General features: G+C 39.3%; 6 protein-coding genes across 17 annotated transcripts in view; 3 read left to right on the plus strand and 3 right to left on the minus strand.

Annotated features, from left to right (window-relative positions):
- The window catches only part of LOC146444502 (interleukin-5 receptor subunit alpha-like), a 17,854-nt gene extending 5,534 nt beyond the window's left edge, over positions 1 to 12,320 (minus strand). Inside the window, exons 1-9 of the mRNA XM_085056136.1 lie at positions 12,235 to 12,320; positions 10,449 to 10,615; positions 8,579 to 8,777; positions 8,098 to 8,252; positions 7,816 to 7,963; positions 7,156 to 7,264; positions 6,882 to 7,069; positions 4,888 to 5,024; positions 3,241 to 3,385 (exon numbers count right to left, since the gene is read on the minus strand). Coding sequence (XP_084912262.1) covers positions 3,241 to 3,385; positions 4,888 to 5,024; positions 6,882 to 7,069; positions 7,156 to 7,264; positions 7,816 to 7,963; positions 8,098 to 8,252; positions 8,579 to 8,681 — 985 coding nt within the window. The 5' untranslated portion in view covers positions 8,682 to 8,777; positions 10,449 to 10,615; positions 12,235 to 12,320. The remainder of the gene's footprint in view (positions 1 to 3,240; positions 3,386 to 4,887; positions 5,025 to 6,881; positions 7,070 to 7,155; positions 7,265 to 7,815; positions 7,964 to 8,097; positions 8,253 to 8,578; positions 8,778 to 10,448; positions 10,616 to 12,234) is intronic.
- A 13,748-nt stretch (positions 12,321 to 26,068) lies between these two features.
- LOC146444503 (granulocyte-macrophage colony-stimulating factor receptor subunit alpha-like) lies at positions 26,069 to 36,518 on the plus strand. Its single transcript, XM_085056144.1, has 9 exons — positions 26,069 to 26,142; positions 30,987 to 31,116; positions 31,209 to 31,384; positions 32,147 to 32,286; positions 32,799 to 32,837; positions 33,612 to 33,753; positions 34,537 to 34,627; positions 35,195 to 35,276; positions 36,191 to 36,518. The coding sequence occupies exons 2-9, from the start codon at positions 30,989 to 30,991 to the stop codon at positions 36,263 to 36,265; spliced, it is 873 nt and encodes a 290-aa protein (XP_084912270.1). The 5' UTR covers positions 26,069 to 26,142; positions 30,987 to 30,988; the 3' UTR covers positions 36,266 to 36,518.
- A 2,786-nt stretch (positions 36,519 to 39,304) lies between these two features.
- Positions 39,305 to 50,263, plus strand: LOC146444504 (granulocyte-macrophage colony-stimulating factor receptor subunit alpha-like). Of its 3 annotated transcripts, none has more exons than XM_085056207.1 (9): positions 39,305 to 39,430; positions 40,397 to 40,526; positions 40,618 to 40,793; positions 42,173 to 42,312; positions 46,019 to 46,057; positions 47,019 to 47,148; positions 48,321 to 48,417; positions 48,927 to 49,008; positions 49,815 to 50,263. In XM_085056207.1, exons 2-9 carry the CDS (start codon positions 40,399 to 40,401, stop codon positions 49,887 to 49,889), a joined length of 867 nt encoding a protein of 288 aa, XP_084912333.1. In that variant the 5' UTR covers positions 39,305 to 39,430; positions 40,397 to 40,398; the 3' UTR covers positions 49,890 to 50,263. The 3 variants fall into 3 exon arrangements, with proteins under 3 accessions (XP_084912333.1, XP_084912336.1, XP_084912344.1); XM_085056210.1 differs by having other exon boundaries at positions 39,305 to 39,407; XM_085056218.1 differs by lacking the exon at positions 46,019 to 46,057.
- Positions 50,264 to 50,668: 405 nt separating this feature from the next.
- LOC146444505 (granulocyte-macrophage colony-stimulating factor receptor subunit alpha-like) lies at positions 50,669 to 71,422 on the plus strand. 8 transcript variants are annotated; one of them, XR_014850966.1, is made up of 11 exons: positions 50,753 to 50,861; positions 53,144 to 53,324; positions 57,746 to 57,863; positions 58,034 to 58,170; positions 59,136 to 59,256; positions 60,559 to 60,688; positions 60,780 to 60,955; positions 61,917 to 62,056; positions 63,735 to 64,726; positions 66,120 to 66,201; positions 68,900 to 68,957. XR_014850966.1 is itself a non-coding variant. In XM_085056182.1 (10 exons), the coding sequence occupies exons 1-10, from the start codon at positions 50,751 to 50,753 to the stop codon at positions 65,432 to 65,434; spliced, it is 1,200 nt and encodes a 399-aa protein (XP_084912308.1). In that variant the 5' UTR covers positions 50,669 to 50,750. The 8 variants fall into 8 exon arrangements, 1 of the variants encoding a protein (XP_084912308.1); XR_014850970.1 differs by having other exon boundaries at positions 50,764 to 50,861; positions 53,215 to 53,324; XM_085056182.1 differs by lacking the exons at positions 53,144 to 53,324; positions 66,120 to 66,201; positions 68,900 to 68,957 and adding an exon at positions 65,337 to 65,434 and having other exon boundaries at positions 50,669 to 50,861; positions 63,735 to 63,773; positions 64,597 to 64,726.
- Positions 71,423 to 71,570: 148 nt separating this feature from the next.
- On the minus strand, positions 71,571 to 75,336 carry SLC25A6 (solute carrier family 25 member 6). Its single transcript, XM_085056193.1, has 4 exons — positions 75,161 to 75,336; positions 73,491 to 73,977; positions 72,642 to 72,782; positions 71,571 to 72,215 (listed from the first exon to the last, which is right to left on the minus strand). The coding sequence occupies exons 1-4, from the start codon at positions 75,269 to 75,271 to the stop codon at positions 72,058 to 72,060; spliced, it is 897 nt and encodes a 298-aa protein (XP_084912319.1). The 5' UTR covers positions 75,272 to 75,336; the 3' UTR covers positions 71,571 to 72,057.
- A 3,284-nt stretch (positions 75,337 to 78,620) lies between these two features.
- On the minus strand, positions 78,621 to 103,414 carry ASMTL (acetylserotonin O-methyltransferase like). 3 transcript variants are annotated; one of them, XM_085056231.1, is made up of 13 exons: positions 103,256 to 103,414; positions 102,149 to 102,280; positions 100,354 to 100,401; positions 99,661 to 99,725; positions 98,601 to 98,662; positions 96,512 to 96,620; positions 92,439 to 92,865; positions 89,496 to 89,658; positions 87,582 to 87,766; positions 85,519 to 85,648; positions 84,274 to 84,417; positions 83,632 to 83,754; positions 78,621 to 78,867 (listed from the first exon to the last, which is right to left on the minus strand). In XM_085056231.1, exons 1-13 carry the CDS (start codon positions 103,346 to 103,348, stop codon positions 78,638 to 78,640), a joined length of 1,911 nt encoding a protein of 636 aa, XP_084912357.1. In that variant the 5' UTR covers positions 103,349 to 103,414; the 3' UTR covers positions 78,621 to 78,637. The 3 variants fall into 3 exon arrangements, with proteins under 3 accessions (XP_084912357.1, XP_084912374.1, XP_084912365.1); XM_085056248.1 differs by lacking the exon at positions 103,256 to 103,414 and adding an exon at positions 103,027 to 103,160; XM_085056239.1 differs by lacking the exon at positions 78,621 to 78,867 and adding an exon at positions 80,797 to 82,003 and having other exon boundaries at positions 103,256 to 103,413.
- Between the last annotated feature and the right edge of the window lie 9,206 nt (positions 103,415 to 112,620).

Genomic DNA, 112,620 nt, shown 5'->3' on the forward strand with positions numbered 1-112,620 from the left:
CTGCTTGGCACAGGCCTAAAGAGATGGCATCAGTACATATTTATACTGTTCAATAAATAATTCCTCTTTGTACATTGCATTTCTTCCTCCAAAATACCTGAAACACCAAAATACCAATGTATTTCATTGACTCAGAAATGTTTTTCTGGCAAATTTTATTTTTTGTTTAATATCTAATTTTAGAACCACAACTAGTTTGGATTGGTTTTAACTAAGTACTTTGAAGAGAAACAGCCAGGAACAGCTCTTAAAATGTTAATAGTCTGAGGCCAGTTAAACAGTAGTTTTAGGATCAATCTAGATCAAAATCAAAGAAAAAAAGAATGGAACAAAAGTTCTGAGTTTGAACTCATCTATTTCCACAAATTTGATGTGAAACCAAGAAAAAACTCAAAAACTTTTGGGCAGAACTTATAAGAATATGCTTTATCTTCTGTAAAGTATAAAACTACTTTATTCACTCTAAGATAACAAGGAAGTTATTTTCTTCTTGCTTTCTGAGATGATGGCTCAGAAAACTTATTCTGAACAAGCTCTGGGCTGCGTAGTACATTTTTTTTTTTGTTTGTGGTAATTGTTCTGCATCATTCTGCTCCCCCTTTATCATGCACACACCCAGGAGAAGAGGAAGCTCTGGTCTTATCATCAGCTGAACCACAAAGACGTTTGCTTCTCCTGCTTTCTTACTTCTTGCATTTTGGAAAGCAGCAAGAAAAAGAAGCACATTTATTCTTTTGGGTACACCATTTCATGGTGGTGTTTTTTTTCAGATGCAAATGCTCCAAGTTTGACAGAAATAACAGAACTTCGAAACCAAAGCAAGTGGCTTTGTTTGCAAAAATGCAGAACACATCTGAATTACTATTAACTTCAAAGCAGTCTATGAATGCTCATCAGCTCTAAAAATTATACCAATTATTTCAAGTTTCTACATATGAATAAAGCTGATTAAACACTTCTTTTTTTAGCAGAAAGTTTCTATAGTAAACAGCTCAGTTCAGGTTAAATTGGGAGATTTTTTCAAGGGCATGTGCTAATACTAATGGAGAATGTTTTCCCCATGAGAAAATTAGCAAATTCTTTTCATGTCAAAGGAACATTTCAGAACAAATATTTTAGTTATGTTTTGAATTATGTTATTTCATTTTGATGTTTCAGCTTTATTTTAAATGGAAGCTGATATGCCTTTTTAAAATGTATTCTTAAAGAAATGTTGCACATTTCTTAGATGAAACAGTGGAATGTCATGGAGAAACAAACTAAAAGCAGGTCATGCCATGCTTCTTCAAGGCTTTCAGTAGAACGAGATTCTGCAACACCAGAAAAACACACAAATTTCAAAATAAAATATTGAATGGATGTTCCTCCTTTCAGGCTACTTGCATAAAGTCCATGTATAAATGTCCCCAGTTAGAAGCAGATAGAAGAATTTCCACAGAACACAGAGTAAAATGAACAGAAAAATTTGTCTGGGCTCAGAGGAGATATTTAAAGAAATTTGGCTGAGTACATGACTTTCCAATGGAATATGTCCACAGATCCATTTATAAGAGCCACTGATTGTTCCCATGGAGCAGGGAGGGAAATTGCTGCATCGCAGGAAATGTGCACATGTGCAGTACACTCCAGGGTAAATCAGCATGCTGCACTGAACACATACAGATATTACAGCTTATATGCCATGGTGGTCTTGTCCATCATAAACTTTCCAGCAGTGGAGGAAACATGCTGTGATTATTGAACCTCAACAACAGCTGTAGAGGAAGCTGGGAAAGCAGCACTGTTGAAAACAGCTAAAGGAGACTAGCAGATGCTGAGAGCAAAGTTTGGTAGGCTGGAACCAGAATGGGTGACTTCTCAGCTCCATTTCCTTCTTCTGGAAAAAGACTGCCAGGGAGCAAGTAAATCTACATTCCTTCACCCAGAAAAACTCTTCTGATTTCCCCTGTCTACACCTCAGATGTGTCCTGCCTGATGCCAGGCAGACAGACCAGGCAGACCCCTCCTAGGCCAATGCTGTGGTCCTAGACTCACTTTGTCTTCAGTGAGAAGAAAGGAGAATCTCTAAAGAGCGTTTCAAGACTTTCATGGCCAGAAATGTTGTCTCCTTCACCACAGTGAGCATGAAGGGCAATTAGGTTTCTCTCTCCAGCTACTTCAAGTGGAATGCTTTTGAAATTGAATTAATTAATTTTGGCCAAAAAAGGTTTCAGCAGACCAGTAGGATATAGTGAGGCATCTGATAGAGTAGGCAGCCAACATCCAGTAAACCCTATTACTGGATTTACATTCAATCCATTTCAAAAATAATAGTGTCTAGCCTGGCATTTCCCGTCCTCAGATAAATATGTATTTGAAGCTCGATAGATCAAAAAGCCATATTCCAAAATACAAAGTCTGTTGCATTAAATAATGATACTTGCTTTGTTTTGCTACCAAGAAATAGTACTGTACTTTCTTTTGCATGCCAACACAGAGACACAAGTTTCTATCTAAAAATACAGCATCACACCATTGTACTACTTCCCCTCTGCCTAACCTGATGTCAGGAAGTTTCGGCACGTAGTCCACTATTTTTGTGACTTTCCATTTTTCTCATTTTCTCAGAAAGCACAAGTTTCCCTTGTAAGCACACCAACATTAAATTGTCTTCAGAGGGGATGAAGGAGAAGTATTGCAAGGCTCTTGTTTACTTAGTGCTCAAGTGAGCTGTAAGGGTCAGAGCATATATATTTAAATGAGAGCCAAACTATTCCCTACCTCTGTCAGATAAGAAATTATTCCACCAATGTAATAAAAGAAATCTTAGACTTAGTCCTTAATGACTATGTGGTTTGATGAATGTTATGACTTTTCTGGATTTCTTGGCTTACTAACTCCAGTTGGAAGCAATTTTAGAGATACTTGGGCTGTTGTTTACAGGGCTATCAGGCAGGGCATGAGGGGATGGTGGTGTTGGGACCTTGTCAGCTGCTGACCATTATTGTTTCCTAAAGGCTGTCAAGGGTCAGGTGTAATTTAACTCAAGAGAATAGCCCTGTAAAGGCCAGGGAAGTAGAATTCAGACTAAGGACTCCACTACAGCAGAGCTGTGTGAGCCTGGTGTCTGCCATGGACCCCTAGGCACTGCGTGACTCAATAAAACCACCTGGAGAAGAACAGAGGCAATAATGACGTAAATGTATTGAATGGTAATAACTGATAGTAACAGTTATGAATAGCAAGTACATGATTACTTACCATCGTGAATAAATACTGGTTCACTCCATTCACTCCAGACCTTGTTTGCTATGCAAATCTCTTTCTTTACTCTCACTTGTGCTGCACATTTTTTTGCTGGCTTATGAAATGGATAGTTATAGTTCTCTGCAGTGACATTTACAATCTATCAAGAGAGGTTTGGGGGGTTATTTTGAATGATTTTGCGTTGCACTGCAAACAGATATAAACTAGGTATGTCAAATACTATTATTTACATCTCCAACTAGTAGGGAGAGATTTTCAGAACAAGTTCTTATGCCCAGACACAATTTGACTCTTATCTGATGAGTTTTAAAACTCAGAACTGAACACAAAGAGAGACTTGAACTGATAAGATGGAAGGAGGTATCATTTATGGCAGGACATTAAGATATTTGAAAACACCAATTCCCCTTCCATTTTTTATCACACCTTGTACAGGAAGAACACAGTAACTATGGAACTGCAAGTTTCAATATTTTGGTGTGAGTAGTGTGCTAAACTTGCATCTCTGGTAAAATAAAATATTGCATTTTTCATCTGAAGTATGTCCACTATTTTTGTGACTACCTTGAAAGATCTTTACTTGTGCCTATGAAAGAAAGCATTTCAAAATCACTTCAAAAGATCAAGCCCAAACATGGAGTTTAAAGCAGAGGGATCTCTAAATCATCCACCACTTTCGAAAACTGAAGCAAACTTCTGTAAATAAAAAATGTTAAGAATTTAAGATGGAATAAAAAATAGAAAGCAGGAGAGAAAAATCTTGCTTGTGAAAGTTAAAAATGATGTTAGGAGGTTACAAAGTAGAATGTATGAATCTCATACACAGGCATGGAATCTTTGCTTCTTTGCCGTTAGGAAAGCATGATCTGTTCTCCTCATGCTGACTGGTGTGGTGTAGATTGTGGATTTGACCCCGTGTACATTACTTCTTTCTCTTCCTTTTAGGACTCTTCTAGTTCTGGTGTCTATTAATATTTTGTGCTGCCCAAATCCCAATATTAAACTTCAGGTGAAACTCAGCAGCTAGACTGGCAAATTAGTCACAGCCTACATCACACATGTGACATGCTGGTCATATACACTTGAAAAACATTTGACCTTTGCCTAAGAGTACAGAACGATTGACTCAGTTTGTGGTTCAGTGTAATCCACAGACCTTCTTTCTTCTGTGTTGCCGCCTATATTTTAATTCCTTATTTTGTGTTGACACATTTGAACTGTATTTCCTAATAATAGGATTTTCCTTATTACTGAATTTTGCCTTGATTTCAGACTTAGCCTACATTTCAGATTCTAATCTTGTTTCCCATGGTTCTTGTCAACCCTTCCTGTCCTTCAGACAATACTTCTTTTTCTATAACAAAAAAAGCCAGTACAGTGCATGTGATACTAATGCACAACTCAAATTTAATATAGAAGAAAAAAACATCCAATTCACTTCAATGCAAGCCTGCCTCTGAAAGATTTCATAAAATTCATTGATTTTTCACTTTTTACCAGAAAGAAAAATTGGACTATTCATTAAAGACAATGAGATTTCTTTAAAGTTTGTTTGAGATTAAATTCTCTTAAATATGAGGGATGCCTTGTTTTTATGGAAGTTGTTATACAGACTGTGTGCATTACCAAAAAACTGATTACCTTATGATCTGTTATTTTCACTTGATACAAAAAACACTTCTTTCTTGCTGAACCAATAGTAGGTGGAGGTTTCCAGTGAATTTTAATACTTCTGTTTTCAAGGGAAACTGAGATGTTGATTGGTGGATTCAGCTTCTCTGAAAAATAAAAAGCACAGAGACCTTCTGTACTTCATGCTCTTTCTCACATTTATGCTGATGTGAAACAAATGAAAGTTGATTAGTCCTTAAAATTCACAGCTGAGTATTTTGGAGTTTGCCACACCCAAAGGAGACATTCAGTGAGTGACACATTTTCTTTAAAGTTGCTGCTCACTGAGTGTCTCAAAATAGACAGAGTTGGGTTTTTTCACATATCTTTCTAGGAAAGGCAGCAAGAGTGGGCAGGAGGAGCAGGTCCTCGCTAGAGTCGGTATTGGTGTTGAGGAGACCTCGATTTTCTGAAAATCATGGGTTAATGTAGGCTGGAAGGGACCTTGAACATCATCTAGTTCCCCCTCTCCTGCCATGGGCAGGGCCATCTCCCACTCGACCAGGTTGATTAAAGTCCCATCCATCCTGTCCTTGAACATTTCCAGTGATGAGGTGTCCACAACTTCTCTGAACAACCTGTTTTCCAGAGAACCTGTCTGATTCAATACATGAAGATTTCTGCAGATGCTTAAGAAATATCTCTCTTTCTAAATGAGCAGGCAAGGACTTGCTACAGAGGAAGTACAGGATCGGAAGCAAGGGATATTTGAGTCCCCAGGATTTTAGCCCAGGATTTATATAAGCAAGTCTACAGTTGTTTTTAGCACGTTAGGGCACTGATCCTCAGTGTGTGCTGCAGTACCCAAACATCCCCAACCCTTCCCAGCTGCTGCTGCGCTGCTGTGAAAGGAAGAACCGCAGCTGGAGTTTTCTGAAAAAGCCCTCCCAGCAGAGGCATAAGTAACCGGCAAATTTCTGTAGCCAGGGTCAGCAAGGTCTGGGGATGACACAGCTGCACTGTGGTGCCAGTGAGAAAAACCAGAGAGAGGCAGAGACGGTGAGTGGCAGCACGACTGGTCCATGCTGTGCTTGCTGTAGCAGCCTTTGAGGGTGGGGGCACGTCATGAGCCATGAGAAGAGTAAGCAGCAGCTTTTTTTTGTTTGGTCTCTGAAATGCTGCTCCCAGACCATGCCTCCCTTCTGCAAGGATATCAGTAATAGGCAACATTTCCCTTTCAGCCTTTTGTTAGATGTCAGATTATAGCTGGCTCTGATTGCAGTGTAAAGCTTTAGGTAAAGCAAACAATTCTAATGTCTTAGGAAAGACTAAATGAGCTCTAACTCAGAATAAATTCTTATCATTTTGAATTATATTTTTGCTATCCCTTGAGCTATGACTGATTCCCAGGTTACAAGTCTGGAATATGATCAACATCTTAATGATTTAAAAGGCATTTGAATCTGCAATCTGTGCTAAAATTCAGGTGAATTTCTTACCCATGAGATTAATTCAAACTTCCCAGAGAAGTTAGGAAAAGTAATTTTATATGATCATTCAAAACTGTTGATAATTAAAAATAACTTCCAAGATATTTTTAACTTAAAAAATAAATAAAAATGCTACTAATGTTTGAGAACATTCGTATTCTTAAATTCAGGTTATAAATGAGATGTGACTATTTATGCTCTTTTTCTCAATCACACTTGCTCAGCACTATTAAAAAAGAGAAAGAAATGGATAAAAGAAGGGTGTAATGCTTTTAAGTTTCATTTTCTCACAGTCTTACCTATTTTTAAATCAAAATTATAGATAAACAATGTTATTAAACCGGAGACAAAAAATTAAAGACTTTGAGCCATAATCAGTTTTGTTTAATCTTCGTGTAACATTCCCACAGAGATGAATGCCTAAATAGTTAGAATTAATATTATGACCTTGTCACACCTATTTCCTTTTTTTGTTTTCCATGAAATAATTAATAAATGAACTTTTCCTAATAAACAATAATAGGCAATTCTTACCTATTGCCTGAGGTGTGAAAGCTTTGTAATAAGACAGTCCTCTTGAACTGTTTCTCAGATCTCTCACAGTTATATTTAAATTGATTTTCCTTGATGGTTGGAAATATATTTCTTTCATATGGCATCCAATATTTTTCTTCCTTGCATTTTTTATATATTGCTGGCATGCAAAAACTTTTCCTGCATGTCTGTGAGAAGGAAATATAAGTTTTTTTAAATCAAAGACTTAGTTCCAAAATAATGGTTTCATGATTATTCTGCTAAATATCCTTACCTGTATGAGGTAAAGAGCTGTATATCTTCAGGAGCTTCTGCTTTGATATGCCAGGTGCAATTGAATAAAGAAATGTTATATATGATGCATGAAAGATTCTGAATGTAGACTGCAACAAAGAAATGGTAAAAAGAGTCATGTTTATTTTACATTGATTTCCTAAAACAGCATGATGATCGCCTTTACAAACCCACTATTGAGCCTTATTTCTAGAAGCATGAAAAAGTGCTACGTGATAAAAAATAATCTTTTTCTTTTTAGACACTGAAAACTGGGAAGCATGTCTTCTATTTACCACAGTCCTACCAAACCAATTAAAACTAAATTAAAAGCTCTGCTCTTTTAAGATTTGCTGAAATCATGTGATACAGAAGGCAACCTTCATGAGACATAAGTTGCTAGGGAAAATGGAAAGAGTGGCTGGGTCATAATGACGTCTTGCTCAACAGAGCTGGAGTTTTCTGAATCTGAACATGTCTAATAAAGGAAAAAAATCTGCAATATCTCAAGGTATTATGAACCATATTCTAAACATATCTGTAAAAAAAAAAAAAAAAAGAGTAGCAGAAGATAATTATGAGCTTTCATAAATTCCCCATGAAAGACAGGACATTATCATAAATGCTTGTATGACTTAACAAGAAGTAGGAAATAGCTGACCTGGAGGTGCCTTGTAAGTAAATTCTGTCCAGTCACTCTCCTTAATTATCTCTTCTGTTTCTTTTGCAAAAAGCTGTGTCTTAACTTTAGCATTAAAACCAGAGTGTAAGTTAAGATGTATTATCTTTTCCTTCTCCTGCAGTCTTTCCTAAGAAAAACATGAAGAAATTCCATGAATGTAGACAGTTATAAGTATTGAAAGGGAAATAATGCAAATTCATCTACTGAATGATGAAATATATTATTTTACTTAAAACTATGTGTAACCTCTGAAGAACTTACTTTTCTTTCCTTGGTGGTATTGAAGAACTTATAAATCAAAAGATAGTTCACAGTGTATTTCTTGGTTTCTTCTTTTGTCAGGTTATTTTTCCAGGACAAAATGACTCTTGCATCATTCTTGGTGATCCACAGGACATTACGTAGCCTAAGTGCATCTGCAATTACAATGATATTACACAGAGAAAGAGAGGATCCTCCACTGTGTACAGAAAGGATTTTTCCTTCAGCAAGGCTTGCATGCCCAGTAGCTCTACCAGGACCTCTGTTCTAATATGGAGCAGGAATTTCTGAGCTTTGTTGAATATGACTTTCAGCAGTGAGAATCACTGCTCTCTGCAGCTCTCAAAGTTAGTTGATTCACTTTTGCCTGTCTTGGACACCTCTCCTAGCGCAGGTCTCTGTGGGCTGTAGAAAATGGCTTGGCAAGTTCACATAAGATATCTGGTATGGTTAGCATAGGATGAACTGTTACTCTACTTACCCTTTAGATCTTGTTGTCCACTTGCCAGGATTGTGGCAAACAGTGTCTTATGCTGGAAAAAGCTTAATATCAGCAGGACAGGAATGACAGTGACACGTGCCATAGCAAATGCTTTGGGCCACAGTCTGAAGAAACTGAGACTCTTTAGTTCCAAGTTTGGTTGAAAAAGCAGTTAGAACATGATGTTTTCATTTTGCATCTGTGAAATATTAGGAAAAAGTCACCTAGATGCTTAGAAGGTACAAAATATAGATATCAAATGACATATGCTTGCAAGTCTGGTTGATTGGTGCCTGCTGTTCCCAGGATGTTTGTGTCCAAGGCCACTCTTTAACTGGGTGCCAGGGCCAGAGAGGACATGAGCCATAGTGCACTGGTTTTCAGTGAGAGCACAGCTTGGATTTCAAGCCAAGACCTCAGATACGACAATTCTGTCACTGCAAGCAGTTTAGGTAGGGCCCACCTGACATAATTATGACTAGACACAAGCCCAGTGGCTCTATTTGTACATGTTATCTAGCCTCTTGTGACTGTGGAGAACTTTCATTTCTAGACTGTGATTTGTGTTACCTGGTTTAGGAGAATATGAACTGTAAGAAGGGGTCAATCCTGCCATTTGAAAAAGTATCAGTAAGAGTATTTCAGGTGTTTGCTAAATTTGGAATACAGTGAGTAAACAGATTCAGACTGATCAAAGTTTAGTAAGAGAGCGTTGCTATTTCTCTGAAGGGTGAATATTCATTCAAAAGTTGCTTTAATGGAAAACAATGTCTGAGACCTTCTTCTTCGTGTTCAGAGACTTTCACTCACTAACTGGTTTATCTTGGCTCTGATTGTTTTCCGTTTTAAATTCTCAAGACATATTGTATCCAGGGATCAGCACTTGGAGCCATATCAAAATGTTCACAATACATTGGCTGACAAGTGGCACTGGCCATGTAGAGGAAAATGTGTGAATGCTCAGCACATAAAAAAAATCTGCAATGAAATTTCATGGGAAAAAAAATACATATACACTTAAAAATACGTGCATACACAGATTAATTTATAATGTTATTTTGCCAAAATTCAGTGAAAAAGAGATCACTTAATGAATGCTGTCATTGTTTTTCAAGTGCTGTGAAAAAATCATAATAAAAAGCTCTTAAGGCAGAGGTTTCCCCATCTGGTTCATTCTGGACTGATCTCAGCTGTAGCACCATCAGCAGCTACAATATGCATGCACATGACCAGCAAAAAGAGTAAATTCTCCTGCTTGATGTGCCCAGGTAAGAAGCCAGTTCTAATTGTCTGGAGAGGGAAGGGGTGAGCTTTGCCATTAGTGGTGCTTCTGGAACAGTATGGTGTGTGGCAAGAGAAAAGGTCAGGGAAAACATAAAATAAATATAAAATATAAAATATAAAATATAAAATATAAAATATAAAATATAAAATATAAAATATATAAAATATAAAATAAATCTAGAATAAAAATTAAAAATATAAAACATAACATATAAAATATAAAATATATACAATTTACTATTTGACATACTCATCCCTCTCCAGGGAATGGAGCAATTAAAAACAGTTCTTGGAATATATAAGTACTTTATTTAAATTAGGAGAAAGGGAAAAATGAGGATGGAAAACACCAAACCAGTTGAAATATTTGTGGCTAATATTGACGACTATTTTTGAAGACACAAGTCAAAAGGGGATGTGGAACAGGAAAAGGAACAAAATAAATCTTACAGCAGCAACAACGTTTGGTGTTAGAAACAAAAATGGACATAATCTGTGAGGCAGTATAAATGCAATTAACTGTAGAGAGGACACAGAGGGCCTGACAAGGAAGATTTTTAAAGTCTGAGTAAAAAAGTCATCTAACCTGAGTCAGAGAAAGACATTTCAGGTGAGCCCAGTGCTGTTTCCCCAAGATGAGCTGTTCCTATGAGTACCTTTTGTACAGGACTGAGAGGCTCTTCTCCACTCAGTGTGCAATGAGCTCTTGCACCTTCTCCCAGGGGTGCTGTGATGCTGGACAGTGTGTGCAGGCTGCAAAGAGAACAAATATATGGAAATCAGGTGCCTGGAGAGCTACTAAAAGTATTAGAGATGTATGCGCAAGCTCACATCCCTAGTTCAGTAGCTGCAGGTGCTGGGGGGTTATTTAGAGAATGGGCTGCAGGAGGTGGCCAGACTTGTGGATTATTTCTGAGTAACATCTCCTGCTACTGCTGCAGGCAGAACAGCAGAAGGACAGCTGGGCTGACCCCAAAGGGTATTTCTTATGTTTATATACAATTAATTAGTCCACAGAAAACAGTAAAGTGAAAGCACTGCAGCATAATTACACCCAAAGTGACCAGGAGGGAACAAAAAGCTGTCCATACATAAAAAGATTTTGATTCACAACTTGTCAAAGAATATGTATTTTCATTTATGCCAGCATAGAAGAGCTGGAAGACAGATCATCACAGATTTCTTTTCAGACATATGTAGACAGGACTTTGGGGTCCTCACTCTGTGCTACAGAGAGCTTTGAGTTAGCATATGGTGCTGAAATTCAGTCATTGTTGTGCAAAATGAAATTCATTGCCGGAAAATTTTTTCCAATAAGACTCTCTGGTTCTTTTGTCTCTGGAAAAATGCACACTGGTCAAATACACTTGCAGACAGTCCAGTTAATCTAGTGGGATAGAAATTATCTCAACAATCTAAATCATCTAAAAAATAACCATAAAGAAAACAAACAAACAAACAAAAAAAACCCAACCAACCAAAAAAAAACCCAAATAACCCCCCCCAAACAAACAGACAAACAAACAAACAAAAAAAAAAAAAAACCACAAAAAACCACACAAAAACCCCCCAAAAAACCCCAAACCAAAATACTTTCCAAGCACTGTCCTGTCAAAAATGTTGCTGCCCAGCAATGTCTGATTTACAGCAATGGGTTGTTGGAGTAAAAGAAACGGAAGAAAAGTAAGGGGAGCAGCCAGCCCATCCACCTCTGCAGCTGCAGACATTGTAACTGTTTGTGCAAAGCCCACCTGGTGAATTTGGGAAGTAGACAGTCAGGGCAAGAAAAATGAAAATAGCTAAAACAAGCTTCACAAAATTTAAGAGCTGTTACTTTAAGTGGCTGAAAAATAAACTCCTTAAATTTAAATCTACACTGTCATTGTGTTAGAATAAAGTTATTTTTGAGAAGTTTCTGGGGCTGATTATTATATCCTCCTCAATGCAAAATTTAATTTTTTAATAAATAGTTTTTATATACATATCTTTTCTTCGAGGAAAAAAAAAGTAAAATTGTCAAAAAAAGACAACTTCAAGTGGTCTTGAAAATTTTGTTGTATCTAATTTGGAAAGGAAATTCAACCATTAAACAATGAAATCATTATTCATTGTTCTAATGTACAATCTTAAATAAAGGAAATCACAGGGACTGTTTGTCTGATTAAGAGTACCTAAAACTTACACTTCATTTAAGGATGTCAAGTCATATTTTTCAACACTCCCCACCCCCCATCACATATTTGATAGTAAACAATGTAGAAATTGATCAATGAATGATGAAATAACAATATAGGGCAAATAAATTTTAAATCTCTTGGTAACTGAGAAGTCAAAAGAGGAATACCATTTATATTCTTTTTTCCAAAACTTACCTTAATTTTAATGCTTGTTAAACCCTGGGTACCTAAGCATCATTTGGGCTAAGAAGCAGGACAGACCAGCACTGGAGGATGTCTTGATTTAGGACTACAATGAGAAATTGATTCAAGAGACTTCCCTTTTCACAAGGCACTCCCTCAGAAAAGACCATTGTCAGGGCCACTTCCCACTGAGGGGCTGAAGCACACCTCTGAATAAGCAAACACCAACTGGAACCTTACCCAAGTTCTTTGAAGTACCTCTAAGGAGACACATCTCTGCATGACTAACTCTGAAGTCAGAGCTGTTACTATTTTTTCATTTTTGTATATGGAAAAAAAACATTTCAAAACTGTTTACATATTGTAATAAGTTTTTATCTTTTAAGAAGAAGTCAAATTAAAGAAGAAATTAAATCACACAGTTCAAGTGTGACTATGAAATTAGGATCCCAGAAAGATCCTATCCTACTTGCCATTGTTCTCCTGGTTTTTAGTGGCTAATATGCATGTTCCAATGTGCACCAAATTAAATAAAAAAGAAAAGTCACAGAACAAATGAGGAAAAAGAACAAATAAATCTTTCATTTTGAACAGGTAGGACTGTCTGTTTAACTCTTCATATCTGATGCTTTGCCCAGCCTAGTCTCTGAAATTGTCCTTTTAACTGTGGTACTTTGTAAATTAAGGTAATTTGCAGTTATCATATATGCAATTGCAAGCCATACTGAAAACTACTGAATGTCATTCTGGGAGAAATAGGTTGACCTGATAATAAGTGAGTTTGAAATCAACCACTTTATTCATACACACTGATATTCTGCATTCCTGCTTTACACCAAAAGTTGGATTTGGAGGGGTAATAATGGATTTTTTTTTTTCTGGTAATGGGGTTTGGAACAGATAAGCCTCTTTGTTCACATTAAAAAGTTTATTCACTAAAGATCTGACCCCAGGTCTTGGTTCAAAAATGAATCTAAGGTGTCAAAAATGAATTATTTATATGTCTTTTCAAAAGTTGCCAAATATGGACAAAATATTTCACAAGCTCTGCTACAAAGGGCTGAAGAGATCAAAGAATATAATTTTTATCATTTGCTAGCTGGTATGATCCTTTCCAGAGCATAGAAACTGTTTCTTCTTTGCTTTTCCCTATCTTTACATACTGGACACACAGCAGAGCAATGCTGGAAAAGGAAGGATCCCATAAATCCCCCTTGCTTTGATGGCTTATTCAGTGAAGACGTAGAGACCTAAAGATCTTCTCTCTCATCCCAGACAGAGACTGTTACAATTATGTATGGAAATAGTTTCATCATTTCAGTATGTATGTTAAATACTCATGTTTTTAAAAAAATCATAAATTAACAAACAAAAAAATCCAACTATAGAAACATCATAGCGAAGATCAATGAAATGTTTCAGCTTATTAACAGTAAAGCCTTAAAAACTGCTGTTTTGTCTTTTGGGTGCTTCTTTCTTTCAGTAAAATATTTTTGGCAGTGATTACTGTGACTGATTTATATCTAGATTTCCCTGATAAATAGATTCAATAAGCTAATCTTTACCTTAGATTAGAAAATATTTAAGTCCATGTGTTTGCTGAAGTTTAATTATCAAAGGTAAGGCTAAACAAACAGCCTTTATCTCAAACGTTTGAATCCAACTGCTTCCTTGTTCTGATGTTAATCAGACATGATCTTATGGTGGGGATGTACAAAACCCACAGTTTTCTAATAATGAACTAAGATAAAGGAAGGTAAATGTTTCTGGAGAGATTGGACTATATTTAGAATATGTTGTATTTAAGTGAGAAGATGTGACTTAGCATCTCAAATCCAGTGGTGGTAGTGGCAAATCTGACCACAACCCCAGTACTTAATTTTTAAAATGTAGAAAACTTATTTTTCCATTGTGTCTTCTGTTTGTTAGAAAAACACGTAAATCTTGTCTGGTTAAGATGTGGTTTGTACATTGAATTGATGGCAGCATGTTTCTTCCTCTTTTCTTACACCGTAACTCACTGCCATTTCTGACTTCAGAGGAAAGAAACTCATTACCTGACATATATTTTCTGAAGTTTTCTTAATATTCAAAACAATTAAATATTTTTATTTTATTTTTTCTTTATTTTCATATGTTGTTAATTTATTCAGAAAAGCAAGAATGGTAGGAATTCAAAACTTTTCTCCATCCTTAATAGATTCTCACACTGAATTGAATAATAGTTTCAGCCCATCAAAGTAATGCATCCAAACCACGTGTGGATTTGGGCTGATCAAAACAGCAAGTCATATAATTAAAATACCCATAAAGCCAATGCACTCTGCAGTTACTTCACGCAGGGTTTAGGTGCCTGTGAAAAGGAATGACTGCTAACATTCCAGAAAGCCCATGCTCTAAGCAATGCTTAGTGCTTGACAGCCATTTCTTTCGCAGGCATCTGAGCCCTGCATGGAGCCAATTCCAACGAAGTCCCATGCGTATGACAAAAGGACATGGTCTTTCCCTTCTCACAGTCCCTGCAGTCCAGTTTGTTGTGGCAACACAGCTAGTGCTTGCAATCATGTGCTGGGGGTATTTGGGGTGCTCTTTAGTTCCAACTCTGTTTACATGAAGAGAGGAAGAGGGGAAAATCTCATCTTTTGCTTTGTGCTGAAGTGAAAATGAAGTTTCAGAAATTGGGGCTGTTAACGAAATGTTTCACTGCAAAGGAGTAATGAGGCAGGCTTGAAGGACAGCAGCAGATAGAGGGAGTGATCCAGAAAGTGATACGTGTTTGTTGGCAGAAGGGAATTTTGAAATCAGTTTTCTACTGCAGTGACTCAATTGTCACCATCTGGTTCTCTTAATTCTGTTTTAAAGCTGATTTCATGTTTCTGTTTCATATAATAGAGTTGGCAGTTGTCCATGCAGCCTTCTACTCTGCATCTGCAGTCTCAAAATGTAACATCTCTTTTGTCATGGATTACTTTTGTCACACTTTTCAAACTATGTTTATGTACATGCACCAATTCAAGGTTTGTGAGAGAAAGTAATTTCCTGGAGGAGATGTCTCTTTGCTCTCTAAAAATTATCTGCTACAATGAATAGCCAGCTGTTGACAGTGAAAGTCAACTTTAGATACAATGCTTCTGTTCCAGTTTCTCTCAAATCCTATAGGCAGAGATTTATGAGATAGCAATGTGCAGATTTGAGGTACACTGTAGGGTAGGCTGACTTAGCTTCAGGGGTGGGAATGAGTCCTATAAAGGAGTGCAATACTACATAAGCATGCTTGGCCTCAGCTAATCAAGAGGAATAAGTGAAAGATTTCAATTATAAACACAGTGCTGTTAGTGTTGTGATTACAATACCATTAGACTGAATCAGACCCCTTTAACACCTGCCTGAGGAAATGCACCTTATTTAATGGGAGAGATGGGGAAGGGCATGAATACATAAAAACAGGTCCCTGATCTTTCCTCAGTGAGGAACTGAGGCACCGAGAGATTATACAAGTTTTCCAAATCACATCAGATATATCTGAAATAGCTAATTGCTGCTATTCTGTCATTTCTATTTTAAATTTAATGAACTACATAAAAAACCTCCCAAGACTGGTCAGAAGCTGATGTCTCATTATGCACACAAATTCTCTCTGGGTTGATGGTCAGACTACTGATGCATCACAATAGTTGTGACTACAAGCAGCCTAAGAGACTAAGGCTTGAAAGAATGATTTATCTTTTATCATTAAAACAATAGCTATGCATCCTATATATTTCTAGGAAGAGTTCCTTCTGTATTGTTTCAGGGGAACTGGTGAAACATAGCCTGATACAGAGAAAATTCCTAGGCACTTCAGACCATATATATTGTCACCTGATTATTAATTTATGCAACTATTCCTGATCAGATATTCAAATTCTGACAGCAAAATAGTTAATGTATATACTTTATCAGCTACAAGCTTGTGGAATCAAATAGGAGACTAGCAAAGCATGTTCTGCCCACCTTTATTTATGGTTAGCTCTTGGAGTCAGTTTGAATCATCTGATGGCTGCTGTGCTGCAAACAGTAGCTCTGCATAGTCAGATGTGGGTGATGTGCTTGTTTCTGTGCGAATACTACAAAAAGCTGTACATATATCATTGCATAGCTCAATTTCCTTTTTGCATAGCTCCTCTTTAATTCTGTTTATAACTCAGCTTTCCAAGTTAGCAGAGTTAAACTGAGTCACTAAGCCACCATATGGGTCTTTAGAGCATCTTCCCACTCGAGCTGCACTCCCAGGGCTTTTGCTACCTGGAGTGCAGACCACATGGTCAGAGAATTAACAAGAAACAGATCCTGCTGGGAGGACTGGGCAGCTGGGAAAGACTTGAGACACATGGCTGAGGTTTTTTCTCAGTCACAAGTCTGGGAATGGGATTAATCCTCTCTTTGGGTTTCTGCAATCTAGGACTGGTATTCCATCTGAAAACTGACATCTACTAGGAGCTAGATGTCCATGTTACAGCTAATGAAGATCCAGCTAACACGATGAGTCAACCAAAAAGGGAGAGAAGGCAGAAGGGGAGAAAAGAAGACTCACCCCACCTTCCGGTAGACCCACAAAATCAATCTGATAAATCACACTGTAAACTGCTTTGATTAAATCTCTGCTCACAAAAATGAATTTCAGAAGCCTAAAATTGTTAGAAATGCAATGTCCACTCCTGCTGTTAGGATAAAACCTTTAAAAGCAAGCAGATTAAAAAAACCGATAGACTCTAAATAAGGAAGATTTTCTCCACTGTGCTCCTTTCATGGAGCATTGTTAAATTACCTCTGTGCTGCTTCTATACAATTCATATAAGAATGTCCTTCAGAATGGTTTATTCTATTTTTCTTCCCTGTTGGTATGCAGAAAACATTTCAGGTGCTCAAAAACAATCCTCACAACATTTTTAAACTTTAGGTCCTAATTTTCATAATGCCATCATCAAGAGCTAGGACTGACACTGGCAAAACTTCTATTGATTTACAAATATTTATAAAAAGTCTGCTTCTTATCTAGATTTCTGATATTAGATAAGGAGTCTTCCAGTGCTACTATGGGGTGCTCATGGCCTAACCAAGTATGACAATGTATATGTGCAGATGACATTCTCAGTGAGGACAAGTATGTCAGTGTTCATTTTGGAACCAAATATGGAGAGGACAAAAGTCTATCCACCTGCTATGGCCATCAATTTAGGAAATTTTTTCTTACCCTTGTAACCCTCCTCCCCACCAAACTCTTATCTGCCCAAGAGCACAATAGTGAAAAGCAGCACTTAACACTCAGTTGAAAGAAAACTGACTCTCAGCCAAACAGTCTGGTGAAATAAAATTCATCAGAGACAGGCAGAGGGAAAATGTCCATCCATCTGCCAAGTGAAAGCAAATAAACTACTAGTTGATGGAACAGCTTTTGCCCACAGTTACAACACATCAGCTTCTTTATAACTAAATCATCTAAGAAAATAACTGCTGTTGGTCACTTCACCCAGAGAGAATTTTAAAAATTCATTCTGTATTAGAGAAAGATACATTTCTAGGCACTCTGCTCATCAGTCTTAGCTGTTGGTCAGCATTGATAATTGTGCTTGTTCATAATTATATCTCCTTATTACTCACCTGCAGCTCATTAATACAAATTGTTCCACTGAGGCCTTGCGGTCTCTCAGTCTCTGCTCAGGGTCAACACACTGAGAAAGAAACCCACTGAAAGGCAGTTGAGAGAGACTGGAATGTTAAAATGTTTTTTGTCTCAAAACAATTGGCTATTTACAAAAGCAGTAGGTTTACTGACAATGCTAAAAAGGCCCATGTGCAGAGGGGGTGCACAGCCACCACTGGAGGCTACAAACTGGGGTTTGAGCCAGGTAAGGGAAGAGGCCTATTAGAAGCAGATCGTGTGAGGCGGGATAGAGCTTTTTATCATGTCATGTGTCGTCCCTTACACAAATGACTCAGGAGAGAAAACTCCCCTACAGGGAAGTACCGGGACATTCACATGTAAGCCTGTAGGTATTCACCCCTTCTGATGGTTCATAATTGGCTCAGCTAAGCTGAAGTGAGAAGCAGCTGCAATATCTTTGAAGATGTCATAAACCATCAAAGACCCTCGACGTGCTCCATGAGCCACAGTCTTGCATCAGACAGTGTGAAACTCCACACCCCATGGGAGGTACCTTGGCATTCCCACCAAACATGAATGTTTATTAACCCACTGATCTTTGTGTTTCATGGTCTTTCCCCACCTCCAATGGATCAAGACCGTGACCATCACTTTGACCAACAGACATTGAGGACATCAAAATTGCAACAATCAAGTCTTGTTTCAGGATCCATGGGTGGTGATACCTTTACTTTCTTCCCTTCCCTTCCCTTCCCTTCCCTTCCCTTCCCTTCCCTTCCCTTCCCTTCCCTTCCCTTCCCTTCCCTTCCCTTCCCTTCCCTTCCCTTCCCTTCCCTTTCCCCTCTCTCTTCCTTCTCTTTTCTTTCTCTTCTCTCTTTTCTTTTTTTTTTCTCCCTTATATATTTTCTTAAGTGTCATTTTCATGCTTTTATATTACTGTGGTTAATAACCAAAACAGCTACATACCTGCTTTCCATTGCAACCAAATTGCTCTAAAATAAGCTCTATATATATATATATATATATATATATATGTATATAAACACTTATCATTCAGTGTCATTTCACTGTAATCTGCCCCAAGAGATCTATTAACAAGAACCTGGGTTATCCTCACTTTCTGGGGTGGGTCATAACAGCAATGGGCTTTGAAACAACTATATTCTCATCATGAAAGTCCAAAAGACCGATCTATCTACAGGCACTGTTGTTTGTCATCAGTAAGAAAAAAAATCTAAATACTAAAATATTAGATATTTAACAAATCTGTTTTATTCTAAATTTTAGAAAGATTTGTAATAAGAGCCATCTGAAATCTACACCTTTGCTTGAAAATAATTTGAGAGTGCAGGGTGGGGGTTATTTTTCCGTATCCTTGTGGAGGGTACTTGATTTTTCTGACTAAAATATAATTTTTTGCTTGAGGATTGATAGAAAACAATAAAGGTGGAGGAGAAGTTGGGTTTAAATCTGTCAGACAGAGGAGGACTGGTCCAGCACAACCCCTGACCTCCTTGACAGAGGAGGGAGGGAGCGTTCCTGCCTCTGCAAACTTGGGAGAAGGGAGTGAATTTTCCTGTCATTTTAAAAAGAAGTGTTGTTAGGACTTACCTTTGGCAGAGGTTCACAGCCGTTGCAGACCATCCATGATTCACTCCTTGAGTCCCACAAGAAGAACACATGCTTTTCTGGTGGAGAAGATGAGAGGATGCAGCCCTCTATGATGTTATTTCAACTGTGAAGCTTATATAACTCCCCATTTAGTTTTCTGGGGAGTCCCAATGAGACATACTCCTCATTCTGAGGTGATTTCTCAAAACTCTAATTTCCACTGTGGATCAAGCTTGCCTTAACATTTTCAAATCCTTTCCCGCACCCTGTCCGAGGTTACTTCCCTTTTCCCACAGATCATCTTACTCACCTCCCTGTGTGCAATCAGATCAGCTAACTAGTAAAGCAGTCAGATCTCTGCCCTTTCGGTTGCAGACATTACATTTTTTCCCCAGCCCTTGATCACAAATGCTGTGTCACCAGATGTATTAACACACGAGTACACAAGTTTGTGCAGCTGATTCAGGGTTGTCATCACTCTCTTAAACTGTTCCCTACATTAGACTGAATCACACCAATTGAGCCACTTCCACTTCATTTCTATCTGACAAGTGTATGTGGCTAAATGTTTTTCTTCCTTTTAAGCCATTGTTCCTTAGTTTAACAAGGTTTTGTTTCTGAAGAACCAAAGAACCACAGGATGGTTTGGGTTGGAAGAGACCTCAAAGATCAGCTCATTTCAGCCCCCCTGCCATGGGCAGGAACGCCTTCCCCTAGAACAGGTTGTTCCAAGCTCCATCCAAGCTGGCCTTGAACACTTCCAGGAGTGGTGAGTCCATAACCTCTATGGGCAACCTGTCCCAGTGCTTCACCACCCTCACAGGAAAGAATTTCTTCAAATATATCCAGTCTAAATCTACCATCTTTCAATACAAAGCCATTGCCTCATCTCATGTACAGTTACCAATACCTGCAGGAGAACTTGCTAAAAAAGTGTTTTTCTTTCAAACTCAGCCATTCTGCTGGGTGAAATACTAGCATTGATCATCTCCTATTAGATCAGACTATGATAACAAGGCTGAGTTCTGGACACATCCTTTGAACAAAAAGATTAGCCAAATCAGGAAAATTTGTGATCAACAGGTCAGTAGAGAAGGCTGCTAAACCTAAAAAGGACATGTCAATGTGGCAAAGATGGACTGCAGTGAGACTTGGGATCTTTTCAGCTTCCTTTACAGCTAAAACCAGAGGTGCTTTAATAGTGATTGCCCTCAATATGAGTGGAAAGCATAATAAGAACTATTCAGTATTTAGGGCTTTAAAAGAGGTGTATCTTTTCTAAACTTAGCACAGGAAAAGCTACACCAACTTGAAAAATACAGGGCAAATAGTTTCTAAAAAACTTGAAAGAAAAACCAAAAAAAAGCAGAATTTGCTTGGTTGGTATCTCTCAAACTGGAACAACAGATCAATGAACGAGGAATGAGGAATGAATGAGGAACATCTAAGAATAAAATAGCTTGAATGCAAAACCTCACTTTAGGAACATGATAAGCCCAAGTTTTCTAAGAAATACAGAAAGGTAGAGGAAGAACGTAATTAATTTACTTCCTTAATATTTTCTCACACAAAACTCAGAGCAGCCTAGACTGGAAGCAACTTTAGCAAAATTCTCTATGAGTGAAGGTAAAATACTGAGTGCTTGGGAAAACAAGTGCTTATGTTACTTTTCTAGAACCACTATTTCAGACTGATGCATATCACCTCTCTAGGAATAATCAAGTAAATGTCCCTGCAACTTAAAAGGTAAAGGAATTCTGTAATAAAGAATTTTCAGTCTTTTCTATTGAGATATTTTTATCTACACAAATCAAGTTCAGCTATCTTTATTTCCAGTGAAAATAAATACACACTGGCAAAACAACATCCCCTTCACCCTGTTCATTTTCACCCAGAAGGAATCCATTTCTGTTCACAGGGTCTGAAATTAGCACAGAGTCATGTAACTAAATTATAGGTGAGTACAATACAATATGCAGTTTTAGTCTACACTTTAGAAATTAATCCCATCTTTGAAGTCTTGTTTAACATCCACTGTATGGAGCTTTAATTCTGGGGAAAAAATAATAAATATTAAAATAAAATAAAGTAATAAAATTTTAAAAATAATAAAAAGTTAAACTATACTAAAATAAAAACTAGGACTAGAAGCTAACAATGTAGCTAAAAGACTTCATCTTAACTGATACTGAAATCAGCTGGATAGAAACCTTCTAACACAGTTTAGAGTATTAAAAAGCAGGCATTCTTTATTGCAGCATGCTGATTACTCTGAGGATATTTCCTCTAATCAAGTGTGCTGAGTGTCAGATGAACTGCGTTTTTATCATACATACACTGATTACATATTAATTAGATATCCCCGCTTCCTTGGCTTTACTTTGCATAGTCACAACCCTCATTGGAAGTCCTTATGTGGTTCTTTGGGGTCTGTCTTCAGTGTCCAGTGTCATTTTTAGGTGGCTGTTCCTCAATTCTTGCATTTGAGTAAGCAAAATATCATTGTTCTGCATAACTTCTGCTTTGCCAGCCTTGCAGAGCTGAGCTGGCACCCTGCTTGCACTTTGCATGACTTCTGTTTGCCTAATTTTGATCCTTTATCTATATCTTCAAGGCTGTGTTATTCTGTTTTACTGTCCTTGATAAGAGTAAGTTGTTGTTCTGTTCTACTATCCTTATCAAGTGAGTAAAATGCTGTTCTGCTCTACTGTTCTTATCAAAACTATTTCAATTTTCCACTTCTTAAAGTGGGATGTACAATTCGTTGTACATGGAGAAAAAGGCTAAGGTAAAATATTAACATCACAATAAATATCCATGTTGGTTGGAGACTGGATTTAGGTTTCAAATTGTGGTAGACTCCAACTCCATTGTGGATTATTTCCTGATAAAGTGCTCCAACAAATAATCCAAGTTGGTTCTGCAGTGAATATATTAACCATGTAGTTTCTTTTAAATTACTATTTGTATCATTGAATGAATAAAAATTAGTCCAGTACAAGCACCTTTACCTGGTGCAAATTTCTCCTTCACAGTTTAGCCTTCTGTGACCTGGAGATCTCTGCTCATACCCTGGCATCTGCAAATATATAGAGACAGAAGTTTCCATATTTGAGCCACAGTACGAAATAGTAGCTCAGAAGCATGAGCTTTGGAGAGTGTTTACTGCAACCATATTTTACAGAGTCACAAAATCACAGGATGGTTTAGGTTGGAAGGGACATTTAAACATCCCTGCCACCAGTTTACTCAGAATCCCATCCAACCTGGCCTTGAACACTTCCAACGAAGGAGCATCCACAACTTCTCTGAGCAAGCTGTTCACAGAGAGTGAGGATTTCCCCAACCCAGGTGCAGGACCTTGTTGACTCCATGAAGTCTACATGAGCCCAGTCCTCAAGCCTGTCAAGCTCCGTCTGGATGATATCCCCTCCCTCTAATGCATCAACTGCACCACTCAGCCTGGTTTCATCCACAAACTCACTGAAGGGTGCACTTAATCCTCCTGGCCATGGCATTGATGAAGAGGTAAAATGGTGCTCAACCAAGCATGGACCTTTGTGGGACACCACTGGTTGCTGATTTCCACTTTGGCATTGAGGTACTGACTGTAAGTCTTTGGATGAGCCTATCCAGCCAGTTCCATAGCCATCAAACTGTCAATCTGTCAAACTGATGTCTCTCCAAACTAGAGGCAAGACTGTTGTGGGGAACTGCATCAAAGGACTTACAGAAGGGATTTACATAGGGGTGATTTAAAATGGAGTTTGAAATGTGTAGGCAGAAATGTATTTTAGAGTTTAATGCATAGAGTGACCCAATGCTTCTACTTACAGAAAATTTTTTCTTCTGAAATTAGGGTGTGTTTTTCAGTAATTGCAAGGGGGAAGAATTAAAGCACAGTAAATCAGACCCAAACCAAAGAAAAGAGTGTCTAAATAAGAGATGACTGAAAAGCAAAGCATCAAGATGCAAAGCATCAAGAAAAAAAATTAAACTATCAAAAGATACACATGGCCTTCCTCTTATATGCAGGCAGTACCTGACTGCTTTCCAGGCTCAGCAATCAGCCTTTTTTTCTGTTACTTGGGAAGATTCTCAAAGTGGCCACAGGATGGTAGCCTAGGATCAGAAACAAGCAAGTGAAGTCATAAAAGTAAAGGAAATAAGGAGGAAAATTAATTCTTGTAAACTGAAATAAATACCTGGATGGGTCACTGCCACACAGTGAGGACCTGAGCTACAATTCAGCTTCCAGCTGCAATAATATCCAGAGCAGAACTGCCAAGCATACCTACTGGAGAGCCCTATACTGAGATATGCTATATGTTTGGAGCTCTACACTCTTACAGACAAATTCATATCTAGCGAACTTCTGCTTACATTTTGTTTACCATGTAAGGTCAGCATATCATCAGCTGCAGTGTCCTACAATTTTCCCTTTTCTTCTAAAGTGCAATACAGAAGTTTTAAACAAAACTCCTTGCTACAGTCTCAGAATATCTTATTTATAAGAAAAAACAAATAGCTTTTACCATATGGCAAAAATACATGAAAAGGAGGATTTGGGAAAAATCAGCTGATTCTGTAATTTGAGACGGTATTTCCAGAATTGACCAACATATTCAGCCAATATATTCTTAGCCTTGTTTGTTATAAGGGTATAAACTCTGCTTGTAAGATTTGAAGTATAGTGTGGCTGTGTGAAAAGGTGTCTGGTTTAAAATAAATTAAACCAAAGAAACAAAACAAAAAATGAATGAAAGATTCTCTTCTGATTATTAACCTCTTCATTACTATACCTGCAATGTTGACTCTTAACATTAGCTATGAAGAAGACTAAATGCAAGTTGTGGAATTGTTATGCTTTAAATTAAAGCCTACAAAGTTAGTAATATAAAAGTTGTACAATTATTCTGGTTTTAAGAATATTACAGATTGACCCAAACAGTGTCTGGCAAAATGTGCTGGTCTTGTAAAGGATGCCTTTAGATTGCTGTGGCATGCAATTCCCCTCCCTTTCATTAAACAGATGAAATCTTCCTTCAGACTGCACAGCAGCTAAGGAGAACCTCATCATCAGGTTGACTGGTCAAACACTCTGAGACTCAGACATTATGAGACTCTAACTGACAAGATTGGAATGGCTATGTAGTACCCCAAATTCTCTACAGAGGTGATCTTGGGCATAATCATGAAGTCTTGCATTCCATAGAATTAGTTAAATTGCTTATACTGAAACTGATAGGATATTGTTTACTCTGTATAAATATTGAAGGTTCCAGCTTTTCCAATCTATATGAAAAATTTTATTATTAAGAAAAATGACTTGAAAATACATTAAGCTTTTATTCCAGCTCAGTTTCCGGTAACCAAATTCACTGTAACAGTTACACCATCACCCAGCTTCTCTAGTGCTGGGACTCAGAGTTCCAAGAATAATTCTATTCTGAGAACAGAAGAAGGCTCAGTTACAAGAATTACAGAAACTGAATAGTTACAAAAGTCTCGGCATTATCGCAGTCCTCATGCAGACCTCTTTCAATTTCTCTACACAGCAGCAATCAGAAGTCCTTATTTCTGCAGGTCCTGAAATTAAATGTCTTAGCAGGGAACATAGTAGTGTCCTGCTGTTTACTCTATGAATAAATTGAGGAATTGAGACCTGAAGAAGAGGAAACATCTCAAGAGCCATCCCCTACCTATTCTTCCTCTGCCCAGAAGAGCAACAAGACCAAAGGCTGATGGGAATGAAGACGTGCAAGATACAGACAGACAGAAGGAGGACAGATTTGATATGATTTACCACTCCTCCAGTGAGATAAAACACTAAAGAGTACTACATTCAGTGAACATTATAAATAATCAGATTTAAATGCTGTTGTCTACTTTATTAACTTCATTTTCCCTTCAAAAATATTTGAAGATGAGGAACACAGAAGCTCTGTACTCAGACTGCTCTATGGGGTACATGAAAAAGCAGATTCTATACTTCTCAGTTCCAGGACACCAGCACAGACAAGTGACATACTGTTGATTTGGTACACTCAGGACATTTGCACACATAAAGAAACTTTTCCTGATCTGAGCGTTGGATTCAGATTGCACTGATTAAAGCCAGCCCAGAAAAATGTGTACACATGTCAAGCAGGAAAGGTGTCGAGACATGACATGGTTTGTTACCCATCTATATGAAATGAGGCTGGCTACAACACAGCTGGGATCAGCTCTTTTGAAGGCCAGAGCACTGGGCTGATACCCCTGTACGGGGCAGAGTCTCTAAGCAATAAGCAGAAAACTGTGGTGTGGCTCAGAGCAATGGTACCTGACCTATAACCAAGCCAGAAGGAAGACCCATGTTCATCTGCCTTTCAGGTGGTGCCCTGTACAAACATCTATATGAAAAATGGGTGACATAAAAGAGTGAAAATTATGTGAATGAAGTAATGAAGACGACATCCCTCTATTCTGACCTATTTGTCTCCCAAGGCAGGGAGTGACCCTGATTCTCCCCATGGTTTAACGGAAGTAAGGATAAGGGAAATGAGGCAATGAGATGACATTGTCACAGCATGCAAAAATATACCAAGGCAGATTCATAGTTTCTATCCTTTTTGTTCTCCATTCCAGTAAGCACCACAGGGAAACAGGCTTTCAAGGAGGAGGTAGGTTTACTTTTGTTTTTCTTTTCTATTTTTTCTGGTTTTATTTTGTTTTACTCCAAAGAAGCAGGCAAAGAAATACTGAGTTTTGTTATTTCTGGTAGCTTTAATGTCAAAATAACTGTGAGGGGTCGACAGACACTACCTGCAAATGCCTGCTTTCTTCTGATGAATGTCTTAATGAATATTTTGATGGCATATTTTTTCTACAGTCTGAAAATAATTGTATAGATATATCTCAAAATTTGCAGAGTTTCCAATGTTACTGGCCTCATTCACATAGCAGTATTTTGTTTGTAAAATTAAACCTGCATTACAATATTGGAGAGTGCCTGTGTCACTTTCTCTTGAAAACACAAAATTGGAAATGTTTGGATTTTAGGTTTTTACATCCATAGAGTAAAATCACTATACAGAGTGAATCTCTTTTAGGAGTGCCTCATTTAGGCACTAGTAGAATGGAAGTATGTCAATGTCTTTTCTCTTCTATGATTTTAATACTTAGGTAGAAGATTTCATATACACAATTCCATGAAAATGTTGTAGGAATGCAGGCATAATTTTATCCTCATAGCACATCCAACATGTAAGCAGGAATTCCATTTCATATTTTCCAACTGAATAAAATGGCTTTCAAAATCTTTCAGAGGCAAAGCTGGAAAACAAATCTCAGAGGTCTAGTCTTATGTACTATACTCAACACAGATTGTCCCTTAACAAAATAATAATATATAAACAAAGTATATGTCTTGGGGTTTTTGTTCAGTTACAAACCTTTCTCTTCATTGGCTATAAAAATCATAGCAGGGTCAAAATATGGTAAAATATATGGTTATGTGTTATTCACAATCAGCAGGTTATTGGACATTTTTTATTCTCATCAAATCACCTCTCTAATTGACCTGGATGAGATTAGACCCTGCAGTAGAATTTCAACTTCTGAATTCCTAACATGGCTATCTCCTGTGGAAGGGTGTTTGGATTCAGGTTTCTCTGAGAAGTAGATGAGAGTGGCTTGTGCTGTAGCACAGAGTCTAGCAGTAGCCAATTTTCATGGAAACTTTATAAACTGCACTCCAGGAAGGAAATAACTTCACACAAATATTCTAATTTTCCTTAAAATTTTGATCAATAATCTGCAGAGGGGTTGTTTGAGATGTGGAAGGAAGTTTGAAACATCTCTGTGGAAAATTGTACTGCTTTTCTACTGCAACTGTTTTTCTAAAGAGAAGCAGCATATGATACTAGCACAGGTATAAGAAAGAGGAGGAAAAGGCATTTTCAGTAATAAATTTTCAGTTTTCAGGTGAGAAAATAATAGCGGCAGTCTTTCTGTTTAGTAATTACAAGGAACAAATCCTCTTGGATTGACCTGACCAAAGTGGATAGCCCAGAGTTAGATTCCTCTGGATAGGTCTACCTGGACTATATTTTCAGTGAATGACAGAAAATAATTATAATGAAGCCTTTATTCATCTTGTCCTAGACTAAATTGAATAAACTGTGACTTAAGTAGCTGGCTTTTTTTCCAGAGAGTGTTAAGGCAGTATAAAATTTCTAGTTCCCCTATGAGCATCTATACAGCTTTTCTGTACATGCAGGTGAGACAAACTCCACCTCACACCTAACAGAATCTTTAGAGTTAAGTTAAAAGGTTAAAATAATTTAAATTGCCTCTTTTTTTTTTTTAATTTTTATTTCCAATATCGAGCATGTTATTTAACATCCTTTAGAAAGTATCTGGTCAATTATGTCTCAGAGTCAGGAACAGTTTATGCTTTTTTGTTTTTTTAATTTAAGAATCACTAAATAAAAGTAAAAATTTTCTTGGGCTCAAGACCCAAAAGTGAGATCCTGTCCTTCCTTGCTGGTAATGTTGCTTGCCACAAATGATTGTAGAGTCAAATTTTCTCTGATATTTTTCTGAAGCTAAAGCACCTACATTGTTTTCAATGTCTGCCCAAGGGATGGAGATAACCTGAGGTGGCATATATAAAAAATAAATAAATTAATTAAAGCAGTGTGTGTACATGAAACAGGAAGTTGTTTGCAGCTGGGTGCAATCATAATTGTCACATCTCTGTTAAGTAGCTTACCTCTTTTGTGTAAATAATGTGAAACAACATTCCAAATAGATCTAAAGAGAGTAAAATATGTGAAAATAAGTTATTTTTGTCTGAAACAAATGATGCTTCAGAGGATATTAACATACTTACACAAGTATTTCATTACCATAATCAAATAATACAGGAAACCGTTCAGGAGGAGTACAATACAGAGAAGTGAAACTTGTTTTTACATCACAGCTCACAGAAAAGAGTAATGAGAACATGGTACTACAATTTTTTAAGGAAATAAAGATAAACAAGTGACAAATATGGGGGTTTCCAAATACGAGGGGTTAAGCAAAGACACTAGAACATTTTAGCTAGTCCTCAATATAAACTGGAGACAGAAACACATCAGTGTCTCTTTGAAACAATGCAAGAAAAAAGTCTCATGAAGACTTAGTTCTATTTCAGGTGTTGCTAAAGATAAAAATGCAACATTGAGAGTGTTGGGGGAATAGAGTAGGCTCAAAAATAAACCTTACAGGAGGGGTAGCCGTATTTATCTACTCTGCTAGATTTTCTTTGGCATAACCACAGAAACATGAAAAAATAAAAAAAGAAAAATGAATGCCCTCAAAACCTGGGAAAAAAAGTCCAATCAGCAATGGGTATAGAGAGACTTGTACATATTCACAACATGTGCCTGATGTTAGTATGAACTTGACACTGTAGCTGATCGTGGCTGTTTTGTTGGCAGAGTAATGTTCTGGCTGTAGAACTCGCTCTAACTAAAAACTTCTGACAATATCTCTATGTGCTTTTCTTGGACATAAAAAACTGAGATTGTTAATGAAGAGTCCCAGGATGTGGTTTTATTTTCTTTTTCCTTGACTACAATACCATTTTATGAGTTCCTTTCACCCTATTTCTTTTGTTGTTGACCAGTTCAAATGCTTGTTGGACCACACGTGAACCAGGTTGTGAACTGATTTAAATCAGAATAAGCCAGGTTTTCTTTAGATTTACAGCACTGATAAAGGTTTGAGGAAGCCCATCTCTCTAAGGTTCTTGCACAGCACCTGTGATCTTACTTCAGACTGCTGCATTTACCTAGCAATTCTTCATGGGAAGAAAATTTCTCTATTTTTTTTGTAAATGAGGATGTGAAGTGCACAGACTTGGTTGGCCCTGAGTCATAAAGGGAATCTGTGACAGACCAGAGAGCTGATCCAAGCTCATCACAGTACTGTAATCACTGAACTCTCAAAAGTAGTTTGTTATTTATATATATATAAACTTACACATAAATTGGATATAAACAACAATATGCTGAGATCTTTGATACCTCTAGTGACTAGATAAGGGTCAATATTTATTGCAGCAGCAGAAATTGTTTAGACAGCTGTTTTCTGAGTCTATTGCTAACCCACACTGTCATCTGAGTGATCTGTTCCACTTGTTCCACTGCTTCTGATAAAGGATGCCAAATGTAAAAAAAATGAAAAAACTGCTGAGAGGAGCATTACTTGTAACGATGAGCACTTGTTCAAAACTACTCACTACAAGGCCCCACAAGGAGTGGCACTAGCACAGCCAGGGAGGCAGGATGGAATCAGGAAGGAGCCCTGAAGGATGGGGAAGGATAGAGGATGCTTAGGCCAACACTGCCATTGAAAGAAATGCTGCTGAACCAAGCCCTTGAAAAAAGTTTCAACCTTCCTCTCAGAAGAGAGAAAGTTTTCCAGATATCCAGGAGTACTTTGACAACTTTCTCATCTCTTGAAAAATTCCCCTTTATTTCCAAAGATGTAAGAATCAGCGTGGAGTTTTACGGCTAGCTAGAGAGGTACATGCAAAGGTGGTAGATGTAGTGCTTAAACTCAATGAATAGTGATAGGATTAGTCTTGGAAAGCTGTGGCCCAGTCCTTCAATTCACAATGAGAGCTGTTAAGAAGAGGTACTGAATGTTCATCACTTCCTGTTGGAGATCTCACCTTTTGGTAGGAGAGAAACACACAAGGAATTATTTGTGTTGTGAATACAAATTGTGAGTTAATTTAAGCAAGCTATAAACTTCTGCTTCAATTTTGTCTTGATTTCACACTAATTATGTGGCTATTCAGGCCTGTTTCTATCAAGTTCAGTGCTAGTAAGATTCCGCCTATCCTTGAATCCAAAGTACTGGAAGAGATTAACAGCCATTTTCAATTCCTAATTGAAAAATATGTTATTCTCCCTTTGAAATTGCAACCCTTCTGCAGGGCCTAGCTTCAGGAAGCAGTCTGAGGGTTAGATTGTGACCAACCAGCTGCAAACAGAAGGAAGTGGTGGACTTCTTAGTTTGAATTATTAGTGCTTTATAACCAAGGGTCAGAGCACTTAAGACAAGCACAGCAGAGAGAACTTTGCAACCTTGCTCATGGCTGTAGAATTTATATTCCATTGTAGGCTGAGCCTCAGCTAAACAGGGGATCTAAACAAAGGACAGCATGGTGAGTGTCTCTGTTATTAACTTCCTCTAAATCACTGTGCTTGGGTTGGTTAAAGACTCAGTTAAATCCCAGTCATATCTATGGCTTCTGGAACAACAGTAGATAATCCTCACAGCTCAACACAAATCAAATCATTGCCAGCTGCAATTAAGGACAAAACTACAAGACCCAAACAACATACAATTGGATTTGCTAAGCAGGTAGCTAAAAATTGCTAAATGATCTTGAAAAGAACTGTGTTATTTGAGCAGTTATTCAGTCTTTCTGCAGAGCGGACATGGGCTATTCTTTCTGTGTTTGCAGGCATGAATGGGACAGCCATTGAAAATTTTGTCTGTGTAATTTTTAATGTTTCCTTCATGAACTGCACCTGGCATGTGGGCAGGACTGCTGCAGAAGACACCCAGTATTTCCTGTACTGGAGGCACTCAAAGTAAGTAGGTCTGCCTGAATCTCAGGAATTTTGATTTGTGGTTGGATATGTGATATTGTCAATTTTTAACTGACACAAAGTTTCATGTAAAGGAAAGAAGATTTCATACAATGCCAAAATTACATCAATGATAACCATGGAAGGCACACAGGATGTCAATTCCAAAATGTGACAATAGAAAATAAGGTGGCTTATTTCCTGGTAAATGGATCCAGAAGTGGACAAAATATTCAGTCCTATGAGGAGAGGATAGCACTATACAAAATTGGTAAGGATTTTTTATTGATTTAATTTCCTGTTATATGTTAAAGGACTGAAGAATTCATCCATGGGAAAAAACCACACATTTTAAAAATATTGTTCCTCATAATAATTTTGTTTTTTTCCTTTTTCTCAGCCCTGATGTCTGAAAAGTCTAAAGTATAAGAATAAACAAAAACTAAAGAATGCAGAAAAAAATCTGGAATCATAGGTCAGAGAATTGTGAATATTTCAGTCAAATATTTATTCTCTTAAAGAAAGGTGTCATCTTTTGGGATTAACTAGGTATGGATTCCTGAGTAGGTCTATCTAGATGTTGGTCTTATATCAATATCTCATAATGCTATTCATTCACATAATGATAAATATGGGTAACCTTAACACTGTGAGCAAAAACTTCCATTTTTTTGAATGGAAGAATATTTTCAATTCTAAAAAATCTGTTTAATTTGAATGCAGTATTAAAAACACGCCTAAACCCAAGAAATAAAACCAAACCCGCATAAATTATGTGCTGAATTAAGCAAAATCTAATAAATAGCTAGTGTTGTTTAATTTTACTTACTGTTGCACCTGATGCTCCAGGCTTCTCAACTGAAATGTTAAATCAGGGAGTCCTGCTTCAGAATGTGGGGAGAATATAGTAATTCTGCTAAAGCTGCATTACACCTTTTTAGACCAGTTTCTTGAACATTTACCTATATTTTCAAAAAGGCAGAGTGAAGAGAGCTATCACTAATCAATAGTATTTCTGATTATTTTATTGTAGAAAAACTCACCCCTCCATTAAATGTCACCGTGAACTGTACAGAAGTTTCTCATACATGCAGGATTTCATGGCAACGACCTCACACAAGTCACGTGAAACTAGATAGTTGTTTCAAATATGAAATTTTCATAGAAAACAAGGTAAGAATAATTATGACTTTTAATAGCATTTTGTATGTCTATTTCCACGCCTACAACCATACAACCTGTACCCTGTTCTCATCCCCTTCTTTTGAAGGCTTGGATGAACATGGAAAATAACATTAGATCCTTCAAAAATAAAGTTCAATATATTTGTGGGAATATGTGCGAGCTTGTTGTTCCAACAGTAAAATATAAAAAATAAAAATTAAAAAGAAAAGAAACATAACATAGCAAAATGTAAACATTTTGTCAACCTGATCTTTTTTTTGTTTAGTGCTTTGATACTCAATTCTGCAATCAAATTTAAATGGTACAATATTTCAGAGTATCAGTGGGAAGGAAAACCACTTAGTGGAAAAACAGATTAATTTCACAGTCTTCGAAAGAAGACATTTAAAATATTGCATACACATTTTTTTCTGGAAATCAAACATTCATGAGACAAGACTCTTTATTATCTAGTAAAAAAAAGAATAATCCTAAACATTAAGCTTTTCTCTTGTTTCCAGGCTGATGTTGCAAAAAACATGAAAAATACATCTGTAACAGTAAGTCTGTATTAATCTAATATTTATGCTATATTGAAATTTCTTCTGTATCAGAGCATCCTCCAACCAAATTGGTTTGGTTTCACACTACTTGTTTCAATGTGCTACACATGCTCTTTATTAATAAATTTTCTAAATCTGAAGTTTTAAGCTGTTGTTTATAAAACGTGGTACTAAAACACCTGGACATGTGGAGCTTGATATTACTTCCCAAAATCTTTCATTTTACATTCGTTTATACTTTCTAGCAAATTCATATGTATGTATAAATATGAATCATGATTTTGTGTAACACTTAGTCACAAAAAATGTGGAGAATTTTTTCTTTGGTGATGTTCTCTGGAAAGGGTTGAGGTGTAAGAGGCAAGAAAATATTACCTGAAAGATTTAGCCAATATAAAGATGGCAGACAAAAAAAATCAACTTTTGGCTTCTGTATAATCTGGCTATCGAACTCTACTTCAGTTTTGAAAATATAAAATGTAACAGAGTGCCAGATCTTTAAAGAGTTTTTCCCTAAAATCCCATTGCTTAGTAGATTCTAAGGAGCCAGGGAAGCATACAGCAAATTTCATCTTCATATTACCCAGTAAAAAAATGTTCAAACAAGAGGAATTAGGATGGAAAAAATCTAATGCATTAAGGAATATTTTTCTATTTGTTATTTCACTCTAGTCTGTCCACAGAAAGACTATATAAATGTAAAATGCAAAATTTTATCATAATAAGATAGAAATAATTTAAAAATTCTCACTCTATTTGTTTTGCATTTAGAAAAAAATTGTTGAACGAAACTCCTACCTATATGAAAGCTTCAGCTCAGAGAAAAGATACAGCGTCAAAATCAGAGCAACTGATGCAGGCTTTTGTTTAGTGAGCCCAAGCTGGGGAGAGTGGAGTACACCTGTGGAGTTTGGTAAGAATGGAAATCCCTTCCTTGACCTAATTCAGTTATTACTTGTCTGCCTTGTTTATCACTTCATACTTACAGGTGGAAACACATTGATAAGTGTATATTAATTTGTTAGGACAAAAAGAGCTGGAGAATTCGCATGTCTCTTAGTATTAGGGAGTTCTCCAAGCATTCTTGGGGACAGTGCTTCTTGCATGGGGATAGAAAATAAAGAAGACCTTTTTGAGGTCTGTTACCAGCTCTTTTACTTCTTCCATCTTTACTCCTAACTTTATAAACTCCTTTTCCCTGCTGTTTCTCTCTGCCACCTTGGATATTTAAATACTCTGTAGGACTCAGTTCCTCAGGTCTCAAGTTTAGACAGTCCATTACTGTTGGCCATCCTATTCCTTCACAAGGGATGCATGAAGTTATCCCTTCATGCAGTGTTTGACACTCTGATGCAAAGCAGATTGCAAATAGATGGGTGATTGTGGCTAGCACAGGTCTTTCCCATGAGAATTCCTTTTGTGTTTTATAAATAAAGATAAAGTTTGGATGTTATTAAAAACAGTGTCCCAAGATCTGGACAGTGCAGGCCTGGCCAATCTGGCCTAGGGGGAGGTTTCTGACTGACCAATCTGGGTGACCTTTGAAAACTCTATATATGATGAAATCAAAACAATAAAGGTCTTTCCTTCTTGCCACTGAGAACTGGGTTCTTTTCTCTGCTAGCGGCTCAACAGTGACAGGTGATCATTCACGTCCTGTGATCCTAACCAACTTTGATGATTGCTTGACTTTCAGGAACTCAACAACCTACATCTATTTCATCATATATGCTATTTCTGATACCAGGGCTGGCAGCAGGTCTCACTTTTTTTCTCTGCATGACAATGTAAGCCGTATTTCTTGTGCAAAATGTTTATTCTATAGTTGAAATAACATGCCTTCCCCCAGCAAAATTTCTGGATTCTTTTTAAAAGAGACAAGGGAGGGAGAAAATCCAAACTAGGAATCATACGCTGGATGTTCCTCAAGTGTACTCTATACTTCTGATTCCCAACTTTTTTATCCATCTGATTAATATAACACATTGTTTTCCAGTACTGGAACAAGGCCTTATATCAGTATCACTTTCCTAGCATCAGATCCTGCAATGTAGATGGGTGGTACATGAAATTTTTTCCATGTTTTGATGTTATTTCCCTTTAATATACTTTAAAAAACCAGCTTCTTACCAGGCTTTAGTAAGTCATAAAATAAATTGTTGTCATCCAAATTCTGAGCAACAGAATTATAGCATTGTATTCAGCCTATGCAGTTTTTAGCTACTTTTGACTTAGAAGAATACTACTCACATCTCAGAGAAATAAAATAATACCTCAGGAACATTAATATATAGTATGTGTTCGTATGTTTGCATGCTAAGCCTTTTCTTCACCAAACCTTTTCTTCACTATAGAAGGGCTTATTTGAAAAAAACATCTGCTACAGTACCACAGCCAAGAGACCCATTCCGTGAGCCCTCTCCAATGGACTTTGAGGTATGTTTTCTTTCCAGTTGCCTAAAATTTAAAATTTAGTCTCCAAAGTATGATCTAAGTGTCAGAAAGATGCAAACAAGCAAGAATCAATTTTCTTTCTTTTTCTTGTTCTTGGGGTATGGATATATGCAAATAACTTGTTTGTTTTACCTTTTCCATTGTGAAATAATTGTCATTCATCTACCTGCAGCATTGGAGAAAATGCGCAGTTTCACTCTGCTCTCCCTATAAACCATATGTTATCACTAGAATAATGCTGTACATAAGTTTCTCAATACAATAATAATGCAGAATCAGGCAGGGAGAGAAGGGACAAAAAATCAACAGTAGCTTTGCCATATCGGCTATTGAGACCCATGCTAGTATTTGGCAATGATGTTAAAGGAAGAAAAGTTTCTTGGGTATGGTAAGCAAGAAAGTAGAGCAGAATGTTGAGAGGTGCTAATTTATGTGGAATACTGGAATGACTCATGAGAAGGAACAAACAGACAGACAGACAGGAACAAACAGTGCAGGAGCTGCCCTTCTAAAGAACATGTTGCAGTTTGCTGCAATTGCAAAGCCTTTAGGTTAGCTGCAGGCAGGTCTGGAAGCCATAATTTGTCTGTAGGGACACACTGAATTACTGGCAAGCCTTTATAAATCCTTTTACTTTCTCTTCTTCATAACATTAACTTTTCTGTGTTTTAATAGATGAGTTTTCCATCTTTTTAGTTGAAAAGTCTTTTGTTCCTCTGGGAGCTACATGGAAGGAAGATCTAGATGTGTCTGCTTAGGTGTTCTAATTGATAGAGTCTTGCTACAGCTTCTGTACAATAAATAACAACTCTGAATGACAGCAGATTCATAAGTCATGACCTTGACTAATCTCAAGCATGAAACACTAACAAAATGTTTTATTCTTCCTTTAATAGACAGAATATGTGAATCTATTAAAACAACAAGGAACTGAAGAAATAATAAATATTGAAGTGATGGAATGCAAGTGAAATGGCTTGGATGCTCACACAGGAAAAGTCCTTTATTCCGGTCTCCTATGGCTGTTCTGCTGTTCTGTGCTAAAAACTATGAAGTTCTTGCTGCAAGGAAAAAATTAAGGGTCTTGTCTACTATTTGTATTTTTGTGAAATACTCAAAAGCTGTAACACACCAGTACAGCAAACACCCAGACAGTTCTTGTGAACACTCCTGGTTTTGTCACAGCAATAAATTATTCTTCAAGCTTTTGTGATTTTTGAGAAAGGTTGGGTTTCATCCTTTTTCTGCAATGACTTTACTCCCAGTAGAGCCCAAAGTCTGCAAACAGCTTTAGTGTCTCTGCCCATGTTTCTCTTCTCTCCTTTATTCTTCTTTCTCTTTCTCTTTCTCTTTCTTTTTCTCTTCTCATTTTGCATCCAACTCCTAGGTCATAGCAAGGCCACTCAACACTAGTTTTCTGGCCCCTAAAAGATGGCAGACTTTGGTAGCACCCTTAGTAGTACAATCTTTGCTTGGGAATTAAGCTTTTAACTGCTTTTAATCTGTTTGCATTTTCAAAAGCCTTGGCTAAGGATTTGCCCTAAATATAGACAAGAAAAGAAATCCCCCGGGTAGAACAGTTCCCTTTTCTTCAAAAACACCACTGTCCTTGTGGGCTGTTTGGGTTGTTCCACTGCAGTATATTCCAGTCTAAAACCTAAGAGGCCAAATCCCAAAATCTCAAATTCCAATATTCCTCATTGTGTTGCAGAGATATATAATCTGAGAGAGCACACAAAAACACACTGCTTCCCTGCTGCCCTCTCTGCAGGCTCAGGAGATCTTCAGAGCAGGAGCATGAAAAGGAGAGAGAAAGGCAGGCAAATGAAAACTGACTTCCTTCGTTTTCCAGACACCCATTTGACTCTCCATGACATTTCTTACGGCTCTGATTTTATTACTTGTGTGCTTGTCACTACCCTGCTCCATGAAATGCAGTATGCTACCACCACAAAATTGAGTGCTTTCTTCCAAAGATGAGGACGCAATAAACTGTGGGGTTTTTGTGATCAGAAGTCCTTTCTTCTCTCTTTACAGCACAGTCAGTATTCAAAAAATACCTACATGGTTAAGAATAGAATTAATTTAATCTGGAAGTACAATGAAACTTTTAAAAGGGGATTGCTTTTACCTCTGAATGACTATCATGGGCTCAGACCGGATGTCCAAGCTTTCAGTGGCTTTGTCTGTCGACACCAATAATGTGGTAAGGGTATTCATAGTAATCCTTACCAGAATGAGCTGCTTATTTGACTAAATCTGCTTTTTGGTAAAATGTCCACCCATGCTTATGTGCTCCTCATTCCCACTCTGTTTCATAACTATGCTTCAGAAAGACTTTGCCACATTTTTATTCTCTACTAGCATATGAAGAGTGAACATCCATGAATTAGTCCTTATAAAGCCACCATTGCCGTAGATATTTACTTCTGAAACAAAAAAAACACCAGGCCAGGTTCTGTTGATTCTCTCATGATTTTTGATTCTATGGGTGACTGGAGTTTTTAAAGTTCTGGATGCTCCAAGTGAGTTGTTCATCTCCTGTTAACACTGAGTTAATAACAGAGGTTTTCAAACGTGTGAACACAAACCATAGAGTGCCACTTAATACATTGGTTCTTTTTTCAGGTTTTGCTCTATGCTTTCAGTAGTGTATGTGAGCAGAAGTGAGGTAGGTTCTTTTTTCCTCTTTTTTTTTTTTTCTTTTTGGCAGAAAATAATTTTGCAGTCAAAATGTTTCCAATATTATAGGTAGACTTGCTTCGCTACACCCATTCACTTTATATCACATGAGCTGTGGAGAAGGAAGCAGGTCAGATGTCCACCTTGTGGTGTTTGTTGGCCTCAGTGACAACTCAGTATAACTAATATTTACAATCAATGCAAGGGAATGAAACCAGAAGACTACTGTCCACTTCTAGCTCATCAGTCACCAATCTCACATTCTAGCCAGAATTGAGGAAGCAGAAATACTCGTGAGCCCAGGCATTTCTACATCTCTAGAAAGTAAGCTCTCTGTCTCCAAGGAAAGTCAGCACTGCTCTACCTTTGGCTTCCTCTCTTGGAATAACTATATCCTAGTTATGTACAAATAGCTGATATCTCAAGAACTACTGCTGATATGGTTAAATCATTCTATATGTAAATAAAGAAGCTGTAGGACAGGAATGACCTTGGGATTTTGATGAAAGCAATTCCTGGGCCATGCTGGAACACTGCTGGGCAGCAGGTGAATTTTTCTAAATATAGTAGCTGAGACATGGTAGTGGTAGAGAAATGCATGGACTGTTCTCTTTCCTACAGGTTTTTAACTCCAAGCAGAATGGATCTGCATGTTTTGAAATCCTCCTTTTCCACTTGCTTAAAGAACACTCACAGTTTGCATTGCCATCTCCCTGAGGACTCCCACAGTCCTGGCTATCCCTGTCCAGGCCCTGGAACTTCCCCCACAGTTCCCAGAGCCCAGAACCTCATATCAGTGTCCTGGATCCATCAGCCCCTGCCCTGGTGACAGCAGGGCCAGTCTCCAGGTTCCCACAGCCCTGCCCTGCTGGACATGGGCCCTGCCAAGCTGGGCTCAGGCCCAGGACACATTCCAGTCCCCAAGGGGGTGCCTGCTGGTCAGGGTTGGGGCTGCTCCTGGTCCTGATCTGGGCTGGAGGTGCGCTGGGACTGCCAGGCCTTGCCTTGATGCCCTCCATGTGGAACCTGCATCTTCCATCCCCCACAGATATAGAAATTGTATAGAAAGATGTTTCGTACTTCTCAGTATTGTTTAGAGCTAGAGAGAAATAAATACCTGTAAAAGCAAATATTTTTATGCAATTGCTGGATTCCCAAGCACCAGCACACTCTGGTGCAACAGAAAGTAAAATTTAACCAGATAACTTCTTGTTCATATTATACGAAATCCTGAATTGGGCAATTACAAAAATTTGCTATGAATCAGGGGGGAAGTGATGAACTTTTATTTTGCAACACTTCCGATGCTAAGACGGTTCCCCAAAACACAAGCAGCAAAGGAGACAGCCCTATTTATAGTTATACAGCCTTTTGAAATACAGTCTTTCCATCTTCTCTGAACCTGAAGACTATAACAGAAAGATAAACGAGGTAAAGACATTTTGAAAAAGAAGGTAGGTCCATCTTTTTCTTTCCAACCGTTTTGTTTGCTGAGGTATTTACTGCAGGACTGCAGGGGCAGTGACCCAGACAAAATCTAAAAAGCTGCCCAAAGAGTATATGCAACTAAGCTGAATGAAGGGTTTTTTGCAAATAAAGTACCTGCTGCATGCTAAGAAAGATCCTAGACAGAATTTTGATTTTTTACTGGGTTTGATACTGAACTTGTAGAAGTTAGACACTGTTCCTCAATCATAGAATCATATTCACAGAATGATTTGGGTTGGAGAGGACCTCGAAGCTCATCTAGTTCCAACCCCTCCAGGGATATGTTCCAGCAGACCTGGTTGCTCAATGTCTCAATCAACCCAGCCTCAAACATTTCCAAGGATGGTACATCCACAACTTCTCCAGGCAACCTGTTCCACTGCCTCACTGCTGTCACAGTACAGGTTTTCTTCCCTGTATTTGATCTACATTCTTGAAAGCACATCAACTAACACCCTCAGCAAATTTAGCTTATTCAACATTGGGTAACTTGAGTTGATTGATATTGCTGTGAGATGTTTTGGTATTTTCTCTTTGCAGCTATTTTTCCACTTGCCTGGCATCTATTCATCTTTAACTTCATATGTAGCAGATATAAAAACAATCTTTAGATAAAGATATCTTAAGATAGCAGACATGCAATGTATATCTATAAAGTTTATGCAATGCTCCCAAGATCACCATGGCTTTTTTTCAAACAAATTGTTTTGTTGAAGCTATAATCATATCTTTGGAGGATTTATCCATAAAAAATTCTTCATTGAATCTGTCAGGGCAAATATCTTTTAGTGCTAGCAACCAAAATGAAATAAGTAATTCCTAAACTAAGCAATAACTAGCTGGAGTCTAACATATCTAAGTGTGTGCCATGATCCTCCAGGTTGGAGGATCCACATTATTTTTCCTCACCACAGATATTCCTGTGTTTGCAGGCATGAATGGGTCAGCCATTGAAAACTTCTCCTGTCTGATTTATAACATTTTCTTCATGAACTGCACTTGGCAGGCAGGGAGGGATGCTCCAGCAGATACACAGTATTTCCTCTACTGGCAGAAGTCAAGGTAAGTAGGTCTGCTTGATCCAGGGAAGTCTGAATTCTCATGCACCACATCCCAGTCCCCATGTCCAACTAAAATACTTTGTTGTATGCAGAGATGATGAGGAGATGGAATGTGATCTTTACATTAAAGATGAAACTGGCAGAAATATGGGATGTATCTTCCAAAACGTGAGCATAGGGACTGAAAAAGCTTACTTCATGGTGAATGGGTCTAGCAAAGACTCCTGGATCCAGTTCTATGATGAGCACATTGATCTGTATAAAATTGGTAAGTAAATAATTCATTTCGTCTTTATTATTATTATTATTATTGTATTAAAATAGTAGATCATTTATATCTGAGAAGGAACTATGTACCCTGTCTCACCTAGAGGTGAAAGTAAAAGACTGTGGCCTCCTCAAGAAAAGATATTCCCCAAGCAAAAGAGCAATGAGGGGAATTAAACAGGAAAGCTCCACAGCTGCATTCAGTCTCAGATTCTTTAGCAATCTACCCTTATGGGTTTTAGGTTTTTCTCAAGCAATAGCCACAAGACTTAAAAAAACTATTCTTTCCCCTGCTGCCCTTTCAGTGATGGCCAAATATCTTTAAACAGAAGAGGGAGGAGGATTTTTAGAAGTTTGTCTGAGCACTGATGTCTGCATTTCTGCCACTGGGGATGACATACAGGCCACCATACCCCTGTGTAACTGAATTAATTTATATACAACCTACCTTACACATATGGTGCCATACTTGAAAGCATCCTATGCAGTTACTTTTACTGTGACAAAGTGTTGTTGGAAATGTCACACTGGTTTTGTATTGTGCTAAAAAAATGAACAAAAGAGGTTTCATTCTATAAGAAGAAATTGAACTTTAATGTCACATATGGCAAGCAGATAAAACAAGATTGTTCTTTGACCAAATAGCCCATCACAAATAGGCCAGGCCTGTCCCTACAGACTGATGTAAGATAATAGTCTAGCTGATATTAAGCTTTCCCCTGTCAGCCTTTTGCCACCCTTTTTGCCATGAGTGACTGTGTTTTGCTGTCTCAAATAATCAAATCATGGGCAATGATCAAAATGTAAAGGTCCTCATACTTCTGCTTATATCTGTTAAGTGAAAGGAGGTACATGAAGAAGTTGGCTAGACTACTAAAAATGGAGTGTCTTTCTTAAATTTGTATGGCTATTTCTTTTGCAAGGATGGAATAAACTGCATAGTTCACAACAGCATGAAAGGCACAATTTCATGTCACAGAAGGTGACATGGTGAGGAGGTTTAGATTTAAAAAAAAGTAAAAAAAGACCTTTGAATATCTTACTTTAGGGATAGCAGCAGCTAGTTCATCTGCAGTAATAAACATCCTCTTAAAAAGACACCAGTACTCGACCTTATTAATCTAGAAAATTACATGGAGGGGGTTTGTAATTTTGTGTGTTCCTATACCATGTTCTCTGTTTCAGTCCTTTTTTTTTTTCTGATGTGATGTACATGATTTAGAAAACTTTGGTCTTTCTATCTGATAGGTCCTAAGAAAAATAGATAGAAATTTGTATCTTTCTTCATAGAGGTGTTACTTGCAATTATACTCTTTTTCATAAAATCAAAAAGAGATCGAGTGGATTTAATTTTTTTAATTCTTGGTTATATCATTTCAGAAAAGCTCATGCCTCCATCAAGTATCACAGTCAACTGTGATGAAATTAAAAATGATTGCATCATTCAATGGCAACGACCCCAAATAAGTCATTCTAACAAAGACAAGTGTTTTAAATATGAAATCAACATAAAGTATAAGGTAAGAATGTCTTCACTTATTCTTAACATTAATTCCTATGTTTTCATTTACCAACACAGATGAATGAAAAGAAAATCAGTTTTGATGTAGCCTTCCCCATACACAGCACCTTATTCCTTTGTAACTGTACTTTTCAGGTGCATACCAAACCCTGTCATGGCATACTGCCCTATTTTTATTATTTTTTAATCCCTGCTCCCTTGAGTAAGACTGCTGGAGATAACACTGGATGACTGGGACAGTCCCAGAAGAGAAGCATGGTTAATCAAGATTTGAACATATCACGGTTTTGTCTATGACAGTACTCAGAAAAGGCAATTCTTTCACTAAAACCTGCTGGAGTTGCCCTGGATTGGAGTCTTTCCAGCGGAGACTGGATCTCTGTGGAAGGGCAGAGCAGGGATTTAAATAGTGAAAAGAGAAATGTGCATTCACTTAAGAAGTTTGAGTTAATGGAAATGAATGAAATTTCTCCATATATGAAATGCAAATAGCATATCCAGAGATAGGCATCACATCTCTTGGTCCAAAAGTTGAAGTTTTATAATGATAAATAAAAGGAAAATAAGTGTGAGAGCAAGCAGAAAGGCAGTGTGATTAGGGACAGGTTAATGGGGGAATGACCTTGACTTTACAAGTCTTTTGGCAGCGATAGGGAAGGAATGAGACTGACATGTTCCACTGCAAGAGTAGATGTAAACCACTGTGGCAAATTGCATCAAAAAACCACAGGGTGGCAGACAGAGACTACAAAGGAAAAAAACTTCCTGAATTGCAACCAGACTTGACTAACCACTTCCTTAGATTTCGGAAATACGTAATTTCCTTGTCTGGATTTGGCTTGTTATCTCATAGATGAGTTTTTTTGCAAGCCTAACTAACTGCCATGAAACAGCATTGCTTCTCTGAATCCCTTGGCTGTTGAAACAAAGACACCTTATTGAAAGCTCTGTGTGACATTGGAGTAAAAGTCTATTGCAGTAAAGCAATACATACTTTTTAATAGCTTTTATTATGTGTAATATTCATTCTATAAAGAATAATCGATTCACACCTTGTCTGAATTTTCTAGCTATTTTTAATAATCATTAGCAGTTTTTACCTAGTTAATTATGTCAAGGTCCAGCAATTATTCCAGCAATTGTTCAGCGTAGGCTCCCTTGAGACCTATAACATTCAACTATAATCACATCTTTGGAGGCTTTACCCATTAAAAATTCTTCTGCCAAATTTATTGCAGTATCACTGCCAGGTCTAAACTTGTGAGTTTTTACCCCAATACATTATGACCAACAAATGCTCGAGTTCAGGCAGGCACAATGCACACAGCAGTGGTCAGAAGACTTTTATTACCTCAGCATCCCAGCAAGGGTTCCCCAGTAGTTTCCTGAGTGAGGTAAAGGGGCAAGCAAGGAGATCCCTGGCACTGTGGAGCATTAGCCCTTGGCTGAAGAAAATGGGTTGGAGTTAATGAGACAGCACGTGAGCACCAAGGATGATGCCTATGTGAATAACCTTGTGAGTTATCACACAAAAAGCACACGGCTGATTAGGGTAGAGCACAAAATACACAACAAGTTTTGGGAAAGTCCAGCCAAAGGCAACATAAGTAACAATATACTTCAATGTAGGATAGTGATCTTAACAAAGCATAAAGGGTCTCATTATATGAAATACCTGGGTTATGGCTGCACATCTATCGCCTGTCTCCTCTCCATTCTTACACATTTAACCCTGCAATGTGGCACTTTCAGACATGGTTTAGTTGTTTGCCAGAACATGGCAGTCCTGGGTTAATGGTTGTATTTGATCTTAGAGGTCTTTTCCAAGCTAAACAATTCTATGTTTCTATGATTCCTGTGCTCTAAGGAGGCTGTCCTTGTAGATCAACCAGAAACTCGGCCCTCTAGGGCACTTTCCCTTGAGTACCAAGGCCTGTAGGTTATACAGACTATGAGGTTTCCTGTACAGGGTCTTATCTGCTTCCTTTTCTTGATTGTGAGATCTGGAACAAGCAGCATTAACACCTCTGCTGGTCTGTCCTCTGATGCCTCAACACAAGTTCTTACTGTGTTCTTCACACAAGTTCTTACAAGTTCTTCATCTTTCATCTCAAGACAGAGCTCTGTGCAACACAAGGCACTCCTTTATATACAGCAGGAGGGCCAGGTTACCAAGCCTGTTTGCAAGGACTCTTTGCACTCTTTGGTGAGTGAGATGCCTGCTCAGTAGCTCCCATTTCTCAAAAAGGATCCCAAGGTCATAGAAGGGTAAGCCCTGCCTGTGACAGCAGTTATTCAGCTATTTATTGACCTGCTGGATGACTACAATTCTGCTCAAGCCTTAAAAACTCACTGGAAGGCCTGAGGAGACACCATCTGGACTTCCCATCCTTCATCATCCCCCCAGTACTCTGTAATCACCCTTGAAAACTTCTGGGTTATGCCTGGGCCTATAAGGAAGAACAAGGGGATATTTGGCTGGATATTTCTCATACATTGATCCCCATGCATAACTCAGCTTGATCGCAGATTCTCGAAGATGTCCTGGACAGCAGCTAGCTTTATAAAATCTTAGAATGGTTTGGGTTGGAAGTGACCTTGAAGACCATCTAATTCAATCCCCTTGCCATGGCAGGGACACTTTTCACTAGACTGAGCTACTGGAGCCCCATCCAGCTGGTCTTGAGCACTTCCAGGGATGGAGCATCCACAGCTTCTCTGTACAGTCTGTTCCAGTGGCTCACCCAGCACAGTGAAGAATTTCTTCCTAACATCTAATCTAAACCAACCCTCCTTCAGTTTAAGGCCAATCCCCATGTGCTGTTAATACTTACCCTTGTGAAAAGTCCCTCTCCAGCCTCCCTGTAAGACCCCTTAGGTACTGGAAGGTGCTGTAAGCTCTCCCCAGAGCTTTTTCTTCTCCAGGCTGAACAGCCTCATGTTCAGATGCCACATGAGCATGCACTAAATGATTTGATAAAATAAGTCTGGATTATTTGAATTTTGTTTTAAAATGGTGTCTTGCAAAATAATTATAAAAATACATAACTAGTAGTCTAATGGAGATGATACAGTCCACAGTCAATAGCTGTGTGTGGTCACCACATTATATGGTAGTTATTATGGGTATTCAGAAAAGATGAGCAAATTTTATTCTATCAAAAATGTAGTGGAGAGCAGCCTAAAATATCTGTGAATCCATGCCAGTCTCAAATATTTTCATCTAAAAGAAAACAAAACAATATTTACATAATATTTGCAATTATACACAGTGACATTTATTGTAAAATTAAAACATTAGACATAAATTAAAAAGTTTATTTCACAGATTTTTTATCTTCCTTTTTTTTCCCCTGGTGTGTGTAAGAATAAACTTATAGTTTTCATTCCAGTCTGGTTGGCTTGTGTTTCACTTTAAACACCCATCTGAAATAAAATTTATATCTCAACTGTGATGACAAGGAAAACAAATATCTTTCCATAACAGAATTAATTACTATATAAACTTGGCATTGTCGATGAATTAGGTATTAGATACTAAATGTTGGAGAAATTATCAGTTCTTCTGAGCAAATCATGAAGTGCGTAAGAAAGAGAATGCAGGAAAATGGGACAGTAGATAAAAATTAATTATTATTGAAACATAAAACAAACAATGATAAAACTAAAGTTAGCTGTTTTTTTTTTTTTCTCTCAATTTACAGGATAATCCTAAAGGAAAACCTATATATACTTCTATACAAGTGAGTCTGCTTGTTCTATTAATCAGCAATACATGTTCATTTCATTGTCAACTGTGAAAAGTAAATTGTATGAAAATACCTTTAAATCAGCATGTGCCCAGTGTCCTATATTTTATGGGATCCTTATTTATGGATTTCATGAATGTGTCAAACTGCTAAATCATCATGGCATATGTAATTTATTTTACATTCAAGGGCAAAACTTTATTGCTTTTCTGTAAGTAGTTTGAAAAACCTTCTATTTTTCATTATATTTTCCACTCTCCCTCTCAAATATTTGGAGCAGAATTTGAAGTTACACATCACTGACAGCAAAGAAAAGATAAAGCATCTCCTAGGAATTTAATTTTCTTTCTGAAAAACATAGGCCACAAAAGCCCTTTTGGGATGGAGGCTGTCATCCAGGTATGCTGCACCTCCTTTTAATCAGAGCATCTTGCATATCCCACCTCCATGCAGGAAGTCTCCAAGAGCAAGAGTATAGCAGTAAATTCTGGTAACACTAAGTTTTGCAGTCATCTACTTATTTTACAGGTTTGGCTGGAAAGTTATGCTTCTTCTGAAGAGCCAGCATGCAGAGACTGAGGCAGATGCACAGACACCTAATTCCTCACTACTAGTGTATTCTAGAACTACTGAAATGAGATGTTCAAGATGTTTTTCTACCTCTCTGTGTGCTTCGGGAAATTTTAAGTAAATCAAACCCCATAATAAGAAATCACAGGTTATACTTTTACAGTGTAAATGATGAAATGCTTCTAAATGTAAAAAGTTTAGTGAGTGGTAGGTTATTTTTGAGACACACATTTGCATACATATTATCTAAATAATAATAATAATAATAATAATAATTGCTTTCATAGCCTTTTAAAAGTTTCGGTGGTAAATGTCACATGCCTATTGTCGACAGCCAGGCATGGAACAAAGAAAAGCAACTCAATTTTGTGGGTTTTTTCTTTAGGAAGGGGGAAATAGCCACACTTTTCTAAGATCCAAAACAAGAAAGAAGTATCTCTTGAGAATGAGAGCAGCTGGCAGTGCCTGCCTCGTGAACCCAGCCTGGGGGGAGTGGAGTGCTCCTGTTGAGTTTGGTAAGAACAAATCCATGTCCTGGGCTACTCTTCCCCCAGCGATGTCCTGTCTACCTCACATTGCTGCACACCTACAGACACACAGATATAGAAAGGATTGGCAAACATTTTGCTTCTCACCACTCTACAGAGAAGAGAAGGAAGAGACTTAGTAGATTTCTTATATTCTAACAATGGAAATAACATTAAAAATATACACATTTGCAGCTGAAATGAGGTCCTGCTTACTGCAGGGGGTGGACAAACAGGATCAATGTTAATTCTTCCAATTGGACATTTCTGCTAGCTTGATAAATTACAGAGTTCATTTTTATACCAAGCAAAACCTTTCAGACTGGCATTCACCACAGTCAGTCACCACAACAGATGTTTGACACAGCATGAAATTCAACAAGACCAAGTTCAAGGTGCTGCACCTGGGTCGGGGCAACCCCTGGGATCAATACGGGGTGGGGGGTGAAGGAATTGACAGCAGCACTGCTGAGAAGGCCTCGGGGGTGCTGGTGAATGAGAAGCTGGACATGACCCACCCATGTGCACTCACAGCCCAGAAAGGCAATTGTTTTGATTCTGCCCCTCTGCTCTGCTCTGGTGTGACTCCATCTGGAGCGCTGCATCCAGCTCTGGGGCCCCCAGCATAAAAAGAATGTGGATTTGTTGGAGTGAGTCCAGAGGAGGGTCACAAGAAGGATCAGAGGGCTGGAGTACCTCTCACGGTCTGAGAGAGTCCGTGTTGCTCAACCAGGAAAAGAGAAGACTCCAGAGACACCTGGTTGCAGTCCTTCAGTAAATAAAGGGACTACAGGAGAGATGGAGAGGGACTTTGTGCAAGGACATGTAGCGATAGTTTGAGGGGGAATGCCTTCTAACTGAAAGAGTGTACATTTAAATTCGATTTTAGGAAGAAATTTTTCACTGTGAGGGTGATGAGGCACTGGCACAGGTTGCCCAGAAATGCTGTGGATGCCCCATCTCTGCAAGGGTTCAAAGCCAGGCTGGGGCTCTGGGCAGCCTGGTCTAATGAAAGGCATCCCAGTCTATGGCAGAGTGGCTGGAACTAGATGATCTTTAAAGGTCACTTCCAACCCAAACTGTTCTATGATTCTGTAATCCTATGATATAATAATAACAATAATTATATTAGTAATAATTATATATTTTTCCTCTTTTAGGAAATGAAGAAATTATATCTTTTTCAGTATGGATTTTACTTGTGGTAGCAGTTGCGACACCATTAATGGCAATCATCACAATTTTGTTGTGCAAAAGGTAAACAATGTATGCATTTATTTTATTTTAATTTGTATGGGGGTGTGTGACATCTGAAGCTCTTAAACAAATAAGGCAGAGGTGTCTCTGTAGGATGGGTAAAATAAACCATGTAAGTGAAACAAAAAGAGAAGGAAAAAGGATATTCTACTACATGATGTATTTTGCATAGAAATATACAGTAATTCAGAGAAGATACTGCTCTCTCAACTTGTTAAAATTTTTACCCCCACTTTTCACTGTTTGTAGTGACATGGCAGGAAAAATTCCTTTTTGTTTCAAAGAAGGAAAATTACTACTAGTAAATCTTTAATCAAAAATGAATCTATTACCATCTAAATTAATAATGTTTTCTTGATATGTGTTCATTCTGTGTTGAGATGATGTACATTTTTCAATTCACTTCTAAGACTGAAGAGGAAAATAAGAGCTGGTTCAAGGGTGCAGTGGTTTTGTCACATTATAGTTATTCTTTTTTAATTTTATATTCAATACGTTTTGATTTCCAGGACTGGCTGTTGGAAGGCAGCATTTCCACAGATCCCAAGACCAAAAAATGCTTTTTTTACACTATCTGATACAAACCCAGAGGTACGTTCTCCTTCTATTTTTATATTAAATGTGTAAAATACACACAAAACTCTACTGGATGGGTTTATAAATGATAAGGAACTTTCACAGAGGAACACTCTTTGCCATATTCTGAAGAATTACAAAAGAAAATCATCAGGCAAGTTTTTTAAGGGAAGTCAAATGCAGTGTTCTTTCAGAACCATGGTGTTTCTCCCATTCCAGTCTCACAGGTGCAGAGGCTGATGCTCCCTTGGCAGATCTAGGCAGCAGGAAGGGCTGTTCACTTTCCCAACATGAGGCACAGACATGTGCAATGACACAACAGAGCACAGTGAGGCAGCCAGACACAAAAGTAGCACAGGTGCCTCTTCCAGCACCATATCAACACCAGCAGCAGTGTCATCAATAAGGTCCCAGACATTCCAGCCCTCCTGCCACTCTCCAGCTGAGCAGGGATGAACTTGCCAGTGAGACAAGAATATATCCTCGCTCTCTTCATTTACCACCCCCATAAAGTCCCTCACATCTGATCCCAGTGTCTCCACCTCGTGTCCCCTCACCACATCCCCCCTCCGAGCTGTCATCTTGAGTGGCACCAGGTGCACATCTCTCCTACTTGCTACTCTCTACTAGCAAGTTATACCTGCAGGATAGAAACCAAGGTGACAGAAAATAGTTCAAAACTGGGTTTTGTAAAGAAGCAGGACAGACTGTGGTGGTCACACACAGCAAAAACAGGTGAAATACTCTCACAATTGTGCATAAGTAGAAGCTGACTTAACATTATGTATAAAACTGATGGAAGTTTTTTATTTTCCTTTCAGCTGATGGAGAGCAAAATCCAGTCAATAACATCTGAAAATGAAGAGATAGTATTAGTTGTTGACATAATGAGATAACCACAGAAAATGGAGGAGTCTGAAAGTGCATTTCTTAGGCAGCTGTATATTGCTGTGGAAAGTCTAGAATAATATATAGGCTTTCTTCACGTTCTTCTTTTAATTGTTGAAAACAGTGATGCAGCCAATAGAGAATGATACCTCACATGCAATCTTTTTAAATGCCATTGTATTTGCTTTTAGTTTTGGCTAATTTTAACTCTTTGGGTAAGTTGAATATCTTCTATTTTGTACATATGATTGAAATATTTAATTCAAGAAGTTTTAGTTACATTTTAATCTGAAAAATAATTGGTATTATTGCCTCATATTAAAAAGATTAATAATTAATTTATTGAGATTAATGCAATAAAAATAATCTGATGCCTAAGTTCCATTGTTCTACTGTCAAAAATGGATTAATTCATACTAGAAGTTTCTTTGGAGCTCTTCAAGTACACATGGGCAGCTAGAAAAATGAGGTTGGCTCAGATTTTTACCCTAGACATTTGAACATTGCTGCTTGATTTTTCAACTAGTTTTATAATCATATTAGACATTTGATTATCAGACTAAACATTCCTAGGATGATTTTCATGCACAGAGGCCAGTTGTCATGTAAGAGTCCACACACACTTTCTTAAACCTCTAAATAAGATGGACACATGCAAACTACCTTTAGAAATTAGCCCTGGCCTGAGCTAACCTCTGGACTATGTCCAGGAGTTGTTCAGGACATTGCTTGTAAATCCTGGCGAAACTAATGCTGGGAACAGTTGTTCCTGGACATGTTCCAGTGCTGGGGAGCCTTCCAGTGCTGTACTTTCTCCAGCTTATACTGTAGCTGAACACAAACAACTCTTGGCACACCCACTGCCTTTGATGCAGTTAATGATTGCCTTTTGGTCAAAGACTCACCTGGGAAGCTTTTTGCGGCAGAACAGAACACAAAGCAAATTTCTTAAAGAGGCTGAATTCATGCTGAACACACTGGTAAGCCACACTTTGTACTTTTCCGAGTATGCAGCACTGGTCAGAGTGGAAATGCTCACAATAACTTGGCAAAAGAGTGATGGGGTTGTAATAGACTGCACTGGTTTATATAACCTTGCACAGTAACTTTCCTCTTGGGCAAAATGGCCAGGGTTTGGCTCCAGTCCACCAAAACCCAGCCATGAGCTATGAACAGCCATTCAGTGGCTCAGTGTGAGGAAGGGCATAGTAAAGTATAATAAAGACAGTATCAAGACACTCAAGAATTATGGTCTTGTTAAATAGAACCTAAACAAACACATCATTTGTTTCCTATTTTCTCCTGGAAAGGGATACCATTCTTAACTGATTCAGGAAGGGTGTTACAGACAGAACCCTGATGAATTAGTCCAGGTTTCAGATCAAAATCATTGAATCACAGAATGATTAAGCATGAAAAAGACCTCTAGGGTCATTGAGTCCAACACTTGACCAAACACCACCTTTTCAACTAAGTCATGCAACAAAGTGCCACATCCAGTCATTCCTTGAACACTTCCTGGGATGGTGACTCCACCACTTTTCAGTGCTTGAGAACTCTTCCAGTTGAAGAAAATCCTCCTGATGTCCACCCTAACCTTCCCTGGTGCAGCTTGAGGCTCTATCCTCTGTCCTATAGTTGCCTGGGAGAAGAGGCCAACCCCCACCTGGCCACAAGCTCCTTTCAGGTGGCTGTAGAGAGCAATAAGGTCTCCTCTGAGCCTCCTCTTCTGCAGGTTAAACAACCCCAGCTCCTTCAGCTACTCCTCATAGGGCTAACCAATGGATCAAGGTGGCAGTGGTCACTGAGGTGGGTGATGGTACCCAAGCAGAGCACATTTGATGAAGAGACAATTTCAAATCACACTGAAGTGTGACTACACATGTAGTAGCTATGTTGCTTTAAGGCTCCATAGAAAAAGTAAATTTAGTCCTTTAGTGAGCAGAAGATTTGAAACATGCCTGTCCTGTTCCCAAGGTACTGAAAAAGCTGACAAGGGCAGAGCCAATGCTTGTATGTGGTTCTAGAGACAATACTCTGCAGCTGAGCCTTGCCTCACATGTGCTCTGATGAAACTCATTCCACTTACCTAGGTTTTTTCAGCCAAGATTTTAAAACAGAAAATAATATTAACATGTCCTTCTAGTGGGAATCACTGGTAAAGGTGGGCAAGACTGAGCAGTGTGGACTGAAAAGCAAAGACATTTAAAATTTGAAAAGTCTGTGAAATAGTTTGCTATTGGTGGATCTGAGCATGTACATTGCCAAAAATAAAAACCAAACCGTCCCTAGAATTTTGGTTCAAAGAGAGCAGAGTTAAGAACAGTTCTTCCTTTAACAAAGCAACTACTTAGGATCCTCCCTCACTCCCAAGGAGCCAAGGGAATTCTTCACCTTCTTGTTATTGTGCCTGGATTGAGAGTGGAAGGTAGGGGTTAGCTGAAATCTCTCTTCCAACAAGCATCCAAAAACAACAGGAAATTTTTTAAAAATCTATTACATGCAGATTACATAACTGCATGTTAGATGTCATGTAAAACAAATGGGGAAGTGGCTAACACAGCATGACACAGAGCCACATCTGAAGTTGCTGGAAGTTAAACAATACGGCTTAGGCTGTCATGTTTATATGACTGCAAAATCTTTTGTGAATGTGACCTTATGTTATTCAGTAAATGCTTTGGATATTTTCTTTTAATTTCTGCAGTCAAACACTTTTGCATCTAACTCATGACATTGTAGTCTAAGATGAACCAAACAAAAACAACCCATAAGCAGGCAGTGAGAAAGTTCAGAGATTTGGGTCTGGCATTCTCCTTGCCATTTCTTCGCCTGCAAATATGCAAGACAGAACTTTCTTGGCTGTTTGTATGTACATGTTAAGGATCGATCTTCCTCTGAGGAGAACCTGGGCTTGTGCAGGGCCCATAATCAACATATACAGACAGTCACTTTAGACATGGACTAATCACACAACACTGCTGTTATTTCCAGAACATATAATTTATGAAAATCTGTTTATTTATAGAAGTGGTATTTCTATGAGCATATTCATGTACTATGATTCTACTATTTACATATTTTTGGATAATATGTTTGCATATTGTGACTATTAATGTTTAGTTCATCTGATATATCAGGCCGGAAGAGTTAGTTGCATCACCACTTCATGTGAAGTTGTTAACATCTGCCAATCAGGAAATTTAAGGAAGCTCAAAAACAGTAAGGGAAATGATAAACTGAGTGGCTTTCTAACTTGCAGCATTTGTCACGTAATACTGTCATGGTGTAAAAAAAAAAAAAAAAAGAGATCATGCTTTCTGTAACTGGCAGAGCAAAACACTTACTGATTTCTGCATGCAACTACAACTACACGTTAAAGAGTCCTTGTTGCTGTGAACCAAAATCAAACAAGACAAATGAAGAGAGTCTTTCAACAGGAGGTATGTATCTCTCTATGTTGTGTGTTGGTTTTTTTGTGCCGCAGAAGATTTTTTCAAGATGCAAATGTTTGCCAGGGATTAAGTTAGGTACAGTCATACTTGCACATATACAAAATCTAGATTAGCGTCCTTCCAGTTTAAAGAATTCTAGAGAAAAATTTGAGGATTCTTTAGCCTATTTGATTAAAAGTAGTAATGTGTTTATACAAAATTTGTATAGATTTATTCAAGATTAAAGGATGACTATGAAATTTCTAAGATGTCTGTTGCACTGACATTTTTTTATCTGACTTCTATATATAATTGAAAGAAATGCTATTCCATGTACCCTTTCTATAACTTACTCTAACTAGAAATGTGTAGATTTCTATTTCTTGGGGGGAAAAAGGTAAATCGCAGAATCATTGTACGGTTGAGGCTGGAAGGCACTTCTGGAAATTGTCCTGTCCCAACCTGTGCTCAGAGCAGTCAGCTACAGCAGGTTGCTCAGGGCTGTAGCTCAAGACTTCACAACTTTTCTGAAAAGCCTGTTTAAGTGGTTGGCTCCCAGACAGTAAAATGTGCTTTCTTTTCTTTAAATTGAATTTCCATTATTTCAGTTTTTGCCCATTGCTTCTTGTCCAGCCGCTTGTCAGCACTGAGCAGTCTGGCTCCGTCTTTCCCATTCCCCACTGTTGAGCATTTGTACACATTGGTAACACCTAACTGAGCCTTCATCTCTCCAGGATGAACAATCCCAGAATTCTCAGCCTCTTCTCATATGTCAAAGCCCTTAATCATCTTTGTGGTTCTTTGCTGGACTCTTTCCAGAAGCTCCATGTCTTTCTTCTTCTGGGGATCCCAGAAGAAGACCCAGCACTCCAGGAACACCTCCCTTGCCCTGCTGGCAGTGCTTTGCCTCCTGCAGCCCAGGGTGCCTTTGGTCTTCTGTTTTGCAAGGGTACGTTGTTGGCCCATGGTCAGCCTGTGCTGTCCCCGTAAAGCTGCTTTCCAGCAGGTGGATCTCAGCCTCTGCTGGTGCCAGGGGTTGTTCCTCCCCAAGCGCAGGACTCAGCACCGTCCTTTGCTGAATTTCACAAGATTCTTGTCATCCCATTTCTACAGCTTGCCCAGGTCCCTCTGAAACAAAATAGTCATATAACACTCATTCACTCACTCCTCACAGCTTTGTATCATCAACAGAAAGGAGAATACTAATCTAAAAACTGAGCAAGTTGTATTTAGGCAGCAATTTGATAACAATATTTCATTGTTTGCATTGTAAGGTTTCTATTGCTATTTCAATATTTCCTGGTAGTCTTAGCAAGTGTATGATATTCTCTATATCTCTCAATGTATAAGTATCAGTTTATCCTCACATTATCCTATGAGCAAAATACAATTTCACCTCTGGAAGTGTGTCATGGGCAGAAGTAATTTTCCCAGAGCTGCTCAAGCAAGTAAGTCACTGATCTCAGGCGACATTTTCTGGTAGCATCCTGCACTCACAGCCTAAGAGCAAAGACAACAGACTGTTCAGTAGAGTAAGAACTGATGGTTCTTAAGTCAGTATTTAGTGCATGCTTTCTGTAAAAACTACCATAGACTACCTGACTGTGTTTTCCTTCTGACACTTTGCTAAGGTGGATAGATTTGGTTTATAACAAACTGTCCTGGAGAGAGCTAGGGAGTGAGCTAAGAGTTGAGGGGGGAGGAAACCAGGTCCTCCCTGGGGCTCTGCCCTATGTAGCAGGGTAAACACACTCTCGGGAGGCTGACCAGGGGAGAAAAAGGAAAGAAGTTAAGCAGAAAAAGATAATACAGTTTGGACATTTTTTTCCTAAGAGATTCTATTTTACCTTCTGTTTTGATGAAATCTGAGGAAATAGTGCTTACAGCAGAATATATATGTTTCTTCTGGTCTGATCCTCCAAATAACACTCACAATCACTTTGATATAAGTGTTCCTTCTGGCACCTTCAGTACTGAGGTGTCTTCAGACCAGAGAGAGGTTTACCACATCTGTCTGCATAAAACCAGCCTGGGAGAGTGTGGAGGTCCTGGAGACAGAAAATTCCTGAAGATTTGGAGCTGGAGCCACTTGTTTGGCCACCATTCAGAAGGTCTGGACTGCTCAGCTAAATGGCTTAGGGCTCACCACAGCTCCTTTATCTCTTAACCTGCCTGCAGGCAGAGAAAAGCCCAAGGACCTGTCTATGTTTCGGGGCATTCAGCTGGAATGGTCATTTCTTATGAGGAAAGTGAATGCTTACAGGCCATGGCATTCCTGCTGCACATCCAATGAGATGTCCAGAGTGTGCAGACAATGATGCCAGCAAACACTTCTCTGAGCAGACAGGGCTGCAGATGAGTCCTAAGGCAGTGTCCCAGATAAGTGTTTCCATGAGAAAGTGTGAAGAGTACTTGCAGTATGGGGCTGCAGTCCTGTGCAGGAAACCTGAGGGAGATTTTGAAGGCACAGGAGTAATGAGAATAGAGGGAGGGAGATGTCAAGAAGAATGAGACAAAGAACATAAAGAAACGGTGAGTAAACAGTTGCCAGAGAATAGAAAAACAAATGCCTAGGAAAGGAACATAAGCTAAGGAAAGGAAGGAGAAAATGTTGAGTGACTTAAAAGATGGGCCAAAATGGAGAAAAATATGATTAAGAAGCTGACTAAAAAGACAACAGGTCTTGAGGCTCTCATGTTCATTACTGGGGAGGTCCCTGAGAGCATGAGAAACTGGAAATAATTATTGAGACCCATATCTCACAGAGCATTTCACGGCCAGTCCTTCATACTCTTTGCACTTGAGATTCTTCAGTATCACTTCCCAGCAGCCTTGGCCACATCCTTACTGCAGCATGATGATTACAAATATGGATGTTGCAAGAGATAAGCAGGTTACAGTGAAGAGTCTGTCTGTGTTGCAACCCCAGCATGATGTCCTGGCCCAGCTTGAATCCTGGAGACCATGATGGATAAGCCAATTTCCTCTGGAAAGCCAATCATGCCTTCTGGAAATATTTAAGACTACAGGATGACTTGCTTGGGACATCTGGATGGGTTTTTTGCTTTTGCCACAAGTGGAATCTGTTTGAAAACAGCATTCTGAAATTATCATAAAAATTAATACGGAAGGGCAGACTAGTAAAAAAATATTACCATGTTTCTCTTTTTCCTGAATTTTTAAGAATTTATGTTGGTTTTAGAATTATCCTTAGTAATATCTGTAATCAAGAAAATTGCTACTACGAAGTTGCACTTGTAGGCAATGCTAAAACAAACAAACAAAAATTTAACCAGAGTTGCTACTTCATGTAGAAAAAAAAAATGCTGGGAATAGAGAAATATCTTCCAAAGAGTTTTAACCTCCTCTAAGAAAAGGAAAATTGTACATAAGATGAGTAATGTTTGACAAGAACTGATGCCAGTGTTTGACAAGTTTTGCTCAGTCCTCCATAGTGCATGAATGAAAGTGAAGTTGCCCTTTGCAGGTACTCACACTTCCTTAGTAATTTAAATTGTCTACAGTGATCTGTAACATCTGACTCCTCAGTTTCTGGCACTGCAACAAACAAAAATTTGAAGTCGACTGTTCTGGATGGATGCAAATCTGTAGGAACAGTGGGAGTTATGTAGTTTGAAAAATAGAGAGCCATTTGTGATATCAAACAGGAAAAAATATGGTGGTGTCCTGACCTTGGCTGGCCACCAGCTGCCCACCAAGCTGCTCTCTTACTTCCCATCTTCTTTGTCCTCTTCTTCCCATCAGCAGACAATATCCAGACCCTCCCTGGGACAGGGGGTCTCAGTATACACAGCAGTTGCTTTGGAAGTTAAATGCCTGGACAATGAATGCCTCATCCCACCCCAATCCTTCTTTGGCCCAGGTTTTAATGCTGAACATGATGCCATATGATATGGAATGTCCCTATCAGTTTTTCCCTCCCAGCTTCTTGCTCACCCCCATCCTACTGGCCTCTGCAGAGTGGGTGAGATGGGGTTGTAGAGACAACCCTGATGCTGAGCCAACACTGCCCAGCAACAGCCAAAAAACCCTGGTGTGTTATCAACACTGCTCTAGTGACTGATACAAAGCATTGTGATGTTCACAGGATCACAAAGCAAGAAAACATGACTTTCTCATGGTAGAGTTAGGACAGAGATGTGGGAAAACAGTAGCTCCAAATCATGGTTTCTGCAGTGAATATAGTGAGTGTATTTATCATGATGAGAGTCTGTGGCCTCTTTATCTCAAACTATTGTGTTGTTATAGGCAGTATCATGGCTATTCAGTTCTTTCAAAGAGGTGCCTGCCAGACATCCTGAAATACACCCTCTGCTTGTCTATTCTAAAGAATATTTTTAAAAAATTAAATTTTGCAAAAGCAAAGTACACTTTATCATGATTTTACGGGCTTTTTTTTTTTCCTGAAGGTTTCATTGTCTCTTTCCAGAGAAGGAAATATGTTTGGTACTCTTGGACTCATTTGCATGATTTGGTGGTATATGATGCTGTTTCATCCTTTGCATGCTGACATTCAGTGTATGGAGTGTAAGTATGTTTTTGCAGATGTAGCCTGAGAAACAAGGTTTAACTCTTCATTTATCAGAGATATTTGCAATGAAACTGGAAATTGTCATCTTAAGCCTGACATATACTATCCTCTTCATTCAACAAAAGCAATAGCATATCCTTACTGAACTTTGCTGCAACACTTTCAGCAGACACACAAGAATCACCTATTACAAATGTGAATGTGGACCAGAGAAAAATGGAACTGTCCTGGGAGAGCAGCAGGAATTTCTTGAAATACAAATGTACCATCAGGGACAGGGACATGGAAAGCCTAGAGGAAGAGGTAAACTTGCTATTCATTGGGATAAATAATTGTACCTTTTATCAATTTCACCTACTTTGAAAGAAATGAATGTCGCAGATAACATCTGACACGTGGCTGTTTGCAGTCTACAGCTTGATCTGTCAGGAACTGTGGAAAGCCATCAGCAATGTCAGGGTGTATTTACTGTGAGATGAGCACCCCATGTGAATTAAAGAACTGAAGTTCTGGCACCAAGGTGGAAAGGAAGTGATATCCTCAACTTCACCTATGTTGAATCATGAGTAGGGATGTAACTGATGAAAAAAGGGGTTGTGAGACTAAGTGGGACTTCTAGAGACTTTACAGAGACAGAACAAGAGACCCCTTAAAAAAAATTCTGCAAACACTGCCGTGGATTTTTGTTATCTTAAGTTCTTCATTTGTTTCACAGTAAACTGGATCATGCCGTAGCACAGGTTATGGTTTAAACCCACATTATCCAAAGAGAAAAACAGGAAGCTTGACAGAGATAAAAATGGCTTATTTAGCCAAGCAAAGCAGGTGTCTTAAAAACACATATTACAAAATACATCACCCCTTTATTAAAGATCATAAATATAATGTCATAGACACCTTTTTAACCCCTGTATAGGTCAGACAAGGACATCTATTTTGCTTAATACTTTGACTGAATTCCATTGTGGCTCCCCTATTTATTTTCCATCTTCTGTTATGCCAGTGGGGTACTATTGGTCTCCCAAAATAGTTGCACCCGAGTGTAGCATCCAACTCCTGAGCTGAAAAGCTTTTTGTGTAGTTATGTTTTTGATCCCTCAGTTCCATTCTACATCACCCTCGAATGCTAAAGGAGAGAGCTAGCTCCTGAGCCTAAATCATACATAAGTATGGAATTAAGTTCCTGTATTACACTTCCATAGCTAGAATCATCTAACACCAAGAGAGGAAAAGCAGAGAAATAAAATATCAACATGTTCCCTTTTCAGGTGAATAGTCCACTATGCAGCTTTCCAGCGGGACTACACATGCCTCTGCACAAAGGAGTATTCTTTATCATTGAAGTGCCAAACACAAACATCTCAAAACAATGCACCTTTTTCCCTGGAGGTAATGTATATAGTCTGGCTAAAGTTTCCTCTATTTGCAACCTTTTAAAGGTAAACATTGCCTTAGAAAACAGTTACTTACACAATAGGCAACTGCTATACTTCCTCTTTAATTTTTTTTGTTTGGTAGATCTGTTAAAATTACTTTCTGTGTAACAAATGTCTCCATCAGTCTGCAAGAGATGCATTACAACAAATGTATCCATAATTGCATTAATCTCTTTCATACTAAGGCTCCAAAATGCAAATAAATTTCAGTGGTCTAAGGGTGGATTCAAATAACTATTCTGGCTGTTGCAAACTAAGATGTTACTACTTATTTGTTTATTAAATGCTTTGCTGCTGGGCTGTTGGTGAGTTAATCATGACCCATTTTCCCCTTCCCTCTCAGCTCAGAGTTCTCCATTAAAATTCCACAGCCCCCAGTGCTGCTACAGCTGTGCGTAACTGGGGTATTTCAGACATGAGAGAGGTGATGGATTAGCAGCTTGCTCATGCCAGAGCAGAGAAAATGATCGCTGCTCAGCTCTTCCTGTAGACTTGACAGAGGAAACACTCATGGTGACCCTCAAAATAGAAGCCAGGACACACAAAACTTCAGTGTTCCTCCCCAGCTGCCCCTATCTTCCAAGTATGTCCCAGATGATTCCCCTGTGCTTCCATAACGCTGCCCTCTGTGTTGGGCACTGTAGAGGGCTGGAGTCAGCACAGAGCAAGCCTCCAATCTTTCATTGACTGTTGGACATACCAGAGAAAGAAGCAAAAAACTGGTTAAAGAAGAGAGGAGGAGGCTGAGCATGCCTGCACAGCCCAGCCATAAAGGACATTCCAAAGAAAGGAGTTTCCCACTTCAGTGTGTTCCAGAAAAGTAAAACAAGTCACTGTCACCCACATGAGGGGGGAAAGATCCAAGGAAGAGCCCACTTGATTGGAAATCAGGAAAAAGTCCACCCTTACTTTTAAAATTTTCAGCTTTTTAAATCCTCTGTGTAAACACTTCAGGAGTGGATTCCCGGGCATTAATTGCAAAAGAAGAAATACCTCTCTCTGTAGCAGCATGGATGGTGTTAAAAGGCAATATGCCTTCCTTTATATGTGGAATTCTTCAGTTACTGACAGGTTTCACAGTTCAGAGGCAGTTAAAATGGACTGAGAGTAGAGTTTTCTCTCAGTTGTCATTCCTAAACTAAGCAATAACTAGCTGGGCTTGCAGGTGTCTAACATATCTAAGTGTGTGCCATGATCCTCCAACTTGGAAGATCTACATTATTTTTCCTCACCACAGATATTCCTGTGTTTGCAGGCATGAATGGGTCAGCCATTGAAAACTTCTCCTGTGTGATTTATAACATTTTCCTCATGAACTGCACTTGGCAGGCAGGGAGGGATGCTCCAGCAGATACACAGTATTTCCTCTACTGGCAGAAGTCAAGGTAAGTAGGTCTGCTTGATCCAGGGAAGTCTGAATTCTCATTCTTCAAATCCCAGTGCCCATGTCTAACTAAAATACTTTGTTGTATGCAGAGATGATGAGGAGATGGAATGTGATCTTTACATTAAAGATGAAACTGGCAGAAATATTGGATGTATCTTCCAAAACGTGAGCATAGGGACTGAAAAAGCTTACTTTATGGTGAATGGGTCTAGCAAAGACTCCCGGATCCAGTTCTATGATGAGTACATCGACCTGTATAAAATTGGTAAGTAATTGAACATTTTATTACTGTTTTAGAAAATAAGGAAGTAGGGAATGCTTATACTTTCAAGGCCACCTTTCTTAAGGGCTTATTTTACCATCCCTTATTCTCACGTCTCTCTGAGAGCCACAAGAGCTACATGTCCTAAAACCAGACTGAGGGCTCAGCTTGCAAATTAAGACTGTGTTAGTTAAGTGTGTGGGTACCTCTGTGTGAGCTAGGTGTTTAAGCTCCAAGAGAAATCTGGGGTGGGATTCAGTGACCTAAAAACATGCTTCTAGTGCCATTTGAGACACACAGACATTTGAGGCATCCATCAGGCTTGCAGATTTGGCCTGGGACCCATGAGATACCAGGGTGCTCCTGAGTGTTCTGTCTGGTCTGAAATGCTCGTGTGAGAGTGACTCCTGCCTGCAGCTGATGCAGGCTGTGGAGCTCAGGGCTATGCAGGCACACCTGCTCCATGGAGAGCCAGAGAGCTCTGCAGACATCCTGGGCACTACTGATGAGGCTTCTGCTGACTGCAGTGGTTAGACACTTAGGTCACACTGAGTCAATTGTATGACAGGCACTCCAATTCAGATGCCTTGAATGCATCATGAATAATACCACATATAGAAAAACTTCCTTCCTTTTTCCTTTGGAAACTTGCATTGTGAATATGAAACTGGAAAACGGATGTAGGAGAAAATGGCACTCTGCTGATTTCACTACTGAATTACACAAAATCCTTCATACTTTTTTAAAACGAACTTAATTTACTTCAGATGTCCAAAAACCACAGTGATATATTCCCAGATTTTGGTAAGGTATTTTACTGCTGTTTACTACATAACTTTAGTTAGCATTAGAAGCACACAGTTGTATATCAATTGCCTCACCTTCATATGCATTTTGCTTTAAAGGCATCAGTTGCAGCTAATTATTGACCATGCTGACATTAATTATTCCACTTTTTCCTCAGAGATACTCACTGCTCCATTAAATGTCACTGCCCATTGTGCCAGAGATTCAGCAGGTTGCATAATTACGTGGTGTCGACCCCTTACAAGTCACATGGAAAAAGCAAACTGTTTTCAGTATGAAATTAACATACAAAATAAGGTAAAACTAATATCTTGGCTTGTCTTTTGTACTGTATCTGTGCTCACGCATATCTATAATGAGTAAAGTTCAGATTCCTTTATTTGTTAACTTTTCTCTCATACGCTGTGGTGTTCTCCTGCTCCAGCTCTGCTTGTCTCACATCCCACCTCTCATGAACTGCAGCTCAGAAGTTTACCATGGGTGCAATTCCTCGGGCACAAGAGCATTACAGGAAAGATCAGCTAAGGGTTAAACATAAATATACAACTGTGATAAAACAACACTTCATTAAATCTCATTTGTTTATTACAAACAAGACCAATGGCTTGCAGGCTGTTTGGATTTTCTGGATTTCTTATCTTTCATGCATTAGTAGTATCTACCTTGGTAGCTATTTCAAGGAGCAGTTGCAGTACACATAGCTTTCCAGCTTGTTCGTATAATTTGACAGTAAGATCTTGTGTGAAATAGAAAGTTTAACATAAAGAGATAGATCACAACAAAGCACTATTATCAAAACCTTTATTTGAAAGAAATAAATGTTAACTCTTTACTGTGCCACAGTCTGAATGGGTGGTGTTCAGTGTAGATTTCTACATTTGGGTATGAAACTCATATCCTAGACTGAGACACCTTAATGTAGGTGTCTGTAAAGGAGTATAAATATCCCCTGAGAGTCAGGGCACATTAGGGCTCCCTGCTGTGGGGCACTAGGTGCCTCATGCCCCTTGAGGTACTGAAGGTACCAGAGGAACCTACATGGTGATGGGAGACAGAACTCTCACCTTTCAGGAGGGGCCGGCAGAGGTAAGGCAGCTAAAACAGCACTACACATCTAAAGTTTAAGCAGGTCGTTCACACCCTGCTCATTCACAGCTGATGACTTCCATCATGTCCCAAGCTATAAGCACTCAGCTGACAATGAGTGCTGGGGAAACACTAGTCTGCTTTAAAGTGCAAGACACACTCTGGGTGTGTTTTCTGTAATGAGACATTCCTTCCAGTTATACCTTTCTGACTTTTCCGTAATGCTGGCTATCCTCCTGATATTACATGTGATAGATATTTCCAGGACCTCAGCTTTTCAATGCTTTCTGAGATCATTGCTAAAAGTCACTGCTGTTCAATCCGTTCACTCATTTTGAATGAAATTGAACCTATCATTTTCTTCAAAATTTTCAGGCTCTTTGATCTAAGTCAGTGTTTGATTCCAGTTAATTAAAATTTGATTGCATAGGATGTGTAAGTAGCTCTTCACAGAAAGCCCATGAGCATGGATAAGTCAGGTGTCTAACAGGGACTTTGACTGGAAGGAGGGTAAATTTGCTATTCACATCAATTTTCTGCCCCAGGTTATCAAACTATTGTGAAATCACAGCTTCCAGATCTGCTGTGTTTGTAGGATGATGTGATTTGTTGCGTAATTTGGATATGGATGAGAATGCATAGTGTGTATAAAAGCACCCTTAGCAAAATACCACTTCTCACATCGACTGATAAATAATGTTTCCTTCCTTTTCTAAAAATGAAGTAGGAAGACAAAATTCTGAATAAAGTGCTGTTATAACTGGAGAATAATATCCAATTGATTATTCAGTATAAAATAACTTACGATTTTCAAAAGCAATAAAATAGAGAAATATTTGATTATTTGATAAGAAAATTATAAAAATTAAGATTTGTCTTTGTTTTGCAGGATGAGCCCAAAGAAGAGAAACAGCTTCCTCATATTCTGGTATTCTGGTCACATACAAATTTGGGCTTTTGCCTACTTAAGCATATACATACCATGACAGAAAATACATTTATTTCTAGAACTACAGGTTTTGCATCAATGTAGGAATGAGAATTCAGAAAAATATGTTCCTGTGATGTCTTTAAATATAAACTTAATACATCCTTTTTGGGTGGGGGAGGCAGAATTTTCACAAAACTGCATATATTCCATCTATTGAGCAAATAGATTTTGCTACTGATAGATGTGACATTTTTCTTGCTAAAAATCTGAAACACTCATTCTTGTTGGTTGAATAATACCACCGTAGCTCAGGACAGCAACAATCTTCAAAACCTGTGGAAGTTAATACATCCTGTCAATTTTCCTTGGACAAATGAGTGGTACTGTCAGCCTTGGAAGGGCTTGACAGATTCCAGACTTTGAATAAAAGTATCACGAGGTTAGGTAATACCTCTCTTTTATTGTATTGTTTCAAAAACATTACACCTTTTTAGCAAAGACACCATCCATGCCTGTTTAGTCCCCATGAAGGTTGCCAGGGGAGTTTACAGGGTACTTCTCCAATTTTTTTGGTGTCTTTCAGATTTCTTGAGGATTTATTTTATAAAATAAATCAAAGGCCAAATAAACTACAAAAAAAAATTTAACCTTTAAAAACCAGAAATTTTTGGTGGCAGGATAAACATTTAACTAGTACACACCTAAAAAAAAAAAAAAACATACACATTTTTTTATAGAAACTGTATCAGGAAATTACCCACAAGTTTTGTTAATATTTGCTTATGAAGTGAAATGCAGAGTCTGATTACTTTGCTTTTAGGTAAGGGATAACAGATACGAATTCCAAAATTACAATGAGAAAAAAAGATACATTCTGAAAATCAGAGCACGTGGAAAAAACTGTCCCATAAGCTCAAATTGGGGGGAATGGAGTGAACCCATTGAGTTTGGTAAGAATATGAATTTTTTTTTTTCAGTGTTACCATGTTTGCTTCCCTGTCTTCCTCACAGTCACAGAAATGAATAAAATCTTATTTTTTACCTAATTACATGGAAGGAACTGGGTGGATTTTATTAATACAGAGGAGAAGCTCCAATATTCTGGCAGCAGAGCCTTTGATTAGCTGGGATTGTGCAGGCAGCAGTTACTCAGATGCCAGGGCAACAGGAACAGACTGGGATGGACCCACTCTGATCTGCTGTGATGAGACTGCTTCTCAGTTCTCTAAGTTTTTACCATGACTATCATCCCCTTCCTTCTGGATCTTTTCACCCTTTCCACTAATTTTGCTCTGTTGATTGTTCTGTAACTGTTTATTCTCCTCTTCTTCCAGAATTTTTTTTAATTCTCCAAATTTTAATTATCTTGATTTTAAATATTTGAAAAAGTTTAAAATGCATCAAGTCCATCTGAATTTTTGACAAAATTCTGTAAGAGAGTCAAATTGAAGTTCTTTGAGACATTCAAAAAAATCAGTGAAATTTGCTTTCATTACATCATACAGTCACAAAGGCAGTTTTTTGCCATGCTAAGATATTTCTCTCTCCTGGATATTTCAGGTCAAGTGAAAGATGACTTTATTTTCGTGGTTTTATTTCTGATTGCACTTGGAACAATCTCAATTACGCTTCTCCTGTATTGTCTTTTCAAAAGGTAAATCAGCCTTTTCTCTGTAGACACTACTGATGAGAGTATTATCCATTAGCAACACATTCCTCCAACCTCCTACTTTCCTACCTGCAAATTTAAATAATCTGATTATCAATGTCATGAACTAATACCACCAGGATTGCTGTGGATAACCCTTTAGCATGCAAAATCACTAAGTGGAAAAACGGGGAAAGGATATTGAAGTTATTAAGTGATTGATTCTACCAGATCCTACAAAAGCTTTTCTGTTCTTACTTTTAAGCATTTAACATGGAGGTTGCTTTCAAGCTGTTAGCTGTATACAATACCAGAGAAAATCCAGACAAATTAATGGCTTGTTATTTTGATAAAACTTCTCACTCAGTGGTGAAAGTTATGTCACATGATTTATTCAAAGTCATCGATTAATAAAGTATTTACTGATCTATTCTAATCACAAAATAAATTTTAGTAATCTAAATGATGTGTGATAATAGTTACCCACCAGTTACCCCACTCCAAATATTTTACTTCTCATTTAACTCGTACAGCAATAGATATTCAATCTTGAAATTAAAAAACGTCCTTAAGTTATAACACAAAATGTTTGTGTGTTATATTAGCATTTAGTTATATTAGCATTTTAATTAAATTATATTTAATTAAAAATTAAATATTTTAAATTTCTCCCCAATCCCATTTTCTACCCAAAGGTATTGCAGTTTCAAGAGCATATGTCCTCCCATACCACAACCAAGAGACAAATTTAATGCATTAACTGATGAAGATATACAGGTATGATTTCTTTCCAATTCAGTCAAATTTGTTAACTACAATCCACAACAGGCCAAAGACTAGAAGGACTGATTTATGAAAATAAGTGTTTCATTTGGTCCAAAATGAATTTCTGCCATGCAAGGTGTACTGCTCTGAAACCTGAAATGTTCTATGGCAGTGTCTTGTAGGTATTTGCAGATGTATTTTAAGACCAGAGTTTTCACTTTTACTGAGACCAGTAATTTCTGTGTGTATCAGCTTTGCAAGGCTGCTGTTCATACTTTAAAAGTAACCTAAGTGAGGAAGCACTTTCCATTAGCATTTTCAAACATCAATGGTCATAATATAATGTGAATATATATTTCATAAGCCTGACCTATATCCATGTAAAAATCCTGCCACACTGAATGCAAATCAACAATGCTGGAAACACTTAGCAGTTTAACTAACCTTCCTCTTGCTTCTACATAGAATTAGCAATCTCAGTGTTTTGTGCAAATTATATTTAAACAATATACTGTAGCATCCCTGTGCAGCCTATTCTGTGTGTTTAATTAGCCTTACTTTTAAAAAGCTTTTTTAACAGCCTGGTTTACTGCACTTAAAATCCATTACTTCTTACCCTTATTCCTTTCCTGTTTACAGTACCTTACACACTTGCATACTGTCAACAGCAAGTAATTCTTCCTGTCTTTCTACTCATGTCACAACAACCAGGCTTCAAACCATTCATGCTTCTCAAATCCATCCATTTGAGCAGTGGTTTGCATGCTGACTGCATAGTGAGGGGATGCTTTCTCTCAGCTGGCTAAAGCAAAGACACACTTGAAGTCAGTATATCAGGTTAGTCCTTAATTGCCTACAATTCAGCAGGCAACACCACGCATTCCAATGAGGCTTCTAAAAGGGACACATAAATTTTCCTTCAATTGTTTACAAAGAATCCCCAAAACACTGACTACTAAAAGTGAGTTTTAGTAACTATATACCAGCACATTGTCCTGATTAATTTGTCTTTGGCTTTCACAGAAAGCAGGTAGAAATGTAACTTGGTTTCCTCATGCACCTTAAGTACTAAATACCTGGTATCTCACTTCCAATCAGGCTGCCAGGGCTAAGGCACAGCAGCAGCAGTCCACAGTCCATATTAAATTATAATTGCTAGGAAAGTAGCAAGCAGTCTTTCAAAAATTGCATACTGATTGCTTGCTTTTCCTAAACTTGGGAGGCTTCCAAATTCCTATGCATATACTACCAAACACATTCAAATCACTGCACTCCAACCCAGAGGCCTTTGTGGGATGTGGTCTGTAAACTGTGGCACAGGCACTTCATGCAGGGAGCAATGGAGCAGCAGCAGCAGTTGCCAGAGCTGAGTGAAGCCTTCACACTGCCTCATACCTACCAACAGGCACTGTGAAGATAATTCATATATATAATTCTGACATGTTTAAACAGCGTGATCTACTGTTAAAACCTAAGTTTATTTTATCTCTTCTCTCCAAACTCAGTACCTTTAACACTGATTGAATGCTGTAATTCTTCAAAGGTATTAAAAGTACCAAACCAAGTACTAAAAGGACATTTTCAAAAGCTCTCCACTGAAAACCACTCTCCCTGACATTTAATGCTAATGAATTGATGAGCTGTTTTGAAATCTGCAATGTCCTTTGCTAATCACACCTTTTTAAAGTTTGTGTTTCCTCATTTTGCCTGTTTACTCAATGACCTTTCACATTTTCCTTTTTTCTCCTGTTACTCACTATTTTCACCTAGATCACTGAAAAACATGATTTACAAAACCTTAACTTTCTGCATTGTGTTTGCACTTATATCCTTAAAACACTCATATTAAAGGACTGCCAATTTTCTTATTTGCTCTAAGATCCTACCAACCAAATCACTCAGTGCGTAAAAAAACTTGCGTTCCTCTAATTCATTTTATTTTACTCATCTTACTATAGACGGATGACTTTCTAGTCATTCTCTCCCCAAATGCTTTCTTCACCATTACCGAATTTTACTGCCTCTTGCCTGGAGTTAAATACGTTCCAAGAACTCACAAGCCACACTGTGTGCATTTTCCTTGGAGAACAGTCAAATAACACAAAATACCATGACCACAAAACCCTGCAGTGCTTTACCCAGCCTTCAGATTTCCTAGAAAAAGTCCCCAGAACACCGTGGTTTGATGTTCTGCAACATACTCTCAGTATGACAACAAGCTTGCCTTTTTAACCTTTTTTTCCCCCAGTAGTATCCCTTTTTTTTTTAAATTGTTTATCTTCCCTCAATACCTTGAACTCGAAGTGCTCTATGAGTACTATGATCTCACCTAGCAGCACGCACTCTCCTAGAACTCCAGGTCAGCCAATGTAGAAATGTGTGATAGCAACCAAAATATTTTATCCACATCTAGCCAATGCCTACATATGGAAAATTTAGGCAATACTGACTGAGTAATTCCTTCTATTGCCTCAGCTAAGGCTGTCCAGCATCTAAATTAACTTCTGTTCTTCCTCCTGCTGACAGTCAGTACTAATCATACATATTGAAACATTCCTTAACTGTCCTTAAAACTGTTTTCTCCTGCTTTGCATTCATTTCTGAAGTATTAAGAACAAGATGGGATGCCTTTGGTACTGCTGAAACTAATGTTCAGAATGATACCAACAACTTGCAGCTTACTGTGTGTTACAGAATTTTCTTTCTTTAGACAGAATATGCAAATCTACCTACAAAAAGTCACACTGAGGAAATAACTACAGTTGAAGAATGATTCAACTTTCCAAAAACACTTGGTCTCCCAACATGAAAGAAAATCACGGATCCTGCTGACAAGTACTTCAAGCCAGCCCATAAAAGAATATAATCCCTATAAAACTGTTTGTCTCCTTAAAATACACTTAAAATGGACCACATGAAAAAAGCGGGGAATAATCTTTGAAATTTATTTTCCCTTTGTTCAAACCCACCATGCCTGGCAACTAAGCTTTCCTGCACGCACCTACTTTGAAAACATGCTTAAATCTTGCTAGGAGGCTCTTCCCGATGTGAAACAGGGCCTCTTATCCAGAATAAAGTTATTTCTTCTTGTCATTGCTGTAAACTTTTTTTCTTCTCATGATTTCCTGTAGGATGACAGGCCTGCTCTATAATGCCACAGTAATTTGACCATCATTTTTATATGCCCAGTTATTTTCTAAAGCAGAAACTAGCTATTTAGAATGTTTAAAATTGCTCTTTGATCTTCCAACCAGTAACACCAAACTATCCCAATATATGCAATCAAAATTATGCAAGGCAAAAATGGAAAATAAAATTATACTTGTCAATTGTAACTATTAATACTGGTCTACAAGTAAGCCATTTCACAAGCTCAGTACTGCTACTGCAAATCCAGACGTCTGCAACACTGTGATCCTGCGCAGTTGTAGTATGAACTTAATACACAGATAGCATCTAAAGCCTTAAAAAAACCCCAGTCTAACAGTTGTGAGGAGTGAAATAAAATCTAGTATTTAATAGCTATATTTTAAATGCAAAAATTTCCTCACAAATACATTTTAGTTACCCCCTTCAAAGGGTGCAAATGCTATTACCAATGCCTTTTAGAAATAATATTGGCTTTAGATTACAGTATTTTCTTTTACAAATGCTGGATGTTTTCCTGCTCATATTTTTCAGAATGAATGAATTTCTGAGTCTTTCAATAAGGCAGAAAACAAGCGTCTTTTTTTAAAAGTCTCATTTATTGTTTGCCTCTTACATCCCTAAACTGCATCACACATTGGAAATTGCTGCTGCATGACTAAGGGAAGCCATATATTTAAAAAAAACAACCCCAAACACCACAAATTAGTTCATGTTGAATATACAGCATAGAGAAATTGCAGTACCAATTATACACCTACACTTGCATTTATTTTTCCTATTTCTTTTGGTTAAAACCTTGTTCTGGAGGGGAGATCGGGTGTAAAAGCCCTGTCCCTGTCACAGGCTGCTGACAGAACAGCCACATTTGGTTCCTCTCACAAAGCTTGGGCCACCATACACTCACAGGGAGGTATTATCATTATTATCTCTACCCTTGCAAGGCACTGATATAGAAAAAAGCTTCATCAGTGTGTTTAGAGACAAAATGTCTTGCCCTGCTCCGCAGCAAATTGACTGGCAGGGTGAACACAGAATGACCTGCTGGCACCCCAGGGAGCTGCAACACGATGTAAGAACCACTTGCATGAAGTACATGCAGTTTACCCTTAGCCTGTGCACAAAGGAGCTGTGTAAGATCCTTACATTCACACACAGATATTGAATGCAGTGCTTGTGCAACAGTGAAAGGAAAAAGGTTAAGTATGCTCGAGAGGAAGGTAATAACCAGCCAAAGCCAAGCAGGTAATTTAAATACTTCATCTTGAATAGTAATCTCAGAAGGCACACAGAAGAACTCAAGACAGCTCAGTCAGCCTTCAATGAGTCATACAATGACACACTTTTCCTTTCTCAAGATATAGGGAGTTTTTAAAACATGAAAATTAACACCTTGTTTTTCTTCACTGGTCCCTCTACCACATCTTTGCAGATTACAAAGTACAAAAGATTATATACATATGAAGAACGGCACATAGGTATTACATGATCTCAAAGAGCAGTTATGAGAAATTACTCAATCTGGCCTTCTGACCATCCCTAAACATCAGTTAATACTGAATGCTGACCTACCTTGATCTATTATTTTACAGCTACATAGAAGCACATGCATTCCCTCCCCCATAGCCCTTTGACTTCACCTATTAGATTGCAACTCACTTCAGAATTAATTCAACCTTCCACAGAGTGACTGATTGTGGCTACAGATGAGGCCAAACTGTATCCTGAATGGCAGAATCAACATTTCCAACCAGCAGCAACAATACAATACACAGGTCACTCAGAAGTTGAAGGCATTTACTGGGTCCCTGGGTTTTTGCATGAATGCCACTTTACTTTCCATACTGATTTAACAAAGTTTAGGCTGTTTTACCAAGGGTGAGAGCATGACCTTTTGACAGTCCTTGGTACTTTGGGTTTTCCTAGCACTACAACTGAACCACCCCCACATTTTAAACCACAGAAGTTGTAAATCAATTTTTAAGGATCATGCAAAAAGCCACTTGCAGCAGCCCATCATACACTATCAGGCACAAAGATGGGAGTGGTTTTAATTAGTACAACCCATGCTTCCCCACCCCTCCCCTCTAAAGATCTCACATTCAATTGTTTTTTTAAAAAGCTTATTTTGTTACAGAATGCAGTGTAAGGGTGTCAGAGGACCCATTAGCTGAAACAAGTTTTCAAATAATAGAGGCTTTCCCAAAGCTTTGATGTAATAATTTCAACACAGACCGAGTAAGTATGTTTATTGTTTTACAGCAGAATGCCCCAATTTAAGAACAAAATTGCTAGATGTTCAGCTGTGCAAAATGGTACATAGTGCTTCAGTACAAGTGGAAAAGAACATGATTTGTTAGCAAATGCTTTCAAATACAATTTTATGGTCCTAGAAGATAGGACTTGAAACTGGGGACTGATCCACAGGCAAACTATTATTTTCTGCCTAAATTGGACCTAGCTTCTTTGGACCCAGAACCAACACCACTCATTCCTCACTGCTGAAATGAAAAATTGCTACACTGAATTGCCAGATTCAGTGTCTTCATGCATATTACAGAGAAATGGATCAGTCCTCTAGGTCAGTTTCTAGCCCCATCTAGAAGTATCATCTGGCTCCGATAAATAAGACTCACAGGAATTTCTTGAAGGTCAATGGTCCATAATGGTAGTTATTCTACATGATCTGCTCAACTTGATTTCCAATTCTATTTACGCTGTTTAAATCACTTTCTTGAATTCATCGTACAGCACAAGCACAAAAGCACCCCCCATGCCTCTGAGAACATTAGACCATGCACCCTTGAAGAAGGCCTTTCCTCCCTCATCTCTTGCAATCTTCCTCCAGCAGTCAATTGTTCCAGAGTACATGATATCAGCTGCAGGAAAAGAACAAAGAGTTACTCTTAATTCCTATTTCATGTCAGCTAATTTTAACAACTGCCCCGTTTCATTTAACTGCTTTGTGATTTCCCAAATTACAATTTAAGACTGTAACCCAGTAATTACTAAAAATGTTAGGAAGTACTAACAATGTTCTTTTTATTATCTTTGTTTAATCTTACAATGCAAAGAAACAGCCCATTTTTTATTTTATATTCCATGACAAAAAGCCCTCAGCACAATTCCTGACAATCACATGTTGAGCATTACTGCATTTCCTCATTTCATTTGAGTGTAATATAACAGATCAGATTTATGGAACTATGAACTGTAACTGCTGAGGATGGCTATCACTAAAAAAGAACTCCATCTTGTTAATGCTGTTTAAACAGCATTAACAGCTCCATGGATTTACAGCCTACCTCCTTTGCGTCCTGACTGCATCATCATTCTACGCCGCACTGTATCAAAAGGATAGGAGACCACACCAGCCACCGCAGTCACCGTCTGGGCAATCATCCAACTGATAACAATGTGAGTATTTCTGGGATCTGGGAGCATGCCTGCAGTAAAACAAAAAAGGCAATTAGCTTTTTATCTTGCACATCCTCCTCTGGTTCACTCACTGCATGACAGTTATTTTACTAGACAAACTAGTAAGAAACTAAACGCCCTGGTTATGAAACCTTGTAGAGCCATACTTTGAAACTGCAACAGAACACTTCATAAACTTTTAAACACACTGAAGTAATATTTAGAGGATTTCCTTCTCAGTAATCAAAACAAGTTAACATTTAAGCACAAGCATTCTTTTTAAACTGGCATGAGAAGTTTTGACTACTTGCTACTATTTTTATAAAGCAATGTCACTAAATTAAGTCATTGTCCCTGTGGATAACATTACCCTGTAAACTAGAACCAATGACCTATATGCCCAAATGTCAAGCTTAACAATTGCCCTGTGAAAGTACTGCTCAATCCTGTTCTCCTAAATACACTTGAACTGGTCCAATTTAACTACAGTAATAAACTGAACAAAAAAGAAATGATTCTAATTGTGTACAGTTACCAACACTCTCCTGGCACTAGGAACAACTGTTTTAAGTACAAAATTAGTACTTGAAAGTAGGCTGTTGCCATCAATATATGCTCAAGTTTTCCACTGAATACAGCAGTGTCAGATGTGGCACCAATACCCCCCTCCACCTTCACATCTCCAAAACCAGACAATACAATTCTAAAACCAGTTTTTTCAGACTCAGGAATATTACCTTTTGCTGTATCATAGATCCCAAAGTAGGCAGCTCTATAGATGATGATGCCTTGGACAGAGACATTGAACCCTTGGTACAAGCCACGCACACCATCAGACTTGGTGATTTTGACTAGACAGTCCCCAAGACCAGAGAATTCTCTGTCTGCGCCAGCTTTCCCAACATCAGCAGCCAAACGGGTTCTTGCAAAATCCAAGGGGTAGACAAAGCAGAGGGAAGTGGCTCCAGCTGCACCACCAGATGCCAGGTTACCAGCAAAATACCTCCAGAACTGAGTGTGCTTGTCTACACCTCCCAAAAACACCTGCTTATACTTATCCTTGAAGGCAAAATTGAGAGCTTGAGTTGGGAAGTATCTGATGACATTTGCCAAGTTTCCTCGCCAGAAAGACAGCATTCCTTGTTCCTTTGGAATACGCACTACACAATCGATGATACCCTTGTACTGCTTATCAGCAGCAATCTGCTTACTCGCATGTTGCACCTGCAAATAAAAGTATGTATATTGACCATATGCCTTGACAGGCCTAGGCTACTACTGGGCTTAGATGTACTTCTACTGTACAACAAAGCTGTAAACTTTGAATGGCCATCCAAGAAATTTTTAAGAAAAAGACTTAAAATTGCTTCCCAGGTTTCCCAGAGTTCAGGACTTGCCACAATAAGAATAGACAACTGTGACCAGTTTCTCTACAATTACTTGAAAGGAGACTGTATCAAGGTGGGGGTCTGCCTCTTCTCCCAGGCAACTACTGACAGGACAAGAGAACATAGCCTCGGGCTGTGCCACGGAAGGTTTAGGTTGGACATTAGGAGGAACTTCTTCAGATGAAAAGTGGTTAGACATAGACATTAGAATGGACTGCACAGGGAGGTGAAGCCACCGGTCCTGGAGGTGTTTAAGACTGGACATGGCACTTAGTGCCATGGTCCTGTTTAAATGGTGGTGTAAGGTTTGGCTTCATGATCTCTGAGGTCTCTACCAACCTAACTAATTCTGGGAGGAATAAGGGCAAGGATAAGACAAATACATCACGACCGAGCCCACTCAGAGGCAAGAACCTCTGCTGACAGCGGCGGGCCTGCGGGCGGGAGTCGCCTGAGGGAGCCGCGTTAGGCTCAGACAGCTGCCAGCCAGCGGGACAGGGGCTGGGGGCGAGGGAGGAGCCGCCAGCACCGCGGCCGGGGCCGGAGCGGCCGCGAAGGTCACTCGAGTCACCTTGGGGCGACAGCGGGTCACGCCGGGCCTCGCGCGCCGGCCGCGGCCCGACCCCGCCCCGCCCGCGGCCCAATGGCGGCCCGGGCGCGCGTCACGTGCAGGTCGCCAAGATGGCGGCGGAGAGCAGCCGCCCTCCCCTCCCCGCCGTGCCCTCGGCGCCGGGAGCGGGGGCGGCAGGAAGTGACACCAGAGGCGGCCGCCCCGCTCGGCACGGCCCGGCCTTCCCTCCCCTCCCCGCCCCGCACGGCGGAACCGGCTTCGGCTTCCCCGCCGCCCACGAGACCTTCCCGCCAGCCGCCGCCGCCTGGCTCGCCCTTTGTCCCGCAGTGGCCGCGGCTCCCGCCCCGCCTCCATCCCTCTGCCCTCGCCCGGCCCCGCGCCTGCGGGGCACGGTGACGGACGGTGACGGGCGCTGCCCGCACTCCCCGCGCTCGCCCGCGCCGCTGACCTGGAGCAAGAGCTTGACCCGCTCGATGGGGGCCACCGCGGTCTTGCTGATGGCAGCGGCGACGCCGCCCGCCAGAAAGTCCTTGAGGAAGGAGATGGCCTGGTCCGCCATGTTCGCGCCTGAGCCGCCGGGACAGAGACGCCGCTGCCGCTCAAGAGGAAAGGGCGGGAGCGCCGCCGCGCATGGGCTTAATGCCGGGCTGCTCCGGCCACGCCCCCCGCCGCCCCATTGGCCATCCCGCCCCGGGGGCGGAGCTTTGGCGGCAGTGCCCCGCCCCGCGCGCCCTCCCCTCGCACTGCCCCCCCTGCGGCGCCAGTGTCGCAGCGCCGCGTCACCCGGGGCGCCCCGGCCCGCCACCGCCCCGGCCCGGGCCCCGCGGGGCAGCCTGCGGCCACCCCGCTGCTCACACCATTGTCCCCACTGCAGTCGCCTTCACAAGCGCTCTCCGCGATCGCTTTCTGCCGCTGTCGGTAGCGCCCGCCCCAGCCTGCACAGCCACAGGGTCCCCGCACCGCCCGGCACGAAGGCTCTGCAGAGGGATCTGGACGGGCTGGATCGATGGGCGCCAGTTGTATGAGGTTCAACCAGACCAACTGCCGGGTCCTGCACTCGGGTCACAACAACCCCATGCAGCGCTACAGGCCGGTGGCAGAGTGTCTGGAAAGTTGCCCAGCGGAAAAGGAGCTGGGGGTGCTGGTGCTTCTGGAAATGAGCCAGCGTGTGCCCAGGGCGCCAAGAAGGCCAATGGCATCCTCGCTATCGGGACCAGGGCAGTAGTCCTGCCCTTGTACTCAGCCCTAGTGAGGCCACATCTCGAGTACTGTGCCCAGTTCTGGGCCCTTTAATCCACGAAGGACACTGAGGGGTTGGAGTGACTCCAGATAAGGGCAACAAAGCTGGTGGAGGCACAAGTCCTATGAGGAGCAGCTGAGGGAGCTGGGGGTGTTTAGCCTGGAGAAGAGGGGCCTGAGGAGAGACCTTATCACTCCCTACAACCAGCTGAAAGGAGGTTACAGCCAGGTGGGGGTCAGCCTCTTCTCCCAGGCAACAAGCAACAGGACAAGAGGACACAGTCTTAAGTTGTGCCAAGGGAGGGTTAGGTTGAACATTAGGAGACATTTCTTCACAGAAAGGGTGGTGAGACATTCAAATGGACTGGTCAGGGAAGTGGTGGAGTCACTGTCCCTCGGTGTGTTTAAGGAAAGACTGGATGTGGCACTTTGTGCCATGATCTGTTGACATGGTGGTTTTGGGTCACAGGTTGTACTTGATGATCTCAGAATTCTTTTCCTACATAACTGATTCTGTGATTCTATGATTCTGTGAAGCTGAGTGTGAGCTAGTGGAGCACTGGGGTGTGAGTCTGCAAGCCCAGGCAGTAGTCAACGTGCAGCACAAGCAAGTGAACTGGGAGGCTCCTTCTGTGGCAACTGCTGGAAGCCAGCAGAGGATAGAGGCACAGCTTTCTCCCAGGGGTCCCCATGGGGCGGCAGCAGCTGTCAGGTGGAGGGAAGCAGATTTGAGGCACTGTCTGGGCACCAGTGGGTTTTCCTCCATGCTCACCACCCTCTGGGTGATGCTGATCTAGAGCATATCCTCATTTCCAAGTTCTGTTGCCACCTCCTCCTTAGCACTGGAGTGCCAAGGGTCTCATCATGGGGCTTTACTATATGTCACTGAACTGAACCAAGACAATGAAATGCCGAAGGACTTAATTGCAGTTTCCTGTGAGACAATAGAAGGACAATAGGAAAGGGTGGTTTCAGCTTCTTGTATGGGCACTCAGAGTTAGATGCTGTGAAAACCTCCTCTGCAGGCTGCCAGAGAAAGCACTCACAGGAGGGACTCAGGCCCTAGCAAGACAGGCCTGGCTTCCCTCAGTGACTTTTCTAATGTTACTGAGTGCTGGAATTGATATTTTAAACCTAATGGTCAAACTTCTGTCTGAAATTATACCTGTTCTTTCTAACAGTATTGAAATTGTTCTGGAGGGCATTAGTTCACACTCACCTGCTTTCATTTTTAATGGACGTTTCCAACCAAAGTAAATAAGGCCAAACCTTTTTTTTAAACAGATGACTGGTGAACCACAAAGTTGCAGTAGCTGAGGTGCCAGAAACCACTGCTTACAAATGTATGTACTTTGCTGGATTTCACAATGAGAGCATTTCTCAGAGGGCATGTTGTGAGAAGAGGATGTGCCAGGCATAGTCTTTGTCTCTGCTCTAGTACAATATACTGTGTAAGATATGTCACTATACTTTATTTCTTGCACACGAAAAGATCCAAAGCAAAGTGTGTGCTTTTCTATATTCTAAGTCATAATACAGATAGAGTGAAATGACTCCTGTGTTCACACAGGGTGAGGCAGATACAGTGTTACAAGACCAGATTTTGGACATAATTTATGCAAGACTATGGTACCTATATTCAGGGAGACACACACAGCTTAGTGTGGCATTTTTTCCTTTTAAAAAAGCTCATAACTGAATGTTAATATTCTCTTAGCACAGTACATTGTCTGCAAGACTGAGATTTTCTTTCGTCATAAAATTTTCTATGGATTTAAAACAAATTTTATATTCTGAGACTCTTGAGTATAATCAGTGTGAAAAAACGAAGGTAAAAGGCACCTAACTTGTAATGGGAATCTGATCAATCAGTAGTGGTCACGTTCTGTTCACTGTAGGAGCTCACCTGCATATAACTGGGGGAAATCCTTTTTTCTCTATCACCATGCTTTTTCTTCTGTTTCTGCACCTTTTTCTCTTTATCTAATCTCATATTCTGCTATCCACCTTTATAAGAGCTCACAAATTAAGTAGGGATGAAAAGGTGTAGGATGATGTTCTTGAAGCAAATGTGGTACCCTCACACATAATCTCCAATTACGGTCACACAAGAAACTTGTGCTTTTATACAACTGCCTTTTTTCAAAAACATCTTACAAAGCAGAGCAGTCTATCTTGACACTCTCAAGAAGCTGCTGCTCCAGTTCTTGTTTCTAATCCTGACTACACCACTGCAGTTGCAGTTGCAGTTTCCAGACTTGGTGAGTGTTTATTTACAGTAGAGACTGTAACATAAAATGGTATTGAAATGAATGGTGATGGATCATTAAAATTACACCAACATTAACCTTCTGAAATAGGGGAAAAGCAACATGTGCAATAGCAACATGTCTAAAAACTCTGCTATTCTAATTGCACCAAGTATGAGGAAATAGTGATTTCTCAGCAGCATGAATACTGCTATCGGGCTGATGACACCATTTGTGTCCTACATGTGTTGTGCACTCACCGAATCTTCTGGCATCATTTTACTGAAGTCCAAAATAAATGTAATCCATCTCTCCCCCTTTTAAAAAGTAACACCACAAAGCTGACATAACATTTCTTCTTTATGGTATTGATGGGAAGCTGAGAATGTATTTGCATAATTACAAAACATCAAACACAAGTATAAGACATCCAGGCTTTAATGCATTTTTTTCTGGCTCTTAATGCAGAGAATGACGTCTAACAAATTTCCTGTTATTCTGATTTTGACATTTGTGAATCCATGTTGTTCCAGCAAGGCTTGATATTCAGAGCCACTTCTCTCCTTTCCCTCTGTCTGCACAAGCATGTTCAAAGACTGCAGCAGAGCTGTGCTCCTGTTCTTCTTCTCATCATCCAACACCATTTCAGCCAGCAAAATCCCACAGCCTAATTTAAAAACAAATGCATGTAACAGTTCTAATCCATTATCAGGCAAAAAAAATTTTGCTACTATATACAGAGGTGCAAACTATAAGACCTGGGTGATTTCCTTAATCATTTATGGATTTGCTCTGCTATTAAATGACTAATCCACTCCTCTCACAAACCCCAGGAAATTCCCTTTCACCGTATGGAGTGATCAAACACTCACAAGTCAAGTCACGTCTCTGTTTTCAGGGGAAAAGGGGATGACTTCTGTAGACTTGGCATGAGGACTATGGAAAACAGTAAGCCAGGAATAGAGATGCATCTCCTTGGGATATACTGCTGCCTCACATTCATATTGAAATGATGCCAAGCAGACAGAAGAGTGGACGGCAAGCATTACAGAAGCCTAGAAGTCAATGTTTCTGTTCAATACATTCTGTGTGTTATTTCTGTAGGACCCAAGTTCTTTGTGGTGGGACTGACTAAAGGCTGAGAGCAGAACTTAAATGATCCTATTTACACAGTCTTTTCCTCTATTTCCAGACCTGTGAGGGAAAAGGGAAGCCAGGAGAGGGCTACTGAAAAAACAAGCATTACTCTACATATTTGCCTTTTGGCTTGCATTTTAGGTGGTGGTTTCTTTTGGCACAGTGGAGGTAGGAGGCCACCAACTCAGATCAAAGGAGTGGCAGTTCATAGTGATTTTATTATTAAGTCCTGCATGATATTCATATCTTTCTGACCTTTAAAACAATTTTCTCATAGCCATTCCAACTTGTATACCTCAGACATTTAATAATCAACAAAAAGTTTTAAAGCTTAACTGCCTTATTCTTCATGTCATGAAAATTTCCCTGAGTTATGCATATTGCTTAGAAAATCTTTTCAGTGTTAAGACTTTTAAATCCACTCCTTCTACCAGTCAGCAAAAGACATTCAGAGCAACTGAAAAATTAATTTTGTGTATTAATGAACTTGTAATTCCTCAGGTGACCAGGCTGCATGAAATGATTGCAGAACAGCTGAGACTGAAATGGACCACAGGAGATCTCTAGTCCAGCCTCCCATGCAGAGCAGGGCAGCTCTACAATCAGCTCAGCTTCTTCAGGGCATCACACATGGAAGCCTCCAAGGACAGAGTCCACAACCTCCCTGGGCCACCTGCTCCAACACTTAATTATCCCAAGAGGGCAAAGCTGTGGTGCATTACCACAGAAACCATGCCCAAGGGACTAATGCTTAGTGCTGTGCCTTAATCACAGAGTATATGGAGGTTGTGTGGTAGCCAAGCACATTCTATTCAAATTTTACAGTCAGAGACGTAGTACTTAGGGGCACAGTTTTAAAGTCTGTGACAGTTACAGGTGCGCCAGCTTTGGGACTTGATTGTTTCTGACTCAAGTGGCTTAGAGCAGCTTTAAAAACTGCATTATGAACTTCATGAATGTTATGAGACACATGATTGCTGGAATGAGTCTCTCTTAACATACAAACCTGTTAAGCTAATAGCAAGCTTCATGTCAATGTAGGAAAGAAACATTTTAAATTTATTCATTTGTTGACTGTTTGGCCTTATCTATCTTAAATGTCTGCACAGATGAGATCAGTCAAATTGCCATTCATAAAAACTGTCTGCCAAGAATTAAAAACCACAGTGTGGTAAAGTCTGACATTTCCCTGATTTTGTACACTTGAAATGCTCTGTAGCAAGCATGTTTCTCCTGATGAGTTGAATCACTGTGGCACCCTTTAGCCATTGGTCAAGGAGCAAAGTAACTCCTGACTAAGTAACATCCGGGCAGATGCAACTCTTAACCTTCCTCATTAAACCTCTAATTTGCTGAGGTTGCTGGTTCAGTATTGGCATGGCCTCTTTCATACTGGTTTATTGGGACTATTGCTGTACAAGTGACAGGTAAGAAACTCACAACTGATAGAGAAGAAAGCTAGTTTGAAAGTGCAACTTTAATCTTCAGAAAGGGTTCCACTACAAAGTACACTTTAAAAAGAAAAAATAAATATCAATGAAGTGTCAGGAAAGAAATAAACAGTAGAAGTGATATTAGTGACAAATTACTTGAAGAGCTAGGATACACCATGCACTTCTCCAATTAAAGACTGAAGCATGAAGAAACTTTTTTAATTTTCATACAAGGTTTCATACATAAATCCTAAAACTCATCTCAACTAATGAGACAGAAAGCATATATGGCCATTCAGCCATATTCAGGAAACCCCTGAAGTGACAGTAAGCAAGATGAACAGCTCTCAGCTGCAGCATGTGCAGGTACATACTGTGGCTGGAGGTCAGAGGCTGCTGAAGTTCCTCTGTGATGTTATAGCTGTTGTAGGAACATGTTTGAGGTTTGTTCCGTTTTCACTTTTGCTTGCAGAAAAAGTGATTAAAAGATTATCCTGGAGATGTTTTTGAGTGAACTCCCACACAATAGTGAAAAAGAGAACTAACATTTCCAGATTCACACAGATGCCACAATATTAATTTTTAATTTTTCATTTCTGATAAAAATGAGCAGTATCCAGTGAATACACTGCAGAAGGAGATTTCTCTTTAATTTTAAGGTCCAAGAAAACTAAAGTATTAATGATGACCATTGATGATGTAGCTCAACACAATCTTGTAGTTTTAACTTGACATGCTATATAACTATGTCAAGTCTAAGCTTAATACAGTCTGCAGAAAAGCTGGACTTTAAGGTATTTCACACAAAGGAGTTTCAGCCTACCCCACACACTTTTTAAAGTGCACAGAATTCACTCCTGCCAAATCCGCACTCCAACTTTTATCCAAGGCCCGTAACAACTATGCTTCCGGTTAAATGACCAAACTGATCCTAAACTGCCAACTGAGCTGGCTGATGATGGATGTATTGCCCAAGAGGGTGACAATTCAGCATCCCATATTGCTTCTGGGCCCACTACATTGACAGACTCTTCTTGAAGCACAGAACAGCATCTAGTAAGTTTCCTGTGATCTTGATTTGTACATCTGTGAATCCGTATTTCTCCAGTAGCTGTTTGTATTCTGAGCCACTTCTCTGCTTGCCTTCAGTCATACTGAGGGATTGGAGCACAGCTACAGAAGGGTGCGTCTTCTGTTCATCAAGTACAGTTTCTGCCACTAGCAAGGCACTTCCTGCATTTCCAAAACAACCAAAAGTGGCTCCATGTAAGTATTTTTAGCTTCAACTTTTAAGTACTTTGTTGAGAGACAGTTATAGAGATTCCCTCAGACTGATTCTTTTCAGTGAAAGAACTTTACACTTTCAGTGATCTCCTGGAAACAACCATTTAATTGTTAAAAAGAAGGGAGAGTTTTGAGCACTGTCTCCAGAAGTTCAGATCACTTCCTGCCTATGCTCGTAAACTCAGCCTTGCTTTCATTTGAACCACACAGTCCTGTAAGAATCTGTCATACCCCAATCTTTGCATAAGATTAAGACATTCACTCACAATTTTCTTTCATAATTTATAATCAGGATTATACTTTATGGGCTAGATCTTATTTGGAATGCTCTCTTCTGCAACAAACTTCAGGGCTATAGTTGGATTAAGAAATCAGATTATTTTAGTTGTCAGGCTTTTCTGATTTTTGTCTTTGATCTTTAATACTGCCTGCATATGAGTCAGCAGTATGCCCTGGCAGTCCAAAGGGACAACCATGTTCTGCGGTGCATCAAGCACAAGACTGTGTACCTACTACACAGCTGATCATCTCACTCTACTCTGTGCTGGTACAGCCTTGCCTTGAGTACCGTGTGCAATTTTGGGCACCACAATATAAAAAAGACATTAAACTATTAGAGACCATCCAAAGGAGGGCCATGAGGATGCTGGAGGGTCTTGAGGAGAAGCCTTATAAGGAGCAGCTGAGGTCACTTGGTTTGTTCAGTCTGGAGGAGACTGAGGGGAGACCTCTTTGTGGTCTTCAACATCCTCACAAGGGGTAAAGGAGGGGCAAGTACTGTTCTCTCTTGTCACTCCTTGAGTCCTGAGTGACAGGACTCAAAGAAACAGCATGAAGCTGAGTCAGGGGAGGTTTAGGTTGGATATTGGGAAAAGGCTTTTTCACCCAGAGGGTGGTTGGGCACTGGAACAGCTCCCCATGGAAGTGGTTACAGCACCATGCCTGCCAGTGCTTAAGGAGCATCTGGATGACATTCTTAGTCATATGACCTAGTTTAAGTTAGTCCTTCAAAAAGCAAGGAGTTGAACTTGATGATCCTCATGGTCACTTCCAACTTGAGATACTCTGATGATTCTATGATTTAAATGTAGTAGAAAGTCAAAGAGGCTACATATTTCTCATGGTATGTGTGCATAAAGTAGTACTGAACTTCCCCCAGTTTACCATATTCTGGATTCTACTGAAATAGCAAAACAAACTGCTGCTTCTTGATTAACCCAAAGGAACTTTACTTAGACTAGTTTTATGTACAGAAATAAGCACATGCTTATTTATTTGATTATACAGGGCTTAGTAACAAAGAAGAAAGACTGGGCATGGCAGAGACCGAGGAGGTGATACAGTTGTAGGTGAAGCCTGCAACTCTAGTAAAAGCTTGTTATATATAGTTTTATTTGCAGCTGTTTCATTCTTTTTCTTAGTAGCTATTATCATAATGCAAGCCTAGACAGTCAAGCAAAGGCTAGTATGATTGAACAGAAAAAGACTGTAAGTTCATATTAAAAAAGCATTACTTATTACTCATTAAAGGTACATTAATGTGCACCTTTTAGCTAGCAAGATTAAAAAAAACATACCTGGTCTGCAAACAGCTGATATCTTGCTTAACAGCACATGTATCTTTTCATCAGGCCAGTCATGAAGAACACGTGAAAGGATGTAAAGATCTGCTTCTGGAATATTATCCTTGAAGAAGTCACCTGTTGGAAAACAGAGTTAGAACATTCCTACAGAAACCACAGAGTACATATTACAAAAACAAGGTGCTTCAGCAGAGGTAAAGCAAGTAACAAGAATGAACAGGTACAAGTATGCCCTGATCTCCAGATAGGGAAAGTGTAGTTAAAGAGCAGATCACAAGCAAGAACTCTGTTAAAAAAAAAAAAAAAAAATGGAAAGCAAGCCTAAAGCAAGAAAGAAGACAAAGTTTTTTGTAGTCATCATGTTGATCTTGTCTAGATATGAAATGCCTCAGACAAGGACATGCAGCCTCTGCTTCCAGTGGTATTCAAAAAATTACTAATTAATATTTATTTAACCACATTCTCCAACCATTTTTTAATCCCCACAGACTTGAAAAATACCACGTTCCCATGTAGCATAGGTGAACCTACATTGCCTGGTCTTAAGATATGTTTGGGGCTGGAGCAGCAGCAAAAGAGACTGTTCTGTGCTCAAGGATAACAGAAAACAGACAAAAGACCATGTGCTACATTTACCTGATACAAATGTCACTGGAGCAGTGTGTTGTCCTGAAGGCTGAAAGTAAGAGGTGTTTGCAATGACTTCTGGAAGGTCAAATACTGTGACCTTGAGATTTGGGTATACTTGTACTAAGTCATGAGCCAGAGCTCCAGTGCAACCTGTTAAAAGTTTAAAGAAGTCAAATCAAGTATTTTCTCAGTGAATTTGCAGACTTTAAGGACAAGGCAGTACGTAATATTAAAATAGTGATATCCAATCAGAACTAGAGGCAGACAACTCCACAATTAACATGGGCCACAGGACTTCCTGGTTGATAGAGCAAGGTTTTAAAGCTTGTGGAATGCAGGCATGACTCCTTATTGACATAGAATGGCTAATGTGACCTTTGACATCAGTACCTCAGGGTTTTTTTGGGGAATATCAAAATGTAAATTAAAAGGCATTTGTTTGTTGAAGAAGAGCCTCTCACTGTTTAGCATTTACAAAGCACTGATATATGAAACTGACAAACACTATCCATACCAGAAAAGATTTCAAAATTTTGGAGTCTCTGTACAAGTGGCATTTGATGTACCAGTATTGGGTTAATTTCTCTGAGATGCTCTCCACCTCCCCAGGCACTAAAAAAAGTGGTTCTCCTTCAGTGGATCTTTCCCTACATAATAACACTCCCTCTGTGCACCTCCAAGCACAGGGCAAAAAAAGGAATGCTAACAAGAAGAGCTTCTTCAGGTACATTCATTGGTCTTCAACAATTTGGTGGACACCTTAGATATTAATAACTACAACAATACACAAGCCCAACCCATTATAAAAGAATCAAAACTTGTTCTAGCAGTGCAGTGTTTCAAGTTTGACACCCCAGTAGTGGTCATTCACTGCTTTGATTACTTTTGAAAATCTTGGATATGCCTAAGGAGAGCAACAACACTACTTAAAATGGCACTTCCAGCCAAATGCTGTATCACCTGAGCCACAAGCTATCTTCTCTTCTGTGTTGAATTGTGTAAATAATTGAGATAATGTAACCGATTGAGATGAACATTCACTTATTTTAAAATACTTATATACCATTTAGGTAACTCTGCTTTCAATTAGCTGCACTGTTCTTTTATCCTGACATTGCAATATCAGAAAAATAACAGAGAATATTACTACAGTTCTAGTAAAAAAAATACATGTCTCTTAAGTAATTAAATGTGGAACTGAAATCAAGCATTTCCCTTTAATTTGTGTACCAGTTCAATTACAAGAAATACCTCCTAAATCACAAGCAGATTTAAACTGTGAAAGATCAAATGCTGTAGCCACATCTCTTGCTGTCAGGTGAGCAATGCTGTGCATGGCAGCCATAAAACGTTGCTTTACCTCCTGGCTGTGATAATAGTCCTAAAAGGGGGAAAAAAGCAGAGCAAATAAAGTTTATTTTCATTAGTTAACTAAAGCTATGTACAACCAAGTTGCAAATGGTGAACATCAGAATTCTAAAATTAAAGGATCCGCTAAAAGTGCCACTGACTGTTTGCTCACTCAAGTCCTTTGCTGTTACACTGTGGTGATAAGCAGATCTTTCCATCCCCTCAAGAATTCTAAACCCAGACATCTTTTGCAGAGCGTCTCAGAGGACATAGACTTGCCTTATTTGTACCTGGTCTTGGTGATATCCCAAGGGCTGTTAAATTCAACTATTCCGCCCACTGAAGCTGGGCCAGCAGAGAGGAAAAAGAGGGCATCTGAAGAGTGTTTTTTAAAGAAATAGTACGTCTTTCATATACACTTACTAACACATTTGTTCCATAGCAAGGTGTCTCCAGACTTTAAACAGCTTGAAAGGACAGATTTAGGAGACTTAAAGAAAAACTCAAGTGTTCCTTCTTCTTGGTATCATCACAAATTGCTTTCACTTCATTTAAACATTTATTCTCCCATGATGGAAAAATAACTAGATAATTGGGCCATAACAAATCAGAAATATTAAAGATTATACTATTTTTTTTTGATTGGGGAAGAAGCAAGCATTCAGAACTTCATGCCTTTACCTTTTAAATGATACATATACGCAAATCCCTTTACGTCTCACTTTCATACTGGTTGGCTTTGCAGCTCCCATGAAGTAGAAGTATCTCCAGGCTATAGTGTGCACAGTGCTATAGGCAGCCCATATATTCTGCTCAGATATACCATCCTGTACACATATGGAGCCCAGGTTCAAACTGGACACAAGCATCGCCCAAGCAAAGTTGATAATACAGGTGTTTAACAAAGGAGGAGATCCAGTTCACACACATTAAACATATACTTAATTTGTATATAAATTTAGTCATCTACTGCAATAGCTATCCTAAAGCAAAGCGTCATAACTCCCTTTAAAGACCCTTTAAACAATTTCCAATGGTGTTTCTGTCCTCCAGTTATTGAAGTACTAATATAAGACTAGTAGAACTTTTAAGTCTCCAGAAGTCCTCATTCCCTTCCACTGACTAGACATGAGGGATGTACACATCTCCTCCAGGAGACTGCCTTCATCACCATCTAGAAGTTATATACAAATTACAAATCTCAGGATGTAGTCTGAAGTACAACTTAAGCCAGCAGCGCTGTCAGAGATGAAGCCCTGACATATCCTCCTGCTCAAACTACCACGTCTCTGCTTACACAGGCACAAATATTTATGCCTCTCAACCTCCCTCACCAGATGGATAACTGACAAATTAGACTAGTTATAAACCTAAGTGATTCTCCAGACTGAACACATCCACCTGGGGTAGCATTGGGAAAGGAATGACACAGAGATTGAAACAGATGGCAGGATTACAGTTTCATCAGCAATAGATATCAGCTTGAAGCTTATACAAAACTACAAAACTTCGTAAAGCAGATTAGATCCCTTCTCCACTGCATCAACACAGAACAGCTTTGACTACACACATTACAGCCTAAACTGGATGCACATCAGTATCAAGTGACTGGCATCCAATATGGAAAGAGTGCGTGTGTGGTAAGGTACTATATGGTATTATAAAAAGGACACAAATATAAATTAAATAGGCCCAGAGGTTGTTCTGAGAGTGTCAGTGGGATGGGCAACACTTCCTCTAGAGAATTTTTGTCAGCACTTGAATTTGCCACTATATTCTGTAATTGCTCAACTATTTCATAGCCTAAAGTTGAAGGGAACAGAAGCCTGGGACTAGTGAGTTGCATTGTGTTTCTACCATTTCTGAGACTGAAAAACTTTTCTCAGACAGCTCTGTCTCCATTTGCCCCTAGATCAGTTCTGGGCTCCTCACAGCTGGTTTTGATAATAATAAGTTTATATTACCTTAAACAGATCATCTGATTTCTTTCCAAAGGCTCGATGATTCTGCCTGCTCCCTTCTTTGACTGCAGACTCCAAGTTTGTGAAGAGGGGCCAAAGGTGATCATTAGAATGGATAATGTAGCCATGAAGTGAGTATTTACCATCTGAGGTCAGGTAGGTATTTGCTGAGTCTGTATTACTGTAACCTTGTGGGAAGAAAACAATTGCAACCAGCTTTGTTTCAGTACTTTATAACTGTCCTTTAAAATCTGAAGGCATGCTTTCCTGCATAAATATCTAGCAAATCCTGATTACAAAAAGTAATTAATTATAAAAGTCTTGTCATTCTTAAAGGAACAACACTTAGTTTCTAGAAAGATTTTAGATGCAGGAAAATATAGATACACACTGATTTATTATTTTTATTCTAAACCAGAGTACCTCAGTTAGATACCTAATATCCAAGGGACAGTATTAGAAGTTCCTCATTCTTGATTGTTATTTTTGTTTAGATTATGGCTGCTTCTTCCCTGAATTCAAGCTTTCTCCACTATGTTTTGCCTCCAGGGCTTTTTCATTTGTCTTATACTCTAACAGAATTAAGAAGACTCTTATTTCCTTTTCTTGGCACTTGACCATTTCAGGTCTTACTATGGAAATGACGCACATGGAAACTTAGAAATACATAGTGTGGACTGTCAAAGTTAATCCTAACACTGACTCCCTCACTTACATACACTTTCACAGACTGTTCCTGTTAGGGGTACTAAAATTTAACTTGTCCATGAAGAGGGACAGATTGCAGAACTCTCCTTATTTAAAAGCCTGATGCTCTGCTGAAGACTGACTGCATGATGGCAGCAGGGAATGGAATTTGACAACTATTTGAGATGGAAACATAGAATAACTTAAACGGAAAAGTCGTCTAAGGTTATCATGTACAACCTTTAATCCAGCACTGATAAATCCACCACTTCACTAGGTTACAAAGCAACACACCTTTTAAATACCTCCAGGGATGGTGACTCAGCCCCTTCCCTGGGCAGCCTTTTCTGATACTTGGCAATCCTTTCAGGGAAGAAATTTTTCCTAATATTCAATCTAAATCTCCCCTGGCACAGCTTGAGGCTGTTTCCTCTTATCCTGCCATTTGTTACTTGTAAAAAAAGACCACCTCCCCACCTGGATACAACATCCTTACGTGTAGTTGCAGAGAACAGTACTGTCTCCGCTGATGTTCCTTTTCTTCAGGTTTAACACCATCAGCTCCCTCAGCCTCTCCTCATCAGACTTGTGCTCCACACCCTTCATCAGCTCCATTACCCTTCTCTGGACGTGCTCCAGCACCTCAGTGTCTTTCTTGTCATGAGAGGCTCAAAACTGACCTGAGGTTTCAATGTGTGGCCTCACCAGTGCCCAGTACAGGGGCACAGTCACTGCCCTGGTCCTGCTGGCCACACTAGTGCTGATACAGGCCAGGATTGGCTGATACAGGCATTCTTGGCCACCTGGGCACATGCTGGCGCACTTGACCACCACCAGGTCCTTTTCCACCTGGCAGCTTTACAGCCACTTTTCCCCCCAGCCAGCAGTGCTGCATGGGGTTGTTGTGACTCAAGTGCAAATGACATATCTAAGCTATTACACTGCTCTCTGGGACTGTCCATGCAACCTTTTCTTAGAACTTTGGTCAGTATTATGTCCAGAGAGCAAAAACAATAAAAAGTTTCCACAAAGGAGACCTGAATGTGTTCATTACGTAAAGCCAGCCCCCACACGAAACAATTATGAAAACAAGAGCAACAATTTATTCCCTGTCCCCCAAATCCAAGTTACCTCAATATCAAGCCAGAACCTGTGACCTTAAAAACATCTCTTCCAGTCCTGCCTGTCTTTCAGTACTATATGCAGTTGCAGGGGGGATAAATTTATCACCTTGTATTGTTTTCTCCAGTAATCCAAGACCAGCACACGCATCAAGGAGTCTTTCAGTTCCGCACACAGAAGTTCCAACATCATTTGCAATGTCCACAACCTTCATTGGACCTTTATCTTTCAGATGATCAAATATCTTCAGCTTAGAGGCTACAAACAGAGCCTATGTGTAGGTAAGAAATTGTTATGCTGTGTTAAAAAACTGCAATCAAAAAACAGAAGAACCATACCATTTGCCGAGAATTATTCTACACAACTACTGCAACACAGTTTAACAAGCCTAGAAATTGCTCCCGCCCTTCTCAGAGGGTTTCAGTATCTTGGCCAAGTACCAGAACTTCTAACAAGGGTGTTTGGGAGAAAAGGGAACTCAAAATATTCTGGAATGCACCCTACAAATTTTGTATAAAGACTCACTTCCTTTATTTAGATATTTAGCACTTCCCCATCTATACGACTGTTTGACCTTATAGAACATTCTTATGCATGTGAACCACTACCAAAAGATCAAATTAAATTTGATAGACCCAAAGCATAAGGAACTCAAACTGTCCACTAAGACAGTGTAACAGCTTCAGTTGCTAAAATACAGGTCTTTATTTTATTAAGGAAAAACCCCCAGAAAGATTAAGAAAAAACAGAATAAAACTTCACAGGACAACTGTACTACAGGCACACCTTACCAGGATATGTACACATGGAATGGGGATGAGAGAACAGCTAATGCCTGATGGTGAAGAAAAGCTCATGGGCAATGGCTGTCTGAAGTTGAAAACCTTAGCTGAACTTTTTTAAAGATATGCTAACCAAACCAGAGAGTGAAGTTAATGAGATGTGGTAACATATACCTCTCCATTGAAAATTAATTTGCAATTCTGCAGTTTCTGTATTCTGAAGTAGGTAAAACACTTAAAACCAAGGAACTTATGGGGACCACAAGAGCAGAGGCAAATGCAGCAATCACAGAATCCATTTCTTTACAACTGTAAGCAACTGTGATGAAATTTAAAACTAAAGGTAATCAAGGAAAGAACACTTATGCTTAATAAAAATCACTTGGAGAAAAAGAGATTAACTTCGAGAGGTAGGCCTGCTACCGTATGTTTATATATTCTATCATCTTCACTTCTTTACAGTTTTGTCTGTTATTATAAGAACATATAGCTGGGATTTATTGTATTTCAGGCTTTCACAATACTGAGATAATTACATCTAGTTTACAACCAGATGGCTTCCAAGACCTGCGCAGTCTTTGGACTGATATCAACAGGAAACTATTAGAACAGGAAAAAGGAGGTGAGAAAATAGGGCAAAAAAACTTGGCTGACCTACTATTCAGTAATTCTCAGTTCAAAACAAAAAACAAACAAAAGAAGAAAAAAAACCATAAGAGATCTGAGTACAGATCAGACTACATAAATTCAGAACATAGTAAACTTGGAAGTATTTAACCCTGATACCCTCCTGTTCTGAAACAGCAGCTGTTCAGACTAAAATAAGCAGCAATGTCTCCACCTGCATGAACTTTTATTCTGCTTTATAAAGTTCTTGAAGTGACACAAGAATCAAAATGAAAAAAACTTGAGAGTTTTTGTGGAAATAAATGCTTTTGTGTGCGTAAACCTATTCTGCAAGTGGAAAGATGATGAGTTTTATCAGATTACAATTCATTCCAACTGGCAATTAATTTTACAAAGATCCATGATGCAGGAAAAAAAAAATCCCACTAGTTCAACATGCAATTCAGTACTTCATACTATGACTTTACACTGACTGGAGCAATGGGAAAGCAAAGCTCTTCCTCCTATTTCCAGCCTCCACTGTCTTTCACTGCACAAAACTGAATATACCATCACATGACTGTAAACAGTATAAGTAATGTACAACCAAATGCTGAAGATTCTCCACATTTATTTTTACTTAAATTGAGGAAATGCTAGGCATCATCTCACCCACAAATGCAGCAACCTCAAAGCCACTTTATTCCAAACCTCTCAGGACAACTTTGCATGCCTGCAAGCAGCACACCCACAGATCTGCACCACATGATCACACTACAGTCTTCCTTCAGAGCTGAACACAACTCTCCACTGTTCCAGCAAAACTATTGTTCACTGTCTGGTTTGCCTCCCTCCATTCACCTCAAAGTTGTATCTTTATTTCCAAGTTTGCATTTCATTGCCACTCTAGCACATTTTTCACCTCTTCCTTAAACATAAATAACTTGATGGAGACCAGTGATCTGTTAGAATGATCACCGTTCATTTCTTCTTCCCCTTCTACGCTACTGTCTTTGCTACACCAGAACTATGAATAGAAAACCTGGGAATTCTTAGAATGTCCAGCTATGCATTTCTCATCAGGCTTGGCTGATATACAGAGCACATGACCTTCTGTGTGAGCTGTAGTGAGCATGCCTCCATCAGATACAGCATGGATATTATCAGTTAAACACATCTGGAACGTGAAAGATTATTAAAAAAATAATAATCTCAAGAGGCAGTAAAAAATTAAGATCTTCCACAGAATTCTAAGGCAAAACATTAAAAGTTAGAATGGAAATATAATATATACAATTCTTGTCACTCTTTCAGAGTATATAAATTCCATCTTGGTTGTGCTCTTCTGATCAGTAAAAAAAAAATAAAAAATCCCCCAACTTCTTTTTCTTCTCAACTCAAGAGATAAAATTATCAAATGGGTAAATGAAATTTCATAGAACACATAAAAACAAATACAGAAGCCCTAACCAAACAATGTTTGCACTGCACCAGAAGTTTCAGCTGTCTTGGTTACTCCACAACTTCAGTGGTCCTTTTTTACTAATTATTAATACATTCTTTCCCCAGCTCAAGTATTTCACATTACCTGGTACATACTGGAGTCCAATGAAACAAATGTATCTGATACCAATGTAATGAGTAACTTTATTTTTTCCCTTACCTTTGAAGCTCTAAAACCATCCATCAGCTCTAGAATTTTGGGTGGAAGTTTTGCTGCACTTTGTGACACTCCATTCTGATTTTCCAAAGGTACTGTAAAACCAGTTCTGATACCAGAACTGTTTTCAGAAGTGTAAACAGCTCCCGAAGAATGAATCCCACTGCTGTCCAACTTAGTAGCACCTTCGTGCTCTGTTAAATTTGAAGATTCACTTTCTCCATCACTTAGGTTCTCAAAAGTGTCCACAGAAGGGATAGAGTCATACTTTTTATGTTGTACATTATGTTTAGAGGGCGGATAGTACAATTCTGCTAGCTTTTTGCAGAAGTGATTCAGAGGAAATCCCACCACATTCAAGAAGTCTCCGTGGACATACTCAACTAACATTCCACCGAGGGCTTGGATACCATATCCACCAGCCTTGTCCCTGAGGAAGAGAAAGCAAAAACATATATCCAATTAAGGTTAAGAGGTGAGATATCACAGAACACTACTGTAGAGGCTGGAATAAAGACTGGTGTACCCAAGATAGAGGCAGATTAAATCTACTAGCAAGGCTCAACACTTCAGTTTGTAAATGACAAAATAAGTACAAGGATCAGTATTTCCAGTAAGAGTGAGTAGCCAATGGTCTTTATGCTTTGGACCAAGCAAGTGCCACAGTCACCTAAGCAGCAGGTGACTGCAGTCAGAGTGTATTGTCATAGGTTACCCAGCATTTGCTGAGTCCTGGCTACTGAAAAGCTAACAGCCACTGAGACTAACACTGCCACTGGGTCACCAGATGCACACTGACCCTCACCCGAATCCACAAGAGGCTGAAAAGCCTTTAGGAATGTTAGCTCCCAAAGGAGTTGGACAATGACCTCTTGGAATTCAAATGATTGTAGAATGTGTCTTGCAGATCTCAATCATAGGAATACCTAAAATGAGGATTGGGAAGACAGGACTTTCTTGGGAAGGAGCAACCCATTCAAACAAGATCCACTACTCCATTTAGCCCTATTTATCTCTTGAGCAACCATCTGAGATAGAAGTAGAGTTGTGGTTCACAACACCGTGCTCTTAGATGTCCTGGTAATACCAGTAATTTGGCACAGAAATGTAAGTGCATGTGCACAGAAATTAACTTTGGAAATCTAATTTGTCTTTAGCAAATTGCACAGTGGAAAGGAAATACACATAAGTCAGATAAGCTGCATGAGATCCAACAATTTTACTGTTCTCATAGAAGGAACAAGGTAGTTAAAAGTATGTTTCCTACATAACAGCACAATCTGAAAGCCTACGTCAGCAAGCTTAGAAACCAAAGGTCAGTCAGTCTTAAATCTATGAGCTTAAGGTAGCATGGAATTATGCAAACTGCTTGAGAAAGAACGTTACTACACAAAAAATTCTTGCTAATTTCTTAATCTTAGATTTGATCAGAAACAGCTCTTTGCATTTCTAGTACTGATCTCTGGAATCCCTTTCTAATAGCATCCTAAAAACAAACAGAAGAATTGCTATCCCAGCAAGTAGAATTTTTTAAATTGTGATAAATTGGGGAATAGGGCTTTTCCTTTAATCTTGCATTTTAAGCACTATCTTGTAACTTTGTCATTGTTTAAATTATTTCTTCTTTTATAACATTCTCACAACTTACATCAACTGCATTAGGAATTTTATAATGACTAAAATGTCTTCTTATTTTTAAATTAAGTTGCAGTCATTTTGGTACATGCTTACATGGAAGCAAAAAACATTATGAACAGCAAAAGCAGTGGTATCACACTCCCAGGAAGAACATTAACACAACTGGCCACATATTACTTATTTTTCTACAACACTTTATATTCTGTGATTGGATTCTGAAGAATATATTTACATTCTACATTTTATTACTTCACAGTTAAATCTAGAACTGTAGAGATCCAGGCTCTGTAATCACCTCCTTCCCAGACTGCAACAGGGTCCTTTGGTTTCACTGCCATCAGAGGAGAGCTACTAAACACCATACGATTTTTCAGGCTAGAAGTTGTAAGCAGAGACAGAAAGTTGTGTATAAGGGAAAGATTACAAAATAAAAAGCTGGATCAGAGAGGCTGGCAGAAACTAAGTCTACTCATTACACAAGCCTAAAACAGTCAGGATTAGAGACCCAGAAAGCATGCAGAAAATCTTTGGTTTTAAAGAGGAACAGGAATAAAACAAAAAGCAGAACATGGTTCTGGAGCCAAAATCAGATTTTTCCTAGCTTCATCCCAGACTATGTTGAGACAGCAATTTCCCCTCCTTCCTTACCCAAACTTTAGATCAGCTATGTATTTCTAGTATTAGTCTCTATCACCAGTGATGGACTTAAACACTATATGCCAATTATTTTCTTGCTAGAAAAAACTCAATCTAATCCTCAACAGCACTGGTCATTGCAATCATAAAGTTTTATATGATTTCAGAAAATTAAGTTGGCATTTAATTTTTTCTTTTTAAGAAATGGTCACTTGACTGCAATATAGTATTTAGAAAAACCTCTATGCATAGAAGTATATAACCTGTATGGGTGGACATGGAGGAGGTGACAAAAATAACCAACCAAAAGAAAGTGCTAGGAGATACTTCCCCTACTGTTTTGCAAAATTTATAGGACACTGTGTTTAGTAGTTCCATTGCAAAGTTAGAACAAATGCTTCCTATCATCTGGATTATAAAAACAAAGACCAATTGGCTTCTGCCTCAGAGAGTAATAAAATACATTCTCTGAACCTTTGGTCCCTGAGAAACCCTTGATGTCACACACCCTATTTAGCAGAACGAATAGAATGACCCAGCACTGCTCATGAGCCAGCACTGCTGCAGCAATGCACTGCTAAAGCATATTTGCTTCCAGAGGAAATATTCAGAATACTCCAAAATAATTTTCATTCTTCCTAAACATTCTTCCTGACACTCTTCCTAAAATGGTTATTTCTCCTTCAAGCTGCAACTTTATGACCCACTGTATACTAAACATCACCTTCCAAAAACCTAAGAATTCGTTACAAGCTGTAGTCTTGCCAAAACATTCTTTCCACACAATCCAATTTAACATCAGCCTATTCAATAAGCTGTGAACCTTACATGTTTACAAAGTATGTCTCATGTACACACAAGCACTGAAATATATCCAACGTCTACCCTGGTTTCTCTTTCCCCAGTAAAACATATTGTTTTATAGCACAAACGAGTTTAAAAACCACCATGACTTATATTCTTTCATGGTCAGAATTGAAGCTACAGAGACAAAAGTTCAGATCAGCTGATATGCAGTCCATAGTGCTAACTATGCCTTCAAGAGGCTTCAGCTAACACACAGGAAAGACAAATTTCTTAAGGTCACAAACATTCCCTTCTTGTCCCCAATAAGTACTTCCCCCCCTCCCTTTTTTTTTTAAGCCAATCTAGTCAACTTCATCTTAGAAGTAGTAATTAGGCATTCTGTTTGCATCCTATTTCTTCCATGGAATCACTGTTGTCTGGTATATTGGCTTTGTAAATGTTGCCTACACATGTCAGTTACCAGGGTAGCAGAAACACGTAAGCTAAAGGACAATTTTGGCATAGGAACACATAAACTGTGTTTTCACTTCTCACAAAGGTAAGTGGAAATTAAGCTGGTGTTCCTTGCATCAGAGCAGTGATTTTGACAGTGTAAATACACCAAGTTCTAGCTTCTTCCAATACAGTTCCATGACACCCTAAAAATTCAACACTTACTCTTTTCACCTGTTTATAATGAGAACTTTGCACTGTCTTAGGCATCAAAGATCCCTGAATGCCTCTGCTAAGAGGGAAGGAATTGTACATTGCACAAATCCGTGCCCTCAGAGTATTTCAAGTCTTCACTTTCCAAATTAATTAGGGTTCTAAAAAGGCAGCTCACTTTCACTGGAGAAATGACAAGAACAAGCAGTGACCTTGCATCACCTATGCATTTATCATATAGACAGAGAAATTCACAGAACACAGGACAAAATGTTTTACAAGGGTGGCTTAATTATGTACCCTAAGGTCTATGCTCAAGAGTTGTGTGATGGCATCAGGGTCTTACTTACATTGGCTCCCCACTATGAATGTACTCCCACAGGAGTTCTTCAGACAGCTCAGAAAATTTTACTTTAGTCTCTTCATAGAAATCAGTAATTTCCATCTCTAGCTGATTGCCTACAGAAAGGAAGAGACCTTATTAGAAGCAGGAATTGTAGTTTAGACAGCATAACATCTAAGTTTTATTTCTTAATCATCTGACAATTTTGCTCGAGAAAAATTACGTACATTACACAGATGTTTGAAATGACTTACAACAATTTTTAGGGACAGAGGAATCAACTTTCCCAAAACACACTGCTCTTCCTGTGTGGAATGTACTCTTAAATTAACAATGCTTGCACAGAGCTATTTATGGGTGCTGGCACACACATCCAGCACAACCACCCTTCCAACTTTATGACTGTTGTCAAAGAACTATTAACAACACATCAGAGTTGAACATGTAGCTGTCATAAAAGTGGGAATGTGCAGCTGCACCTGCACTTCAGACTTAGGTATCCAGCAGCTCCAGCAGGAACCATCACTGTCATCTTCCTATCATCTCTCAAAAAATGACAAGATTATTTCAGACTTCTGTAGCTGGAAGTGGCTGAGGGAAGGTGCAGTAGGGTACTGCACACCTGGGTATGGACCCAGCTGCACTGTGAATCTCCTATCACTGCACATAGAGGCTTTTCTGAAACACGTTCAAAAGGCAACAGCCTTGCACAAATGAGTGCACATTACAGATTATTACCTCTCTCTACTCTTTTCTATGAAGACCAAGGTCAGCATCCCCTGTTTGCTACAGTTCTGGTAGTTGTGGAAATGCTTGAGGAGGAGTACTATCTACAGTACAGACCAAGGGAAGAATACTAACCAGCTTCTAATGCTGGTAGTGTGAAAAAAACCCAAAACACCCAAAGACCCAGATGAAATAAGAGAATTGGTGCATATGAAGACAGATTACTTTGTCTTTCAGCATTGACAGGAAACTCCAACCACCTCAAGATGAAAATTTCATCTTTAGCAAGTTACAAACACATTGTAATTAAAAACTCTAACTAAAAAAAGGATTCCAGACAACTTTTCAATTGATTGCATCTCTTGGGGAATATGCAGATTGAAGGTATTTTTATTCATCTGACTGTGATGCAGTTTAAACTTGTAAACTTCAAACGAGATGGTACAGCACCACTACTACGGCTGTGTGCGCTTAACTTTCTTCCTAGACAGTTAAAGGCATTATTTACACTGCTGGGCTGCCCACAGGAGCCAGTTGATAACTCATTTTATTTCTTTTGCAGCAGCTCTCCCTATATTGTACTAGCATATTAGCAGTACTGCGTCACTAACTTTATTTCTATTGTACAAGAGTTCAGAGCAATCATTCCAGAAATGATTAAAACCTGTTAATTTGTCTACAGAAAGACTATGTCCAGGGAAATGTCAGAGGAATGATGCCTGAAAAAGCTCTACTAAAAGACTATTAGCATAATTATCAGATGATGCCCCTCAAACACTCCTCAAATTATATTAATGGTACAGTTTCCATAAAAACCATTTGCTTTCTCTGTAAATGATATGATAAAGAACATGGTGTATTGCTCCCTACAGCTTCTTAACAGTCTGAGGTATTAAGCCATTATGTTACTTATGCCCTAAAAATGGCTCTGAAACTTCCCTTATTTACTGAAAAAAAATGAAGTAATTACATGTACAACCACTTGCATTCACCAACTGGTGTAAACACAACACAGGAATAAAGTTTATATGGATCGCATTCAGCTCAGTGTCACATTCCACAGTACCTTATTTGAATTTAAATTTAGAATATTCCACAATTTACATTGGCCTTTCAATTAGTCTCACAGCTTTCAGAGACAATATTTCTGAACTCCACTGTATTTTGTCACCTTCCTTCCTACGGTGTGAAAGCTAAATACAGAAAGAAGATTGGCTTTAGACGGGAATATTTTGATACAGTAATTCTTGAGTAGAAAACCATATCAGACTGCATATGAAGGATTTTCATCCTGGTTCCTTACTTGTACAAACTACCATGAGAGTAATTTCTAATACAAATATTGAGTTGTAACAAAATGACATGCGTACCTTTACCGTGGCAGTGTATAATAGCCACCCCTGTGAAAACACTGTGCTCTTTCCCATTCAACCTGTCAGGGAAAAAATGTCCATTAAGCAGCAGTCATATGAAATGTTCTATGTGATTATATGGCTACAGCCTGAGAAACAGACCATTATATTGATATATCACTCAATGGATCTGACAAGCAACTGAAATAAAATTTATTTGTTTCAGAATCAGTGAAAAGACACTGATTAAATAAACAAAAAAATAACCACATAAACGCTATCAAAAGCTGCAGTCATTTCAAGTCTCCAAAACATCACTTGTATAAAAGTATGGTATCGGATTATTCACTGTTTGTCTGGAAAGTGACTGTTCTAAATGCATAAGTTGGCATAAACACTACTGTTATGGCCATCTTCACTGAAAGCTGGCAATCAATAGCTAGGTGACGCAATTCGGACTAAATAAGTACTAGGGAGCTAGAGCATTTGTCCTCACTTCATCCAGACTGGCCCCCAGAGATCCCATAGCAAGCCAGAGAGTAGAAGAGCCCAAATTCCCTTACCCTGGCTCTCTCTTGTAGTGGCTCTGGAGCGCCACGCTATGGCCAATTAGTTCTGAGGGTTTTATTATCTGCTGTGTAAGCAACAGATGTATAATAAATAGCAAGGGAATGTGAATCTTTTAAGAGACTATTTAAGGAACAGCCTCGTAAAGATTAGCCAGGATATTTTTGGACGTGATCAGAAGCATCTCACACTCTCTGTCCCCCACAATATTCCACACTAAATTTTAAGATGAAACAGTGTGTGAAAATTTTGACATCTTATATATATATATATATATACACACACACAATAATATATCATCTTGCCTGAATTTTTTTCCTGGAGTTCTAAAAAGCTAAATATTAAGTGCATTTCATATTGCAAATTAAGAGATTGGCCAACTAAACTTACAACAAACAAAGCAAACCCAAAAATGTTTATGCATGTCCCCCCCTTCTGTGGACACTTTTAAAAACCTAAGTGATGGAGAATGTAAATCTTCAAATTTCGCATCTTACTTAAAACTACAGACCTTGATAGCATCCTGTAGGCATCTTGCTTATCAACTGGTTTCTCCAGGATCTGCTCATCCACAGACTAAGACAGAAAGACAAGAGTGAGCATGCTGCTTTTTCTTACTTTTCAGAAACTGAGGTCAGAAATAATGTTTAAACCATGACTTCAGCCAGGGCTTCAAACTTGAGTCTACTGAGTAGAGCAAGCAGCACACTCACTTAGGTTGAATAGATAATTAAGTGTCAAGCATGAGTGCCGCACTCTACCCTCCAGTGGCTGCAACTTTCAAACAAAAGGGTAATTCAACTTTTTCTGTCCTTAACTGTTCACTTTCTCTGTGAAGACATCAGGTATAAAGTGATGCCTACTACAAGGCACAACACTGAACAATTCACATGACCTGAACTTTTTGGCAGCCAAGTCACCTGAGAACAAAACTTCCACTGCATATTAGAGGATCCAAGGCAACACTTGCAGCAGTATTAGTGTCCCCAAAACCAGTAGCAAGGCTCCTGATTCTCATGATTTCAAAAAATTACCTTGTTAGGAAAAAAACCTAAAAGCCACACCCACCAACCCCAAAAGATGTATCAGAATGCAGATACAACTTCACAGTGAAGGTAGCTTTCAAACTTTAAACGTAAAGATATAAATATTTTCTACACTTGCAATAAATTAAAATAACGCTAAATCACTGAAGACTTCTTACCACAATAGTGTCTGCTCCTATGACAACATCAGGTGTTCTCAGGTGCTTCTGCAAAGGCATAAAGAAAAAGGCATTTGTCAGAAGATGCAGAGGGAACAAAACCTTTTAAGAATTACGGTAAGAAAATATCAGTGTATTGGTTTAGAAGTATGGCTCTACACTGACCTGGAAACAAGACACTGTTTCTTCTTTTGCACTGTTTGCAAAATAGTAATCATTTATATCACCATGAAAGTGAGGCTTGAGCAGACCATTCTCAAGCCACGAATTTGCCTAAATATGTTATGGATGAATAAATGCATCCAGAAAATAAAGTATATTCGCAAAAGTCAATCTGGTCTTCAAGGTGGCAGACAATTCTTTTAAAGGAAGTGCCTAGTGTTTGGAAGCCAGAGAATACGGCCCTCTGGGATCATTTTTTCCAAGCAATATTTTAGTGAAAAATAAACACCTAATTTTCTTTAGCTACGCTTTGCTTTTTTCTCTCAAAAGGGAACACATACAGTCTGGTTTTTGAGTATGACAGATAGTGGTATATAAAAATTCTTTGTACATTTTTACCTTAAACTGTACCTGTCCTTAAAGCTAAGTTTTTATTTACTTGCATATTATAAGGTACACAGCTATCACTTAACACAACATGACATAAAGCCTGTTTGTAAGCATGGCCATTATAATAGAATATTTAGAGGGAAGCAATTCTTCTAGAAAAAGACTGCTGATGTGCTTTAAGTTGTTTAATGATGTCTGGAATTAGTTCTACTAATTCCTGTATGAAGAAGCACTTTGACATCCACTGGATTAGCATTATCACCAGCAGTGTTTTGCAGTGAAAGCCCAAATTAAGTCATTTAGTGAGTCTGGGTTTAAAATCCACTCTCCAATGTTGTATCATTGTCTGGAAAGTAGTTGACAGAATCCCAGGTAACGATTTACACTGGAGATCACGCAATATTTGCTTTGAAGAATGGTGACACCTGGCAACACTGTTCATTTGAAGTGTTCAACATTGCTTTTCTCTGCTAATATAGGACCAACTAGCATACCCATCTCCTTCAAAACTCTATTATTAAGAAATTATTATGGTCCATTTTGTGAGATTTAATCAGCTCGACTTTTAAACAGGTTCTGGTAGCAAAGAGCCTTATGTGCTCAAACAGTGACCACAGCCAAGGGCATAAGTCAAATACCACTGATAGTATAAGTTGCATCACTGGCTTTGATAAAATTTAGGATACAGAATGGATGCCTTGTCTAACAGAACCTGATACCATGTCAACTTCACCCTTCTTAAAATTAAATAGACAAATTTTTTTCAAAACATTCTGAGCAACCAAACAGTAATTCTTTTTCTGCTTTCCTCCAGTACCTGTATACTCACAAATTCTGAGCAACTCTTGTCACTTGTTCAGCGAAAGCTACAGCAAAGCACTGTAATCACATCAGTGTTTTTCCATGGAGTCTGTCTCCACAATCGACAAATACCTGGAACGAGGTCTGCCCACACCTGACTGTTCTAAGGAACTATGGAATATATATCCCATACAAGAATAGGTATAATGCTGACAAAAGATGCAGGCCACTTCAGTTTGTGGAAAGCATGAACTGCAGGCATGAGACTTCTGATTACGCAATTTCAAGACACTGTCTTTCACAAATGACAGAAAAACATCCATTAGCTTTCAGCAGAGAAAAAGGACTCAGGGATCACTTAAGCAGTCCATGAAAATTAAGTCACAGTAACATGCACCATGTGAAGACAAAACGCTCATTGCTGAAATAGCTAGTTACTTACTACATGCATTCTGTTTGCCACTTCAAGAGCTTTCTGTTTTGCTGTTTCCACAGCATACTCATAAGGGGCTTTAAAAGATGACTTTTCAAGAGTCTCCTTAAACCAGGAGGGAACCACCTCAAACCGCAGGCCCTGTAACACAGGAAAGTGATGCAGTCAGTCTGACATTGTTAAACATTGCTCTCAAGGCACATAAGCAAGTGGCAAATTTGGCATTTGTTCTTTCCACTTTAACACACCTCCCCCCCAAACACACAAGGAAAAAACACCCCAGTGCTCCTATCAGTGTTTAGTGCATACATATTCTTTGCAAGCAATCTAAAACAAAACAATCAGACAGAACTTCAAAATTGTTGTGTATATTTGATTTTACCCTTATTTATTAGAACCTAATCACATTAGTAATTTCATTATTCTTGCCCTATAAAAACTAACAGTGTAAACTTACACACCCCATGAACAGAGCATTATACTACTGGATTTTTTTTTTTTAATTGAATCCATCATAGCACTTTATTCGTGCAACAGCAGTGCATCTTTACAGGGGCTTTACTGCACTTTATGTGTCCTTATAGAAAAACATAAACAGAAAACAAACCCAGACAGTTTCTGATTGGTTTTGTCAAAAAAACCTCCAACTATTTTCCCAACTTTTTGCCCCTAGGTTACACTTGTACACTTACTGCAGCCAGCAGGCACATTATGTTTCTAATAACTTCGCGCATGTCTGAGCCTTGCACGTGCTTCTCCACACATCCGTATTTTGTAGTTATTTCTCTCCCTTCAGTTCAGTTTATCGGCTGAAGAAGGGTAATACTAAGCAATCTAAGTTGAATGAGCAATAACCAAGTGCTATCCAAAAGCCTCCCGCAGCCCACCCAGCGAGGCCGACACGTTCCTCCGCAGGGGCTGAACGGTCGGAATGACAGGTTAGGGCCTCCTTTGCTCTCCACTAGTGCATTTCAGAAAGGAGACATCTCCTTGACTCCCGCTGCTCCCCTGCCCTGGTCTCACGGAGCGGTCGGGCCCCGCAGGCCCGTGCCGGCGCTTCCGGCCCCGCTGCCCGCGCCCCGCTCTGTGCGAGGCGAGCGGCCCGGCCGCACTCACCACGTTCGAGAGGATCTCCTGCCGGCGCGGCGAGGCGCTGGCCAGCACCACCCGCTTGCTGACCAGCTTCCCCAGCACCGGGTTCAACACCATGGCGGCGGCCGCCGACTCTCGCCCTCTGCTCCGCGCTGGTCGGGGGCGGGGACGCGGCGGCCTTATGAGGCGGCGGGGCGGCGCCGGGCCGGGCAGGGAGCGCACAGCCTTGGGGCCGTAGCGCTGGAGGCAGTGGGAGTCTGCCTGTGGGAAAAGCGTCCCGGCAGCTGCCCCGCCGAGAGGGAAGGGCTGCGGCTGTGCCGGTCATCAGCTGCACACCAGCTGACGGCAGGCTTGAGATACAGAATCAGTTAGATTGGAGAAGACCTCTGAGATTGAGTCCAATTTATGATCGAACACCACCATGTCAGTAGACCACGGCACTGAGTGCCGCTTCCAGCCTTTCCCTGAACAGCTTACGGGATGGTGACTCCACCACCTCCCTGCGCAGTCCATTCCAATGTCCAGTCACCCCGTCTGTGAAGAAGTACTTCCTGATGTCTAATCTAAACCTTCTCTGGCACAGCTTGAGGCCATTTCCTCTTGTCCTGTCGCTGGTTGCCTGGGAGAAGAGACTGACCCTCAGCTGTCTGTAACCTCCTTTCAGGTGCTGGTAGAAAGTGATAAGCCTCCTTTTCTCCAAGCTTAACAACCCCATCTCCCTCAGCTGCTCCTCATAGGATTTGTGCTCCAGTCCCTTCACCACCTGCGTTGCACTCACCTGGATCTGCTCCAGTACCTCAATCACCTTCCTGAATCGAGGGGCACAGAACTGGACACAGTACTCGAGGTGTTTAATATCCCATCCCCTCTGCTCCACTAATGCTGGCATAAAGTATTTGGAAAAGAGGCGTTATCACTCATTTCTTAGTCATAAGGAATCCCAACATAAGAAATACATGGAAGTGTTGCAGCAAGTCCAGAGGAAGCCATGAAGTTGATCAGAGGGCTGGAGCACCTCTGCTATGAAGACAGGCTGAGAAGTTTGGGGCTGTTCTGCCTGGAGAAGAGAATATTTCATGGAGACCTCATAACGTCCCCCTTTCAGTACCTCAAGAGGGCCTACAGGGAAGTCAGAGAGGGACTTTTCACAGGGGCATGTAGTGATAGGACAAGGAGTAACAGGTACAAACTGAAAGAGGGGAAATACTAGGAAGAAATTCTTTACTGTGAGGGTGGTGAGATACTGAAACAGGTTGTCCAGGAAGGATGTGGATGCTCCAACCCTGGCAGACCCAGGTTGGATAAAGCCTTGAACAGCCTGGTCTTGTGGGAGGTGTCTCTGCCTATGTCAAGGGGCAGTTGGGACTAGGTGATCTTTAAAGTTCCTTTCCAACCCTTAACATCCCATGATTCTATTATCACCATCACTTGTCATATTATTATCACACTTTAAATATCCACTACTTGGACTTTTAAATGAGTAGAAAAACTAGTAGAAAAATAATAGAAAAGCTCAGATTACTTGCAAATAGTGTGATGCTGCATGTTTTCTCGGTTGGATTGGAAGAAAGTGAAATGTATCCTCTAGCGTTAAAAATATATCCAGTCATTAAAACAGCAATTTGCATAGAATAATCAGATCTTTTGACACCTATCTCATGGACCATGTGTATCATTGTTGGAGACAGGCTCTTCTCAGTGGTGCCAAGCAACAAAAAAGAGGCAATGGGCAGAAACTGATGCTCAGGAATTTTCACCAGAATATGAGGAAGAAGTTTAATGTGAAGTTGACCATGCGCTAGGACAGGCTGCCCAGAGAGGCTGTGGAGTCTCCCACATTGGAGATATTCGAGAACCATCTGGACACAATGCAGTGCAATGTGCTTTAGGATGGCCCTGCTTGAACAGGAAGTTGTACCAGATGATCCTCTCCAATCTTTCCATTCTGTGATTCCATGGCTTGTGTTAGGGGTTACCAAATCTGACAGCCCAGTGGAGGCGAGGCTGTCACAGCCCTGTGCCCAGGTGCCCCCAGCAGGGAGGCTGAATGTGTATTGCATTGCCACCAGGCCAGGAGCCATGGAAAACCATGGAGCAACATGGGCAGGAACAGTCAGCACTCACAGGCACAAACAGCACTATGGGTCTCTTTGTTCCCCTCTGGCTGATCAGGATGAAAAACTTTTTTGTGTGCACTCACATCCCCCTACCCACCTGTCATATATGTGGACCCCTCCAGTAGCAGAACTTAGACAGGGCTCCTGTGGCACCTGGAGGGGTTGGGACAGGGGCCTCTGTTGGCCTTGAGGGGCTGCTGGGGCTCCCCTCAGGCTTGGACCTCCTGCTGCTGTCATGGTGCATGGGGATCAGTCATTTGTCACCATAACCTGACAGGCTGTCCATCATCCTAGGTTCCAGAATTTAAGGTTTGAACTTAGATTTTTTTTTCAGTGGTGATGGTGACTTGAGAGCAGAACTGAAAATTTAAAGACTTTGTTTCTCAAATAATTACAAAATACAAAGAACCGAGAGAAATCATGCTGAATCAAAAACAGAAATAAAAACCTTAGATTAAATACAACTGTGAATGTAGACAGCTGTCATCTGCTAATCCATAATACTGAATATAGTTTTGGGATATCTGGAGAGCCAGCCAGGAAAAAGGGGCTGTGTGAAAAAGGAATTGCCTATGCTCTTCCTAGAGCTTGTCAGAACAAATTGACTGTTCCTTTTTCAGGGCTGTGAAGTGTGACATTTCTCCTTGCAAGTGAGGAGGTCTGAAAGATATTGCAGAAATGAAAAATATTGTATCTTTCATATGATACCAATTTAATTTTTGATGGAATAAAAGGACAAGGTTCTCATCAAGTAACAGAAGCTTATGTTTCCTGGCACACATAGCAGAAGATGTGGAGTTATTCCTCTTGGAAAAAAAAACATTACAACTCTGCAAGTTTAATATCAATGTAAATCCTAATATATGTACATCTTCAATGTGACTGCATTACTAGCCAAAGAAAGGGAAATATCAATTGTATAGATGTTTCTAGAATTTGGGACACATTTCCTATTTGGAGTCATCTTTTTATCTATGCCTTACTTTGTGTTGAATATAAACAAGCTTGATAAACTAAATTCAGACACTCCAGAGGCCTAAGACAGTAATGCAAAGGTTTACAGGCCCAGTTTTCTTCTTTTCCTAATTTTATTCAGTTTCCCAATATAATTTGGCTAGCATAGCAACAGAGCACTGAAACTGTGACTCCACCCCAATCTGTGTGTATGTATAAAGAAAAGATCTGAGATGAAAGAACACCTGTTCCTGCCAGCTTGTTTAGATAGAGAGGAACAAAGACATCTGTCTCTAGACACCTGTAGAGCCTTTAGAGATGCATCCAACATAACTCCTCTTTCGTAGGTGTGGCATCCCATTAACTGAAGAGTAAAACAAGCCTGATTTGTTTCCCTTAGCTGAATTCTGCTTTGCACAACAAACTTCTTGAAATTTAAATAAATAAATGAGAAAACGAGAAATATGTGGAATTTCTATATGTTTTCCATGAAAGTTCAGATTATGACCAAAACCAGAGACTAGTAAAAGAGGTTTTTATTTGAAGAAAATGAGATGTGGCTCTTGGATTATTGTTTCTAAGGAGTTGTAATTACTAAAGTTGTTATTCTGTTAAACTTGCATGACAAATGGTGATATTGTTTATTTAAAGGACAAAACCATAAACAAGTTGAAATACATATTTTCTTTTACCGTCTTTATGTTATTTCTGTTGGTTTAAATGTCAAACTAAAGAACCCTGTGAGAAAAGCTAAACCACATCACATAAACTGCCATGGCTGGGGGAGGTTTGACAGAGAGCTGTTAACTACTCCATGGCAACCTCACAAGTCAGGCACAGCAAGTGTGAAACTGCAGTGAGCTGACCGAAGGGAAGATCAGTGACACCACAAGTTATCAGAAAAGTTTGTGTCGTGGCTGACTGTGCTAGTCAAATATTAGCTTGTCCAAGGTTGGTTATGAAACTGTTGACTTTTTCAAATATCCAAGGTATTTTGAACAAAAGCAAAACAGCAGTTAGAGCTCTGAACTGCAGAGACCTCGATATGTTTGTTCTGGACTTCTTTGCTTTTCTGCCCATGCATTTACTCTATGGCCATCTCAGTAACACCTTCAAGCATGTAAAGAACACTATGATCATCAAGTTCTTGTACCTACTTTTATGTGTATTGTGATGAGTGTATGTATTTCAGCCCAGATGTATTATTTGTGTGAGCCACCTGTGCAAGCCACAAGACCAGCTTGTCTGGGGAACAATGCATTTCCAATGTGAGGAAATTAGTGAATCCTAGGGGCTTAGCTATAAAGTTGCTATGAAGGGAATGAGCATTTCACCTTTCACAGGGCAGCTTGGCTTTTTTAGGACAGGCTCATTAATTCAAAGAGCTCAGACTTACATTTTTCAAGGAACATTATTTTTGCTATTGAAATCCTTGCCATAAGTCCAATGTGTCTGCCCAGTTCAGGAAGTAATTAATACCTCTTATTTCTGTTACTATAGGGAAAAAGATCTTTAGTTGCTTGCAGATGGATTCTATTTCACCAGCTAATCATCAGTAACTCTATTTAAAAACATCATCATGTCATTTAACATTCCCTGTCCTATGTTTTATTTTTGTCTTTTTTATATACATCTGGTGTCAATTATTCAACTCAGGTCCAAATGCTCTTTCCTCCTCTTCTGTCCAGCTTGGAAGGCCTGCAATATCTTTGTGTCTCTACATGACCACTTCCCAGAATTTCCTTTCCTTTTAAGCAGAGTAGTACTACAGTCATATGGAGGTATTTTGTGGAGACCACAGAGATTCAGGTGAAAGAAGATTTAAATACACAGGCTGTAGGATACATAATGTCCCTTTAAATGTTTTTATGTATAAAAATTAATTTGAAGGTCATTATCCCACATGGTTATCAAATGGCATCATACCTTGAGAAGAACCTTCCCAACTGCTGTATATGTATATATGCAAGTATATGTGCATGTATATGTACATATATTTTCCATACTTAGACAATGTACAGTTGCCTAAGTATGGAAAATAAGTCTTCCTGTTTCTTGTACACTGTAATGATAACTGCAAAGTCAACGGTATAAAGTTAGGGAAACTGCAAATAAGATACAGAGGGGAGAATATTTATTGGCTCAACCGTAATCCCGTCTGTTCCAGAAAATAACTTTCGAGGCTCCGAGGTCAAGAATATTTGTGGCGCTCTTACTTTTATTATCTGGATCTCCACCAGAGGGCAGTGCGTCCCGTCATTTTCCGACGTCTTTGATCACACACTAACTTTCAAGTACCCCTAAAATGCTGTAACTTTTAAGAACTAAAGACCACACACCAGAAATGCTCAAATCCCTGGGTTTAATTTTAAGGATTACGTCATATAACAGCTTCAGGCCATTCTCTCCCGTCTCTTGTCACCACAGAGGTCAGTGCCTGCCTCTCCGCTCGCTCTCGAGAGGAAGCTGGGAGCTGCCATGAGGTCTCCCCTCAGTGACCTCTTCTCCAGGCTGAGCAAGGGACGCACATGTGTGCCTGCAGGTTTGTACATTTAGGGACAGTCAGAGCTGATGTTAACAGTAATAGGTCTGGCAATATCTTGAAAGAGATGCATTGAGTTTGGAGCGATAAAGAGACACCATGGGCTTGCTAAAAAGTACTAAGGAATGATTGCCACCGAGCTTAAGGCTCCTCCAGCAAATTTTTGTGGTTGTAAGAACAGGAATAATTCTACCATATGAACCAGATGCCTTTATTGAATAAGGAAATAAAGACTGTCATATTTCTGTCTTCTATCTTCTCAGTTTTATCAGATGTATCAATTGAAGAAAAATTAAATGTATTTTACCTTATTTTTGAACTGGTTTAAGGATATAAAAAACCTCAAACCTATGGCCACTTTATGTGAAAGTATACAGAGAAGTTTGCATTACTCATCAAAATGGGGTGGGATACCAATTCATTCTGCATATACCATGGAATGAAAGGTGAAATAGGGAAAGGAAGAAATGTCAGCATGTTGACAATAATGAGGAACTGGGAAAACCAAGCCAGAGGTATTGTGGTGCTGAAATGTTTTGAGGGAGAAAAAGTCATTGCACTACATAGAAGGTTTCCAATTGAGAAGGTGGACAGACTCTTTGTAGAGGTAAATAACAAGAAGAGACTTATACATTAACTTATTGACTTCTATATTTTCCTTTATTTTATGAAGCCATGTGAGTTTGGGGAGGTAAGAAAGACCCACAGCCTATTTAAGTGCTTGCTGAGGTCACCAGGAATATATTATTGTAACCTGCTGTTACAAGCATGAAGATAGCAAAATCCAAAGGCAGCTGTCAAGATGAAGATGGTAACAGTTGTGGGATGCCAACATAGCTTTTGCAGTATGTGTCTATGATAACACAGAGATCTACCAACATCTGGATGCCTGAATGCAATGAAAAACCAAAGCAAGTATCATATATGTTTAGGAAACGAAAGAGACAGTCATCATGAATTCTGCCAAGCAGTAAGATGCTTAGGACAGCACTTGATAGCTACCTTTCATCAGGTAAATTACACCTTTTGTGCATGGCAAGCTCACCTTTCTGGAGGTTTGAGTCACTTTGTGAGGTGTTTGTTCTGCATCTCGATAGTGTCTATTTGTCAGTTAATCACATTCCTTTCCTTACAGCAGAGATCTGGAGATATACTGCTGCTTCCAGCCTTTCTGCTGAAAAAGGCGCAATGTTTCTGAAATGAAACGAAACTGGCTGTTTATGAAGAAACTATTTACAGACATTCTCTAACTGCAGATAGCCTATTGCAAAGCATAACTTCCTGTGTCTCTCTGCAGTCACTTAAAGTATTTTTCTGCCCAGCTGCCACAGAAGTTACTTCTTTAAGCCTTCTCCCATCTCTAGCTTGAATCTGTTTATACCTCCTGTAAGTGTTGTCCTTTCTCCTTTGATAAAGCTGCTTAGGTGCACAGCAGAGGAAAAAACCTCTACATTTCCTCAGATTTAAGGCTTACAATGAAACACTCCAGTAGGACAACATGCACTTTTCTTTCTGCAAATTGTAGCATGCCAGAGCCAGGTCGTATGGAAAGTGGTGCAGAAATGGGGGAAAGAGAACCATCAATGTCCCTGTGCTGAAAATTTCTGCAGAAGGAAAAGACTGACTGCAAGATGTCATCATGAGCTAAGACAGACAAGAAGGGAGTTGAGGTACTTATTTATGCTAAAAGCTAGAAAGGTATTCTGTCTGGCAGCTCTGAACTTCTTGTTTTATAATTAAAGAGGCTTGAGAGTCTCCTTGTTTGATAATATATTCCAACTGTTTAGACTTTAAGGAAAAATACTAGAAACTTGCAACTAAGTCATAAAAGGCCAGGAGTTCAGTAGCAGTCCAGACTTCAGTTATGCAGAGTTGGGGTTTTTTTTGTCAAATAAAAAAGAAAGCTTTAAAAAAGGATATTTCAACTTAAATTTAAAAAGGATATTTCAGCATTATGCTATACTCTATTATGCACTCCATCGTTACACTTTTTAGGTTCAACAAGAAAACAGTTTCTAGCAAAAACTTAATCCAGAATGAAAGTAGTCCATATATATCAAAATGAATACCATGACTGATATTTAGCTCTTAATAACTCCTTTTGAGGCTATGAACTGCAGCATAAATGAGGAAAGTTTCCTCCTATAAAAAGTTCCTGGTTTTTTTCAGGATGGATTTAATTACTAAGTATGATAACCAAGGCTTATATCCTAACCATTCTTGTGAGAGAGATTTTATATTAGAATTTTCATCTGGGGTACTTAAAAGAGCTGTGGCTTTAGATAGATCTAAAAATTTTGCCAATAAAACTGATTATCTTAATAGACTTTGACAGGTCAGAGCATCTTAAATGAGACTTTTTAGAGGAACTTGTCAGGTCATTGAAAAAGATCTTGTTACCTTTTTTTTCAGCAAGGTACACTAGAATGCATTTGACAATGTATTTGTGACAAATCATGCCAGAGAATTGTACTCTTCACTAATCCAACTGTGAGCTTTAAAGAGTAGACTAGGCTGCTGCCTAAGAAGTTGGAAAAAGCGCCATCAACAGTGAATTGCCTGCCCCAAGAGACAAGGAGGTCTGCTGCTCATCAGGCCTAAGAGCAGCAGCCTTTGAGAGAGATAGCTGATGGAAAAAATTAGACCAGAGGTGAGAAAATACATCAGAAATTGGATTAATAATTGTGTCCTTTGAAGCAAAATGGGTTAACTGTTACTAGCAGCTGGAGAGGTTTGTCAAAGGGCAAGACACAAGTTCATCTTTACCTGAGTGAGAGAGATTGCATGGCTAGGGGAATGGACATGGTGACCTCCAGAGGTCTCTTTCAGCCTCAGCCGCCCTGTGATTCTGTGACTTGTTAAAAGGGCTAAGTGACAGACAATCAAGCTTGTGCCCCAGGCTCCCCTGACTCTGGGATAGCCTCTTTCAAGATGGTAGCAGGCCGAATTCCTTGCTGAATCCCCACTGGCAGCACCCCAGCAGGCAGGGTGGAAGAGGCCAGGCTCCAATGCAGTTCTGGCAGGCCTTAACTGGGAGTGTGAGACTGACCAGAACAGAGCCAAGGACCTGTCTTGCTCAAGGTGTCCTGCCTCAAACACTGGCACTTCAAGAGAAGAGAGAACATGACAATCACATACTATGACTTCCTCTTAGTACTCTTCCAACCTCTGACCATTCTAATCCCAGGGCTTTTCCTGAGCCTGTGGTGGTTTGCCTGTTTAGTAACCTACAGTGGATTTCTTTTCCATGCCCTTTTCCAGTCTCTCTGCACTGTGCTATGTGAATCCGCAACATTCTTGGAAAAGTGTTTTCTAGTTATACCATGTGTTATAAGAAGAGATACTAACTTTAGCTGGTTTTGAGTCTAGATGCCATTAGTTTAATATGTTGTTCACCAATTATTGCTTGGTCAAAGGCAGTGTAACTCATCCAAATCAGCTTGTGCACTTCATTGAGGATTTTGTTGGCCTCTTTCCTACCTACCTTATATTGTCTCTTTTCTGAGAAGAACAATTCTAAACCTTTTAACTTCTAATATTTTAAACTTATTTCTTAGATAATACCACATGCCCTTATCTTAATCCTTCCCGGTCCTTGTTGATTCTATCAGTGACCAAGGCCAGAAGCTCACAAATTAAACCAGGTAATGGGTGAACCATGGATTTGTACCATGCTAAGCTGATGAATGGAATTATGGATTAAGATTCATAGTGGTTGCTGATGAGCAACATAATTTTATACACAAAGCTTTGACTGGATGTCCTTGTGTGCATTA

This window comes from Lichenostomus cassidix, chromosome 1 (genome assembly GCF_008360975.1).
Source record: "Lichenostomus cassidix isolate B80296 chromosome 1, HeHo_3.0, whole genome shotgun sequence".
Classification (NCBI taxonomy): domain Eukaryota; kingdom Metazoa; phylum Chordata; class Aves; order Passeriformes; family Meliphagidae; genus Lichenostomus; species Lichenostomus cassidix.

Bases quoted from the DNA above. Each gene is read 5' to 3' on its own strand.
- ASMTL (XM_085056231.1), bottom strand. From the start codon at position 103,348: ATGGTGTTGAACCCGGTGCTGGGGAAGCTGGTCAGCAAGCGGGTGGTG. The intron at 100,402-102,148 runs GTAAGTAACTAG...ATGCCTTTGCAG, and splicing joins TGGCAAACAGAATGCATGTA to AAGCACCTGAGAACACCTGA. The intron at 99,726-100,353 runs GTAAGAAGTCTT...TTTCTGTCTTAG, and splicing joins TAGGAGCAGACACTATTGTG to TCTGTGGATGAGCAGATCCT.
- LOC146444505 (XM_085056182.1), top strand. From the start codon at position 50,751: ATGCAGTTAATGATTGCCTTTTGGTCAAAGACTCACCTGGGAAGCTTT. The intron at 60,689-60,779 runs GTAAGTAGGTCT...TGTTGTATGCAG, and splicing joins CTCTACTGGCAGAAGTCAAG to AGATGATGAGGAGATGGAAT. The intron at 60,956-61,916 runs GTAAGTAATTGA...CTTTTTCCTCAG, and splicing joins CATCGACCTGTATAAAATTG to AGATACTCACTGCTCCATTA.
- LOC146444503 (XM_085056144.1), top strand. From the start codon at position 30,989: ATGAATGGGACAGCCATTGAAAATTTTGTCTGTGTAATTTTTAATGTT. The intron at 31,117-31,208 runs GTAAGTAGGTCT...TTTCATGTAAAG, and splicing joins CTGTACTGGAGGCACTCAAA to GAAAGAAGATTTCATACAAT. The intron at 32,838-33,611 runs GTAAGTCTGTAT...TTTTGCATTTAG, and splicing joins TGAAAAATACATCTGTAACA to AAAAAAATTGTTGAACGAAA.
- SLC25A6 (XM_085056193.1), bottom strand. From the start codon at position 75,271: ATGGCGGACCAGGCCATCTCCTTCCTCAAGGACTTTCTGGCGGGCGGC. The intron at 73,978-75,160 runs GTCAGCGGCGCG...TTTTATTTGCAG, and splicing joins GGGTCAAGCTCTTGCTCCAG to GTGCAACATGCGAGTAAGCA. The intron at 72,216-72,641 runs GTAGGCTGTAAA...CTTTTCCTGCAG, and splicing joins GCAGTCAGGACGCAAAGGAG to CTGATATCATGTACTCTGGA.
- LOC146444504 (XM_085056207.1), top strand. From the start codon at position 40,399: ATGAATGGGTCAGCCATTGAAAACTTCTCCTGTCTGATTTATAACATT. The intron at 42,313-46,018 runs GTAAGAATGTCT...CTCAATTTACAG, and splicing joins AAATCAACATAAAGTATAAG to GATAATCCTAAAGGAAAACC. The intron at 49,009-49,814 runs GTACGTTCTCCT...TTTTCCTTTCAG, and splicing joins TATCTGATACAAACCCAGAG to CTGATGGAGAGCAAAATCCA.